The 137364-nt window shown below is 39.2% G+C and overlaps 3 protein-coding genes and 1 long non-coding RNA gene across 8 annotated transcripts; 1 reads left to right on the forward strand and 3 right to left on the reverse strand.

Moving 5' to 3' along the window:
* Positions 1-6715: 6715 nt before the first annotated feature.
* On the reverse strand, positions 6716-44823 carry LOC124284458 (serine palmitoyltransferase 2-like). The gene is made up of 13 exons (XM_046720538.1): positions 44674-44823; positions 40029-40199; positions 24423-24577; positions 22534-22679; positions 20243-20367; positions 18979-19072; positions 15967-16072; positions 12742-12961; positions 11828-11954; positions 10520-10655; positions 10208-10337; positions 9691-9789; positions 6716-7358 (listed from the first exon to the last, which is right to left on the reverse strand). The coding sequence occupies exons 1-13, from the start codon at positions 44815-44817 to the stop codon at positions 7356-7358; spliced, it is 1656 nt and encodes a 551-aa protein (XP_046576494.1). The 5' UTR covers positions 44818-44823; the 3' UTR covers positions 6716-7355.
* A 13185-nt stretch (positions 44824-58008) lies between these two features.
* LOC124284459 (serine palmitoyltransferase 2-like) lies at positions 58009-88043 on the reverse strand. The gene is made up of 13 exons (XM_046720539.1): positions 87878-88043; positions 74184-74354; positions 73054-73208; positions 70517-70662; positions 70225-70349; positions 69673-69766; positions 69183-69288; positions 65484-65703; positions 64727-64853; positions 63496-63631; positions 62851-62980; positions 62247-62351; positions 58009-59459 (listed from the first exon to the last, which is right to left on the reverse strand). Exons 1-13 carry the CDS (start codon positions 87956-87958, stop codon positions 59457-59459), a joined length of 1599 nt encoding a protein of 532 aa, XP_046576495.1. The 5' UTR covers positions 87959-88043; the 3' UTR covers positions 58009-59456.
* Positions 88044-98558: 10515 nt separating this feature from the next.
* Positions 98559-130641, forward strand: LOC124284461 (reticulon-1-A-like). Of its 5 annotated transcripts, none has more exons than XM_046720540.1 (9): positions 98559-99154; positions 105944-105991; positions 119216-119245; positions 125608-125815; positions 126413-126551; positions 127274-127343; positions 127793-127839; positions 128148-128206; positions 129559-130641. In XM_046720540.1, exons 1-9 carry the CDS (start codon positions 98698-98700, stop codon positions 129605-129607), a joined length of 1107 nt encoding a protein of 368 aa, XP_046576496.1. In that variant the 5' UTR covers positions 98559-98697; the 3' UTR covers positions 129608-130641. The 5 variants fall into 5 exon arrangements, with proteins under 5 accessions (XP_046576496.1, XP_046576498.1, XP_046576500.1 ...); XM_046720542.1 differs by having other exon boundaries at positions 98559-98893; XM_046720544.1 differs by having other exon boundaries at positions 98559-98857.
* LOC124284463 lies at positions 117260-124020 on the reverse strand. Its single transcript, XR_006900558.1, has 2 exons — positions 123526-124020; positions 117260-117874 (listed from the first exon to the last, which is right to left on the reverse strand). It is a non-coding gene; the product is annotated as an uncharacterized LOC124284463 (long non-coding RNA).
* Positions 130642-137364: the final 6723 nt, after the last annotated feature.

Consider the following 137364-nt stretch of genomic DNA (forward strand, 5'->3'; position numbering starts at 1 on the left):
GACAAACTGCATTAGAACATTTTCATAACTTTTGATGCATCTATCTGTGTTTTTACCAAGTTTGGAAATACCTTTAGGGCATTTTGATGACAATCAATGTCCTGGAAAATCAGCAGATCGGAAACTGATCAAAGCTGTTTCTAAACATTGCTCACAGTCTTCGAACATGGCAGCCATATTTAAAAGTGTCATATGGGGCAATTTCTCAGGCTTTTCTGCATTCCAATCCAACTTTAGACATGGACACCATTATTTGTTCAGAATTCAGGTGAGCTACAGAGCCTTGCAGCTCCAATTTGTAAGGGTGGCTCCATGTATTCAAGTTAGGTGCAATAGTGATGTGATCCAAGGATGGATGTAGAAACAGTTGTCAGACAGCCAACTGTGATGAATGTGTAACATGCCACACCTTTCTATCAGCGCCCTGTTTTAGAGACAACCATTGTCCATCTCTGCAGAAACACCTAACTGACCCTTGCTAACAGTGCCGTGTTCTGATGTAGGTGTTCAACGTCTTGTGGCCTGCCATGTTCTGAGCAAGCTGGACTTCTACTGTTTGTGTACTATATACTGTCCAACATTGATGCAGAAGTATAATAAACTCTTATACCTCATCCTCACACCATCTTGCTTTCTCTTTCTCAAACTGTTATGGAGGAAAAAAGTAGTTCCAGTTTTAGGGAGTTTTGTTTAATTCTTGTTTGATCCCTCAAGATGGCAGTGAATGGAGCAGAGCTTCGGTGACTTGGTCAGCATGTCATTTTACCCTTATGGTACTGATCACAAGGTCAATCAAAGGATTGTCTGGTCCAGGCTTGACTTGGCCAGCATGTCATTTTACCCTTATGGCACTGATCACAAGGTCAATCAAAGGATTGTCTGGTCCAGGCTTGACTTGGTCAGCATGTCATTTTACCCTTATGGCACTGATCACAAGGTCAATCAAAGAATTGTCTGGTCCAGGGTTGACTTGGTCAGCATGTCATTTTACCCTTATGGCACTGATCACAAGGTCAATCAAAGAATTGTCTGGTCCAGGCTTGACTTGGTCAGCACATATATGGGAGACTGTCTAGGCTGGTGTTAACAAACATAAAAAAGATTATACAGTCACACATGGTTGTGTTGAACTTATGGCTGTATGGAAGTTCGGTCCCTGCATTTTCCTTATTTTAGTAATAATTTTGCAGTTATGTTGAACCTCCGATAACTTGATGTATTTACACAGGTTCCTTTAACTTTGACATAACAGTGTTTGACACCATATATATTGTATTAAGACCTAAGTTTCTGGACAACAAATTGTAGTGCGTATGTGCCTAGGCCAGCAGTTTCCCACTGCAGTAATCACTGGACATTACATACAAAAACATACAAATAGTTTATGAGTTTAGTTTTACGCCGCTTTTAGCAATATTCCAGCAATATCACAGCAGGGGACACCACAAATGGGCTTCACACATTGTACCCATGTGGGGAATCGAACCCGAGTCTTCAGCGTGACGAGCGAACGTTTTAAGTAACTGCAATACAACAAAGTGAAACGGTAATTTGGTGTACAGTTTATTGTAAAGAACAAGTGGCATTGAAGATAACAAGAGAAACCAAGTAAAAAAGTACAAAACAAAAGCTGGAATTGTTTCCACGAGCATGACAGTGAAGCCAACAGTCCTACCTATTTGATCATGTTTGTATGTTGAAGAACTCAGCTGATACATGGACACGTTGGTCCACAGAGAGGCTTGTTACAACATGCATCAACATACTGATATTGACAAGATATGCAACCATATAACAAAAGATATGTAACTCATTTCACAGACAAAATAAAACAACGATCTAATGTTCTATGGAGTGGACATTGACTGCTCACTGGATACCACTAACCATGCTTTTTGTCAATGAAAACAGATCAATTTAATGTTGTTAGATAAGAAACGTGCTGCTGTAAAATAAAAAGTGTATTCTGGTGAAAACATTACCGGGGTATTTCATGTTAGAAAATATGATGCTGTTAATATACCATAAACTGGCTTGTGTTCTCATGAAAACACTTCACTTGTTTTACCTTTAAATTTAACTTGTTTAAAAATTTAGTGAACCAACAAAACATTGTTCTTTTCTATGTTTTGTTCTACCGCTTAGTATATTTCAAAAACAATCCATGACATAACAAAATTATTTGGGATTTGAATGGTTCCATAACAGAATAGGATATTGCTGCGAGGTTATGTTAAGACAGTTGATAAGCACAAAAACTCCTTTGAGAAAAAGAGGCCCCAGTGACAATGATGTAACCTTTTCTCTGTGGTGTATTATGTGAAACTAAATATATCATTATAATTATGTGATATCGGTGATATTAGACATCACCTGTCAGACAAAGGCTGTGTTTACAACATAGATGTCCTGGATGCTTTGTACAACAATGAGATCTTAGCGCTAAGGTGATCGTAACTCCCATACCATAACCTAAACTTAGGACTGGCGTAGCGCTATGGTTGCTTTCTATAATGGCACCCTGAGGGTCTGGCCAAAGTTTTTTAATTCAGAAACAAAACATGGACTTGTATCACAGAAACTAAAGTACTGCAGAAAACTAATCACCAAAAAATGCATTTTTCTTGATTATTCTTATCTTCAGTTTGGCTTTCATGGTTCTATTCAGTGTAATTCTTATCTTCAGTTTGGCTTTCATGGTTCTATTACATGTAATAAAGATTTGGAAAGGAAAGTGTTTCACAAGATTTGTAATTTATTAGATAGGTCAGTCCAGTTGTCAGGACTTATCTAGAATTTCTGTGAATTTTTTTATGCTTACAATTGTTATCTTGCAATAAGGATTTATTGTCAACTTATATCAATCTATCACCGGAGATAGTTAAGAGGGATTACTGGAAAACAAACTATTACTGGCATCTCAATTTTAAGAAATAATGTGTTGTTACGTATACACAATGCAAGGCAGCTTAAATATCCCTGTAATATAAAACAATAAATACACAACATACATTAATTTTCACGAACATGATGAACAAGTTTCTTCGTTAAAAACATTATAATATCTGTACACAATATCTATGTACAATATCTGAAGACAAACGACTATTAAAACTATAAAAACAAGAAAATAATGATTATGCAGAGTGTTTCTCATTGTGATGTCCACATGGTAGATGCAACCTGTAAAGGGAGACAATTTGGAAATGTAACCCAACAGTTGCTTGCCACAAAACAAAATAGATATACCATATGAAGAGATGGATTTATGACTCAGAAGAGTTACAAAATCTTCATATTGTTTTGAGAACCCAGACACTATATATATTATTAAGTTACATAGATAATTTGTGCACAAAATATATTCAACTAATTTGTACTGACGAAAGCAAATAACACAAACATTTTTTAAGTTAGAGATAATATATTTTCAGAAAGCTGACTTGATTTTTATATCAGAATACTACAATCATACAGTGTGAGTGATTGAATGAGATTAGTTTTACACCGATTTTAGCAATATTCCAGCAATATCACGTCAGGGGACACCTGAACAGGGCCACTCATACAAAGAAACCATCAGCTTAATGACCCTTAATTGTAATGTATAAAACAAAATTTACTCAGCTAACCTGAAATACCTTAACCACTGTCTTAACTAATTTTATCCACTAAACATATATTAAAATATTTGCTTTCGACCTAACAATTCCTTTTTTGAATAGTAATTAAAAATAGAGATAAACAGTAATGCTCACAATAATTTCATTGGCAAGATTTTTAGGACAATGCCACATTTAGGCTGTCCATCACATTATCAGGTGACTATGGCAACAAGGATAGAGTTAAACATACACCCTGAAAATGTGGTATCATTTCTGCTGGACAGTCAATGTTCAACATCCTTAATAAGTGTCCTGACTCAGACACTACAGCATGACAAGGGCTCTCCTGATTCAGCTAAGTTGTCATACAGTGCAGGATTGGAATACCCTGAGAAAACTATTAGTGTGTCAAGTGGGTGGAGGAAAATGTGAGTAAATACCCAATTCTGTTTGATCTGCATGGTGGACTAAGTTCAGTTCAAATTAGTCAAAATAAACATAATGTACTTAAACTGAAGTTTACACAACAGTTTAGGGCTCTTGACATGGATCATCACCTACAGGCGTGTCCAGGAGGTAAGCTTCACCAGCGTGGAAATTTCAAGATTCACATGACAGTTCACAATCAACAAAGAATAACCCGTCAGAAATCAAGCTACATTACAACACTACTGAATCAGTATACATCAAAAGAATAAGAAATAATGCTGAAAGCTCCAGATAGCGTCACTACATAGTCACAACCAAACAACAAAATAATGACTAAAGTAATCTCGGACAGAAGACTGAAGTCAGGTTCTGTAGCTCACCTTATATTTCAATTAAAAACGATGACACTTTAAGGATACTGGGCTAGAATGCTAAATATACATCTTTATGGTGTTCAGTACAAATACACATTTCCTTCAAATAGTTCATGAAGTCAGTATGCTTGAAAATGTAGATGTCAGGAATTAAATGGATGGAGGTATTAGGATAGGTATTAGTATAAAAGAATATTTTTCAAAGTTCACTTCAGTGACAGTGTCTCAATTTTCAAGGAGGGCCACATGAGTTTTTGTTAATGTCACAATTTAAACTTTGTGTCAGTACTACAACATTACAGTTCCAGGAGGAATACTAGTTCCACAACGTGCCATCACTGTCAGTCTCCGAAATCCTTTCATCCTAGTCAACAAAACAGAATATACACACTATGGCATAGATTATATGGCAGTCAATGTTGTAAGGCAAGAGAAATAAACATCATTTCTCAGCCAGACATTCAAAGTTTGCATGCTTGGAGAGCGAAAAATACCAAATGGGGATAAAGCATTTCCTTCTCTGACATCTGGAAAATGATGAGGAAAGGATAACAGCGTTCTCTGTGTATTCAACATACAAATAATACACTTTTGCAATGGTGCAGGCTTCCAAACTGAAAACAAAACATCCACTCGGTCAACCATTTTGAGTTGGTATATATCTTCTCAAGTCAATGCAGAATACGCCTGGGATTACTTCATACTTCAGACAATATATTTTCAGCCAATGCCTACATCATTAATTTTCTTCTTTGAATAAGTGAATCTCAACTGTTTTTGGAGACCCAACTTATTGTCCTGGTAATGTTTTTATTGATAAAATCTGACAACAAATGACTTTTTCAAGAAATTTAAGGAAGGCATAAGCAGGGATTGGGAACTTTGACAATGGGACATTTTCAGGATTATTAACCATTTTCTGAATTTAGAATGGGCCACTGCCCTTGTATCAATAGTAAACTTCAAAATTTTAACGGACCATTTTTTATTCTAATGTGCAACTTGGCCCATGGCCCCTGCCTTTCCCAATCCCTGCATAAGTTTAACCCCCCAAAAATCATGGTTCCCCTGCTAAAATGAGAACGTTGCACTTCGATTGTTCCTTCAAATAAGAAATGTTTAAGTTATTTTATCAAGAAATAATAGGCTTTATAGACTTTACACAGGAAGATTTTGGCTTTGGAGCAAACTGTACAGAACAAACCAGCGGGAAGCGCATGCTGAGCTACCATGTAACAGGAAGCTGTGGTTTGACATTTACAAAAATTTGGTTACAACTTGAAGACCGTAGGAACAGCAAACATATACAAGATGAATATTGTACAAAACATTTTATATTCTAAATCATGAAAAATTACTTGTGTTTGATAAAACACAAAACTATTTCAACATAAATAGTTTGTTTACATATAACAATGCCTTACTTTTACTTCAACTGGCAGTCAGCAATATCGCAGCACAAGGTCATACACAATAACATCAGTCAAGTACCCTGACTACAACATACAGTATCCATGGCAACAGTGGAGGGAATTGGTAACATATTTAGGAAAAATATTGTAATCTTGGATAGTCGTTTCATCAAAATTAAATCCCATGCCACCATTTTCAAAATAATCATCTTATCTCTAGCAGGATGAGGAGAAACAACACCTTGCACTAGTCAGGACGTAAACTTTGATCAACAGTTTCTACTGCAACAGCAAAAGTCAGCCCAAACAGTAGACCAGCTGTGGTTTACCATCATACCAACAGTGTTATCATGGTAAGAAAGTACAGCCAAGGATAGGAGACTTGACTAACTAGAAACTATGCTTCGCTAAAACACAATCTTCATGGTCATTGAAAAAGTATCAAATGATGATCTTGATATAAAGAATGATAGACGTAAAATTGTCTGAAGAACCATATGTAAGTTTGAATGAGTGAGTGAGTGAGTGAAACTTAACACCACTTTGAATAGTATTTTCAGTTCAGATAAACATTTTGAGAGGAAAGCCCAAAGTCATACATGTTAGGGACATGTAGCACTATCTTGAACCCCTAAACCCAAATATAGTGCTGAGATGATAATAAGGACAATCTTGGATTCAAACCACCAGATCTTAACACAAGGGACAGGGATCCTATCCACAAAGCATTCGTAGCACTATGACTGACTGACTGACTGAGTTTAGTTTTACGCCGCTTTTAGCAATATTCCAGCAATATCACGGCAGGGGACACCAGAAATGGGCTTAACACATTGTGCCCATGTGGGGAATCGAACCCGGGTCTTCGGCGTGACGAGCCAACGCTTTAACCACTAGGCTACCCCACTGCCCCTCGTAGCACTATGTCATTTGTAAGCCAATGATAAAGTATAGAGTTATGAAAGGTCATAATGTTAAGAACGCTTTGTGGCTTGGATCCCAGATCCTGATGTCAAAGATCATCACTTCACAGCACTCACAAGAGAATGACTTATACTGTATACCCTGTATACAGTCTCTAGAGAAGCTACAAGAGTTGGTAAGATGCTGAGAAGATACTGCCTACTCAACCGCTTGTATTGATATGTTCATCGTAGGTTAATATTGAAAATAAACTCAGACTCTGCAGTGAAGATGAGTGAGTATGGTTTTACATCGCTTTTAGCAATATTCCAGCAATATAATGGATGGGAACATCAAAAATGGGCTTCACACATTGTATCCATGTTGGGAACCAGGTCTTCGGCGTGACGAACAAACGCTTTAACCACTAGGTTACCTGACTGCCCCAGTGAAGATATGAAAGTTTAAGAACAGACAAAACAAGGATTTGGTATGAACTGCAACAAATCCCCTTGTGGAAGCTGGAGAGTGATGTTGAGCTGTTGACTTGGTCCTTCATGCAGCATTGTAGATGCCAGTCCAGAGGTGCCATTGTTAAAGTCTTGGAAGTGCAAGGAGGGTGGCAGGCAGAGTTACTGCAGATATAAACAAGAAGATAAAGTCATCAATATCCCCCGTAATGGCAAAATACTCTTCATCAATATACGAGTTATGATTATGTCAAATGTTTTGGTGTGTATATAGCTAAGTGGAAGGAGAGTACTGAAAGGTTTCAAAGTTCTGCTCCAGAAAGGAGCACTACCAAAATTGTTGCCATGGAAATACAAATAAAATATTTTATTCAGAAATCCACAAAAGGCACCAGTTCACCACTAGACCTACCTATGTATGAAATTTGGTGATGAAACATTGAACAGTTTTTAAGTTCTGTTCTGGGAAAAGAGCACTACCGGCAATTTCAGTCAAAGTGAAACTTGTTGCCATGGAAACGCCAAAAATATCTTATTCAGAAATCCAAAACTACCAAAAGGCACCAGTAGACCACCAGATCTATCTATGTACCAAGTTTGGTGAAGAAATATTGAACGGTTTTAAAGTTATGCTCTGGAAAAGACAAATGTGAAGGGATGCATGGAAGGACAGACAGAGTCCATTTTAATACCCCCCCCAAAACGCATTGCGGGAGATAACAATGTGGAACACGATGTGAAAAAACGTGCAAGAAACTCAGGAGGCCTCAACAAATGAGTGGGAAAATGATGCTTCTTTGTCAGGAAAATTATGTAATTATCCCTGCCAGACCAGTCAAATCAGTGGTTGACATGTGAGCAACCAATTTTCAGAGTTGATGCACTATCGTCTTAGTTCAGACAAGCTTAGTGTGAGTGATTAGGCCTAATGATTTGAACATATTTTTCAGTTGTATCTAAGCAATATCACAGCATATGTCACAATATGGGTAATATAGACAAATAGAAATAGGCGGATGCCGGTAAAGAAGACCAGATGCAACTACACATACATCACTATGGCAACTATGCATAACACTTCTTTTTTCTTAAACATATTTTTATATTGCAGTGTTATTCATTACATAACAATGTTCCTTGTTCCTTGTGTAATGCCTGTCAACAATTCTACTAGATTAAGACAGAAAGACCCGCGGAGTGTTACAAGGTGCTGATTCTAGAATCATCTGGGAGAATTGTAGAATTTTCTAGTAGCTTATTCTTAGGTATTTAAGGAGAGATGGCTACAGCCTCTCATCTCACATATCAAGGTACCAACAGACCAGCATTGTGTAGATACACTTCTTAGTTGCAAGTTGAATTATTGTTGCTGCGAGGTGAATACAGAGGTACAGATAAGCTGCGTATCTGCGTAAATTTCGCAAATATTTATGTCAATTCCTATTATGTCTATTGCATACAAGTACGCGTTTGAGTTTTTGTACTTCATTAAATTTTTACAATTAATGGAAAATGGCAAAATACCCAATTGAGTTTCAGTGAGGTGGGTACAATTTATCAGGTTACTCAAAGGAAAATTAGGATACCCAATTGAGATGAACACAAGCGAGTACATAACTCAATGACCCCAAAAGTTATCTGTAGCTCTGTGAATACTACCATCACTTGTGTTTGATCAAATTTGAGTGAGTCTGAGAGAGTATGGTTTTACGCTGCTTTCAACATTCAAGTAATATCACAGCAGGGGATACCAGAAATGGGCTTCACACATAGTACCAATGTGAGGAATCGAACCCGGGTCTTCAGCGTGATGAGCGGGGTTAAGCCTTGTGGTTAAAGCGTTCACTCGTCAAGCTGAACACCTGTTTCGATTCACATTCGTACAATGTGTGAAGCCCATTTCTGGTGTCCCCTGCCATGATATTGCTGAATATTGCAAAAAGCAGCATAAAACCATACTCACTCTCACTCACTATGGACTGATTACGGGGTAACATATTTATGAATACACAGCACCATTTAGAAAGTGGTCAAATGTAACATATGTCATATTTGAGATACACTTTCTCAGTAAAGTATAGATTCTAGTTCTTTAGTTGGGTTGAGTCCCATCTGGGATTCGAACTCACACCCTCAGAGTCCAGCACCTAATCGCCAGCACACAAAGTCAGCCGCCTCACCTGCTCAGCCACCACGACTTCCACAAGAATCTGTACTTTACTGAGAAAGTGTAATCCCAAATATAACATATGTATACATTTGACCACTTTCTAAATGGCATTGTGCACTCGGCCCTGGGAACACGTACCAATTTACACTTATCAGCGGGGTACACAAAGTCTGCAGTCTAGACTACAAAATGGAAGTTGCGGTGGCTGAGCGGGTGTAATCCTGATATAACATATGTAACTTTTTTTTAGCAATATCAACATCGCTTACCTCTCAGTCCTTAAATAAGTTCTGTTGAACATAGAAATTATTTAGAGTGTGAACCTACCTCAATGAGTTTGATTGAGTTTTCAGAGAACACACGAGATGGAAACCGTGAGTACTTCATATTCAGCTCATCACCAAGCTCGTCAATGATGACCAAGGCCTGCAGGGGACGAAGGAACAGGTCAGTGAAGGGGTAAATCAAACATGAATGGTGTCTTACCATAATCTTGCCATAAATTAAAAGAACATATACACTATGATTAAAAATAATAGAAGGTTTAAAACTACCTTGAATGCTTTGGGACTTACATACCCTCTCAGAACAATAATTTTACAATACTTCAACTCCCTTTGAGGGTACAGCCACTAACAATTTCAGTTACTAATCTAAGACACCTAAGGGAGACAAGCACTGAGGGTTGGTTGGTTGTTATATGGCAGCAGTCTGTAAATAATTGAGTCTGGACTAGACAATCCAGTGATCAACAGCATGAGCATTGATCTATGCAATTGGGATATGATGACATCATACATAATGAGTCAGTCATACAGAAAGTGCTACATTTCTCACAACTTACTGTGTCCAGCATCTCTTTGGTGTGAGCAGCAGACAGACAGAACCTGGCCCGAGATTTAATGATAGGAGTAGCTGGGAATCCAACCACCACAGTTCCCAGACCTCGCTCTAAGGCCATTCTGTTGAAGGCACTGTAACAAAGTAATTCTTTCTGAATCGTGTTTCAGGGACTGAACATCATTCTTAACAAGAATTAATTGTTGTTGGGTCAAAATCATAGTGACATACTTGACAAAGTGATACTCTTATGTACATAAAATGGTATTTTACAAGAAAGTGTTTTTTTATAAGACTGTGGCATTAAATTACTTACGCTATTTTGGATGGTAAGAATATAAGCACAGGCACAACTGGAGAATCCTTATTGCCATAGACAATGAAGCCCATCTCTTGGAGTCTGCGACGAAAGTAGCGGACATTCCAAGCCAGCTGTCGGACACGTTTTTGACCTGAGGACAAACAAGAAACACCTACTCAGAGTGTACATAAGTATGAGATCTCTCAGCAATCTTGCAACAATCAACACAATAAACATGGAGAATGTGAATGTCAAGAAGTAAGGCAGAGACTGCTTCCAATAGTTGCCCAGTTCACCAGACGTCTGCTACGTAGGGGAGGAAAGCCTTTGGTGATGGAGGTCTTTACGAGGTATTTACGAGAGGCTATCAAAAAGTTTTGAGCCTAAAATACTTCTGACATGTGCATGATAAAATAACTGTATGATATTACATAGTGGCTTAGATCATTCACATGAACGTAATATTGACATGCACACGTTGCTAGTTTCCGGTCACGTGACATCTGATCACATGTACCCCTATTGAAACGGCAGTAATGTATAAGTTTGAGTACAGAGCAGTCATAAAGGTTTTGGTCCTCGAGGGCCACCTGTCGAAGCACACTGAAGAGAGATTGACAGCGATCTGAGTACCCCATGGGTTACCCTATGTTTCTGGCATTTTTGATAGGGGTACATGTAATTAGATGTCATTTTTTTTATAGCCCCTCGTACCTCTTGGATGAAGCACACAAGCACTGATATTGTGATGACAAATCTAGAAACGTAATCATGGTGAATTTGATCTCATTATCATTGGATTCTTGCACCCAAAAGGGACACTACTCTGCATCATGATTTGTCAAGCCTCAAGGTGATTTGGCCATTAATCACCCCTATCAACTCAAAAGTAAGAGTGATGAGCTTAAAATCACACATCACATTGTGTCAGACAAATGTTAGGAATTTACATGGGAGAAGAAACAATAAACTTGAGAAGAATGAGTGAGTGAGTGAGTTTAGTTTAACGCCGCTTTTAGCAATATTCCAGCAATATCATGGCAGGGGACACCAGAAATTGGCTTCACACATTGTAACCATGTGGGGAATCAAACCCAGATCTTTGGCATGATAAACAAACGCTTTAACCACTAGGCTAGCCCACCACCCCACTTGAGAAGAAACCAGCAATGCCAAGTCTGTTGCTGACATACAGTGTATCAGAGATTTGAGTCCATTACCAGGTGATCCTAACACAGATATGGGACACAACTCTTTCCAGACAAAGGGCCCAATCACAAAATTAGGAATGGGTGAAAACAACAAATGCAGAAATTGACCTACCGAGGTTAGTTCCATCTCTGCCCATGATGATCTTCATTGAGTGGATGATCTGCCTAGCTACAGGAGGGGAGATGGCACAAGAATAGATGGCGCTGTGGGAGTTCACTTTCAAGTGGTTGATGAGGCGCTGATAACATAAAAAGTGTGTGTGTTAGCTATAATGTCATAATATTTGAGTCATATCACAGCGTGAGAGATAGACATACAAGAAAGCCAGAAGCATTGGAATGCAGACTAGGGATCTTTACTCCTGTGTCAGGCTCTCCCAAGGGGAGCAACTCTGTATGGCATTGCTCCACAATACTGCAGAGAAAAACCCACATAACAAAATAATCCGGTTCTTTCACAAAGTTTGGAATTAAGGCATACTGAAAGTGAGTAGGTGTGTTTGCAATACTTTGAACAATTTTATTTTCACTTTTACATTTTTTTTATGTCAAATTATGAAAAGATTACTTAAAAAACAAGGGGTTTTTTTCTTCCATTTTTGGATAACATGTTTTGGGATGGAAGTGTTTATTTGTGCAATAATGAAGTGTGTTGCATCACACAGACATTGTAAATAATCATAGGATGGATTGTTTTTAAGATAAAGTTGTCTTATGTGTTAGTGAGATCTTGTACAGCAAGAAAACAAAGATTTTTAGCGTCTGAAATTCATTAACTGAGAATACATTAAACACAACTGGTAGTGAATTCAGTGCGGTCAAAATATCATCATAAACTGCTGAAGAAGGAAGGAGGGAAAGTAGACCAAACCTGGGAACTTTGACAAAGGTAAATAAGACATCCCAAACTAATATCTCATCCAAGGATATTAGTCCTTTACTCATCCAAGACGATATAAACATACTGGTCATGAGATTCAAGCAATGAGTCAGTCCAATGTTTTTAGTTAATTCCTTGAAACCAACCTTAGTTCCTCCAATGTATCCTCCAGCTGCACCAAAGCTCTTGGTGAATGTACCCATCAACACATCCACGTCTCGTGGGTCGACATTGAAGTAGTCTACAACACCGCGGCCGCGTGGCCCCATGGCTCCGATACTGTGAGCCTCATCCAGGTAGATGTATGCCTTGTACTTCTTCTTCAGGGCAATGATCTCAGGAAGACGGACGACTGACCCTTCCATGCTGAAAATAGACATGCCTTGACCTGAGAAAAGCTGATATACAGATCATGCCAATAGTTCACAAAGGTTTGCACAGACAAGGCGCAGGTTTTCCATTAAGAGAGGCAGCAGTTAAAGTCTCCGCGAATGTATTCCTTTATTGTAATATTGCCCAACCTGTCACCGCAGATAAGAACTCGACCCAATCTAAACCCTTTAAATATAGTCTCCGGACCTGAACCTTTAATAATTCTTTCCTACTTTCCCACCTTTCAAGTCTTCCCTACCTGTACCCATGTCAAAGTCTTCCCTACCTGTACCCACGTCAAAGTCTTCCCCATCTGTACCCACGTCAACATCTTCCGTACCTGTACCAGTGTTTCCGGTGGTTTTGAAAATTACCGGCGGCTTATGCCGACGGGGTCTGAAAATTCCGGCTGAACTAGTTTTTATCCGGAGACAAAGTAATCAGTATTCGTAACGATATACTGTTAATAAATGTGTTGAAAAGTCTGCCGTACGTGTTGCTTGTTTTTTAGAAAATGTTCATTAGACCTACAGCGTCCTGACAAAAGTATTCGCGATTTGGCATATATAGCCGTTCGACTTTGATTGAAACGTCTTGTATTTTGTCACAATCAGAAAATGAAAGCGGTCCAACTAAATTCGATAAATGTGTTCAGAATGTCATTCGCTATCTAAATGCCTGTGAAATGTGCAAATAATTAGTGTTTATATACCTGTGGTGAACTTCAATCTACGTTTCACGAGTTGAAAACCATTCTCGGACACATGCTTCGGCAGCGGGTCCACAATAACATTGTCAAAGAGCAAAGTAATGATGTTTCGAGGAATTCATTAAATAAATTGAATAGACTAATGAATAAAATCAACAACAACATTCATAAAAGTTGTCAAATGTACATATAAAATTACTATTTCCATCTTTTTGTGCGATCATGTAATGTAAGTCAAGTCACTGACAACGCTCGGACACGATGTTTAATGAGAAAATATATACATGAAGCATTTTTGTCACAGGTCATAACCTAGCACGATACGTCCAATAAGTTCCATAATTTACGTATAGGTAGCGATTTCTTGCTTAATATGTTCAGAATAGCATTATTTTACCCAAAACTTTTGTCTAAATCTAAAGGCTTTCGTTTACGAGGACGGTAACCATTGCCGTAATATGATTGGCTGCTTTAGGTCACGTGTCTGATTTTGACCAATTACGACCCTTATAGCAGACTGTGGCGAAAAAGCGTCATTAGAAACCAATCTTTATCCAATAAAATCGCTTCTTACAACTGTGAAAAAGCTCTAGAGTCTATATTTAGATGTGGGATTGCCACCCTAGTTTTCAATACGTTTGCATAATGATCTGAAGAGAACAAAGAATAAACAAAGACATTGTTATTAAATCTGCCGATAAAAGGCAACTTTCAGCAATACAAAATTTACCGGCGGCAGCTACCGACGGCAGTTGAAAATACCGGATCTTCACAATTTTTATCGGTAAAAATCCGGTAATTACCGGAGAACGGGAACACTGTGTACCCATGTCAACATCTTCCGTACCTGTACCCATGTCAACATCTTCCCTGCCTGTACCCGTGTCAACATCTTCCCTACCTGTACCCGTGTCAACATCTTTCCTACCTGTACCCATGTCAACATCTTCCCCACCTGTACCCATGTCAACATCTTCCCCACCTGTACCCATGTCAACATCTTCCGTACCTGTACCCATGTCAACATCTTCCCCACCTGTACCCATGTCAACATCTTCCCCACCTGTACCCGTGTCAACATCTTCCCCACCTGTACCCATGTCAACATCTTCCCCACCTGTACCCATGTCAACATCTTCCCCACCTGTACCCATGTCAACATCTTCCCTACCTGTACCCATGTCAACATCTTCCCCACCTGTACCGATGTCAACATCTTCCCCACCTGTACCTGTGTCAACATCTTCCCCACCTGTACCCATGTCAACATCTTCCCCACCTGTACCCATGTCAACATCTTCCCTACCTGTACCCATGTCAACATCTTCCCTACCTGTACCCATGTCAACATCTTCCGTACCTGTACCCATGTCAACATCTTCCCCACCTGTACCCATGTCAACATCTTCCCTACCTGTACCCATGTCAACATCTTCCCTACCTGTACCCATGTCAACATCTTCCCCACCTGTACCTGTGTCAACATCTTCCCTACCTGTACCCATGTCAACATCTTCCCCACCTGTACCCATGTCAACATCTTCCCTACCTGTACCCATGTCAACATCTTCCCCACCTGTACCTATTCCTGTGTCAACATCTTCCCCACCTGTACCCGTGTCAACATCTTCCCCACCTGTACCCATGTCAACATCTTCCCCACCTGTACCTGTGTCAACATCTTCCCCACCTGTACCCATGTCAACATCTTCCCTACCTGTACCCATGTCAACATCTTCCCCACCTGTACCTGTGTCAACATCTTCCCCACCTGTACCCGTGTCAACATCTTCCCCACCTGTACCCATGTTAAAGTATTCCCTAGCTTTACCCATGTCAAAGTCTTCCCCACCTTTACCCATGTCAAAGTATTCCCTACTTTTACCCATGTCAAAGTCATCCCTACTTTTACCCATGCCAACATCTTCCCCGCCTGTACCTGTGTCAACATCTTCCCCACTGGTACCTGTGTCAAAGTCTTCCCTACTTGTACCCATGTCAAAATCTTCCCTACTTGTACCCATGTCAAAGTCTTCCCTACTTGTACCCATGTCATAGTCTTCCCTACTTGTACCCATGTCAAAGTCTTCCCTACTTGTACCCATGTCAAAGTCATCACCATCTGTACCTATGTCTACGGCTCCCCTCCCTGTACCTGTTTAAAAGTCTTTCTTATCAGTGCCATTCTTTATCAATCTCCCCTCCCTGTATCCTTATAACAAGTTTTCAATTCCCATACCCACTTTTGATACTCATCCCTAGCTGTACCCCTAATGTAAGTTCTGCCTACCTGTACACCCCTTCTACAACAATGAGAATCTTCTTCCAGGGTCGGTGAGTACGAGGCTGCCCATGGACAACAGCGTCACAGAGTTTCTTTTCTAAATCCTTCATATCTAAAAGAAGAAACATTTGTGTTCATCAATACCCAATGAAGAGACAAGACTTTGCAGCATGATTCCATCAGCAAATAATGATATATCAAAACAGATCCGTCTCCAATCTGTGAGCGAGGTGATGTAAGTATGTTTAGTTGTATCCCGCTTTCAGCAATATTCCAGCAATATCACAACAGGAACACCAGAAATGGGCTTCACACATTGTACCCATGTGGGGAATCGAACTCCGGTCTTCGGCATGATGAGTGAATGCATTAACTACTAGGCTACCCTACTTCACCTTGAGGTGATGTGAAACATTGAGTTCAACATTATTTCACTACCAGTATATACTGACATGAAAAAAAAATACATTCAAGCACCATTGTGTCAAACTAACTGTGGTCTTGACGTAAAAGCTTGGTTCCTTTGCATGGTTTTTTTAATTACCTTCGATACCTCGAAGTAATCATGTAGGTCACTTCCACACATCAGTGTTTGACTGTATCTTGCCTCATTTTAACATGGATATCAGTCAGTCTCTGATTTTAACTCTGATCTGACCAGTCCTTGTTGCATCCAGGGTAACAACAAGTTTCAACATCTATCCGAAAGAAACAACACAGGCAACGTGGCACAGGGGATTTAACCACTGAATTTCCACTCTCTATGGTGTCGTTGTACTAAGCAATCTTAGGCCAAATAAAATGTTGTGGTTCCGATTACAGCTCAATTAAATGTTGGGGTTTTTTTACAGTTTTTTTTAGAAGTAAAGTACAAACTAATAACACATTTATCAATGTGTAATTGTTTATTTAGTCAAGCTTGCGGCCATCATGTCGAGTTTCTCTATCAGAATGACCGATGTCTGTCGGTGCCGGAAGAAAAAAAAGGTATCTGAATGCTTATTTAAATTCATACTGCTTAAAAAAATAAAGGGTCGGCACCAGAATTCAAGGGTCGGTCGGGTAATTGGAAGCACAACATTTGTTTTTTAGGCCTTAGGGCTAAGGTGATCGTAACGCACATACCTTAACATAGACATAGACTCGTAGCACTAAGGTTGTTTTGTACAACAGAACCCAGGGATATTTATAAGCTGAACTATGGAGGCAGCCCTTATCTCTATGTGGGAATGGTTTTCTCCCACTTTTAATGATGGAGGACAGCAAGTCTTGTACCACATTGGAACCAAACCGAGGTTTAACAAACCAACTATTCATAAACCATCTACGGCCCAAGTTTCCAAATCAACATTTGAAGTGGATAAGGACAAGCATAATTGTTGAGAATTGGCTACGATAAGAGATAACACTTACAAATTAACAGAATTGTATTCCATGAATATGACAAGTGTTTGCCACTAATATGGCAATGTCCCCAATCGCTAAAGAAGAATGAAATATTTATAACATATTTACTACTTTTTATTTTTTGGTCACATACAAGAAATGACTGGTGTCTGCATAATCACCCAATGTAGGCTGCCGACATAATTGAAGACATTGGGTGCAATGTTTTATGAGATATTGCGTTTACATAAGTTTGAAAAGTGGTCAAAGTGTCGTGGTGACCTTGAAGATAAGGTCAAGGTCATCCAAATCAAATGATGCCTGCGTAATCCCCCAGCGGAGGCTGTCACCAAATTTGAAGATATTGGGTACTACAGTGCACAAGATATTGCATTAAGAGTTTGAAAAGTGGTCAAAGTACCATGGTGACCTTGGAAATAAGGTCAAATTCACCAAAATCGACTTGTGCCTGCGTAATCCCCAAGTGTAGGCTGTCACCAAATTTAAAGACATTGGGTACAACAGTTCATGACATATCGCGGTAACAAGAGGTTGAAAAGTGGTCAAAGTGTCGTGGTGACCTTGAAATTATGCTCAAGGTCACCAAAACCGACTGGTGTCTGTGTAATCCCCTAATGTAGGCCGTCACCAAATTTGAGATATTGGGTGCAACAGTTCATGAGATATTGTATTAACAAGAGTTTGAAAAGTGGTCAAAGTGTCATGGTGACCTTGACGATAAGGTCAAGGTCACCAAAATTGACTGGTGTCTGCATAATCCCCCAGTTAGACTGTCACCAAATGCGAAGACATTGGGCACAACAGTTCATGAGATATTGCGTTAACAAGAATCGGACGTACGGAGGGACACCGCTGAATACATTGTGAGTGAGTGAGTTAATATTTATCGCCACATCGGCAATATTTCAGCCATATCGTGACGAGAACAATTAACGATTATATCATAGATCAATAAGTAGAAATTAAAATCCTGTTGACTGAATACATAATCGCCCGTTCCGCGTTGCGGCTTGGGACAATACACCAAAATCCATGAATGGCTATACATTGACGTGATTTTCAATTCTAGCAAGACATTGTGTGATACTCGATTCTGATTGGCTGAGAGCTCATCAAAACCGTACTTAAATGGGAGCTTAATACCACTAATTAAACTGTGACCGATTCACCGCGTATGAATACAACGAACTCGTTGATACTATTGTTTGTAAGCAAACATGTCGGACATCGGCAATTTCTATCTCAGCAGCATCTTTGATGTTTTTGAAGTAAAAAGCGAATGGTTTGAAGAAGAATTTCTTGACCCTAATCCCAGTGAAGAAACTAAGTAGCTGGAAAATCCCTCAGCAGCGTAAAAGCGACAGTATATTCAAACCGGGTCCAGATCTAGCGGGCATGACGTCGACAACACACACACTCTCAGCCAATCAGAATCGAGTATCACACAATGTCATGCTAGAATCAACGATAAAGGACCGCAAAATTGAAAACAGAGTAGCTTTATCTTCTAAATCAAAAAGGAAATATTGAACAAGTGATAGTAGACACTACAGAGGAATGAACATCAACCATCAATTACCTATTCATTTATGATTGCCAATAATTACTTACTGTTATGTTTGTACACTCTGATTGTGGCACCACTGAGCCGCGAGCCCAGCACCAGGGAGGCGTGGTTCAGCTCATCACTCAGAATGAGGCAGCCCTGTAACATCCATACACAACTCTTCTGAACATCTCCAAATATACATAACACAAAGCCTTGAAAACAGCCAGGCATACAGGCCTGCAGCATATGGTTAAAATATGTCCATCCAGAGTTTTTGTTTTGCATTTTGGAAGATTGAGAATGGGAAACAGCATCAGAGATGCCAACCCTATTTTGGGCCTAAGTGTTATACTGGAGGTCAAAAAGTGTAATTTGAACCTAAAACGTGTAATACTTAAAACACTTACATAGTGAAAAGGTGATAACTTTATAAAAATTACTTTTAAAAAGGTTAATTCACATGAATAGGAAAGATTCTAGACAGAAATACACGTGACCAATCATTATGCAGTGCCATACATAAACAATTGTTGGTCAGGTGACACAAAATACTTTAATTCCTTACAAGTTAATTTGAATGAGCGCAATGCTAAGAGTAAGCGATTCCTATCGGTGTAAGGCCATTTCTGAACCCCTGCACTAGTGCGTTACGAAAAATATTCCCTGTGAAATTTTATCCACTTTATTGATTTTCGCAAAACGGGTAGAAAAGCGTAATTTTCACAGATTAAGTGTAATGGCGTGATTTAATTGTCAAAATCGTAATAATTACACCCAAAGCGTAAGGGTAGGCATCTCTGCAGCATTGGGCTCATCCACTTGAATATTCAGCATCACCATATTGTTCAGATATATTAATCATGACAGTACTACTTTGGTTCCCCATGCTGGCAGTTAGTTGGACAAAAATATGAATATTATGTCATCTGTCTCCTAGCTGTTAGAACTTTAACATGCATTGGGGAAAAAATGCTACTATACAACAGCATGTGTGAAGCTTGTGAAAAGAATTGAATGTGAATCATGCATTTGTGTGCTATGTCTAGAACCATGGTTTCCATTGAAGTTACAGAAAATTAACACTCAAGCTTTTGAAACAGTGATTTAATCTTTACAGCAAAAGACAAAGAGACCATAAAATACGTTAATCCTAGTCATTAGTTAGTTACCAATCGATATCTAACATATACCAGAGAACTGGAACTGTGATCCAAATTTTAATAATCACATGTCAAGATTTTGCTGCCATTTTCTTGAAGTAAAAAACCCTAAAGGTTGTCAAACAGACTAAACACTGATGTTGGCTGCAGACTCCTGTTCTCTAACCTTATCCACCAGGGCAGGCATATTCATGGAGTTGGTGGCGAAGCCCATTGGGAAGGTGACAGACGCCTCAACTCCCAGGAATTCAGCCATCAGGTCATCCAGCTCCTTGTGAATTTCCAAATAACCTGCCAACAGAAGATGATTATATTTGGATTGTTAAGAAGAATATACAAACCAGGTAACATAGTTTAGCTGTTTTTATTCCATATATTCATGCAGTTCCTGTTGATTCTCTCTCTCTCAAAGAGACAGGCGCACAGCAAGCGAAACAGAGAACAACTTACCTAGTTCATAATAGCAATAACTACCAAATTGGTTTATGGTTCCAGGAGGTATGGACAAACCAGGTAATATATTTCAGTGCTTCCTGCCGTTCCTGTCGACTGTCACACAACTCACCCAGTTCCTGTCTACCGACACACCCACTCCCCTTCTCCACACAACTTACCTGGTTCCTGTCTACTGGAACTCCTTCACACAACTCACCCAGTTCCTGTCTACCGACACACCCACCCCCCTCTGCCACACAACTCACCCAGTTCCTCCCACCCCTCCTCCACCACACCACCAACACACACATACACACCCCCCTCCTCCATACAACTCACCCAGTTCCTGTCTAATGACACCCATCATACACACCCTCCTCCATACAACTACAACTCACCCAGTTCCTGTCTACTGGCACATACACCCACCCTCCTCCCTCCTCACCCAGTTCCTGTCTACCGACACCCACACCCACCCCTCCTCCATACAACTCAGCCAGTTCCTGTCTACTGGCACATACACCCACCCCTTCCTCCCTACAACTCACCCAGTTCCTGTCTAATGACACACGCCCCACCCTCCTCCATACAACTCACCCAGTTCCTGTCTACTGGCACATACACCCACACCTTCCTCCCTACAACTCACCCAGTTCCTGTCTAATGACACACCCACCCCTCCTCCACACAACTCACCCACACCCACCCCCTCCTCCATACAACTCACCCAGTTCCTGTCTACTGGCACATACACCCACCCTCCTCCATACAACTCACCCAGTTCCTGTCTAATGACCCCCCTCCTCCATACAACTCACCCAGTTCCTGTCTACTGGCACATACACCCACCCCTCCCTACAACTCACCCAGTTCCTGTCTAATGACACCCCCACCCCCTCCTCCACAACTCACCCAGTTCCCTACTGGCACATACACCATACAACTCACCCAGTTCCTGTCTAATGACACACACCCACCCCCTCCTCCATACAACTCACCCAGTTCCTGTCTACAATCCTCCATACAACACACCCACACACCTTTCCTCCATACAACTCACCCAGTTCCTGTCTAACCCACACACACACCCACACCTTCCTCCATACAACTCACCCAGTTCCTGTCTACAACACCTCCTCCATACAACTCACCCAGTTCCTGTCTACAGACACACACACCCACCCTTCCTCCATACAACTCACCCAGTTCCTGTCTACACCCACACACACACCCACACCCACCTCCTACAACTCACCCAGTTCCTGTCTGACACACACAACACCCTCCTCCATACAACTCACCCAGTTCCTGTTCCTCTAGCTGACTACACCAACCCCCTCCTCCATACAACTCACACACACACCTTCCTCCATACAACTCACCCAGTTCCTGTCTACTGGCACACACATCCACACCTTCCTCCATACAACTCACCCAGTTCCTGTCTACCGACACCCACACCTTCCTCCATACAACTCACCCAGTTCCTGTCTACCGACACCCACACCTTCCTCCATACAACTCACCCAGTTCCTGTCTACCGACACCCACACCTTCCTCCATACAACTCACCCAGTTCCTGTCTAATGACACAGGCCCACACCCTCCTCCCTACAACTCACCCAGTTCCTGTCTACTGGCACACACACCTACACCTTCCTCCATACAACTCACCCAGTTCCTGTCTAATGACACACGCCCACCCCCTCCTCCACACAACTCACCCAGTTCCTGTCTACCGACACACACACCCTCCTCCATACAACTCACCCAGTTCCTGTCTACTGGCACACACACCCACACCCTCCTCCATACAACTCACCCAGTTCCTGTCTACTGGCACACACCCACACCCTCCTCCATACAACTCACCCAGTTCCTGTCTACTGACACACACACCCACACCCTCCTCCATACAACTCACCCAGTTCCTGTCTAATGACACCCACACCTTCCTCCATACATCTCACCCAGTTCCTGTCTACTGGCACACACACCCACACCCTCCTCCCTACAACTCACCCAGTTCCTGTCTACTGGCACACACGCCCACACCCTCCTCCATTGTTGTGACCTCACAGGCATCCGCACAAGGCCCTTTGTTCTCTGCAAAACCCAGGTAATTGTACGACCCAAAGTTCAATGCAGGTATCTTCCTGCCAGTAAGGCTGAAATAGACAACAACAAAAAATTCCTATGAAAGTTAGTTAAAAAACAAAATTAAAATGATAAGCTTCGGATACTTTCAACAACTGATATGTATCAAACACGATACTGGAAAACTGTTGCTAAGTATAACAGGTTCACGTAATAGGAGTTTGTTCTTTTGCAATAACATTCCCAACTCAAGTGAGGAAATGCTTTTACAGACAGTGTGCGAAATAGCTACTTGCCTGATAGCCAGTGGCTAGTAAAAATTCCATCAGGACAGTAAATCTCCACAGTCACTCGCCCGACTGGCTAGTGAATTTTATGGGGTCATTTTGTAAATTTATCACTCTCTTCGACTTACTGAGTTAAAATACTTTACATCATGCAAGATTTTGGCCCGATAAAAGTGTTCATCATATCAGCAGCTTAATGAGGAAACCCGTGTCATGCCAACAACATCCTACTTATTTTCATCTATTTTTATAATCTTTTGCTTAGTTTCTACATTCAAATTTCAGGCTAGCGAATTATTTTGTGGGCTAGTAACTTTCAGGCATAGCTAGCCGACTGACTAGCAAAATTGGGAAACTATTTCGCACACTGCTTACAGATGCCTGTTACTGTCAAAGAACAAACAGTATGAAAACAGAATGGTGAGGAACTGTATTGGAGCAGTGATTCTGATGACTGCATGATCAGTGATTAAATGAATTACTGATCATGTCATTACATTTTAATAAGTAAGATCAAATGATATTGTTATAATGATGTTCTAAATCATTAATACTAAAACATTATGTTCAATTTGATAATGTGGAGCAGGTGCAACTTGTTTTGCCTGGTGCAACAAGGTTATTTCAGGTTAAACTGGGTGCAAATCAGTTTCATTTCTTTATAGCTCTGGATGACTGGGGCCAACACCCCATGAGGATTCTATTTTGAATATAATAAATGGTCCTCAGCAACACATGCTTGTCGTAAGAGGCGACTGGTGGTCAGGCTCGCTGACATGGTTGACATGTCATCGTCTCAGTTGCGTAGACCAATGCTCATACTCTTGATCACTGGATTGTCAGGTCCAAACTTGATTATTTACAGACTGCCACCATATAACTTGAATACTGTTGAGTGTGGCATCAACTATTTTGAATATGATTGAGTGAGTTTTGTTTTATGCCGCACTCAGCAATATTCCAGCTATATGTTGGCGGTCTGTAAATAATCGAGTCTGGACCTGACAATCCAGTGATCAACATCATGAACATCGATCTGCGCAATTGGGAACCGATGACATGTGTCAACCAAGTCAGCAAGCCTGACCACCCGATCCCGTTAGTCGCCTCTTACGACAAGCATAGTCGCCTTTCGTGGCAAGCATGGGTTGCTGAAGACCTATTCTACCCCGGATCTTTACGGGTCAACTATTTGGAATATGTCACAAGCAAGAAATGCTCGTTGTCTGAAGCTACAAAATGGAGCGGTACTCAGGACTGGTCACATGGCTGACTGATCATAACCCAATGGCACAGGGTTTGCTCATTAACCACTGGTCTGTCTGGTCCAGACTCAAATATAGATAGGCTTCCATCATGATACTGGAATAATGTGTAATACCATGTTTTCGGGACAAATGGCATCTGGATAAACAGGGTAACACTGTATTGTACCATGTTACATGTGCCTGAATATTGTAAGTTACATATATGACATAGGTGAACAAACTATTAAAAACTTTTTTTCTGGAGTTTTGATGTACTCACAAATAGTTCCAGCCATAGTCCTTTGTAACTATCTCCAGCACTTCAAATTTGGCCCCTGCACAGCTGGATATTGGTCGTATCCAGCAATCCTTGATACGACGGAATACATTCTTTGTGTAGAAACTCTCCCAACTCGCATACAGCGGTACAAAGTCCTAGAGAAAACAAAAACAAAAGAGTCAAACATCTATCATCAACATGAATCAAATCAGAAACATTTTATTTTTTGATAAAGACATCAGAAACATGTTCAGAAGGTGCTGTTCCACTTTCTGCTGCCCATTGTGAGTCCAGGCCTTGATGTTTTAGTTAACTTTTGGTGTGAGCGAGAGGCATTGTGTCTTTGTAATCAGGGTCATTACTGGGTTATTACTAGGCAAGAACTGCTGGACAATTACTTACATCATAACATGAAATGATGGATGTTGTCCACAAACACTTGATAGGGTTTTACCATACACAGAAACTTGTAAACATTATACTGACTCCGTGCTGACCAGTCCTTGTTGTACCCATTAATTTCTTTAGACTAAGTCCGAATCGTTCCCATGGAAATCATGAAAAATATAAATGCCAAAAATCTGTAAATAGCAAAAGGCACCACAAGATCTGCCTCATATATCTGCCAAGTTCTGTTGAAAGATATTTTGAACGGTTTTCAAGTTGTGCTCCTGAAACGAAGCCCACCCCTCCCTTTTGAGACTAGGTCTGAATCATTTCCATGTAAACCGAGAAAAACAAAAATGACAAAAAGCTGTAAATAGTAAAAGGCACCACTTTAGGTTTGCTTGATATATCTACCAATTTTTGCAGAAAAATATTGAACGGTTTTCGAGTTGTGCTCCGGAAACGAAGCCCACCCCTCCCTTTAACTTAAGACTAAGTCCAAAACGTTTCCATGGATTACATGCCGGGGGGATAAATGTTCGGAACAATGGTTTAACACGATAACCAAATAAAGTCAACATGTACCTTTGATGATAATGATGATTTGGTGATTCAACATGCGCTTTCTGACATGTATATTTAGCAGATGGAATGTCAACATTAAGCCATGTTAGTTACAATATCACCCATCCCATCCCTCTTCCTCTCACACACACAGACATACAGACAGACGGTTGGTTGGTTAACGCCACACTCAGCAATATTCCAGCTATATGGTGGCAGTCTGTAAATAATCTAGTCTGGACCTTACAATCCAGTGATCAACAGCATGAGCTTCAATCTACACAATTGGGATACAATGGCATGTGTCAACCAAGTCAGCAAGTCTGACCACCCAATCACGTTAGTTGCCTTTTACGACAAGCAATGGTTACCGAAGACCAATTCTAACCCGGATCTTAAACAAACATTTTATTTTTCTCCTTCTGATGTAAGCTATCTGTATCCTCACAGACCATGACAATTACACTTAATACTTCACTGTTTTGACACTTTAAATGTCAACACCAAATGACTAATTCACGGTTGCCATAATTCCATTCTACATATGCTGTACTAGCTCAGGAAACATTTTAACACTGGGCCAGCTGGTGAGAACAACACTATTAAGAGTATGAGTGAATGTGATAATGCATCTATCACAAATTGCTTTCAGTAGGTAACTATGGTGATAATACTTTCTAGTTTTGATGATGCAGAGGCTGAAAGACTGTCATGTTTACAGGCCAGTTAATCAGAAGGCACACATCTTCACATACTAATGTAATATTGCTGACTATCAAATTCATAAGCAGTTCTGCTTGGAATAAAGGAGACATATTTTTGCAGTAATTCAACAAAATGTGAAAGTCTGGTCTCCCTGCATTTGTATAATGTTTACATTTGAACACATTTATCATGTTTTAACAAAAATATATTTAAAAATATATAAACATGAGTGGAGGCAATGTGACTGAGAGAGTGTGAACCAGGTACATGATGCTCCAATATTATGACCAGTCTAAGTAAACATAGGCTCAGTATTATTCTTTAAACTGCTATACTGACTCTAACTAACCCTAGTACTAGTAGAAGGTCGCGTCAGCTAACCTTTTGAACTGACCAATCAGAACACAGCTTACCAAATCGTGCAAGTTTACATTCTCACATACTGTTTGAACCTTTACCTCAAAAACTCGAACGATTCCGAATGCTATTTTCCGCATGATTGCTTCCGAGTGATATACATAGAGGACACAATGAGTAAACAGTCACTGAACATAGCGTTTTTGTCAATATTCAAGGATGTCATCTTGTGGAAATATAAGCTAATAGTAACCATGTCATTAGAAACCAATAAGCATATATACTGCAGGTCAAATATCTGTGTTTTATGCGTATTTTCGTTTGTTGATAGATCAGTGTCAGCGACCAAGGAAGAGAAAATCCAAAAAACGTTTTGTAAGTCCCACCATCCCTAACAAGTAGTCGTTTTCTGATTGGTTGAATCCTTTTGACCACCACACGTTTGATTGGACGGTCATAGGTCGCTCAAAGGTTAGCTGACGCCACCTTCTACTAAGGGTTTGTTAGACTCAGTATAGCAGTGTAACGAATAATACTGAAGTTTACTTAGACTGATATTATTACATCACGATATCAGTATAGTATCATTGTGTCAGTATCCTTGTCATGTGGTTTCGTTTGGTTGGTTTGTTGTTTTACACCGCACTCAGCAATATTCCAGCTATATGGCCGCGGTCTGTAAATAGTCGAATAGGGACCAGACAAACCAGTGATCAACAGCATCAATCTAAGTAACTGCGATACGATGACATGTCAACCAAGTCAGAGAGCCTGACCACCCGACCCCATCATTTGCCTCTTATGACAAGCATGGGTAACTGAAGATCAATAATACCCAGATTTCATGGTTCCCTTGTCATTTGACTGAATGTGTACATGTGAACCTGGCAGTAGTCAAAATCCTAACAGCTATTTTGGAGTTTGTTCTCAAAACCTTAGGTTGGTGGTCACAATAAAATAAAATCGGTGAAACTGTCAAGCTATATTTTGTTTCGAAATGGGAAAGTATCAATATGATCAGTAGGGGCGGTGGGGTAGCCTAGTGGTTAAAGCGTTGGCTCGTCATGCCGAAGACCCAGGTTCGAATCCCAACATGGGTAAAATGTGTGAAGCCCATTTCTGGTGTCCCCCGCCGTGATGTTGCTGGAATATTGCTAAAAGCGGCGTAAAACCAAACTCAGTCAGTCAGTCAGTGATCAGTAGAATTTGAAAAATGGCTAATTTCAAATACCTAAATTTTATATGGTATTTTTTGTGAAATGGTACAGGAACCATACTTTCATACAGTAAACTATGATTATATTGAACATGCTCATAACAAACTCATGGATATAACAAACTGATTTTTTGCTTCTGTTAGCTGTATATTTTAGTCAAAATGCTCATAACAAACTATGGTTGTAGCAAATGAAACTTGGTGGCCCCTTTGGGTCACATGCACAGTAGAATGAGTTTAGTTTTAGCAATATACCAGCACTATCACGTTTGGGGACGCCAGGAATGGGCTTCCCTGACTGACTGACTGACTGAGTTTAGTTTTACGCCGCTTTTAGCAATATTCCAGCAATATCACGGCGGGGGACACCAGAAATGGGCTTAACACATTGTGCCCATGTGGGGACTCGAACCCGATGGGCTTCCCACATTGTACCCATGTGATATCGAACCCAGGTCTTCGGTATGAAGTGTGAATGCTATAAGTCACTAGGCAACCACACCGCCTCTCCAGGAAAGCAACCCTGTGGTAATATCATATGAATAAATCACTGATCGAGATTATGCATAGTATGAATTAGGGCTGCAATGAATACACTATGAGGTGAATATGATATGTATCGTGATTGAAGGGTCATGAATATGTATTCACGAATACAATATCAGCAGGATCGAAATATTACTTATAAAGTTACATATTCGGTGAAACAGTAACAGAGTTCCAGCAATATCACAGCAGGGGACACCAGAAATGGGCCTCACACATTGTACACATGTGGGGAATTGAACCCGGGTCTACCCCACCACCCCAAAACAGTAACAGAGTATATGTCATGGTTTGATCATGCTGAGATCATGACAAGTCACAACTTGTTTCCTATTCTTTTTTCCCACCATTTTTATTCACATGATACCGGGTACATTCATAAATTACTATGCAAAGGTCATACATTGTACATGTTGAAGAGTCGTGACACATCAGTCTATGCTGTAAGTAATGCTAGCCATTTGCTCATACATTCATTTGGTTGTTTTTTTTATTCTGGCAACATATCTTTCAACTTGAAAGATACATTTCAAGGTAGCACTGAATTATTTAAAAGACACAGAAACAAGTCACAACTTCACCTAATGTTTTGCTTGAGTGCAACTTCAGGGGCCTTGGCAAAGTAACATAACCTACGCTACTGCACACTTGTATTTTGTTTCCATTTTGCATATTTGCTTTGATAAATAAGAGATAATTTCAAGTGAAAAACACGTTTTCTTTCAAGAATTCATCATTATTCAGTACACTTACAGAATACCGGATACCTAATTATATACATTCTATTGTGAGCGTGAGGGTCCTATATATAGAAAAAACAGAGAGCGCGAGCCTGCTAGCGATCCAATAAAAATACGAATTTAAGGTAAAAAATAAGGTTAAAATTGAATTCCTCACCTTACTTCCGGTTTAGGAAACCTAAACTGGGGATTTTAACAGCGTTCACCGACGTAAACAGAGTAAAAAGTAATCATGTGTTGAAATTTTATTCAAATGCATGCTGGGAAAAGGAACTCTACAGTGTGGGAACACTCTGATGGTAAGTGTTTTTTGATTGGTAAGGTAAGGTAGGTAAGGCTTTTAAATAAAGGGGGGTACCCCCTTTACCCCCATTATCTTACCTTTTTTTAGCTTTAATATTTAATATTGAACGCTGCTTCAACACAGCCTTCATTCATGGCGTGCCGTTGCTAAGGAAACAAAACGGAAGTGCGCAAAAATAAATGCACAATCAAAATAAAAATGGCGGATAGGTATCTGGTATTCTGTAATCTTGCCCATTATTCTATTGTAATGACCACAAATTGAATTCATGAATGGATAGAATTCCATTCGCTGAATCCACTAGTGAATCATAACAGTATCCCTGATATTCATTTTGTCAGCATCCCATACATGGGGCATCAGTGCTGCTGTGGATAATGTTTGTTGTGGCTGAATGTAATGCTTTGAGCAATTATTTCACAACATCTGCATCAGGCCTGGAAACACTTGATTAAAATTCTTGTTGTAAATGAAACTGAGTGAGTTTTAGACTTAAGCTGATTAGGTTTTTAGCAATATTCCAGCAATATTACGGCTGGGAACACCAGAAATGGGCTTCACAAATAGTACCCATGTGGGGAATCGAACCCAGGTCTTTGGTGTGATGAGAGAACGCTTTAACCACTAGGCTACCACTCCGCTCCAATCTATGCATTAAAAATATCCTAATATGAACTGGGGGTTTACAAAAGTCTACAACTGAGCTATGAGGGTTACTTGGTAAGATTTGTTTCTATGCTTGACATAATTGGTTAGCACCAAAGTCTGTCACTGCTTGGTTACCTATACAGGTGATAATGCCAGTGGTTGCTGATGCCAAGTTACAAAGGAGAATGCTGTAATAGTCCACACTGTTTCCCCCCTACCATGTCTACAATCATATCTCCCCTTACCTCTGTAAGTGTCATCCAGTACTTGGCCAACCGCTAGTTGTTGTATTACTGTATGTTACCAAGGAGTAGCACTTAGGTACTTGGAAAACGTTACAAATGACAGTGCTTTTGAAAGCCATACTCGATTCTGCCAAGTATGGCAGAAGAGGACAAACGTCCAAGAAGCAAAAACTGTAGTTGTAACAGCTCACAAATCAAGGTGATAGAAAACCGTAATAGTACTTCCCTCTTCGGTAAAAATATTTTACATGCTCGAAATTTTCCTGTATCATAATCTGGATCAGGGGATCTTGTGAAATGTTTCCTCTTCTGGTCACTATGGCAGACTGAGCTAAGAATGCCACCCATCATTAAGTTTGATGATTGCTTTTCATCAGGATCAATTGATACAATCTGCACCACAATTGTACCACACGTACAACTCTAACTTGTTTGTTGCCTTTCTGCATAATGTACCATGTACAATGGTTTACAGCTTAGTACAACACCATCTGGCAGGGTTATCTGTTTATGTGTGTAACAGTTTGACAGGTCACTGTTTGGTATCTACCAATAAGGAAACATCCTGACGCAACATTTCAATTTATTGTGTAATAAACAGAGCTACAGATAACTTTTGGGGTCAATGAGTTATGTACTCGCTTGTGTTCATCTCAACTGGGTATCCTAATTTTCCTTTGGGTAAACAAATAAACTGTACTCACCTCACTCAAACTCAATTGGGTATTTTTTCCGTTTTCCATTAATTTTAAAAATATAAACAAGTTTTAATGTTAATGTTTGTTATTTATATTTGATCGGTAATATGAGAAACGATAAGAAAGACTGCAAGTTGTTAAGTTCATGTCCTGAAATAGAACCTCTCAGTATACCTCAGTTATTATATCTATCCACCGGGACGCAAGCTACGATTTGACATTTTCGTGTGTACGCATGTAAGATCACATTTATCGAGTATTTACCAAAATTCAAGCGTACTTGTACGCAATAGACTTAATAGGAATTGAGTTTTCACATAAATATTTGCGTAATTTAAGCAGATACGCAGCTTATCTGTACCTCTGAATAAATCTGTAAACAATCATGTAAACCTGTGAACTTGAGAGCAGGATTTCCTCAACACTTTCAAGATGGCAAGAAGTTCAGCTCCATTTCTCCTTTGTCATTTTCTATAAAAATTAGCACATTACATGAGAAAATATGGGCCGTCAATATATGCTTGGTGCTTAAAGATATTACTTTAAAAAGTAGAGTTAGAATTATTAAGGGTGCTTAATGAAGCAAGATACTTAACATGGTAAATATGGTATTTCACTGTTTATGGGCAGGAGTGCAGATACGACTTGGGCACAGGCTTCCTTCAAGATAAGAGTAAGTGGATTGTATGCGTGTTTTTACACCATGATATTAACTGAGCAGTCAGTAAACATAGTGTAGACGTTTGTACCTGTTAAACCCACCCAAACATTAATCAATACGTTGTACTGGAGTCTGTTAATGCTAGACGAGAGTTACTCAGTATTCAATGCCCAGAGTTTACAGAGTGTGTGTGTGTGCGTGCATGCATATTTGTGTGTAGATCTCTGATACAGGTTTGGCGTGTCAAGGATTGGCCTGACGGAGAAATCATATTTGACACAAATCGTAATGATAATACTCAGGTTCATTTTGCTGCTGGGTCGATTTGATGAAACAAAAGTCAACCAATTCTCATGATAATTAACAAGAAGAAGACAAAGTCATCAATATCCCCCGCAAAGGCAAAATATTCTTCATGAATATGTCTACGAGTTATGATTATGTCAAATGTTTTGGTGTGTATATAGCTAAGTGGAAGGAGAGTACTGAAAGGTTTGAAAGTTCTGCTCCAGAAAGGAGCACTACCACCAAATTCAGTCGAAGCCAAAATTGTTACCATGGAAACACAAAAAAACCCTTTTTATTCAGAAATCCAAAACTACCAAAAGGCACCAGTTCACCACTAGACCTACCTATGTATGACATTTGGTAATGAAACAGTGAACAGTTTTTAAGTTCTGCTCTACCACCAATTTCAGTCAAAGTGAAACTTGTTGCCATGGAAACGCCAAATATATTTTATTCAGTAATCCAAAACTACCAAAAGGCACCAGTAGACCACCAATATCTATCTATGTGCCAAGTTTGGTGAAGAAATATTGCATGGTTTTAAAGTTCTGCTCCGGAATAGAGCACTACCACCAATTTCAGTCGAAGTCAAACTTGTTGCCATGGAAACGCCAAATATATTTTATTCAGAAATCCAAAACTACCAAAAGGCACCAATTCACCACCAGATCTATCTATGTGCCATGTTTGGTGAAGAAATATTGAACGGTTTTAAAGTTCTGCTCCGGAAAAGACCAATGTGCACGGACGGACAGAAAGAGTCCATTTTAATACATCGTGCAAAACATGTTGCAGGGGATAAAAACAGAAATGTACTAACACTTTGATACCGATACAAATAGTGAAGATCATTATGCAATATCACATATTGAAATGGGTATGATTGATTAATAAGTGAGTGAGTTTAGTTTAGTTTTACACCACTATTAGCAATATTCCAGCAATATAACAGCGGGGTACATCAGAAATGGGCTTCACACATGGTACCAATGTGGGGAATCGAGCCCGGGTCTTCAGTGTAACGAGTGAACGCTTTAACCACTAGGCTACCCCACCACCCCAATTGATTATTAATAATATTAAACTGCTTCTGAATCAGTGAATGAATTTTCCAACATAAATAAAAAACATCTAACATCATTGACCATCTTATATCCACATGACTTCCCGTGAAGACAGTGGGTGCCAAGATGACTCCATAATTCGAGGGCCTAAGGCAATTGATCCCTGGGGTGATTACAGGTACTTGACACAACAAAGCCCAGTAACTCTCCATTTCAAAGCAGTTGAAATGTCAAAATATCACCATTTACCTTGAAGCTAAAAACATCATTTTCACACCTTGAACTTGTTCTAGACAAGTTGCTTAGATCCAACAGTTACTAAGAGTCAGGATTGCATGAGTAAAAATGCAACAGTAGCAGTAATGAATGGTACAGTCATCTATCACCATAACCTCAAAGATGACTTTGACTTTTGACAGACATGAATTATTTATGTGGTAAGATTTGTATGGATGCATGCAAGTAGATCATGCATAGAGAGGTCACCTTGTCAAGTTAAAAATATCAAAACAATGACTTACAAAAACTTTAACACTGACCTTGACCTTTGACTTATCTTGTCAAAAACAGTTACCAGGTACCAAAGCGAGAACTTATTTGAGAGAGTATAATCACTAAAGTTTTTTGCAAGCTTTTTCAAACTTATGACCTTCACCTTGACCTTTGTTTTGACATGTGACATGTGCCAAAAGAATTCCCCAGGGCTATGAACATGATGAGAAAGGCAAATCTCTAATGTCAATAACACTTGTTTAGCAGACATCAGATATGTCACCTCTCAAATTAAGAAAACACACTAGTTGCAATATTGAGCTATGTCATGTATTGCTATTGAGTTTGTGAGAGATTAATGAGAGATAAATGACATTAGGTGCTTTTCATGATTAATAAACCTGCTGATAAGGAATTCTTTGATATCTTCAACAAATGTCAAGATCAGTGACACACACATGAGCACAGGTACAGGTACATTGCTGAAACGTATCTTGAAACCTATTTGGAGCAAACCAGGATTCGAATCCTGAACTGCTTGTTACTGGTACACCCAAAGGACACAACTTGGACAACTGAGCCACCCACGCTCCCACTCTTGGTTATGAGAGGGGCAGTCAGGTTCCAGGTTGTATGGTGGCCACTTTCTCAGTGTGGTGCAGTTACATTGGACCAAGTTGTCCTCATGTATAATAGGGGTGGCCACTTTCTGAGTGTGGAGCAGTTACATGGGACCAAGTTGTTCTGATGTATAATAGGGGTGGCCACTTTCTGAGTGTGGTGCAGTTACATGGGACCAAGTTGTTCTGATGTATAATAGGGGTGGCCACTTTCTGAGTGTGGTGCAGTTACATGGGACCAAGTTGTCCTGATGTATAATAGGGGTGGCCACTTTCTGAGTGTGGAGCAGTTACATGGGACCAAGTTGTTCTGATGTATAATAGGGGTGGCCACTTTCTGAGTGTGGTGCAGTTACATGGGACCAAGTTGTCCTGATGTATAATAGGGGTGGCCACTTTCTGAGTGTGGAGCAGTTACATGGGACCAAGTTGTTCTGATGTATAATAGGGGTGGCCACTTTCTGAGTGTGGTGCAGTTACATGGGACCAAGTTGTCCTGATGTATAATAGGGGTGGCCACTTTCTCAGTGTGGTGCAGTTACATTGGACCAAGTTGTCCTCATGTATAATAGGGTGGCCACTTTCTGAGTGTGTGAGCAGTTACATGGGACCAAGTTGTTCTGATGTATAATAGGGAGGGTGGCCACTTTCTGAGTGTGGTGCAGTTACTGAGGGACCAATTTGTCCTGATGTATAATAGGGGTGGCCACTTTCTGAGTGTGGAGCAGTTACATGGGACCAAGTTGTTCTGATGTATAATAGGGGTGGCCACTTTCTCAGTGTGGTGCAGTTACATTGGACCAAGTTGTCCTCATGTATAATAGGGGTGGCCACTTTCTGAGTGTGGTGCAGTTACATGGGACCAAGTTGTTCTGATGTATAATAGGGGTGGCCACTTTCTGAGTGTGGTGCAGTTACGAGGGACCAAGTTGTTCTGATGTATAATAGGGGTGGCCACTTTCTGAGTGTGGTGCAGTTACATGGGACCAAGTTGTTCTGATGTATAATAGGGGTGGCCACTTTCTGAGTGTGGTGCAGTTACATGGGACCAAGTTGTTCTGATGTATAATAGGGTGGCCACTTTCTGAGTGTGGTGCAGTTACATGGGACCAAGTTGTTCTGATGTATAATAGGGGTGGCCACTTTCTGAGTGTGGTGCAGTTACATGGGACCAAGTTGTTCTGATGTATAATAGGGGTGGCCACTTTCTGAGTGTGGTGCAGTTACATGGGACCAAGTTGTTCTGATGTATAATAGGGGTGGCCACTTTCTGAGTGTGGTGCAGTTACATGGGACCAAGTTGTTCTGATGTATAATAGGGGTGGCCACTTTCTGAGTGTGGTGCAGTTACGAGGGACCAAGTTGTCCTCATGTATAATAGGGGTGGCCACTTTCTGAGTGTGGTGCAGTTACATGGGACCAAGTTGTTCTGATGTATAATAGGGGTGGCCACTTTCTGAGTGTGGTGCAGTTACATGGGACCAAGTTGTCCTGATGTATAATAGGGGTGGCCAGATTCTGAGTGTGGTGCAGTTACAAGGGACCAATTTGTCCTGATGTATAATGGGGGTGGCCACTTTCTCTGAGTGTGGTGCAGTTACATGGGACCAAGTTGTTCTGATGTATAATAGGGGTGGCCACTTTCTGAGTGTGGTGCAGTTACATGGGACCAAGTTGTCCTGATGTATAATAGGGGTGGCCAGATTCTGAGTGTGGTGCAGTTACAAGGGACCAATTTGTCCTGATGTATAATGGGGGTGGCCACTTTCTGAGTGTGGAGCAGATACATGGGACCAAGTTGTTCTGATGTATAATAGGGGTGGCCACTTTCTGAGTGTGGTGCAGTTACATGGGACCAAGTTGTTCTGATGTATAATAGGTGTGGCCACTTTCTGAGTGTGGTGCAGTTACGAGGGACCAATTTGTCCTGATGTATAATAGGGGTGGCCACTTTCTGAGTGTGGTGCAGTTACATGGCACAGGCCCCCACTGCGGGTCAGAAAATCGATAAACTAGGCCCCGGTTTAGTATCAACACCCCCTACTATATAATACATAAAGGTTCATCACGGAAATACGGCGACATGATCGAAAACCGGACAATTACGCACACATCAATCAATATATCCTATTTTAAAGGTCTCACCGGGATCAAAAGCTTTTGTCCATATTTCCTATGTGTGTAGGAGGCATATACACGTGTTCTCCGTGGGGGTGCATTTGTTGGAGGTTTTTTAATTGCCAAAGACCGAGTTGCTGTGCCGGAAGTGTACAAAACTAGGTCGCAGCATAATCAAATTGGTTAATAAAATGATAACAAATGCACGTGCTAAAATGAGAGGGAAACTCAAACGCCTATCATCCAAGATGTCACTTTCTGATGTTTTATCTTGGTAAGAATAATTTTAAAAACGAAAACAAATATTTTTAAAGAAACACATTCATTCAGTGTAATGTGTTAGCCAATCAGATCGCCGGAGGTAGTGAAGTCGAGCTAGTTTGGTATACTTCCGGCACAGCAACTCGGTCTTTGGCAATTAAAAAACCTCCAACAAATGCACCCCCACGGAGAGCACGTGTATATGCCTCCTACACACATAGGAAATATGGACAAAAGCTTTTGATCCCGGTGAGACCTTTAAAATAGGATATATTGATTGATGTGTGCGTAATTGTCCGGTTTGCGATCATGTCGCCGTATTTCCGTGATGAACCTTTATGTATTATATAGTAGGGGGTGTTGATACTAAACCGGGGCCTAGTTTATCGATTTTCTGACCCGCAGTGGGGGCCTGTGTTACATGGGACCAAGTTGTTCTGATGTATAATAGGGGTGGCCACTTTCTGAGTGTGGTGCAGTTACGAGGGACCAATTTGTCCTGATGTATAATAGGGGTGGCCACTTTCTGAGTGTGGTGCAGTTACATGGGACCAAGTTGTTCTGATGTATAATAGGGGTGGCCACTTTCTGAGTGTGGTGCAGTTACGAGGGACCAATTTGTCCTGATGTATAATAGGGGTGGCCACTTTCTGAGTGTGGTGCAGTTACATGGGACCAAGTTGTTCTGATGTATAATAGGGGTGGCCACTTTCTGAGTGTGGTGCAGTTACATGGGACCAAGTTGTTCTGATGTATAATAGGGGTGGCCACTTTCTGAGTGTGGTGCAGTTACATGGGACCAAGTTGTCCTGATGTATAATAGGGTGGCCACTTTCTGAGTGTGGTGCAGTTACGAGGGACCAATTTGTCCTGATGTATAATAGGGGTGGCCACTTTCTGAGTGTGGTGCAGTTACATGGGACCAAGTTGTTCTGATGTATAATAGGGGTGGCCACTTTCTGAGTGTGGTGCAGTTACATGGGACCAAGTTGTCCTGATGTATAATAGGGGTGGCCACTTTCTGAGTGTGGTGCAGTTACGAGGGACCAATTTGTCCTGATGTATAATAGGGGTGGCCACTTTCTGAGTGTGGTGCAGTTACATGGGACCAAGTTGTTCTGATGTATAATAGGGGTGGCCACTTTCTGAGTGTGGTGCAGTTACGAGGGACCAATTTGTCCTGATGTATAATAGGGGTGGCCACTTTCTGAGTGTGGTGCAGTTACATGGGACCAAGTTGTCCTCATGTATAATAGGGGTGGCCACTTTCTGAGTGTGGTGCAGTTACATGGGACCAAGTTGTTCTGATGTATAATAGGGGTGGCCACTTTCTGAGTGTGGTGCAGTTACGAGGGACCAATTTGTCCTGATGTATAATAGGGGTGGCCACTTTCTGAGTGTGGTGCAGTTACATGGGACCAAGTTGTCCTGATGTATAATAGGGGTGGCCACTTTCTGAGTGTGGTGCAGTTACATGGGACCAAGTTGTCCTGATGTATAATAGGGGTGGCCACTTTCTGAGTGTGGTGCAGTTACGAGGGACCAATTTGTCCTGATGTATAATAGGGGTGGCCACTTTCTGAGTGTGGTGCAGTTACGAGGGACCAATTTGTCCTGATGTATAATAGGGGTGGCCACTTTCTGAGTGTGGAGCAGTTACATGGGACCAAGTTGTTCTGATGTATAATGGGGGTGGCCACTTTCTGAGTGTGGTGCAGTTACATGGGACCAAGTTGTCCTGATGTATAATAGGGGTGGCCACTTTCTCAGTGTGGTGCAGTTACATGGGACCAAGTTGTTCTGATGTATAATAGGGGTGGCCACTTTCTGAGTGTGGTGCAGTTACGAGGGACCAATTTGTCCTGATGTATAATAGGGGTGGCCACTTTCTGAGTGTGGTGCAGTTACATGGGACCAAGTTGTTCTGATGTATAATAGGGGTGGCCACTTTCTGAGTGTGGTGCAGTTACGAGGGACCAATTTGTCCTGATGTATAATAGGGGTGGCCACTTTCTGAGTGTGGTGCAGTTACATGGGACCAAGTTGTTCTGATGTATAATAGGGGTGGCCACTTTCTGAGTGTGGTGCAGTTACGAGGGACCAATTTGTCCTGATGTATAATAGGGGTGGCCACTTTCTCAGTGTGGTGCAGTTACATGGGACCAAGTTGTTCTGATGTATAATAGGGGTGGCCACTTTCTGAGTGTGGTGCAGTTACTTAGGACCAATTTGTCCTGATGTATAATAGGGGTGGCCACTTTCTCAGTGTGGTGCAGTTACATGGGACCAAGTTGTTCTGATGTATAATAGGGTGGCCACTTCTGAGTGTGGTGCAGTTACATGGGACCAAGTTGTCCTCATGTATAATAGGGTGGCCACTTTCTGAGTGTGGTGCAGTTACATGGGACCAAGTTGTTCTGATGTATAATAGGGGTGGCCACTTCTGAGTGTGGTGCAGTTACGAGGACCAATTTGTCCTGATGTATAATAGGGTGGCCACTTTCTGAGTGTGGTGCAGTTACGAGGGACCAAGTTGTCCTGATGTATAATAGGGGTGGCCACTTTCTAAGTGTGGTGCAGTTACGAGGGACCAATTTGTCCTGATGTATAATAGGGGTGGCCACTTTCTGAGTGTGGTGCAGTTACGAGGGACCAATTTGTCCTGATGTATAATAGGGGTGGCCACTTTCTGAGTGTGGTGCAGTTACGAGGGACCAATTTGTCCTGATGTATAATAGGGGTGGCCACTTTCTGAGTGTGGTGCAGTTATGAGGGACCAATTTGTCCTGATGTATAATAGGGGTGGCCAGATTCTTTGTATGGTGGTTACGAGGGACCAAGTTATCCTGATGTATAATAGGGGTGGCCGCCTTCTGAGTGTGGAGCAGTTACAAGGGACCAAGTTGTCCTGATGTATAATAGGGGTGGCCAGATTCTTTGTATGGTGCAGTTACGAGGGACCAATTTGTCCTGATGTATGATATGAGAAGCCACTTTCTGAGTATGGAGCAGTAACGAGGGACCAATTTGTCCTGATGTATAATAGGGGTGGCCAGATTCTTTGTATGGTGCAGTTACAAGGGACCAATTTGTCCTGATGTATAATAGGGGTGGCCAGATTCTTTGTATGGTGCAGTTACGAGGGACCAATTTGTCCTGATGTATAATAGGGGTGGCCAGATTCTTTGTATGGTGCAGTTATGAGGGACCAATTTGTCCTGATGTATAATAGGGGTGGCCTGATTCTTCGTATGGTGGTTACAAGGGACCAATTTGTCCTGATGTATAATAGGGGTGGCCAGATTCTTTGTATGGTGGTTACGAGGGACCAATTTGTCCTGATGTATAATAGGGGTGGCCAGATTCTTTGTATGGTGCAGTTACAAGGGACCAATTTGTCCTGATGTATAATAGGGGTGGCCAGATTCTTTGTATGGTGCAGTTACGAGGGACCAATTTGTCCTGATGTATAATAGGGGTGGCCTGATTCTGTGTATGGTGCAGTTACGAGGAACCAAATTGTCCTGATGAATAATAGCGGTGGCCTGATTCTGTGTATGGTGCAGTTATACATTGACCAATTTGTCCTGAAGTATAATGGGGGTGGCCAGCTTATGATTATGGTGCAGTTACAAGGGACCAAACTGTCAACTGAAATAGAAGGTGTGTTGTAAAGGTTCACTGTGTTGTACCTCATGTCCTGGTTCATTGGCCGCTCTCTTCTCCCATTTTATGTACACTCGGTAATATTCCTTGATGTGACCAATCACCACAAGGATGCCAAAAGCCAGATAGGTGATAATGGCCACCACAAGAGGTGTCTCTTCAAAAGACTCGTAAAAATCATCTTTCCAGCTGTCTCCCTGAAAAATAAATTTCAAATGATGGTTAACTGATGTTTCATTTACATAGAATTATTGACAAGAAATGGCTTTAATGTCATCATATTGATTCAGTAAAGATAATTATGCTGATTTGAATGACTGGAGTGACTGTGTTAGTTCGTTGGGTTTTACGCCACAATATCCCAGTAATACAACAGCAGGGGACACCAGAAATGGGCTTCAAACATTGAATAGAACCTGGGCCTTTGGCATGACAAGCAAATGAAGTAACGACTGGGCTACCCAACCGACCCCTGAATGACAGGAGGACAATATTAGATTTAATCATGTAATAATGTAAACCCTTTATAAAAACATGAGACACTTATTGACCAATTAACACTTACCGTACCTCAACGTACAGGTTTTCATGCTAATTTTCTGTAGATGCTGAATATGTTATTCCATAGAATCAACAGATATTCTCACCTTGGTTGAAGCAGTCTTACCCATTGTATCATATTCGTCTTTGTAGGATTTTTTACTATAGTTAGAATATGTTATGTCTTCTGAGATCAAAACTATTAAAAATTTGACACTTAAAACTCTGCAGCTTGCAAAGGGCATTTTTATTTTCAGCAACATATATATTTCAACTTTAAATATACAAGAGTGAGATTCCACTTCTCATCTGAAATCTAGCATAATGTTATATTTGACCACTTCCTAAATGGCATTGCATATTCAAAGCTGCCGTGCCAATTCACACTGATCAGAAGGGTACCTGAAGTCCGTGGTCTAGACTACCAGTTGCCTGACTTCCATTTTTTGTGAAAGCTGCAGTGGCTGAGCGGATGAGACGGACGACTTTGTGTGCTGACAATTAGGGGACTGACTCTGAGGGTGTGGGTTTGAATCATTGATGAGACTCAACCCAACAAAAGTACTAGAAACTGTCCTTTACTGGGTAAGTGGAATGCCAAATACAGCATATGTAAAATGGCATAGCGTATTCATCTGAAATTATTCTGCAATCTAATCTGTGACCAGAGCGTAACAGTACAGTTAACAAGCTTCAGTGGCAGAGGGAAGTGATGCCATTTGATTGTCAAGGTTAAAGATGCAAATCTGTTGGTTGTTATTTCATTAAACTCCTATAGCATGTCATATCTGATATCTCTTGTGGCAGTCACTTTTGGATAATACCAGTATGTACCACATGAGTGAGTGAGTATGGTTTTACGCCGCTTTAAGCAATATTCCAGCAATATCACTGCGGGGTACACCAGAAATGGGCTTCACACATTGTGCCCATGTGGGGAATCGAACCCGGGTCTTCTGCATGACGAGCCAACGCTTTAACCACTGGGCTACACCACCACCACTGTACCACATGAATACTGTGACGTTTGCACTGTATGTGATCATGGTTATCATGATATTTCTGGACATATTTTCAAGCCATTTGCTATCTTAGGCACGTGAAAGTTCAGTGATATTTCTACAGTAGAATTTTGTGAATAACCTAATAACATTAGCTGCAGTTAAACACTGTCATGTCAAAAGTGAAAATCCCTACAAAAATAATTTGCATCATCTGATGTGCAACACAACTGCAAAATGATGACTTTCAGGGTTTGATTTAGTGCTGTGTTTCTTGCATTGGTGCAACCCAATATCACAAAGTGCAACCTAGGTATGAGTCTTAACTTGCACAAGGTGCATGTCAATTTTTTAGAAATAAATCAACAATAAATATAACATTATAAGCATAAATATGTCAGCTAATTTTTATTCTAAACTTTGAATAGCTATGGCACTGAAATATTGCTATTCATATACATGCTTCGGCTATGACAGCTCTTGTAAACAGGGATCAGCTGTGCCTCTGTGTTGATATGGTTTCATGGTACTACATCACGGAAATAGGTTTATGTGCACCGAAACCTCTGACGTTTTAACACACTACGTTCCAACTGGAATTTGGTTGGTGCAACTAGGTTTTTATCTTAGGTTGCACCTAGTGCAAGTAGGTTAACCTCTCTTAAATCGAACACTGACTTTACAACTTAATACAAGGATTACACAGGGACTAAGCTTTTACTTTAACACAAGACTTGGTGTAAATTCAACACATCTTGACTCTACAGTGTTTGTCTGTCTTTGAGACGGCCTATTTATTATTATTTAACCATATTATTTTATGCATTACCATGTTTACCCTCACTCTCGTTTGGGAAAAATGAAACACTGCTGCAGTTCTATTTTGTTGAGAGGTTAAAACATAGAAAATGTGAAACAATAATCATGTTTTCATGATATGGACTACAGTTCATGTCAGGAAATTGAGATTAAGTGAGTCAAGCAATATTACAGCAGTATCATGGCAGGGGGCACCAGGAATGGGTTTCATACTGTAATGCCAAACAGGGGAAGGTATACTATTTGATGCTCAGAGTCAGAGTCACTAAAATATGTACCCTCGTGCATGCGAACGTATAAGTGTAGAATTTGATATCCTAACTGATAATCTGGTAACACAAATTTGTTTACAAACATGTCTAAATTCTGCCCCCTAATTTGCATTACACTACCGAGTTGGCGTGTTACTCCAAGAAAATATATTGCTGATTAAGATAATTAAACTTGTGGTATGTAAACTATTGTGTTCAGTTTAATTCGCTTGTATAAGACTTCTGCGCTTCGCGTCTAGATCATAGAAAACGTCAGCCATCTTTACTATACAATGTACTTGTTCCTGATTGGTCAGTTCCTGGGAAGACCGCCCTTTTACCTCTCTGACCCGGCATTCCATGCATATATAATTAACTAGCTGACGTTTACTAATGGCTAGACTTGGCATTGGTTTCTGAACCCGCGAAACTTCCCCTTTCCATATCTCCGAAACTTTTGAAACAGCAACATGAAACTTTGTGGAAAAACGTACAAGATTCATTTCAACAACAATAATAATTTATTAATACAGTAACACATCAACAAATATACACTTAAACAGACACTTAGAACATTACTCTACATCGGTACATGCTGATCGTGACGTCCTACAGTACAGTAACAACTAACTGATAACCCAAATTAGAAATTCACCAAATTCATTATTAATAATTCTTATAAGTCCTGGTTAACATTTACAAATTACTTCTATAAAATATACTAAGTCCTGGTGAATGTTCTGCCATCTTCACCTCCTAACTTTGCTTTGATCTGGTGGAGAGATGCTTAGCTGCTTAAAGCTTCCAAAAAAAGCAGATTTCCCTTTTATCCTTAATTACAATGACGTTACAATCGAATTGCACCCGCTGCAGTGACGTGACCATGCAAGAGATTCGTAAACAAAGATGGCAGCGCCCATAAAACAACCTGTCATCCATACGCTGTTTAACAACTCTAACAACTATAGGGCTTACGCACATATTTTATTCTGACGGTAAGGTAATAAACGTATTCTCTATATACTTGAGAAATAGTTTAATGATGTACAATCGCTTCCTAATGTCATAATCTAACCTAGTACTCCACTGGAAGTATGATGGACATTCAATTTGACAGTTACGTGCAGAATGACCAGTACGTTTTAGAATAAGCTAATGATACCCTATGCCGCTTCAATACAATGTACCAATGTCAAGATTGTTTGGTTGTTGTGTAATGCTGGACTCAGCAATATTTCAGCTATATGGCACCCAATGTCAGAAAGCAAACAGGTGTGACAATTCTTTTAAATTGTAGACAAAAGCATGTGTATTTCATTATGAGGGGATCTTTATTGATTGCTGTTATGGGTTTTTATGTAACTTAACAAGAACATGGATGTGAACATTAAATTACAAAAAAGTAATTTGAACCCATGTGGCTTCAATGTGAAGGCAATAACTACATTTAGCGGAAACATTCTCTGAGCACAGCACAACAGAAATTAATATTAAAACAGTCAGATACAATTTCATAAAAAATATCGTTACCATTACGGTAAACATTGACTAAAATCTTTTCAAAATGACACAAAACAAATGGGTGACACCTGGTTGGTGGGCTGTAGGTCACCACAGAACATACAAGTATGACTCATTAAGTTAAATATGGATCCAAATTAAAACAATTAATATCTATTAAAACAATCAGTATCTCTAGGTTCGATTATTTACAAATCAAAATATATAACAGACATTTTTCACCAGACGAAAGGTCTGATCGAGAACTGAATCGAAATTTGGGCTACCTGTTGTTTATTGGAGACGCTAACACTATCATTCTAATTCTGTGTTTGTTGTGGCCATTCTAAAATTTGCAATGAATGACGAGAGGAATATGGTCACAGAGAATCTACCGTACATTTTATACAAACGGCTACGAAATTAAAAACATAACATTCAATCATTACTTTAGGGAAAAAATAAGGATATAAAACAAATCCACATGCATTCACCTGATAGCCTAAAAACCAAACGTAATTTGTATTGTCTGCAATCTGCTACAAATGCATTTTGCTCACCTTCGCATGTTTCCCATTTAGTCTCCCGTTTAGTCCGTTAACCTTGCCATTCTTTTGCTTGATCAACCCATTTCCCCCCATGATGGTGAAAATACTGAAGATGCTGCCCCTCCCTGCCGCTAAACCATACGACGACCTTGTCATAAACGTTACCTTGTTAGTCATTGGGTAGAGCTAACATTTCTAGCCAATCATAGTTGAGATAACAATTGCGATATCATGGCTGACCCGTGATTAAAACGTTACGTGGTAGCCTTGCCAGGGCTCTTATGTATGAAGTTACAGCTATATTTTATGGAGGAAACATTTACGTGAATTTAAATAACAACAAATATAATCACCGTTACATACTATCATTTTGGAATCCCGTCCTTCGTATAATACATCAGGAAACAATTTGTTCGAACTTTTATAAACAAACAAAGCTGCAGTAAGTTTATGCAATGACACGTGATGTATAACGTGAATACATTTATCAGAACGTCACATCATGTTTCATGTCAAGCCGTACATTGTTCTGTTTTAATTGAAAGTGTTAATTGTTTTGTAAGGTCACCAATTAACACTGGCAAATATCAACATATAATTGTCTCGTCTATCAGTGTATTGTTTCTGCTGTCAATAACATACCGGTCAGAAAACCAGAGGCCGTGTTACCGGGTCCTTGCATAAACGCTACCCATCCATCCCTTGATCAGCCGGCGATCATTCTTTGTCTGTTCGGCGAAAGATGTTATGGGAATAAAGGACGAATTTTTTTTAAATGAGAGTGTCAGATATAATTGGAGAACCATTCAACAAAACAAAACAAAAAGTTCTTGTGCCCGGGTGAAAAATAAGGTCAATTCTTGGGAGGCACGGTTCAACTGTTGTCTTTCCACTGGGAGTTCCGGATATGATGTGTCAGGACCACATACAGTATTCCTTGTTTTGGGGAGGCGATCAATGAAGATCAGATATGTACAATAATATGTGCGACCTGACTGCCCGCATTTGCCAACATTGCCAACGTTGGGCCAACGTCCGAGTATGCTATCTGGGTGGTTGGGCACCTGCCCGGAAATATGCTCGCACTACCAACCACAGGTTCCCTGATCCAGACTCGATTATTTACAGGTTGCCGTGGCATACGGTTTATTGGTAGTCAGACAGGTACTGACATCGAAAGGAGAGATCGGTTGCTTGAATAGTGATGACTACGGCAGAATTCAACGACTGTCATACACACGCAAGCTCATAAACATGATAAAGGCTCGTGTCTAATGGATCAGTGGACATGCATTAAAACAACATTAATCCTGAGCGATGGTTATTAGGTGGCATTAATCATTAGAACAATATTCTAGCTAATATCACACTGTAAAACAAAGTACTCCTATATACTCAATAGGTAGAATAGAAGAACTAACATCTGTAATCAAACGTTACGAACACAGGTACGCATTAGCGGTTGCATTGGGGGGGGGGGGGGAGAAAGATGACTAAAGACCATTTTGCATTGGAGTAGCCAAGGAGGGAGTTCGACCCACCCCCTTTGAAAATTCCTGGATCCGCCTTTGGATACGTATTCCCATGCTAAATGTGCTGGACGTTTGATACAAATGGACAATCATTGTGAGGAATTACAGCTTTTTGGAAATCAAACACATCGGGTGACAGCTGACCTCAATTTTTCATTCGTACATCAATTTATATGCACATATATATGTTCTAAACAGATCTTTATATCTTTGAAATCCTAGACTTGTTTACTATGTACAAGAATATGCTATGCTAAACTGCACAGTAGGTAGGTTAGATCAGATATGTTCAATCCAGGTCGAAGGGTTACCAAAGACGTATGTACGTGAACATCAGACTTTAAAATATTCTACGGATTTGAAACTAAGTCTGTCTAAGGCAAACCCGCGAGTCAATATTCAAAGTGACATAACCAATGTCTGTATACCTGACTCACCACTAAGTACATATCGGACAGGGGCGGTGGGATAGCCTAGTGGTTAAAGCGTTCGCTCGTCACCGGAAAGAACCGGGTTCGATTCCTTACATGGGTACAATGTGTGAAGCCCATTTCTGGTGTTCCCCGCCGTGATATTGCTGGAATATTGCTAAAAACGGCGTAAAACTAAACTCACTCACTCACTCACATATCGGACATATGTCGTGTTTTCGTTTTATTTTTGACCGTTACGTTTGTACGCCTTCATTGTCTTAAAAATAGTAGTATTTTCGGGATTCAAACCAGATTTAATATGTATCCACCAATGCGACTTACAACAGTGCTGCAAAACGTCAGACGTGTTTTTTTTTTCGCATGGCTACACACAGATGTAAACCCCGACTGGTCTACGCAGGTCTGCGTAAATCTGTCCAACAATCCCTTCATTCAACTTTGAGTTAAGCTTTTGCTTCATATATGTGACCATTTATCAACTTGGGGACACTTTTATCTCTCGGCTTGAGACAGCGGCACGAGTGTCGATACCAGGCGTTGTCAGCCATAAACATGTCCTTAACTGATAAACGTGACACAATCTTCAGGCCAGGGCCAAACTTTAATTTTTATCGATGCGGTTTCTCAATTGTAGTTTTCCAACGCTCGAAGTGGACATTTTCTTTCAGACTCGCAATTTCATTCACACACGAATTCAAGAGTTGTGGTGAGTGAGTGACATTGAAAGAGCAGAGGTTGGCTCCAATGGACCGCGTCCCGGGAGCCACTGTGAAGAGCCAGTGACAGCGAACCTGGGATATGCATTGAAAAGCATACTAACAGCTGTAACACATGACAGCATTCTGGGAAGGTATATCACAGGACATCACAACATTCTGGGAAGGTGTATCACTGGACATCACAACATTCTGGGAAGGTGTATCACTGGACATCACAACATTCTGGGAAGGTTTATCACAGGACATTACAACATTCTGGGAAGGTGTATCACTGGACATCACAACATTATAGGAAGGTTTATCACAGGACATTACAACATTCTGGGAAGGTGTATCACTGGACATCACAACATTCTGGGAAGGTGTATCACTGGACATCACAACATTCTGGGAAGGTTTATCACTGGACATCACAACATTCTGGGAAGGTTTATCACTGGACATCACAAGTGAGTGAGTTTAGTTTAATGCTGCACTCAGCAATATTCCAGCTGTATGGTGGCGGTCTGTAAATACTTGAGTGTGGACCAGACAATCCAGTGGTCAACAGCATGCACATCAATCTATGCAATTTGGGATACGATGACATGTGTCAACCAAGTCAGCAAGCATGACCACCCGATCCCACTAGTTGCCTCATACGACAAGCATGGGTTACTGAAGATCAATTCTAACCTTGATCTTCACTGGTGTGTATCACAGGACATCACAACATTCTGGGAAGGTTCATCACAAGATATCTCCACATTCTGGGAAGGTGTATCACAGTACCACATTCTATGAAGCTTTATCACAGGACCTCACAACATTTCAGGACGGTCTATTCCTCGAAGGTTTGTCCCAACACATCACGACAATCTGGGAAGGTTTATCACATCACCACCTTCCATGAAGGTTCATCACAGGACATTTCACAATCTAGGAAGGCGTATCGCAGGACATCACAGCACTCTGGGAAGATTTATCCCAACACATCAGCACATTCTGGCACAGTTAATCACATGACATCACAACATTATGGGAAAGCGTTTCACAGGGTATTGCCATATTCCATGGAGGTTTATCACAGGACATCACAACATTCTGGGAAGGCATATCACTGGACATCCATACATTATGGGAAAGTATGTCTCAAGACATCCACACATTGTAGGAAGGTTTATCACAAGTCATCCCAGCAAGCTGGGATTGTGTATCACAGGACATCAACATATTCTGGCAAGGTATATCCAAGGACATCAACACATTCTGGCAAGGTATCTCCAAGGACATCAACACATTCTGGCAAGGTATATCCAAGGACATCACAACATTCTGGACAACATAACATCCATAGAAGGTTTCCAAGTCATGGATGGTTTCTCACAAGACTTCACAACATGTGTAGGAATCACCATATTCTGGGATTCACCATATTCACCATATCACATCATCCTGGAGAGGTTTATTGTAGGACATCATAACACCCTGGGAAGGTTTCCAGGGCATCACAACATTCTGGTATGGCTTAACGCACAATAGCACAGCATTCTGGTGTGGCTTAACGCACAACAGCACAGCATTCTGATGTGGCTTAACGCACAACAGCACAGCATTCTGGTGTGGCTTAACGCACAATAGCACAGCATTCTGGTGTGGCTTAACGCACAACAGCACAGCATTCTGATGTGGCTTAACGCACAACAGCACAGCATTCTGATGTGGCTTAACGCACAACAGCACAGCATTCTGGTGTGGCTTAACGCACAACATTCTGGTGTGGCTTAACGCACAATAGCACAGCATTCTGGTGTGGCTTAACGCACAACAGCACAGCATTCTGGTGTGGCTTAACGCACAACAGCACAGCATTCTGATGTGGCTTCATGCACAACAACACAACATTCTGGTGTGGCTTAACGCACAACAGCACAGCATTCTGATGTGGCTTAACGCACAACAACACAACATTCTGGTATGGCTTAACGCACAACATTCTGTTATGGTTTGTCAGAAGACTTCAGAACATTGCAAGATGGTTCTCATTTGACTTCCATCAGCCTTCTGGTTTCTGTTAGTCACTGTGGCAATCGCTGGACTATCTACATCCAATCCTGATTCAGACAGGTAGGTAGATCTTTCCTATTACAATCATACAAAGATGGCAACATACAGTACTGTTTCAAACTACAGACGTAATACCAGGATAACTCGCTAGTTAGTTGCTACATGGCTGAAAAAATGCTGATGCAATGTTAAAATTTAACTCGCTCCCCGACACTCCTACCATGGAAGTGATTTCAAACTTTTCAAAAATCCTACGTTGTATGTTGAAGAGGAACACTTTTTATGTATAGACAACCTCTTTATTGCAATAGATGCAATGTTTCGGTGTAGATCCTAACACTGTTATCAGGGGAACATTGCATCTATTGAAATAAAGAAGTTGTCTATCCATAAAAAGTGTTCCTTTTCAACATACACCATAGGATACCAGATTTTTAATTCCACTTAAAGAAGTTATGTTGTGTGTTGTCATGGAAACACAGAATTATGCAACATTTATGCTCAAATGCCTTGAAGCTTTGGTGTTCCATTCAGAGTAACAGGAAAGCTCGACAGATGACAGAAGATATCAGTGACACCAAATAAGCAAGGACCTCAAAACAGACAGAATGCAAATTTTATTACTTTCCTGAAATTGTAGGAATTGTAATTGTTAACATATTTTGAAGTCAAACAATATAAAAATATGAATACACGAAACAAGTAAAACACATAGCAGCAGTAAAACAGGAAGTATTCTGACATTTCTGCACAATGGTGAATATTGTGACATGTACTGGGTCAGTCAATAATTAATATTCCTGCATCTCTTACATGTACTATAAATCATGAAATTAATGCGTCACAAATTTAATGCGAGTGCAAGGGTCTAGTCTAAAATGCGTCTCAAAATTAATGCGAGGTCTGGAATCTGTTTTGATGATAAAATGTGACACCCTGAATCTTTGGTGTTGTTCTTTTTCTTTTCACACTTGTTATTTACCAAATAACCTGAATTGAGCTTGTAAAGCAATGAATGGAAATGAGCTGACAATGTTTTGATAACACTGCCATGTTTGATCATGTGATTGCTTGCTACTACTTGTCTTATGACAACATACATAAACGTAATCCGACTTAAAGGACATAAGTCATCTACCAAGGTACAACAAACAATTGGCTGAAGAATGTCTGGTCTGGCTGATGTGCTTGAGTGACTTTAAACAATGACCAGTGATTGTAACCAGTGATAATTATTTGTGGCTTGAGATACCTGTAATGAGGAAGTGACCTGTACTGGTGTAATGTGTAGTGTCAACAGATTTACGTTTTCTGTCTTTTAATAAGTTCTCAAAAGTAGACATGGTCAGACTGAAATGCGTCATTATAATAATGTGAGAAGAGTACAGACGCATTTTTCGCATTAATTTCATGATTTACAGTATACATAATAGTAACAGGAATAAGCCAATGAAAGTCAACAACTTACATTTTATACCTACATATCTAGAACCTCCACAGCTGCTGCGGACAATGGCAACACACAAAATGGAGTCCACCCACTGACTTCATGATAAAATAGCAAACATATTCTTTGACAACAAATGATACAAGTGAAATAAGAAACAGCAACATATTTATGTCAGTGTCTTGCAGACTCTATTTCAGGAGCAACTGAGGGAACATTACAATTTTGTTCCTAGAATATTCTTCGGATTTCTCTAATCATTGCAAGTAAAATGGTAGCCATATATAGTCATAAGTGCCTTGTTGGAGGTTAATTTTTTAATCATGTTACTACAAAGGTGCCTCCTATTTCCCCACTCAACCACATTTGTTTTCTGACAAAATAGGACAGTCTGTTTAATCTAGCCCAACAAATCTAAAGTTTCCCAAATGAAAGACTTTTCAGAAGGTCACATTGTACGTCATCACTATTCAGGCTAGAAGATGTTTTAGTTAAAGTTGCATGTCTGAAGACAAGTATTACTGTGGTATAAGTAGTAGCTTGGTTTAAATTATGAATCTGTAGCATATTTCTCCTATCCCCTTCACGTGTTCTGTATGCTGATCCTAAGTGGTGAGTACAATATTGTCCTCAATGTCCATTCGGTGCCAAGTCATGGGATCTGGCCCCCTGTGTTACTACTTGCACTGCTGTGTCACATGCTTAGACCCCCTTCCCCATACATGTTCATGTGACGTGTAAAATGCAAAACATCTGTACATTCAGCATCAACATTAAACTGTATAAATGTAGGGATTCATATTAAAAATAATCAACATTGGCTTCAGTATTGGAGTGTTTATACATATTGACTTTGATAATACTTTATACATAGGATAATGTTGTAAGCATGAATACATAATGCTTTTCGCTCAGTACATGTTTACTCTCAACATTACAAATGTGTAAACGACTTCAGCTTGTAAATATTATGGGAGCTGCTGCACCATCTGTATAACAAAGACTGTCAACTTGCTGTCATATCGACAAAGTTCAGCAAAAGGTGCTGGAACTGCTATACTTGTGGACATGGTCACAAGCATTCTGTTGTCAGGACGTCCTAACCAAGCATGTGCAAGTCAGTCAGTGCACCACACTGGAATGTTTTGCTCAAGTACAACAACTGGGTCACTATACAATGAAACTTAAACCTTACCATTAAAAAAGAAATATCAAGAGCTGAAAGGTTCCCAAATTTCCTACCTATGTAAAGTGTTCAACATTTACTGGACACTGTTTCAGGAAGTCTGTACATTAAGCTTAACGTTAAAAAAAAATATCAATAGCTATCAATTTATAAATGGACATCTTAATTCTGACTTTTAATCAATTTTGCCAGAATTCAGGTCAGGCTTTTCTTTTTAAAGTGAATTTCAATTTAAATATTTGTTAAAAAGAACAAAATATCAAGTTCCTAATTTCCTGCCTGTTGTAAAGTGTTGAACATTTACTGGGTACTGTTTCAGGAAGTCTGTACCTTAGTTTGTTGGCAATTACTGATCCCACTCCTACCCTGTTAACTTGTGGCTGTATATGTGAGAGAAGGCATAGTTGTCCTTACTGAGGAAATTTAACAACACGTTCAACAGTTTTTCCACTATACTACACCCTGTCAGCTTAATGTGGGGTGAACACCCAGACCAGTGGGGTGATGCTCTGGGCATACTGGGACTGGTGAAACCCATGCCCCCTGGAGCTAGGTAGAGGTATATCTGTGTGTAAAACTATGTTCATGGGGAAATACATAAACAGATATTCCCTACAATAACAAACAAGTACTAAAACAGTTACCAACAACAGACACTGACAGTTGCAAGATCAGATTCAGATTTGTATGTTTTTACCATATTGCTATCTGTAAAAGTCTGTGCCAAAATATTTGAAAGCCAATTGCCCCTAAGTGCTAGATGATTTTCATATCAAGATATAACCCATGGTGAGCAAAGCTTGCACTACACCAATCCTCCCTGACTGCATGATAGTGAAATATTCCTTTATATTCACCCCCAACCAAGTACTTTAAATTAATGCTATGCATACCAACCTGCATTCAATTGTGTTTTTAGTTAATAAGTATATTTGTGTAACTGAAAGTTACCTCCCTATCTGTTCAGCTTCAATGCACCCATCTAACAGAGACTGGTTAATGGCTGTACTTGCAATGTGTCACATTTACAACAACTGAACATGTCATGACATTCTTGTGGCAATCCATTCTTAAGAATCAATATTTTGACAACAGGCATCAGAATTTCACTTTTGTTTCTGTTGAAGATTTTTGCACTGGGAAAGAAAACAGCCATATTTTAGTCAGAAGTCAGAAGGAATACCCCAAACTGTTAAATATGATCTTACAAATTATGCAGCTGCTTGATCAGTCATCTGCATGAATAACTACTTCTGTCTACTTTAGTAAACATGTTAAGGCCAGAACAATTTTATTCCTTGTTTTAAGGATCCGCCAGTCATATTTTTTCAAGAATAATAAAAAAATATAAAAATTATCTTTCCCTTCTCTTATGTTTAGTTGATATAAACAAACCAGAAGAATTAACATGGAAACTCATGTAGACTTTTGCTTTGACTTTTTTTCTTTTTCCTCCTGCCTTTAGGTTTTCTGAAGACAAAAATCTGTAAAACAAGAAATAAAATTGGCCTTGCCTAATCAGATTTTCACAAAAATCAGCAACAAATAACAACAATGACTCTGAATGTACTTTTGATATTATGATAATCACAGAGGGCGCGTGGAAAAAGTGAAATGGACTTTCAGTGTAAGGCAATTGTGAATGAAACATGCAGAATATGTGTAGAAATAAAAACTGCAATAAATCTATATAACAATCGTAAAATAATAACTCTCTCAAGAAATAGGTGATTTCATTATAAACAATATAGCCTCTCAAGTATTTACATAAAACAAATCAAAATACAGACAATTCACACCAGTTTACATACACTACACAAGCACAGCAGTAAACAGTGAAAATCAAAGATCAAACTTTGTGAATCAAAATATAACAATCCTACTTACATTTGTTGCTTGTTCACACATTAGTTAATTGTCAAAACTCCAAAGGCTTATTTACACAACGTTCTGTCATCACTTGTGACTTAATAAACACTGAATAAAAACATACAACTCAGTAGTATTTTCCGGTAGAGAAAACTTATCACGCAGTGTCATATAAACATCCCAAAAAATATTCAAGATTTTTTTGTGAGCAGTATATTCATGGTGGCTTTTGTAAAATGTTTCTATTTTCAGCCAGAGAAATGAGCCCTAGCATTCTCTTCCCACAGAGGTTACTTGTCATATCTTCCTACGAACCTCTGTTCTAATACGGCCCTTTCATGGTGCGAGTGTTCAGAATTCGTGATTGGTTGCAATCAGATTTAGTTGTGCAATCAGCGACGTTGTTTCAAAACTGATCATTTGCAAGGCCTCGGTAATTTCCGTATGCTTCGGGAAAACTAGTACCTCTTCACCTGCGCGATGCGTAAACGTTTCTTCTAGACAGAACTCAGTCATGTAATGGCGGATCGATGGCATCTCCATTTTTTATGTTTGTGGCCCCACATTTGCTTGTATTAGTCAGGTTAGAGCTAAGTCGATGTAACACGTGTTCTGATTGGATAGAAAGAAGGGAGATAATTCGTGTTGCGATTTTTGGCCGACAGGGGAGTTTACGAGAACCCGGAAATATGACCGTATTAGAACAGAGGTTCGTAGGAAGATATGACGCATAACCTCTGTGGGAAGAGAATGGCATCACAGAAGTGAAACCAGCTCTACTTGTTACATGACCATATCACAAACACTACCACTGCCTGACAAAGAAGCAAGGCTTTTGTCAAGGGAGAAATTTGCTACTCATGAGATGTAACCTTAGCACTGATTGGTCAGACCACTCACAAGCATCCCTAACACTGAAAGTTGGAATGATTCCTGGACAACTTACAGACAATACTTCACTGCATAGCAACCATTTATTCATAGGTGGCTTATGGGGAGGTAGTGTTTACAAGTCTGAGAATTACTGACAATCACAACAATTTATATAGACACTCTGGGACACATTATCACAGACAGGGTTGAAGAAATATTATTACACACATTAGTGAAGAACTGTTTATTTGATATCAGTCCTAAAATGCATAAGAAAAATAGTTTAAATGAACTTGCTAAAATCACATGTTGAGGCAATATCAGGAATGTACGGCTGAATTTTGAATTTTGAATTAACATACAATATCAATATTCTGCTTTACTGGTGACTTGCTTACTGGCTGTAACCTAACAGCTTATTGCTGAGTTTCTCAGCCAGACAGGCTGTAACCTATCTGCTTATTGGTCAATTTTCAGCCAGAGAGGCTTTGACCTGTCTGCTTATTGGTCAATTTTCAGCCAGAGAGGCTGTGACCTGTCTGCTTATTGGTCAATTTCTCAGACTTAGCAGTGCTTGTCTTATGGATTATGCTGCCAGAAAAATGTTCTGATGTTTCACATTACCTCCTCAATATTGACCAAGACAGTTTTAAAACCAGAAATGGCCTAAAAGTTAAGACTGGCAAGAAAACTGAGAAATGTCTCCCAATTAAATCTCTTCCACTTCGCCATGTAAGATCCCAAACAGATACAACTGCTTTTGATCAAATTCCAAGATATCACATATGTCTTATAATACACTTGGTAATCACTCAACTTCCTAAATGACTTAAAACTGTCAAGCACCAAAACAAGAAGAAGTTATTTCATACAAACTGTACAAGTAAAAAATGACCTGTTTCATAATTACTTACTGGCTTCATGTCCAACCCCTTGAACGTCAATGTCTCACTTGAAAAGTTTGTCACAGATGCTGTGGTATTATGAAACATTACTAACTCAACAATTTGGAAAATGCCAGAGTTAAAACGAACACCTGGCCAAAAAAGCTGCATTAGACAATATCAGTCAGTGCAACTATTGAAAAAGGCCACATCAGCAGTGTTGTAGGTAAATGTATGTTTGGGCAAGAGAATCCTAACAATTCATAACAACCTCAGCATGGAATGGTACAAGACTTAGATATACTCAGTGCATGACATGCAGAACATAAGAGACACATACTTTTATGCTCTTTTATACCCCAGAGTATAAAACAGACTTAATAAATTTCCCTCCCAAACTTGTACACATTTTCATGGCTGACCCTGAGGACAATTACCTGAGAAGTTCAACCATAAAATCACGCCAATTAAGTTTTTAGTTAAATTTTCCTTAAACCTTTGTTTTTCTGTTCCACTTTCTCTGCCACTTGCCCCCTTGTAAAACTGACTGGTGTTGTTTCATTTGTGGTAATATTGCAAGTGAAGGTTTAACTGCATTAACCAACTAGCTCTCACTCTGGTGATAATATTGCCAGAAATTCCTTGAAGGTTTTGGCTTCAGAGCAATGACTTCATCGATAACCTCAGCAGCTTCCTGTAACTGGTACATGAAAGCTGCAAGGATCTCTGACCCAAAGTCAAGTATGAAAGACAGAAATTGAGCATCACTTAGTACCTGATGAATACAAACTATAAGCAACAGATGCTTTTTCAGTTAATTGCAAGGAATTCGCCTTGCTGGAGTTATCTCCCCTTTAAATGATACTCATATGGGAACTGACCTACATGAGCATTATTTTTCACAAAAATTAAAAGGGATAAAAAGAAGGAAAATGGTGCCACAGAGAAACAATCTAAACTTCTAATAAAAAGATGACCAGCATGCACAATGAAAGAAATTACTTTGTTCTTGTCAAGTTCTTCTTATATTATAATACTTTAGAAATTATGCTGGAAAAGTGTTCAATGAAACATATGTAGGTTTGCAAAGCATATTTGCTCAATTGATGGTGTTATGCCACGAATGCCATAGGAATATTATGTTTATCAAATTGTGTGAATTCATGATGATCTTCTGTTAACCAAAATCATGTGTATACCATGGTAATTTGATGCTAACCAATACTTTAGGAAATTCACATCAACAAGAAAATTGTAGGAAATTATGACAATCTAGAACAATGCAGATATATACAAAATAATGTCACCATAGGTTTTCCCTGCAAAACAGCAGCTCGCCTTTATAAATCGATATTATGAAGTATGGAATGATTTCAGCAGATATCCATCATATTCAAAAGCAATATATATAAATCACATTTCAATAAACTGTTTCATAATTAGGCATTTATAAATCTAAAATCACTCACAATATTATTATAATGCATCTACTAGTAGTTGCATAGCTAAACCCATCATGTCGGACAAGAACATCGCGACTGACTGTGAGATAAATAAAAGTCTGATGCAGATAGTGTGCAAAACAGTTGCTGACACTGAGCTTGGTCAAACTATGACATCAATTCCCTGTCTCAACTGCGTTTCATTTGCAGATAAAGTGAGTGTGTGAATTGTGTTTTGATTTGATTTAAACTAGATGCATACCACTTTTGATACCCACAAACAAATAAAAAAAATAAAACTTTTTGTATTGATGAATGAACTCTCTCTACAACATGATGCATCAATATACCAGTCAATTAAAACACAATTTTTAATGTTTTGTTTTAAAAAGCCTGTAAGGATTATTTCAATATGATTCTGCTATATTCTACTCAGGTGTGGAAGTGATTTAATCATTACAAAGTGTGTCAATATGTAGGTGTATTTTAGTAACAAATTAAAGGAGCACTACCTCGATCGCCAGGACATCATAAGCGACTCTTCTGACATCAATTCCTCTGAACTGTAAATGATCACTCAATGGAGTCACTGTAAAGAGGTGTTCAGGTGTTCTCATCGCAATTATCTCCCCTGGAAAAACTCTTAAATGTATAAAGTTTTAAAAATCTTATAATCTTTCCCTCCCTGTAAATCTTGCATTGCACTATGTGATTATTGTGCTGTCAACCGAAAACAAATTTTTAAAAAGAATCCAAGTTTTGATATGCAATAACACTTTGGTAAATGGTAATGACATAACTAAAAGGTAAATGAAATTATGACGTATTATGGATTTTCGGCCATCAAAGAGTGGATATGATTGTTTGTTTTGTTAGGTATTTTGCCATATATCTATCGAGTGTATTCGTTTTGATATATATATATGTAAATACAATGTTGTCTCAAATTTCTCATATTTGTGATATGTATTCATCATTATTTGGCCCTGCGTAACATAGATTTGGTCAGTTACAACGTACTGAGAAACCTTGTCAGCAGATACTCCTTAATGCATGAGGCTTTTGGCCAAAATATATTTATAAAACTTTCATCTCTACCTTGCCACCCAAAAATAATCAGAATTACTATCTTCCATCACACATTTTACAATAAATGATCTAAGAAAATCTAAATTCTATTGTGCCCCAACAGAAACAAGATTTATATCAGCTCTCCACTAGCCTCGAAGTATGGGAATCTTGAACAAATGGAGAGCACATTTCACATATTGTCATTCGTTTGATCAGTTAGTTCCACTATAATCCCTGTCATGAGTTCATAGCTGTATGTTTTAGATGATGAAACAAGATGAAGTTCATATGATAAACATTGTTTTGATAAGGATCCTATCAAATAAATAACACCCAAACAAGCAATAAATAACAACAACTTAGCTGCAGAACAGCACCTCATGTCAGAGGAGCTTTCAAGAAATACATATCGGCAAATCTTCACTGTCAACGTTTAGATACCCCTCAGATACATACAACTTTTCATGGATATATACCTCAAACACTACATCTCTTTATGAGTAACTGTTGACAGATGTCATTTTAACATTACAGTGGAATAAAGGTTGTCTTTTAAAACAAATAACTCATATCAATATACTGATACACAAAAATGAACATATTGCTCCTTGATAATATTTAAGTTATCAAAGTGATTTGTATTTATCAACAAAAGTATTTATAGAAAATCTTTGCAACGACTTGCCCTAATAAACATGGTAATTTTAAATCTTTATCGTCTCATTCATACAGTTACAGTATCTTCCATTCTCTATACAGTGTCTATTTCAATACACCCACACTGCGGCTTCAACAGATGACAGCCCATCGTTCCTTCATGTCTAAACCAAGGTAATCATTGCCGCTGTATGTAGCAAATAACGATATGCAAAAATACACACATATTCTTTGTATCCAGTGAATCAGGAAATCGTCCAGCTTGAAAGCAACGAATCTTGGGCATCTGTGGATTTCTGATGAAGATCACACTTGTGACTGCACTGGCATTGTGTTTGTGAACAGGTGTATATTATACTGGTCAAGATTTGCTGTGGACCACATCTCTGACTGATGAGGCTCAGCAAATATTGAGCATTCAGCACATCATGTTGAGCATATATTCTTCATACTTGGTTGGTGAGATCTTTGTGAGATTTCATGAGGCTACCATGGTAACAAGCAGTAAACGCTGAGCTGATGGACTTGGTCCACATAGTGAAAAAAACATTCAAAATGGCTGAAAACGCCATTAAGAGGTGCATGTTTTTTAACATGCACTTTGTTCTGGGTGTTCAGGACTTGCTTGGAATATTTCACTGAAACAAGAGAAGTCATAGCTGAAATACCAGTTTTCAAAACAACTAGAAAACATTAGAGTCAGTCAGACATTAATAGAAAGAAGGTGGAAGGCTTGTTAATATGCCCCACCCACCCTCGATTAAAGATATACATATCCCCTAATAATATCTGCAAAAGGTCATTCTTGTATCCAAATTGCTTCCTCTAAAATTTGTCCAATCTTGAGGTACTGTGCGCCGTGTCCCAAACATAAGGCAAGGGAAGTAACTCTGTAAAACATAATTCTTGATGCTGCTGCAAGGATTAGGGACCAGTTCAAATGTTTAATGCTGGCTAAAATACTTAAAAATTTCGACACACACCCCATCCCCTAAAAAACTTTATTCTGAAAATGTTGCATTCTTGAGTTAAGTGGCCCTTTTGGGCATTCTTGTATTTTGCCCTGCTTTTCAGAACGTTTATCGAGTGATGTTCATATAATCAGAGTCTGGAATTTTGTGTAACTAGAAGGAAACACCTCTAGTACTGTCATTGACAAAACCGTACCTGGCTGAGAGACAAGATGCTTTCAATGACAACACCGACAGAATATGAATGAAAATAGTGTCAATGTTATCACAGTCAAGTCTCATTAATCCCACGTCCGTTTATCCGACAATCAGCTTTATTCGACACTTTTATTGGTAACAAATTGAATAAACGTAATTTAGTCTCTTTAATCCGACAGTCCCGCATTCCGACTCCGATAGCCCCAATTACAACCGACTGTCATAATCACTTAGTTCTTAGTCCTGTTAATCCGACACTGAGATTAGCAACGTGTGTGATCAATTACCCATGAATACACTGCCACGTGTCACTGAGGATGTTATGATACGCCAGGAGTAATGAGGATTATGAACACAAATTCTGCCATCTGATGAACATCGTATAACTGCTGTAAAACAGGAAGTCAAATCTATTATAGCTTGCCAAGGGAGCAGCCGTTCGGCCGTTTTATTGTTTAGACTCATGTTTAAATGCAAGCATAGATGAAGATTTTGTAAATGTTTCATGAAAATAGGAATGGTTTTGAAAACACTGAATACTCCTCAAGAATATCAACACATGATCGAAACAAGCAGTTTGATTGGCTGTCAACAAAATGCCTGCTTCCTCGCACGTGTTCACTTCAAGAAACCATTTTGTATTTGTGAAAGACACAGTTCTCATCAAATTCATGAGGTGAGGTGAGGTGAGGTGAAATTGGGTTTAACGTCGTGCTTGAGAATATTTCGCTCATATGACAACGTGCATGCGTGTGTATGTGTATGTGCGGCTGCTTGTACTAGCCCAGACTGAAGCTGGTTTTATAGTGCCAGCTCAGTGAGATACACGCCGCAGTGAAGCATGAATACCCCACTCAGACACATTATACTGACTCCGAGCCGACCAGTCCTTGTTGTACCCATTAATGCCGAGCGCCAGGCAGGGACCAACAAGTACCATATTTCAACATCTTTTGGTATGACGCGGTCGGGGATCGAACCCGCGACCTTCCGCTCTCCGGGCGGACACTCTAACCACTACACCACGGAGGCGGTTTCAAATTCATGAACAAGGTTGGAAATAATAGATTTATTGATACTTGTTACATCTACTCTTAGATCTATAGGTGTTCTATTCTGATTTCTGCATCGAAGTCGACACATAGATCTGGAGTTCTACTTTTCACACACACAAATTTAATGACGTACGCATTGTTTAGCTGTAAAATGGGTGATCTAAAGTCGATAATCGATTATGGTTTAAGAAGTCGATTCCCAACACTAATTGCACACACACACTTAATATGAATCATGATTGTCCTGTTTTTGACCATGAACGTGATCTGTACTTAGAAATCGATAATCCGACATACTCGTTTATCCGACAATTTGCTGTGCAACGGACGATGCCAGATTAACGAAACTTGACTGTTTATAAAACTTTGAGAACAAAAATTGATCTTGTAGGAAAATGAAAACGGCCATTAACCCCTTTTATTTGACATCAAGCTTTTGAATTGGTCCCTTATGTATCAATAGTGTTAATGAAAATATCTGTCCCTTGTGAAGCTGGATAGGACATCAGGATACACCTTCACTTGGGTCAAGGACACCTGTGAAATAGACATAGGTCAAAGGACACCCTGTGAGGTAGGTCAAGGACAGCCTGTTAAATAGATATAGAGTGCAATGGAGGTGGTGAGGTGAAATTGGGTTTAACGTCGTGCTTGAGAATATTTCGCTCATATGACGACGTGCATGTGAGTGTATGTGTATGTGCGGCTGCTTGTACTAGCCCAGGCTGAAGCTGGATTTATAGTGCTAGCCCACTCAGGGGTGGAAATAACCCATTGCCCGACGTCCGAGTCCAGTGTTTTTTTCTGTCGGGCAAGCAAATTTGTATATCACACTGTACTGGTGTCCAGTTGACTTTCCAATGTTAATTATGTCGTATATTTAAAAAAATCAACAAGAAAACGGCCAGTATAGTGGGAAAATTATCAGGTCAAGTGATTTTACATGTGCCACTGTACCGGAGTACACTAGCAATTTTAAAGTTATTTCCACCCCTGCCACTGAGATACCATGCCGCAGTGAAGCATGAATACCCCACTCAGACACATTATTCTGACTCTGAGCCGACCAGTCCTTGATGTTCCCATTAATGCCGAGCGCCAGGCAGGAACCAACAAGTACCAAACCATCGAACCCGCGACCTTCCACTACACCACTCTCTAACCACTACACCACGGAGGCGGTAGGACAGATTATGGTTACCTGAAGGTGGGGCTCTGGTTCTTCCTTTAGCGTGTGTGCTGGAACTGGCAGACGTGAGTACTTCAGATGCAACTTGTTCCCCACATCTTCAATAATCATCAGAGCCTGAAACGTCAGAGATACAATCATCCAACCTGGTGATTTCAGCTAACTGTTCAACGCAAAGAATACATCAGCCATATGTCAAACATTTCAAACATTCAAACGTTTGAATTTGAAAAAATAGAACTGAGTCATATTTCTCTGCTTCCCTTCCATTAGATGTGATAAATTACTTGGGTCATAAAAAACTTCAATAAGCTATCACTGGTAGAACTTCAATACTGAGTTCGACTCATAAAACTACCGTACAACCCATCCTACTATTATCTAATGACTCTCATTAAAAGTAGTCATTGCATCTCGGATCATGAAAATAACTTAGGTCCATATTTTGTCTTTACACTTAAGACCAAATGTTGTCTTAAATTGGGGATAAAAAATATAATATTTCTGTTCTGGACATCCATTTATAAGATGCATAAACACAGAACAGAGGACCATCATTATGTCTGCATTCACTATCAAGAAACCTATTTTGAATGCTACCTTCCAAATGACTTACTTTATCCAGCATCTCTTTGGTGTGAGCGCCAGACAGACAGAACCTGGCTCGAGATTCAATGATTGGAGTAGCTGGGAATCCAACCACCACAATACCTAGACCTTTCTCCAAACATAAACGACTAAATGCCCTGGAAGAAAGATTATAAAGCAGTTTAAGATAAAGTTAGGTTTTCCACAAAATATATATCAACATGTATGAAAGGTCAAAACAATGACTCGTGAATGAATGTGTTGGGTTTAAGGCTGATTTGAACAGAATTCCAGTTTGTTTAAAGGGAGGTAATTACATATTTTTTTTACGTATCTTCCAGACTTCAAAGTTTATTTCACAGACAATTTTCGTTATCCCCCAAAAGCAACTAAGGATATTTCCCCCCTTGCAAAGCACTATATTTTCACCAGCCAGAAAAGTTAGACATAATAACTGAACACTGCTGATAAATGTCTGAGATGTTAACCACTTTGGTGAAAAGACTCGAAGCCTATGACGTATGTCCACAATACCCTTATAGAACAGTATGCATGTAGTGAAGTGCTGATAAGAATTTCACAACACTGATTGTTTACAGGTTGTTGTGGCACAGCAGTTACAGTGCTGACTGATGCATAAAAGAACGTTCACATAACATCATCAATAACATACGTTGTCTTGGCAGGCATGTAGAGGAGCATCGGCACGACAGGTGAGTCCTTGTTACCATAGACAATGAAGCCCTTTTTCTGTAGTTCTTTGCGGAAGTATCTAGTATTCCAGGCTAGCTGCCTAATGCGTCTCAGACCTGTGCAACATATAAGGCATACAATTCTGAAAATAAAATATTCCTGACCAGTGTAAAATAATCATAAACTAGTTTTAATTACACTAACCGTGGTCCCTATTCAAAGATGAGGTAGAAGTGACAGAATTTGACAAGTTCATGTGATTGATCCTTGATGGATACAGTTGTTGCTATACTCAGAAATATTCGAGTCTGAACCAACATTCCAGTGATTCAATATTGTGAGGGGTGATCATCTCCATTGGAGACCTGAAGCATGTTCAGAACCGCGAGTGCCCGCGAACGCTAGCGATCGCTCGATCCTGAACGCCTGTGCCTGTTTGAGCCCCTGCGAACCATCCCTCACAGCTGCCTCGACAAGCGAACCAAGATGGCGACCATGTTTAATGTCATTTGTCACCACTCGCCCCTTTCCGTAACCTCCAACAAGCAGACAAGAAGCTATTTGGCTTGTCCCGGAATAACACGAGTTGGTTATGAATGGTTTAATGTAACCAAGGCAATAGTGTGGGCGCTTGTGGTTCTGAACACGACTCTGCTATCAGTCAAGTCAATGAGTCTGACAACCTGATCCACTTCGTGGAGTCTCGCAGTCAACATAGGTTGCTGGGGCCTGTTCTAAATCAGATTCACCACTGGGACGCTTGAATGATATTGTCTGCTTAAATCATGATAATAGGCATTAAAATACAGTGTGTGAGTAAGTTAATTACATATTATTTTAGCAGTCTACCATTCAAAGGGACTCTGGGAGTGAGTGACTTAAGAAATATATCATCCTGTTCAAATTTTTTGTTTGTTTGTTTGTTTTTTTGTTTCACACCACAGTCAACAACATTCCAGTTATACGATGATAGTTTGTAAATAATCGATGTAAATAAGGATGTCAGGACAGACAGACAGACTCCATACTTATATCCCAACCCACTTTGTGGGACAGGATAGCAATTCCTGGGTAAACACGGGGTCTTAACAAATGTATTCAAGTGGCATTTCAGAAGCTTTTCTACATAATAATGAAGACCTAAGAGGACACTGAAAGAATAAAGAAGTTGAAATCCACAAGTCAACATTTCCTGAATTCATAACACACACCTAAGTTGGTTCCATCTCTGCCCATGATGATCTTCATTGAGTGGATGATCTGCCTAGCTACAGGAGGGGAGATGGCGCAAGCATAGATGGCGCTGTGGGAGTTCACTTTCAAGTGGTTGATGAGGCGCTGGAATGAACACATACGGTAAGATGAGTGCGTGTGTTAGGTTACATGTTCCTACATCAGTATTTCAGTTTGATTTATATGATATTTTCAATCTTTGGATGCCACAAAATCTCCAATTGTTATAGGCTGATGTAGAAGGATTCTTTTGTATGTTGTTTAATGCTGCACTCAGCAATATTCAAACTATATGGCAGCATTCTGTAAATAATCGAGTCTGGACCAGACTGACTGACTGACTGAGTTTGGTTTTACGCCGCTTTTAGCAATATTCCAGCAATATCATGGCGGGGAACACCAGAAATGGGCTTCACTCATTGTACCCATGTGGGGATTCGAACCCGGGTCTTCGGCGTGACGAGCCAACGCTTTAACCACTAGACTATCCCACCGCCCCCTGGACCAGACAATAGAGCCATCAACAGCATGAGCATTAATCTATATATGCAAGTGGGATACGATGACAGAAGGAAGGCTGGGAAGTAAAACAAACCTGGGAACTTTCGAATAAGGTAAGGTATCTCAGACTCTTATCTCATCCAAGGGGACATAAACTTAATGGTCATGAGATTCAAGACAGGCCATTGAGAGACAAGTCAGTCCAATGTTTTTAGTTAATTCCTTGAAACCAACCTTAGTTCCTCCGATGTATCCTCCAGCTGCACCAAAGCTCTTGGTGAATGTACCCATCAACACATCCACGTCTCGTGGGTCGACATTGAAGTAGTCTACAACACCGCGGCCGCGTAGCCCCATGGCTCCGATACTGTGAGCCTCATCCAGGTAGATGTATGCCTTGTACTTCTTCTTTAGAGCAATGATGTCAGGGAGTCTCACTATCGACCCTTCCATGCTGTAAAAGATCATTCAGAAACATTTGTTAAACAGTTCTTAGACAGTACTACAGCACCATTACTTATAAAATTGAAAGGGTTAATAACTTGAAATAGGAACAAAATAAACACAATGGTGGTATGCACTTTAAAAATGTACACACATATATCCCCCTTACAATAACCCCACTTTCCCTGTACCCCTCCATACTTGTACCCCTTGACAAGACTCCTCTACTCGTACCCCTTGATAAGACTGCCCTACCTGTACCCTCTAATAGGTCTTCCTCCCCACCTGTACCCTCTAAAAGGTCTCCCCCCACCCCATGTGTACGACAAAAATATAACTCTGCCCTACCTGTATTCCCTGATAGTAGGTCTGCCCCACCTGTACCCCATTAATATAACTGCCCTACCTGTATTCACTGATAGTGGGTCTGCCCCACCTGTACCCCATTAATATAACTCTGCCCTACCTGTATTCCCTGATAGTAGGTCTGCCCCACCTGAACCCCATTAATATAACTGCCCTACATGTATTCCCTGATAGTAGGTCTGCCCCACCTGTACCCCCCATTAATATAACTCTGCCCTGCCCTACCTGTATTGCCCCCCTGATAGTAGGTCTGCCCCACCTGTACCCCCATTAATATAACTCTGCCCTACCTGTATTCCCCTGATAGTAGGTCTGCCCCACCTGTACCCCATTAATATAACTCTGCCCTACCTGTATTCCCTGATAGTAGGTCTGCCCCACCTGTACCCCATTAATATAACTCTGCCCTACATGTATTCCCTGATGGTAGGTCTGCCCCACCTGTACCCCATTAATATAACTGCCCTACCTGTATTCCCTGATAGTAGGTCTGCCCCACCTGTACCCCATTAATATAACTCTGCCCTACCTGTATTCCCTGATAGTAGGTCTGCCCCACCTGTACCCCATTAATATAACTCTGCCCTACCTGTATTCCCTGATAGTAGGTCTGCCCCACCTGTACCCCATTAATATAACTGCCCTACATGTATTCCCTGATAGTAGGTCTGCCCCACCTGTACCCCATTAATATAACTCTGCCCTACCTGTATTCCCTGATAGTAGGTCTGCCCCACCTGTACCCCATTAATATAACTGCCCTACATGTATTCCCTGATAGTAGGTCTGCCCCACCTGTACCCCATTAATATAACTCTGCCCTACCTGTATTCCCTGATAGTAGGTCTGCCCCACCTGTACCCCATTAATATAACTCTGCCCTACCTGTATTCCCTGATAGTAGGTCTGCCCCACCTGTACCCCATTAATATAACTCTGCCCTACATGTATCCCTGATAGTAGGTCTGCCCCACCTGTACCCCATTAATATACTCTGCCCTACATGTATTCCCTGATAGATAGTAGGTACCCCCATGTAATTCTATAAGGTCTGCCCCACTGCCCTACATGTATTCCCTGATAGTAGGTCTGCCCCACCTGTACCCCATTAATATAACTCTGCCCTACCTGTATTCCCTGATAGTAGGTCTGCCCCACCTGTACCCCATTAATATAACTCTGCCCTACCTGTATTCCCTGATAGTAGGTCTGCCCCACCTGTACCCCATTAATATAACTGCCCTACCTGTATTCCCTGATAGTAGGTCTGCCCCACCTGTACCCCATTAATATAACTCTGCCCTACCTGTGTATTCCCTGATAGTAGGTCTGCCCCCACCTGTACCCCATTAATATAACTCTGCCCTACCTGTATTCCCCTGATAGTAGGTCTGCCCCCCACCTGTACCCCATTAATATAACTCTGCCCTACCTGTATTCCCTGATAGTAGGTCTGCCCCACCTGTACCCCATTAATATAACTCTGCCCTACCTGTATTCCCTGATAGTAGGTCTGCCCCACCTGTACCCCATTAATATAACTCTGCCCTACCTGTATTCCCTGATAGTAGGTCTGCCCCACCTGTACCCCATTAATATAACTCTGCCCTACCTGTATTCCTGATAGTAGGTCTGCCCCACCTGTACCCCATTAATATAACTGCCCTACATGTATTCCCTGATAGTAGGTCTGCCCCACCTGTACCCCATTAATATAAACTGCCCTACCTGTATTCCCTGATAGTAGGTCTGCCCCACCTGTACCCCATTAATATAACTGCCCTACCTGTATTCCCTGATGATAGTAGGTCTGCCCCACCTGTACCCCATTAATATAACTCTGCCCTACCTGTATCCCCTGATAGTAGGTCTGCCCCACCTGTACCCCATTAATATACTGCCCTACCTGTATTCCCTCTGCCCTACCTGTATTGCTCCCTGATAGTAGGTCTGCCCCACCTGTACCCCATTAATATAACTGCTGCCCTACCTGTATTCCCCTGATAGTAGGTCTGCCCCACCTGTACCCCATTAATATAAACTGCCCTACCTGTATTGCCCCCCTGATAGTAGGTCTGCCCCACCTGTACCCCATTAATATAACTCTGCCCTACCTGTATTCCCTGATAGTAGGTCTGCCCCACCTGTACCCCATTAATATAACTCTGCCCTACCTGTATTCCCTGATAGTAGGTCTGCCCCACCTGTACCCCATTAATATAACTCTGCCCTACCTGTATTCCCTGATAGTAGGTCTGCCCCACCTGTACCCCATTAATATAACTCTGCCCTACCTGTATAGGTCTGCCCCTGATAGTAGGTCTGCCCCACCTGTACCCCATTAATATAACTGCCCTACCTGTATTCCCTGATAGTAGGTCTGCCCCACCTGTACCCCATTAATATAACTCTGCCCTACCTGTATTCCCTGATAGTAGGTCTGCCCCACCTGTACCCCATTAATATAACTGCTCTGCCCTACATGTATCCCTGATAGTAGGTCTGCCCCACCTGTACCCCATTAATATAACTCTGCCCTACCTGTATTCCTGATGATAGTAGGTCTGCCCCACCCCCACCATTAATATGTACTGCCCTACATGTATCCCTGATAGTAGGTCTGCCCCACCTGTACCCCATTAATATAACTGCATCCTACCTGTATTCCCTGATAGTAGGTCTGCCCCACCTGTACCCCATTAATATAACTGCCCTACATGTATTCCCTGATAGTAGGTCTGCCCCACGTGTACCCCCATTAATATAACTCTGCCCTACCTGTATTCCCTGATAGTAGGTCTGCCCCACCTGTACCCCATTAATATAACTCTGCCCTACCTGTATTCCCTGATAGTAGGTCTGCCCCACCTGTACCCCATTAATATAACTGCCCTAACTGTATTCCCTGATAGTAGGTCTCCTTACCTGTACAAGATTAATACAAGCCTTCTCTAACTGTACCCCATTATTATAAGTCTCTCTACCTGTACCTTCTAATGACAGGTCACATCTGATCCTTTTATAAGTCTCTCCAATCTGGATAACTTGTAATAAATCTCCCTTACCTGTATCCTAATAGAAACTCTCCCCTTATAATACCACTTTATTCTATTTCCTGCCTACCTGTACACCCCTTCTACAACAATGAGAATCTTCTTCCAGGGTCGGTGAGTACGAGGCTGCCCATGGACCACAGCATCAGAGAGTTTCTTTTCTAAATCCTTCAAATCTGAAAATGAAAGAAAAATCATGACAATCTAAATCTTGCATCAGGTTTAAAGGAAAGCTCTTATCATTTCACATTTGATACAGCAATTTCTGAGAAGTATCAGATTATATTCTTGCAATATTCCCCCCCCAAAAAAGAGTCACTCAGCAGTATTCCAGCTGTAAATAATTCAGTCTGGACAAGACAATCCAGTGATCAACAGCATGAGCATCGACCTATGCAATTGGGATACGATGAAATGTGGGAACCAAGTCATTGAGTCTGACAACCTGATTCTGTTAGTCGCCTCTTACGACAGGCATGGGTTACTGAAAACCAATTCTAACACGGGTACCCATAAACTTTCGGTCCTGGTGAACTAGTGGTAACAGGCAAGAACCTTACTATTATGTTTGAATATTCTGATTGTAGCACCACTAAGCCGAGCACCCAGGACAAGGGAAGCGTGGTTCAGTTCATCGCTGAGGATGAGACAGCCCTGGAAACAGCAAAACATGGATCAGGAAACAGCAGATATTTATGCATCAATTCATAATGGCAAGTTGATAGACGTCATCCACTGATTTCTCAAATGCATTCCAAATTTCACACTATCACTCTTGTTAAGAATCCAAATGTCAGAATGTCAGTGTAACTATAAACAATCACTAATGCATGGAAAATTGTTCATAATGATATTGCACCAAAATTCAGTAATATACACTCATAGAAACGAATAAGGGAACACTTGAAAGTGCAAGTGTTCTTTTATATATTTCCAGAAATTCACTCACAGTGCAATACATACCCTGCGAAGAAACCTAGAACAGATTAAAGGAACACTTACTTTCACGTGTTCCCATATTTGTTTCCATGAGTATAGATTCTGGTGCCACATCAAACAGGCATTGCTTCATAGAGAGATGAAGAGTAGATCTTTCCAATACTTCTACTAACCTTATCCACCAGGGCAGGCATATTCATGGAGTTGGTGGCGAAGCCCATTGGGAAGGTGACAGACGCCTCAACTCCCAGGAATTCAGCCATCAGGTCATCCAGCTCCTTGTGAACTTCCAAATAACCTGACAACAGAAGATGATTATAACTGGAATGTTAAGAAAATGGACACACCAGGTAACACATTTTAGCTGTTTTTCTCTCAAATATTCATGCAGTTCCTGTTGATTCTCTCTGTCTCAAAAAGAGAGAGACAGAGAGAGAGAGAGAGACAGACAGAGAACACACTCACCCAGTTCCTGCCTGCTGGCACAAACGCCTACTCCTTCCTCCAAGGTCGTGACCTCCACTGCTTCAGCACATGGTCCTGTGTTCTCGGCAAAACCAAGGTAGTTGTATGACCCAAAGTTCATAACTGTTTTCTTCTTGCCTGTTAGCCTTGAAAATACAATTGTTTGTTAGAAACAGAAAATCCATAATTCTTTTTATGATATTTGAAGGACAATATATATCTTCATGAATACAACCCATTTTTCTTAGAATGTAGAATTATACCATTGTCAATATATATTTAAAACTATGACAAAACTTTTCTAAACTGTCAAGTCAACACTAACTCTTTTCTTTTCTGCAGCTCCATCAAACAATACACTAAGATGGTAACAAAGCACATCTTTACTCTCCTCTATGAAGATCAGGGTCAGAATTGGTTTTCAGCAGTCAAGGGGCAGTGAGATAGCCTAGTGGTTAAATCGTTTACTCGTTATGCTGAAAGCCAGGTTTGATTCCCCACATGGGTACCATGTGTGAAGCCACTTCATGATACTGCTGGAATATTGCTAAAACGGTTTAAAACCAAACCGCTCACTCATTATTACACATTGTAATTTTTAGTTATTAGCATTTAACACAGGGGACAAAATCTTCGAAATATGCATCATCAAATTTCCTAAAATAACGATGTGAACTATGTTTGATTATTGTCATTCAAATCTATGAATTATCTATCAATTTCATGATAATAGCAAGTTAACACAATGAATAATGCATATATCGGTTTTGTAAATGGAGTGTGTCATAATTTACATTTTGCCTGCGCGACAAGGAAACAAGAGTTATTAGAGGATGACAAATCCCTCAGCCCCACAAACTGAAAAGATCAAAAGGGACCAGTTGACAACATGGTCTTTATGTATGCGTGTTGAAGAATACCGTAGACAATTTTAGCGATCTAGTCTGGAAAATCACACCTCTATGAACAGAGTCAAACTCAGACTTGTTGCCATGGAAATGGAAAATATATAAAAGCGAAAAAAAAAAAAAGTAGCAAAATGCACCAGCTGACAACTTGGTTTTTGTGTGCACACAGTTAAAGAACATGTATTAATTTTAGAGATATGGTCTGGACAATCATACCAATATGAACCGTCAAAGTCAACCTTGTTGCCATGGAAACTGGAAACATTTTGCAAGTTGTGCTCTGGAAGCACCATGGTTACAGACAGACAGAGAGACAGACAGACCAAGTGTCAGTTATATCACCCTGAATTGTATGCAGTGGGATAACAATATCTTCAACTGAAGGAACAATAGGCATGATTCCTGTGACATATACAAAGCTACATTATTGATGAAATGCTAATAAATTCTAACCAGCCATTCTTGGGTTTTTTCTATAGTAAATACTTATTGTGTCTGCCATGTTGCAATGTGGAGACTGCCATGAACAATATTACCTTGTCAATGTAATGGCAGCATACCCAGGAAACTAGGCTGAGTACCACTGATTGATTGATTGATTCATATTTTTTAAGGTTTCATAAACCAGGCCCATTTTACACCGAGACATTAATAAAGGTTTGTAAAAGTCCTAGAACCATAATAAAGCAGAAAGCCACCCACATGCTTCGATATAATCAAGAATTTCTTTCTGAATTTCATGGCGAACAATAGGGGGCGCAGCAAATCCACTCTGCAGCAAATAGGATACACATCATGAATATTGAGTAAGGGATACAATAATGAGTCAGCAGTTGATGTATTCTTCATTATATTGGGTGTAACAATAAAATATTTATTGAGTGAGTGAGTGAGTGTGGTTTTACGCCGCTTTTAGCAATATTCCAGCAATATCACGGTGGGGGACACCAGAAATGGGCTTCACACATTGCACCCATGTGGGGAATCGAACCCGGGTCTTCAGCATGTCGAGCGGACGCTTTCACCATTAGGCTACCCCACCGCCCCAAAAATATTTATTGTTTTGAAAATGTTGACAGTTTTGATTATCATGACAATGACCAGTGACCACATTACTGTAAACTTAAGGTAAACTTAAGTATACGGCCATTATCCTGCCTATTATCATTGGTTATTATCCTGCCTAGATATTCTAGTTTGTCTATCTCGTTTTGATAAATAACATACAAACACAAGTAAAACCACCCTTAAAAAATATAAATATTCAATTCTAGTTACCACAAATAACAAAACAATTTTATGAAGAGAAACATTTCATTCACAAAATACATAAGTGAATTGGACCAGAACTAGCAAACAGTATCCCTGGAATATAACAGTTCAGTCAGTGAGAGGTCAATATTGAGAACTTAAAGAGACTTCACCATTATCTGATGTTGAGGTACATATTTTTGCAATGCAGTAAATGTGATAAAGTACTATGATACAAATTGCCCACAGTACGCCATGAGTTATCTCCCCTAGTCTATACATACTCACATATTTTTGCAATGCAGTAAATATGATATAGTACCATGATGTAAATTCCCCACAGTACGCCATGAGTTATCTCCCCTAGTCTATACATACTCAAAGTTCCATCCATGGTCAGGGGTGACACGTTCCAGTGTGTCCATGTAGGCTCCTGCAACGCTGCAGATGGGCCGGTTCCAACAGTCCCGTACACGGCGGTAAAGGTTCCGTGTGTAGAAGCTCTCCCAACTGGCCAACAGTGGCACAAACCCCTATGACAAAACAAATATGTCACCACTTAACATGACATACGTAACAAATATTCACAAAGGTTCACAATAACTTCAACTGATTTGGCAAATGGTTCACTAACTTCAAAATATATACTATATCCACCGATGTGGTAAATCCACTTGAATATAAAATTCATTTTGAGGTATTGATATTCAGTGGAACCCAGATAACTGGAAACCTTCTGGACAAGATTTATGTGAAACGAAATATATTCTATTATGTTTCATTTAGCCGAAAATATGGCTTCTGAATCTGGACAGTGAATTTCAATTACCAACAATTTGTCTCAAATTTTACTTTTTATATTGAGTATATTAAATTTGGTATTATATCCCTCATTCCTTCACATAAAATCGCTGAAGGGATATGACGTAGTTTTTGACTGAGCATAATACACAAACAATAATTCCCATGCATTACACAATAGCGGATTGTTATTTTTTGCACATCCAAAGAATTTTGTTTGTGAAGCGATACAGATATTCAGACATTCGTTTATCAGGACAATATCTGAGAAAAGGCAAGTGTCCACAAATGCGAGGTTTAACTGTAAATGCAATCACTGTAATGAGACTCATTCTTCCATACCAAAGAGTAATTGAAGCTTATATTTTGAAATTGTAATAATTCCATTGATGGTCAAAGTGAAAATACGAGAGGAACCACGTTGGTCAGACCTAGCTGATTATACAACTCAGATTTGTTCCACATATCCTGAATACAGGATGAAATTTGTTCTTGAAAATATTACTTTCAGATAGGAAACAAAAACCATTGACTAAATATATTACAGCATTGTACCAATAAGTATAACCATATTTTCCTGCTGGATTTCATATTTTTAAAAAGAATAATTGATTTAATGTTCTTTTTAAGCTTCAGGTGAGGTCTTTGCTGCAACAATCAAGAGAGGACAGTGAAAATGTTACACACTTGGCTGAAACAAAACTTACAGGCATTTTAATTTCTGTAATGGCCTTAGTTGTTTCCAAACCGTGAGAGCGAAGGAAGTCCCGGATGTGTCCGACCACGACAAGGATTCCATAGCCAATGTATGTGATGATAGCGATGAGCAGGGGGGTTTCTTCAAATGACTCGTAAAAGTCTTCCTTCCAACTACTTAGCTGCAAACAAAAACAACAAGAATAACTCAAACATTCTCACCTCTATCACTGTCTTTACACTACAGCTGTGGTCCAAACAATATCATGTAGGGGAAAAGATCTTATGAAGAGGAATAGGTAAACTAAGTTCAAACTGTGAATAAAAAAATGAATGTTTCCATAAGGGACCGTTCATAATTTATGGCCGAGTGTGTGTGTGTGTGTGCGCGTGCGTGCGTGTGTGCATGTGTGATGATTTTTATGGAGAAGCATGTACAATGGGAATGACCCCCCTAAAATATATGTACAAAGTAAGTGACCCCCCTGCATGTCATGTACAAAATCAATGACCCCCCCTTCCCCTTCCAATATTTTTTAAGCATAATAATTTAAAATATTTTTATGTACAAAATTGCTGACCCCACCTAGAAATGTGAACAAAATTGATGACTCCCCTACCTCCCCAGGACAAAATGGGTGACCCCCCCTTAAAATCATCATCACCCCTCCTAGCCATGAATTATGAACGGTCCCTAAGACCTGTGCTGAGGGTATCTCAGCTGACACTTTGTCACAAAACATGTCTGATACAAGATAACGTCAGGGTCAGGTTTGATCCGTGGCATTCTAAATTTACGGTATCAAATGGCTTATATAATTAAGTCATGTGTGAGAAAAACATCGGTTATGTTTCATATCTGCATCTTCAATTGTACCATACGTCAAACCAGAAGAATTGGTCCCTTTAGGTTTGTTAAACAGAGAGCCTATCATATAAACTATACCAAATTTCATTACATTGTGTACAAAAATGGCAGATTTAGGATGTAAATAGCTTTCTAAATACAGCTGGTGTTGTCATATTGAAACCCCACTCCCGGTTTGTGCGGACCTATCGTCATCCTTTTTTTGTGACCGGGTCGTTAGTTGAGGGCCCAAATCGGCTTGCAGAAATAACAATAAAGAATTGGTAGGTGTCATGAGTGGTGATTGATAGGCCAATCATCCATGATTATGTTTACATCAAGTTTAAATCGATTGCATGTGATGGTAGCGTAGCGATTGGCAAAGCTGGCAGATGGGGTACACCAAAGCGTCCAGCATTGTCATGATTTATTGTACTGTGAAGCATTTCGAGTCGGGGGTCATCTAAAAAAAACCTTTAATTTAATCCTTAATCCTTTCAAAGACACGAGGGCTGGTGGTACTCACTGGGTGATTTCATCACTAGTGGGAGCACAATTTCATCTTTGTTGATCACTTGTTTTTAAGGAGATAATATTTAGAGATTCAGGTTGTGCATTCACACCGGGCCATGATCAAAAGGACTGTGTAAAAGAATTCCCTCTTACAGTAACCAAGTGACCACACAAATTTTCTTCGATAACCTTTGAACCATTCTGGAAAAGTTGAAATATAAAAATATAAACATGTTAAAGACTATATGTGATGACCTGCTTCAACATTAAGACCTTCAGACCTGGCGAGCCTGGAAGAAGATTCAGGCATGGGCGCAAAAAAGCAAAAGATGGAGAAAATAAAAAGTGTATGACCATCCATCATGAAAAGGTAATGGACAACTGCCATTATCTCGCTCAAGGTGAATTGACATCTACTGAGGTCAAGGACAGATCAAAAGTCATCCTTTCCCTTCAATTCCAAGGGACAAAACCTAGATAAATATCTTTATGAGTGCCATGGCTATCATCGAGTAAATGGGTTAAATGAACCGTCAGAAATGTTGTGGACTTCACGTGAAAACAAATAATCCCGTCTGCAACATGCTCAGCATGACTAAGTGTGTCTGTCATAGGATCCAGTGTATTACTGCATACAGGAAACAAATAATCTCAACTGAAAAAGCCCAATATACAGCCACTTTGTAGGTATGGTTGTGAGGACTCTATATCCTGTTTGAAGCAGCTTGTTTGCTTTTAAGGCCATCAAGTCAACTGAGCATGACCACCAGAACCATTTATCCCCTCCAGCAACTAGCATATAATGGTGGACACCTGTAGTAAACCAGAATCAGCCGGAGTTAGCCAGCTTTCTAAGGGTGTCCAGCAGACAAGTTGGGAATTTTTTTTTTTGAAACTCGTGTTTTCCTGAATACAAAGGAGTTTTTATATTGTATTTTGCTGTTGCAAAAACTTGCATCCAACGCAATGACGTAAAACAAGCATTAAAACTTACTGCTATTTTTTTGTTATCAGTTAAATACATATTCTCTAAATATAGACACAAAATTAGTTATTTGTCATTAAATTAACATGAATAATAGAAATTTCTCAAACCAATTTGGGGAATTTTTAAGTCAAGTACTAAAACTGAAATTATAATAACTTTTTTGGCAATATTTGACAAAACATCTGATGAGAAATTTCATCAACCAGTAGCAAGTGTAGTTCCTTGTCTTGATACAAAAGAAACGTACTGTCATATCATTGCAACTCCCAATGCACCAGCCCATTTCATCCCTAATATGCTAATTTGGGGTTAACATCAGATACTCATTGAGTCTAGATACTTCCCGGTCATCTGTGTATACTGCACATTCCTTTATTTACTTTAGCGAATACACTGTTTGTGTTAACACAACATAAACTTTAAAAATGATAGCCAAAACCTGACTTGCCATAAATGTGGTTTTATGCCTGAGTGAACAATGTTCAAGCCTGTAAATAATCACACCTGTGCAGGTACAGAATAGCTGATGAGGACCTGTCCATGTTTATCTGGTCATGATGACTTGTAATCAGCCAGGTCACTGTAATCACCATATCTACACGTTATGTTCATTTTTATGCATGTTAGATATTGGACACAGCTACAAACAAGGACGCTGTGACCACCACAGCTACAACTTAAAAATATTTAGATTCTTCTTCTTCCCGGACATGCTCAACGAACATGAATACAACCAGATCATGAGATCAGCTTTCCAGCTGTGTTCCGAATATTTCCATACATAGTGGTGACATGTACATAAAACAAATACCATTAAACAAAACCCCATGATTTGTGCGGGACATTTCACACACATATAAATACATCACGTTCTGAAAGAATCTACAAACAATTTCCAATCAATTGAAATAATCAAAGATTGTTGCATTGGCTCAACGACCAAGCAATCGATCACGTTTTCTCATTATCAAACCCAAATGATTCTGGAACACTTTCTGGCATGAAAAATATTTTCACAAGGATGGTATTGTCAGTGTTATTAAATTACATTTCATAAGCACTACCATCTTGTTTAGCTGCTAGAGCTTGTAATTCAAATCATCGACGGATGGTGAAACAATGGATGGTTACTAAGCAACAGGATTATTTATTTTCATTTTTATACGATTCATTAAGTGTTAAGCAAGGTTAAATTTCATTCCAAATGTTGGTTCTTATTTTGAGAGTAACCAGCAATAAAAATGGCCAAAGCTTTCGCTCCAAGTATTGGGAACATTTTGGATTCCATGCCAAGGCCAGACCAATTTTATTTCTTGTTTTACGGATCCGCCTGCCGTATTTTTTCAAGAATAAGAAAAAAATAAAAAAATAAAATCCTAATGTTTTTACAAAAATGTAAATATACAAGAAATTTTGTTTTTAGATTGTCTTTTGCCCCATATACACTTAACAAATTGCCAAAAGTAACATATTTTGAGTATTTACAAGGAATATTACTTTGACTGGTGATTTTCTTTTTCTTTTTCTTTTTTTTTGCCCTCCTGCCTTGAGGTTTTCTGAGGACAAAAATCCGTAAAACAAAAAATAGACTTGGTCTGACCCAAACAACAAATGACAAAACAAAAACAAAACTGCCCCAAAATGATTAAGATATGAATCATGCCATATGTAAACTTAGTCGAAGTGCATACGCTTATAAAGGTCAGTTTTTGCTTATCTCATAAAGATATGTTTAGTGCACCTGAATTCCTTTATTCTGGCAGTCCGCAATTTGCCCCTCAATCTAATGTGGCATGCTTCCTACTGTTGTTTATCAATGTGAAAAGTCAGATACAATCAGAAATATTCTGATTTTGAACTTTGAAGGTAATTTTTTGTCTTTACCGATGAATAAACATTCCTTCAGGAGCTTGATAAACATTTTCAAAATCAGTGAAAATTAATATATTATTAGTAGAAACTAAATCATTTTGCAACTTTCAGTTAAACAAGAGTATGATCATTAAATTGAAAATATTTTATTCTTTAGATAAATATAGGTTATCATGCGAGTGAGTTTTGGGGTGGTTAATATCCTGCATTAAGAATAAACATTGTATTTGCGAGCCTTAGTGAGCTAAAAACATAGTTTTTATTCCTAATGCAATATATTAACCATCCCAAAACCCATGAGTGTGATAACCTATTTATCATAGACTGTCATTCTCACTCTATAACTTTAAAAAATGCAATTTCAATTGCCACAAATCATGAACCTAAACTTTGTGGTATGTGCACAGATATATATGACGTCACAAATATGTACGTAGTAATACGTTACGTCACAAGCATGGTAGCACAATTTTCTTCTGATCACTCAATTGACTGCTTTAGGTCATCTAGTTCCAAGTAAGTGTTTATGTTAAATCATGTGTTGTTGTCAGCAAATCTTAGCTTAGGCCAGACCAATTTTATTTCTTGTTTTATGGATCCGCCTATCATATTTTTTCAAGAATAAGAAAAAAATAAAAAAGTTAATTTTCCCCGCTCAAAAAATAAAATCCTAATGTTTTTATTGGCCAAAAATGTAAAAATACAAGAAATTTGGAGATTGTTTTTTGCCCCATATATACTTCATAAATTGCCTAAAGTAACATACTTTTAATATTTAGAAGGAATATTACTTTGACTGGTGATTATATTTTTATTTTTTTCCCCTCCTCCCTTTAGGTTTTCTGAGGACAAAAAACTGTAAAAAACAAGAAATAAAATTGGTCTTGCCTTACGTTTGAAAAATAACAACACACTTGTGTTGAAATTCAGAAAGCTTCAATTAATATTTTGAACAACAAATACACTTTAATGTTCGCGTGACATTCTGCACCTGGATTCCTGTGCCGTCTGCTTGCCAACACTGACAGTTGATCAGGGAATTGGTATTGATTGGTATCTTCATAAAGCGTATGAATTTCTATCTTCGCTTCGTAATCTACTCCATCTACCATTACAAAGCACTGACAGTGACGTAACCACAGCCGTCAATCCGGTAATGAACACCGACATGTGAAGCCATGTTTGTTTACACTGTGAAAATTGTCCTTAAAATTTGCATATGGCCATTCTAATTTGCATCGATATCCGTATATGACTATAAAGGATACAGAAAATATCCATTGGCATTATCCTGCCAGGAACGCTATACAGTGTATGATAAGTATGGTTACTTTATCATAACACATGGCATATTTATGACAATTCAATGAGTTCCAAAGAATAGAAAAGGTCTAGGTATGTATGTTAAAATGTTTAACATGGTGACACTCAGAATTGGAAATTTTAAATCAATAATAATGTTACTTGGGCCTACTGTTTAGATGTTGTCAGAGCCTGAGAATGTGTCTATTTTTGGAAGAACTCACATCATTATTGACAAGTCATGATTCACAATTTCCTGAAGACTCCAGGAAGTTTATGTTCATGATATATTAGTCATAAGTTTAAGTAGCAACCTGTATCATTTAAGTTGGATGTGAAATTTGCAAACATATTTTGCACCATTTCTAAACAAACAAAAAATAGAAAGAAAATAGAAAACCACACATTTTGTTCTTTAATTTTATCTGCAATACCAACCATAAAAGTAAAATATTAAAAATGACTAATAATTAGTGAATAGATAACAAATAATTTGGACATCTCACATAGAAAATCAATATTTGTTTAATCATTGGGGTAATATGTATACATATATGTGTGAAACAGAAATGGGCTTCACACATCGTATCCATGATGGGAATTGAACCCAGATCTTCGGCATGAATGCTTTAACCACTAGGCTACGAAACTGCCAGTGGATACATATGTGCATGTTAGCATTCAAACTCCTGATAGTCATTCATGGTATCATTATCAAAGCCAATATAGTTTGAAGATAACAACTCTTGGTGTCTTGATGGAATTGTATCAGATATGATTTAAGAACTGGTTAAGGAAAACAAAGTCTCTGACTGACTGAGTTTGGTTTTACGCCGCTTTTAGCAATATTCCAGCAACATCACGGCGGGGGACACCAGAAATGGGCTTCACACATTGTACCCATGTGGGGATTCGAACCCGGGTCTTCGGCGTGACGAGCCAACACTTTAACCACTAGGCTACCCCACCACCCCCAAAATCTCTGAATACGTCGCATTAATGATTTTGCAAAATACATGATAAAATTTGAGTGTTTTCATAAAATATTTTGCATTAGAATATTTACAGAAAAATATACCATAGAAAAGCCTAGTTCTCAGTGCATCTCTCATTATGCAGTCTTAAGCATGAGTTGAAAATATAGTATCCCATAATTGATAAACCTATACTAATTCTGATCATGAACAACATGAATGACAGGAAACTTTGTATTCAGAACTGTATGCATGCAAACCTCATGAACACACTCTTATATGCATATATGCATGTTAATACCACATATGCATGTTTATATCACATACGCAGCACATAACTTACAAGAGGCCAATGGTATTGGGATATTTCACTTTATTTGGATATTTCAGTATCATTCTGTTGATCCTTGCCAGTTCATATTCTCTTTAGGATGACCAACCACTGTCCCAGTTTGATCTCTCACAATTAAGTTATACATGCCCAAGATGGTTAAGTTAAGAACTGATTACAACTATTTTATAAACAAAGGACCACCAAATTAACATTATCGTCATATATAAAATTTCCAAACATTTTGATTATGTCTAGGCAAGTTTGCTCATACAAACCATTATTTTTATAACCAAAACACACAAACCATTATTTTATAGCCAAAATATCTGACTGTTTGATGAATCATTAGGACTGATAATATAGAGTTGATACTTCAGATTTTAGATGAATTTGTGAAATTTGCACATGCTGCCATTGGCAACCTCCAGATATCATATTCTCTGGATAAGACATAGTGCTCCATCAACTTGATCAAGTGCTAAGTTGAATTACACATCTCAACATCAAGGTAAGCTTGGAAGGCAGTGCTTTTTTAATGACCAACATAGCTGAGCTTACCTACTTCTGGTTTCAGTTACTAACAAATCAGGGCCCCGTTCCTCATAGCGATTGTAGTAGTTACGACAGTCGTAAGGCTATGTTGAAGTATGGGAGTTACGATCACCTTAGCCCTACAATCGCTTTGAGGAACGGGGCCCACGTTGCGAAATATATTCGACTAAAATCACATATTTGATATGTACCAGTAGACACAAAGAGCCCACACAGTTCATACATCCGCTCCATCCAGTGGATTTTTACGCTACTCTTGAAAATATTGACCTCACCATTTTACCCGATAAGACATAAGTAGTATTTGAGCAAAAAAGGTAAACATCTTCTAAATACGTGGAATGAAAAGATCAGAGTGTGTCACAAGGTGTTAGTTGTTGTTTGGAAAATATTAGCATGATGAAGTCCTGGCAAATCTGTCTGTGACATGTAGAATTGGCACTAATACAAGTAGGTCAAGTAAATTTTGCTGATACTGCTATGTTTCAGGTATATATACTCAGGGAAACGAATAAGGGAACACATGAAAGTACAAGTGCTCCTTTATTAATTACCAGATTTTCACTCATACTCCAATACAAAGCATGCGAAGAGGCCTGGAAAAGAGAAAAGGAACACTTGTACTCTCATGTGTTCCCTTATTTGTTTCCATGAGTATATTTGAATCCACTGTTCTTAATCTCTTGCCTAAATTAAGTAAATATGCCTAGGTTACATTCACACCGTGTATTCATAATACTTTTGCAGTACTATTTGGAAACTGTTGTTTTTAGTGAGCATGTTCAAGAAAAGGTGCGTGAAAACTTTGGTATTCACAATGGCACGTGGTTTTGTCAGTTGTGATGTGTTAAGGTTCAATGTTGTTGTTAATCATATCTTTTGATAACATACTGTTTTAACACGTCACGTGTATTTGCCATCTATCTGTCAAGAGTGCGGATGAATGTGGCACGTCAGAATATAGGATGACATTTATAAATCAAAGAGTATAAGAGGCATATGTACTATTTGTAGCATCAAGATGATGGATGAGTGGGTAAGTAGTGTTATCAGTTACAGATGTAACGTGTATGCGAGACGGCCTACTGTCTCTTGTACGTAAGATGGGTACGCTCTGCGGTACTAAGGGAAGCACTTAACCCTAATTAAATGTATAATTGTGGAACTAATTCAATCGGGTGTGAACACAGCAAGGGGTGATTAAAGCATGGCGTTATGGTTATGTTTGGAATTAAAATATCACCTTGTTTGTGTTAACTCACATGAGAACATTTCTGAATCTTTGCATGAATTATTATTGTCAAGCTCAGAAATCCCATTATAATCATGGAAAATAGACATTTACAGTAATGGCATGGTCGTTAACAAATTGTATTTTTAGCATCAGGAAAACGTATTCAAGGTTTGTCATCTTAAGTAAGATGTATCGATATGTGAGGTCAACATGAGATGTCGGAAATGTGAAGATATATATTTAAATTTTTTAAACAAAGATTATCTGACAACCTTTAACAGTTATGGTGTATTTAGGGAGTGTTTATGGCTAGGGGGGTTTGATGATTTTTATGGAGAAGCAGGTACAATGTGAATGCCCACCCCCCCCTCAAATTTTATGTACAAAATAAGTGACCCCTCTGCCTGTCATTGACAAAATCAATTACCCCCTCCCCTTCCAATGATTTCTAAGCATAAGTTAAAACATATTTATATGTACAAAATTTATTAAAGCAAACCCCCACCCCCACCCCAGTATGTGTGTACAAAATTGATGCCCTCCCCAGCACAAAATGGGTGACCTCCCCTCAAAATCATCATCATCCCCCCTAGCCATAAATTATGAACGGTCCCTTATAGTAAGAGTTTATCTGAGTATTTCTTTCATAAACATCTGAAATCCCTGTTAAATGTGGAAAAGTATCTTATACTCTTGTAAATCTGAGACCATGCACGACTCTTTTTAGATGTTGTAGGTTTAAACTTGCGGTCGATTTGAGAGATACATAAATGTCCCATACACTGAACAACTGTGTAAATATTGAACACAAAGGGGAAGATCTTTTATTGAGGATGGATTTCACATAATGCTTTTATGTGAGCGTTACTCAGCCCAAAGAAATATGTATCTTCAACAGTCCCACACTGTAACATCTTTTATCAAACTTCTTTCATCTGAAAACTTTGATGCTATATGACCTACATCTAGATTTGTACAAGTCCAACAGCTAAGAGAAACTAATTCAATAACTTCATTGGCATGCATGATTCATATAACATTGCGTGTATTATGCGCCTATGGCCTTTCATCTGAATAAACTGTATCAGTCAGTAAGATACTTGTTAGAAGTGCTAGCAAACTAGGATATAATAAGATTATTGTAATGTTTACATTTTCAAAAACTCATTGGTGCGTTATTGTTATGTAGCATTTACCTATTACCTAGAAGTCCCAGAAATATCGAGTTACTATGGAGAGTTATGTATAAAACAAAATTATTGTAAATGTTACATTTTCAAACATCATTGGTGCGTTATTGTTATTAAGCATTTAGCGATTCTTTCAACATTTTATCCAAAAGTGGACAAAGTGGAAATCATATATATATACCAATTTATCGTAGTCTCAGTAAAAGCTATTTCATATGTTGTTACACACCTTTCTGCAGCCACAAGACAAGGTTTTGATGCTTGGTGAAGTGTCGTCCATAAGGGAACATTGCACTTTCCTGCTGAATCAATCCCCTGCTGGAAATGGCAGTTAAATGCTGTGGAAGAAGTGACTGACCCCAAATATGACCTGCCTGGTAAGCTGGGTTTTTTACATGCTGTACAAGAGCTGCATGCGTTGGTGGGATGGGATTTATTGAGCATTACTGCAAGCATTACAACACCTGTAGCTACTGTTTGAAACATTATCTTTTCATGGCCGTGTTTTGCAGCATACACATGAGTATGAGGGGGACAAGTGGAGACAGATCATGTTGTTAAGGAACACTACCTGTTCTCCATCTGTAACAATAACTTCCTTGCGCTGCGCCTGGACAGTGACAAGCAGCGAGTTTAGTTTTATGCTGCTTTTACCAAGATTCCAGCCATATCATGGCAGGGAACATCAGAAATGGGCTTCACACATTGTACCCTGTGGAGAATTGAACCTGGGTCTTCCATAGACAAGTTAATGCTTTTACCTCTAGGCTACCCCACCGCCCCGCTCCTGGACAGACTGTATAAGAGCCTTGGAGTAAAAATAGGAACGTTCCTTGGTAGCTTTCTTCGTTCCTTTTTAGCTTTGTTCTTCTCTCTGCTACTTTTCTGGAACTGTAGCAGTGCCAATGACATGTCTGCTGATGATGGGCTTGGAGAGTTGCCTTTAGACTGTATCTATCCCATATCAGACCCAGCCATGTGACATTAAATAGCTGTGTATGGTATGAAAACCTCACATTCATCAAATGTTCTGAGAGTACCATGTTTCAACTTTTGAACTGTGGCAACTTGTAATGATCAAACTGGTAACGGCAAGTAACAGCTGATTGCTGTAAGACTTGCTTCTGTATATCTATATGTCAACAGGTCACATACTGTATATCTATATGTCAACAGGCCACATTATGCAGTGTACCAGTGTTAAAGCATAAGTTTTCTGATAGGGATGGTGTCTGCTTTTCAGGCTGAAAAATATCATCTTAGTTTCTGCATGACACCTAATGTTTACAGTTCTTCTTTACCCTCTTTTATGGTGTTTTATTGTGAGTTTCCAATCAAAGTTAAAATAATAGTAAAAAAAATGCTCCAACTATGCTTTGTTCGGTCGACAAGCATTCCTTTGTAAAGGTCTCAAAGTGCTCTTTTCCTATGGGTCGGTCACATATTCACATGATGTGAATGTGCCATGGCAAGACGTGGATGTTCATAAAATACATGATGGCAAGTTATTCGGTTGGCTACGCAGGGATAACCTGTCGCAACATTGGTGCTAACTTGTACATAAGCCAAAAGGTCATTAGTTCACCTAACAGGAACCACGTGGCCACTGGTGAAGTAAAGCATTGTCCAAGTCCTGGAACACTGAGGAAAACCATTCACCATGATGACTGGGTACATATTCGTTTGGCCATGATGAACCATACCGAAGAACTGCAATAGGGAGTGGGAGGCTGCAATGTCTGAGGGTACGTCTGAGGGTATGTCTGAGGGTACGTCGTCCGATCAGACGTCCCTTCCTCACGGATAGGCACAGGCAGAAACGTCTGGAGTGGTGTAAACTCCAAGAATTTGAGGGAAATGGCATAGGTTTCATTGGTCTAATCAGTCCCTTTCTTCAAAACATTACCAACGACCGTTGTTATGTATAGAGACATCGTATCATGAGTAGATAACCCAAGCAGCTGAACCAATTGGTGGTAGCTCAGAGATGGTTCGAAGCGTTTTTGAAGGCTGCAAGTTGGATCTCATTACAGCACCTGGCACACATTATGGTCAATATTTCAACAGGAAGTACTGGATACAACCATGGTGCCACATTCTGATAACCTTGCCAATCGTCAGATATTCATTGATGACAATGCTTGGCTGTCTTGAGCCATCATCGCCCTTTTAGATGACAATTCCATCGAAACATTACCATGGCCCGCAAATACCCCTGATATTATTTAAACCCCAATGAACATCTTCGGGTCTGTCCCAGATACCAAGTTTGAGCTGGTGCTGCTCCTGTTCAAAATGAAGAACTAAGGCAAACACTGATTGAGGAAAGGCAGAGGAATAAGATGCTCATAACTGGCAGATGGAGAGCCTCACCTGATACTGGTGTGGTCGCCTGGGGAGGTTCATACAATTGAATAACGATTGTTTAAAAACTGTGCCACAATCAGATTTGTGGGGTTGTCATGGAGACCATACTTATCCTCAGTGTTGATGTTCAGGTTTTTGTGTATTCTTCTCAGATTGCAAGTGATTTGTTACCATGTTTCAATTTCAGTATGGTTTTTGTTTAAATCAGAGTAAAATACCTTGCAGTTACGTACTTACACCATAAAAATACGGGTTCTGCATGAACAATGCTCATGGATATATTTCATTATGGCGGTAAGCACGACATCCAAATACAATATCGTAACTTGTCATTTGTATCATACTTGCCAGGGAACCTGAACATGAAGAAGATCATTGGGTTACCATGACTAATAAATTTCTCCTAAAATATTTCATATAAACTTAATTTATCATCATCAACTTTCTGGAATTCTAAGAAAACTAATTGAAAATATGTTATCTGACATTTGCGAAATTAAATAAGCCAAAGTGTAACTGAATTGGAATAATCAAATTGTTTGTATTTTTAATATTAAACAATAAAAGTGTGGCTTAGTGACATTTACTGGAATAAACTGACTGCTTCCTTGCAAAAAGCAAATCATGATTATCTCCCTCACTTGTCCTTGAGTCACGAAGGTGGAGAATACTGACTTGTTATTGTTGTTATTGTACATAAGGTTAAAGTGTTCGCTTGTCCATAGAAGACCCAGGTTCGATTCTCCACATGGGTACAATATGTGAAGCCCATTTCTGGTGTCCCCTGCCATGATATATTGCTGGAATATTGCTAAAAGCGAAGTAAAACCATATTCACTCACTAAAATTCTTTTGCCAGATATTATATGCATTTTCAGTCAATATTGATAAGGTAAAGCCATAACATACTTAAAAGGGGTGATAGAAAACATGTGGCTGCTCCCTAAAACAAATCCGTACACAGGAGCCTGAGCCAGGCTAGCGACAGGGCAGGTCACTGCGAACTAGAGCGAGACATCGGAGCACGGGCTACCACCTTAATTTGCATATAAATACAGATCTAACCAAATGACAACGACAAGTTATCCTGGTATTCACACATTCAAACAGCTCTGCTTACGGTTTAGATATATTCCGCTAAAATTTAGGTTTCAACTCTTATTTTTCTGACTCGATCTCGGTCAACCATGTCAGTTGTGACTTTTATTGGGTCAGGCGCATTATCTTGGTCGTCTTCAACGGACACCTACCGTCCTTCGCTACATGAGCCTTTAAGGCTAAACATACGCCAGGCCCCCTGCTAATCATTTATTATTAAAATATAAAAGGACAAAACTGCTTTCAATCACAAATGTTTCCTATAATCGTAAACAAGATGTCAATAATAAATACAACGCGATTCATTCACACAAACCACCGTAGTCAACAACAACAAAATCTACAGTCGGGCACTTGACTCACATAATATGTCACCGGTATCGGTCCATTCGGGAAGTTATAACTCAACTTTGACGCGACAAAATAAACTTTACCTCTGAGTGTTTTCCATTATGTTTTCCGTTTACGCCGTTTTTACGTCCATTCTCGTGTTTAATTCTTCCATTTTCTCCCATCTTCTTACGTTCAAGCTAGACGAAGGCCAACAAATGGAAACCAGCAAGTCTACCCCTCCCGATATAAACATGTGCATTCCTGCCGATCACTAAACCATCTGAAGCGTTCTTCTTTCTGATTGGATAGTAACCTGTTGGGCGGACCAATCAACACTCGTAACACGTTTAACACGCGAACAGATATTTCGCAATAATCCCAGAAGCTCTTGTATGTGGTCAAATATTGTTAAACATGTGGAGTAAATTGTGTCTTATACATTTCTTACCTGTACATTTACCACAACGATGGACTTGATAATAATGTTCAATTGAAAACAATTATGATAAGTACTGAATTATGCATGAGGCAGTGTTTGTACCTTCGTAACCAGGGAATATAACAACATTGCTTATGAAACCGGCTGATGCCATTTAGCGGTAAATTTGAACCGAGTAAAATAGTATCACCGTCAGAGGAAAGGGATAATTTTGCTGACTAAATATAACATTAAGTATGTTATCGTAAATACAGTACGTGTTAATAGTAATAACGTTCAATGCATCAGTCATTAAGTGCTTAATTTACGCTTTTATCATTATCCTATTGATTGATCATCAAATGCTGTGTCATATGTATTTTTTAGAAGTCGAACTTATAACAGAATCAAATTTATAATGCCAGGTAATACACATCTGCTGAAAATAGTGTTACCGTTAAGACCCATATGTAAATATGTTATCAGTCTATACACAGGCAAAGTGTACCGCAAATAGGGTTGCGCAACAGAGACAAACATGACCAGTCTACCTATATGCTTCGCTCGCATATTAGTCATTCTTTCTCTCTGTTACTCAACCCTATTTGCGGTACACTTTGCATGTGGTCTATACAAACTAAAGTTGGAAATAAACGGGAACTTTATTTATTATGATAGTCTAAATTAAATCAACTACTGTACCTATTTAGTATTGTAGGTGCCACACACACACATATAGATACATGCCTGCCAACTGACACCTTTGGCTTGAGACTCGCGCATTTTTAACTGATAAATCTCACACCAAACTGGGTTTATATAAAAAATAAAATATATCGATATAACAAACTCACTCAGCTAATAAGTTATAGATACACAACATTACTGCATTCTTAGTTGATTAATTAACTGCTTGCTTGCAAGTGTCACTCACTCACTCAGCTAATAAGCTATAGATACACCACATAGCCGTATTCTTAGTTGACAAATTAATTGCTTTCAAGTGTCACTATCGACAGTCGTCACTGTAAATGAAAGAACACCTGGAGTTAAACTATGGTCTTAATTACACATCAATAGCTTCTTAAGTAGCTCCTGTATAATCAACTATAAAATCCGACGGAGGCTATTCAGCTTTTTGTGATCTCGTGCTCTATACCGAGATTCAATTAGCAGGGATTGAAAACAGGTATGATGTTATCGAAAAGGGTCAGTTTGTCGGGCATCGGCATATCACTGTATACTGTGTGTTAGTCATTACTATTGCCAACGATTTTTCCCCTTCAAATTTCCCCCATCAGTGACGCATAAGGTATGATATGTAGAGAATCTCAACCGAGTGTCTTTCGATATCAAATACATGTATTATATATCACCACGAGTTGATGAAGTTACAAATATCCGAGGATTGCTGAGGATATTTTATTTTTATCAACGTGTGTTGATATATTTGATATCAGAAGACACGAGGGTGCGATTCTATTTATCATCAAAAATCACTCTTCATTAGTTTTCAATGAAAAACGTACATCCCTGAACACGGTACTGCCATTAGATTTGCAGTGCAGCGACGTCATAGCATTTTGACGTCATCAGTTTTTTACGTCATAACATTGTGAGAAATGATGATGTCAGGTCATTGTACACAATCTACCGTCAAAATTATGTATATGTAAATTAGTTTTCTTGGTGGGGAAGATACTAGTTCTTCACATCACTGTTGCTTTCAATATTTAATCAAACAAACCCTAATGCCCTACCGTTAAGTGAAATGTGCGCGAGGAGCTCAACACAGTGCATATAAAGGCGGCTGGATATGATATGTGTATACAGTAGTATTCATACTGAGTTCAATGTAATGTTTACAGTGGGCTCAAGTTACTTGTAGAGTATATACTAGTGTCTGAACCCAATATACTGTGTATACAGTTAGTCTGAAGTTCAGATAGTGTATACGTTAGGTGCTGAACTCACAGTGAATAAATACGGGTTGTCTGAGTTGTCATGCGTCAATTTGGTCTATCGAGCCATATAAAGAAGTCAAGACCTGCATGATATAAATGGAATCCTGCCAAAAGCGGAGTTGAACCCAACTCACTCCAGTTTCATCGAGTCAAAATGTGAACGAAACGAATAAAGTCGTTCATAAAGCAAACATAAATCATATTCTTTAGAATTCCTGACATTCAGCGTATGTGTAATCAGGGATAATGTACAGAAGTCTTCTATTCTCCCTAGTGTAAGCGACCGCCTCCGAGGTGTAGTGGTTAGAGCGTTCGCCCGAGAGCGGAAGGTCGCGGGTTCGATCCCCGACCGCGTCATACCAAAAGACGTTAAAATATGGTACTTGTTGGTCCCTGCCTGGCGCTCGGCATCCATGGGTACAACAAGGACTGGTCGGCTCGGAGTCAGTATAATGTGTCTTAGTGGGGTATTCATGCTTCACTGCACCATGGTATCTCAGTGGGCTAGCACTATAAAACCAGCTTCAGTCTGGTCTAGTACAAGCAGCTGCACATACACACACACGCATGCACGTCGTCATATGAGCGAAATATTCTCAAGCACGACGTTAAACCCAATTTCACCTCACCTCACCCCCCTAGTGTAAGCGACCTACTGAAAACTCAGTCAACCATGGCCGACGAAGAGGGCAAGCTATGGACAATGCATGACCTTTTAAGACTGCGACCCGTGAAGGGTACCCCATGAAGGACCGGTTTAGAACTGGTCTTCAGCAACCCATGCTTGTCGTAGGAAGCGACCAACGGGATCGCTGACTTGGTTGATGCATGTCATCGTATCCCAATTGCGTAGATCAATGCCCTTGATGTCAATTACTGGCTTTTCTTGTCCAGATTCGATTATTAACAGATCGGCGTCATGTAGCATGAACATTGCTGAGTGCGGCGTTTAACTCCCTGAATGCCAGAGGACTACATATCCCTTCTGTTCAAACTTCACTTTGACGTCAAATCAAACTCAGAATATATCACGCACAGTAAACTTCGACATCCAGGGGATTAACAAAATATGTAGACTTCCTGTCACAAACTTCTGTCATTTCAGACAACTTTGATACCAGTCATTTTGGTTGTCTGGTACTTTATTTCCTGCATCAGGAATTGTATATTACAAATATCGAGACGGCGTGTAAGTCGTTCCCGTGACACAAATTACCTTAAGTGAGTGAGTATGGTTTTACAGAAATAGGCTTCACACATTAAACTCATTTGGGGAATCGAACCTGGGTCTTCGCCGTGACGAGTAGACGCTTTAACCACTAGGATACCTCACCGCCCCAGTTACATTTAGAGACCTATTACGTAATGTCATGACATTACTTCTTGATAGGGAAAGATCTCTCTCTCTCTCTCTCTCTCTCTCTCTCCCCTCTCTCTCTCTCTCTCTCTCGCACACACACACACACACACTATTTGTAATAGGTCTGTTAAGTCTGACGGACTGTATAGATAGTTGTATAGAGAATTGTCTGCAATTGTAGGTGATCCTTCAGATCTTAAATATGTATTTTAAACAGTCCCGTTGTCCAGTTATATCTTTAACAACCCCTGCGGTAGAATACCTTTTTTCAGAATACGTCAGTTTTAATAGAACATTTTTTGTCATTCTGTCTCTTACAGGCTTCGACGCTCCTTTACTTTGCAGATGATTTTAGTATATAGACAGTGACCTTATACCGGCATACAGTTTCTGATGTAAAGCACAAAATAAAAAATAGGGTTTAGTTGTAATACAGAGAATGTTTGTTCATATCGTTCATAAATGTCTCTGATGAATAAAGATTTTGGGACAATTGTTTTATTGTGCTTGTAATTGGTTTGCCATTTAATTTAATCTTGCTGTCATTGTGTTGAACACGTCTACTCCTAGACTAGCACAAGTTTCTAATGTAATAATTAATAGTTTAAATGATATTTTTTTTAAAATAACCAATATATAAATATTCCTCTAACAGACTGGCCTAACAAACTGGCGTCCTTAGATGTACTGGCCGGTTATCTAGACTCGCCTTTCTGGAGGATTGAAAACTATACATCCATGGGCTCAGCGGATATATTCTAAGATGGATCGGAAAGATTCAGTACAGCCTTGAAGCAAGGCTAGATTACTCCATAATATATAAGGAAATAGTAATAAAATCCGAACTCACGCTGACTTGAGATAAACCCAAGTCTGTCTCATACTCCTTGAACAACATTAAACCGACGTTCAAAAGAAAGTACACACCTGATTCTTTGGTGAAATATTTTCTTTAAAACAGCATTAATATTTAAAAAGTGTTTTGATTCTGCCTTGTCACAAACATTGTGCAATGTGTTTCCACAGATATTGTACCCAATTACAACATTGCTAGCAAAATATTTATGGTTTTATTGGGAATAATCCAAAAACACCAGGTGTGTACTTTCTTATGTACATCGGTATATTTTCCCAACTGTCTTGTCCGACCTGCAATGCTAAAGCCCGGAATGAAGCAAGTCCTCATTTTCCTCATGTTCAGGAGTCTCCCGAATTCTCTGATTTCCAATCTCACTGGGGCTCCTTTTCAATTTGAATAGGTTTATTTGTTACTATCAAAAGTACATGTCTTCAGAACCAAAGTAGGGGCGGTGGGGTAGCCTAATGGTTAAAGCGTTCGCTCGTCACGCCGAAGACCCGGGTTCGAATCCCCACATGGGCACAATGTGTGAAGCCCATTTCTGGTGTCCCCCGCCGTGATGTTGCTGGAATATTGCTAAAAGCGGCGTAAAACCAAACTCAGTCAGTCAGTCAGAACCACAGCATTAGTCTATATTAACCACCGATAAGAGTGCAAGTCATTCTCCCGAAGCAGTCATAAAATAGCTTTGATCGAGACTGGCGAGCGTGCAGTTGGTTTGAAGCAGAGTAGAAAACAAATATTTGCGAGATGTTAAACTTTTTGCCTTTAAATACAGTTTACAAGTTATGCTATTTTCAGGTGACTGAAACTATAACAGGCGAACCCGGAAATCCTATCGGTTATCTGGTTCAGACACTGTTATCACAATCACATGCTTATGTGTAAATGTCAAATCTGTACACACATCATAGTGATAGTTAGTCATACTGAATCGAATATTGTTGACAGGTTACTTTTCAACCTAATGCATTGAATACGCGAACCTGGAATCTCAGCAAATATATACCACTCAAATTCTGATTGGGATGTTGAGCTTTGACTCGTGGATACTGACCTTCGAGACTTGGATAGTGACCCTCGAGACGTGGACACACGTGACCGACCACAAGGCATTGTCGTCACACCAACAGTACTGATATCACGAGGCATGTTCTGATTAACTTCAGATTAAACATTAAACTTGTTGTGCTCTTTGTGTCCTAAAGTATTTGATGCCCTACTTTCGTAACTGATATCAAAGGTAGTCATCAAACCCTGTTTAATCAAAGCCGAAATGTATTGTTTCAATTTTGGAGGACGTCTTTTAAGGGCTATTTTGTTTCTACTGCAGTAGACATACGAAGGTATACGACCGTGGGTCTATGCTGTTTAACGCGCGGTCACCATAGCAATATAGTACCTGCATGACGGCAGTCTGTAAATACATGTGTAGTCTGGACCAGACAATCTAGTGATTGACATCATGATTCACGCAGTCCCAATCAGTCACATACAAACTATACATACGGCTGAATGGTATTCATAACCAGGTCTTCTATAATGTATACACGTCTAAAAGTGGACTCCCTGATATAACAATCGTGTCGTACTCAGAACGGAATTCCAAGAGACATTATATACATGTTTAAACCACGTCTTACTTCAGCTCTTCCAGCCTTTGGGTACCGCTTGATGGCTTCCTCTAAGTGGTAGAAGAAGACATTGTCCAAAGCGTAATTCTGAGAATACGGACCATGCATATAGATACAGTTAAACACGGCCTGTGTCAAAAAAAGTTCTTGGTTTAATGAATTAATGTGGATCATTCGGCTAGTTTCGTTGTTTTCTGTACAAAGAATCAAACGTGATGAATATTTATACCTGCAACTGTTGTACCGAATATTTATACCTGCAACTGTTGTACCGAATATTTATACCTGCAACTGTTGTACCGAATATTTATACCTGCAACTGTTGTACCGATTGTCAAGGCAGCTGTAATATCGTGCGTGCGTGTGTCTGCGTGTGTATAACAGACAAAACGTTATGATAAAGTAACCGTATCAAATTCAGCATCAACGTATAACCATTTCTTGCTTCGAATGAACACACAATGCCATTTAGAAAGTGGTCAAATGTAGCATGTTATATTTGGGATTACACTTTCTCAGTTCTCTGAGAAAGTGTAATCCCAAACATGACATGCATTACAATTCTTGTTTCATTTAAAGCCACCATATAACATACGTGTATACTATATTTTGTCCCACAGTATATATGTTACAGGAAATATGTATAATCAGTAAATATGTATAATTACTGAAAATTTCAGTAATCTATTTATAATGCCTAATTCACTCAGGAATTATGTATATTTAGTGACATTTTCAGTAATTATACATAATTCATGAAATTTAAGAAACAAAATTATACATATTTACTGAAATCATTGGAATTACTGAAATATTCTCATACTATGAGTGAGTGAGTGCTTTTAGTTTTACGCCGCTTTTAGCAATATTCCAGCAATATCACGACAGGGAACACCAGAAATGGGTTTCACACATTGTTCCAAAAAAGCGTGTCCACTTTAACCACTGGGTTACCCCGCCGCCCCACTGTTATAATATGAAAGAGAGAGAGCCTTTACACAGGCCCACTGACCTCTGTTCAGATACATGCACCTGGAGTACCCAAGGAATGTAAACACACCCTCGTGGGTCAGTAAGTGTTATCAGTGCAGATCGAGGGGGTCAAAGACCCGAACAGGTTATTACACGACCCACATCTGCCTCAACTAACTGTTATATGTCCTCCCAGTTATATCCATGTGTGCCATGTAGGTAATGTGTCTGAAAGGATTGTATATAATTGTGACTATGCGGATATATTCTAAGATGGATCGGAAAGATTCCGACTGGATCAGGTAACAAGTTCAAGACATGTTCTTTATAAAATGTTCCGACTTGTACCTGAAGTACTGTAACCATTATTAGATATATCGGTGATGTAACGGTTTTGTAAAGCTGTGCTTAGTTAATGCCTCCCAATGCGAGCTACGTTCGTGTTTTTATCATACTCACATTCGTTCATGTTCGAAATGTTACATGGTTTCTTCATGTAAATAATATCCAAATCTACCTCGTGCATTTGATGTTCAAGTGAACTTCATTGATGTATGGATATTAAGGGTCATGCAGATCTAGACGTACTTTCAAAAGGGAAAGCTTAATAATTTAGAACCGCCAATTAAATCTTCGTAATACGTTTTAAAAAGAAAGTTAGGTTGGTTTAGTTATCACGCTCTCGAAATACTCCCTGTGAGTATCGTCGAGGCGATGAAGCTGGCGTATAAGGTCTGAACAGGCGAACCTGTATCAGAACGTTCATTTCACTCTGACCTTACCAGACGCCGGGTAGGGATGTAGGACTTGAGCCACGCAATCAGCATCCCAAGCAGTCGACTGTTCAGGTTCCGATCTGATATGGAGCCAAGAAACCCGTCAAATCAAACAATATGATTGTAAGTCATGACTTCTTACTACGGGGAGTGCTAGAGAGAGACCCAACATACATGTGGCAGATAACAGAGGACGCGGCGGAGACATTACACAGGTCGAAGTACACGAGATGGTCACAGTGTACACCTGGTCCTGATACCAAGTCGCCGGCACGCTACGCTGGCGTGATAAATCCCTGCATGTTTTGTCTTTGATTGGCAAACTATTAAAAATATACATACCTTGTCCGAGCGATATTTGTGAAAACCAGAATCAACAGGATTAGCTCCTTGTCGCAGCGAACACTTAACCCCGTTAGTCCGAACGTTCACATTCCGGGTATGGGATTCATGATAAGGGACCGTTCATAATTTATGGCTAGGGGGGAGTGATGATGATTTTTATGGAGAAGCGTGTACAATGTGAATGACACCCCACCCCCCATTAAAATTCATGTTCAAAGTAATGTCATGTACAAATCAGTGATCTCCCTTCCCATAGGATTTAAACATAATGTTACAATATTTGTACAAAATTGCTGACCCCCCTAATACATGTGTACAAAACTCCTTCTCTCTCTCTCTCTCTCTCTCTCTCTCTCACACACACACACACATCCTAAGATCATCATCACTCCCCATAAATTATGAAAGGTCCCTCACTTTCATAAAGGTCTCTAAACTTTGCCTACAGCAGTGATAGATGTGGTCCGGATTAACGCGGTGTCACTGTGTCGTGTTTTCGTATTGAAAGGGGTTGGGGGTTGTGTAGTCTGTGTCACAGTCCCTGAACCCCATTATTTTCCCTTCCGCTCAGCAATGCTAAAGCCGTAAATAAAGCAAGTCTAGATTTCCTCAGGTACAGAATCTCCCTTCTCACTGGGGCTCCTTTTCAGTTTAAAAGGCATCGTTTGTTTCTGTGAAAAATTTAAATCATATATAATCAGACACTTAGCTTTAATCTAGGGGTTGGGTTCTGTGTGGGTAATTGTAAGTCCTAATTAACGCTTGGTGTCTGGAAAAACTTTATTTTTCACAGACAGACAGACAGATTATTTATTAAAGTCTCACCCCTGTTATACATATATACAAATTAATTAAACATATATTTACATAAGGGCCATTCCATACGGAATTATGAGAGACTAAGATTCTTAAAAAATTGCATGTACATGTATTATGAGTAACAATAATTAAAAGTTATATAATACGGATTTTCTCCTTTTTAAAATAACATGGCAGGTTTTGGCAGCTATAAAACAGATATTGCTATTGGACAGGATAAAAGCAGTTTTTTGTATATCAGTAAGATTACTAAAATTCTGACATAGGCTATCACAAGTATTTAAAAGACTAAAACGTTCATCACTATAAACCGGACAATTAATTAAAACATGAACTTCGTCTTCAACACAGTGTTTACAATAAAAACATTTTCTGTCGTTAAGTGGGATATTGTTATATCTACCCAGCTCAATATTAATTGGTGCAGTGCCGCATCTGAACTTAGCATATGCACTTCTGTATGGGCGGGGCATGGGATGAGTTACGTAAAATTCTGGGGTATAAACATCCTTAAAAGTACTATAAAAGCGTAGCTTATTTGTCCCCTGTTTATATGGACCACAGGTATTCCCTACCGATTCCTTCCACTCCTGTCTATAAATATCAAATAATTTCTGTATAACGCTTTGTACAATAAACCTGGAGTTAAAACTATTAGTGGGGAAATAAAGTGCTCAAAGATCAACATTGGCTAACTTTTTGTGAATTTTAAAATTAAGGTTTCTTTTTTTCACAGAAGCAAGGAAATCCTTTTAAAAGAAAAGGATCCCCATGTGAAGGACATAGAAAGCTTAGACTTGCTTCATTTGGAGCTGTAGCACTGCAGAGAGAACTGGTTGGTAGCGAGAATTATTATTTTCCAACAAATAATAGGTACCTTGATTACACACGACTATGTCGCTTACAAGGCTTTATTACAACATCTAGACTTAGCCATGGAGCGTAGTCTTCCTTTAAAGTACTTCACCTCACCCAAATTATGAATCATTTTCTTATAACCATCCCCGCAAACACTTTCTTCTGACACCTCGTTTGTCAACAGGTGTCAGTCCATGTATCATGGCGTTTCCTTCTCAAATCGTAATTTGGGTAGTGCTCATCCCACCTTCTATTTTCGACCCTGATGTCTGTCAGTATTTATATTGTTTTGTTAAAAGATCCTCTCTCTCGTCCTGATATGTTATTGCAACCCGGTCCGTCCCTCACCCCTTCTTAAATAGTATATAACTGGGCCCTAATGATATCTAAGTTGAAAATATTCCTGATAATGAATAATGTATTTTGCATTCTATTTTTAAACTATGACTGATAAACATATGATTCATTTCTTTCTTTTTTCCCCTTTGTACGCGTGGATAAAGATTAAACAGTAATAGTTATTGTTTTATTTCTATTTTCAAAGAAACAAACAACCAATACAGGAAATCATCAGTAACGTGTTCTAAATAATCTTCAATTCCGGTGTTCACGTGTATTTTTGGTGACGAGGCGCCCAAATTCACTTTCTTGTGATACATTCAATGAGTATGGATAAACGGTCATGGCGCCTTGTTGCGCAGCTGGGCTCCGTCTCTTATACGTGCAATATTTATGTCGGACGCGTACAGTGATCCTAATACCAGCTTAAGAGGCGCATGCGCTGATTACGTCAGACGACGGCCATGTTAATGCAGTGAACGATCTGACTGCATAGTGAGACATTAGCCACTTGAGCCATTCTGCACAACAGGTCTCGCGAACATTCTACCCAACTTGTGATAAAGACTCTTGCATTATGGCAGATTTATCAGATCCAAACCCAATGGATAGTCAGCCAGAAAGCAACAATTTTACAAACGATGATTTCGAGCGAGTGGACAAATACGATGCAGCTGGTGCCGAAATGGATGACTATCTTGCCCAAGACGAGGAAGTGACATCAACCTCCATTCCTGGTGAGGAACAGGCAGAAGAGGACCGATATGCTGCTGGTGCGTCGGAGGCTGAACAACTCATGTCAGATCAATTGATCTCGTTCGGAGACGAGCCTTCCCAACAGCCCACAGAATCTGCCCCAGAACCTGACTTCGCCCCAGTTCTTATCCCATCAATTTCCGACCCCTCGTCTGCATCCCCACCCTCATCATCTACACTAGAGCCAACCCCGCCCCCTACCCCAGAGCCATCGGACTATGTTAAAACAGAGCCTCCTAAAACTATTGTGGAGTCTAGCGAGGAGCCTAAATCTGAAGGTAATTGGAGAGTGAGGCTTGCAGTCAGCAGTACTTGTATATTGCACATCTCAGATCTCCTTAGCACGCTGCTTACAGTATGCTTATTACTTGATTTGTGTGTATAGTTGCATGTCATTAGATATTCTGTTTTCAATGTCAAAGTTAACAAGGGATTAGCAGTTGCTATATGCACCATGTCAGTTTGGTTATGGCATGTCATTTGTTCTGGATCTAAGCTATGGTTCATCTGGCAGGTGTTCTGTCAAGTGAATTTAATCACTAAAACAGTCCACATAAAAAATGTGTACAAGGTTCGATTGTGCAGTATGTGAGTCTACTGTTGTGAATAGTGAAGTTACTATCAGTATTTTCTGAAGATTTTAGTGCTGTTATATGGACAATACTTGTCTGGACTCGGGCTTCGTATAAGTAGTCTAAGTTGCAGACTGGTTGTGATCAGAGTTTGAATGAGTTCAATGTTCAAGCTGTCTCCAGAAAGCAGATAATATCTAGTATGACATTAAGCAGTTGTTCAGTGTGCTCAGCAATAGAGTTATTTGGTTGGATGAAGTTTTACCATATCCATAATTCACTGTTCATATTGTGTGGAAAACATATTCAACAAAATTATTGAAATGCGCTGAAGAGGTTAGAAATTATAGAATTATTATGTTTAGTTTGTCTTAATAGTAACAGAAAGTATAAGACATGTAATATAGTATGAAGCTACAAGTTTTTGACCTTGCCTTTTCACTGTCTATTTTATCTTCGTTGTGTGGGTATTGCCATGGTTTTTTACTCAAGAAATTTGCTTGATTGAGAATTCTGTTTCTGTGGATATAATTTTGACATGATTAGTTGCAATTATATGAGATGACGTTGTGCATAGTGATAAAAGGTTTGTCTTTATTTCATTTGGTCAGTTTATATTTTCATACTTATGACATGCATCATAGCATAGGTCTATGGAATGCAGGATATCTCAAATTGAAAGTACAGATATGAGCATGATTAGCTGACTAAGTCTTCCTTCTGGAGTGAGGAGAAATAATGAAGATATCTGACTTTTAGTTTGGTTTGATCAGTCAGTTCAATTTAGATTATTTTTGATTCAAATTACCAGAGCATGCATCAACCTCCCAGTTTCCCTTGTTCTGATCATGTTGATTAGTTTCACCTCCGACAACTAGCAGCATGGTTCTCCTAGCTTTCTCTAATGTAGTCATGCATTACTAGTTTCTTGAGAGCTTTTCTGAAAGTTTTCAGACAATTTGTGCAATACCAGAACATTCCATTGTAAATTCTCATTGAGGGTTTCTCGTGGCCATTTTAGAAAGGTATGAACCTTTTAGAACTTTCAGGGCTCTCAAAAAGCAATTTTAATTTATTATTAATTCTATATTAGAATGTGCATGAAGTGTTTGATCTTTTAATCAATTATTTGTTTTGCTTACAGATTCGGAAATACTGGTATAGAAACACAATAGATGTATTTCTGTAGAAAGTCTGATGTATCAATGTTGTTTTGCTGTTAAAAATACTAAAATTACATGTCAATTGTTAATTAGGGGTTTATGACAAAAGCCTTCAGCACATGATACTAGGTTCAAGGCAGTGCTACTGATCATTTTGTAGAAGTTTTTGTACCCAGTGGGATTCCCTTTAACATGATTAAGAGCAGGTCCCCATTCTCCTGGTGATTCATTCCTGTCATGATCATACCTTTGTGACAACTGTTGTGAAATTTGAAAGTCTTGTCCTTGATTCAAGCTTTTGTTTAGATCTTCAATAATGTATGATGCTAAACATCATATAGGGTAGATTAATGTCTCTGAATATATGCAGTTTTGACAGAAACAACTAATTTACTTTGAAATTGAAAAGGAGCACCAATGGGATGGGTGATTCAGAACCCTGAACCTGAGGAAATCTAGACTTGCTTCATGTAGAACTTTAGTACTCCAGAAGAGGCAGGGTGGAAGGGAAAATAATGCAGAGCGGGGATTGTGAGAGATTCCAGAAAGGGCTGGTGACTCGAAAAGGAATGTTTTTAGAGATTAAAGGTATTTAATGCAAAGTTAATCAAACATTCAAAAATCTGTGCTTGGAGTAAAGCATAAAAGCTGAGGGTGCCTTGTCTTAAGGTGAAATATTAAATTTGAATTTTTATGGGGTCCTTTCATTCAAAATCTAATGATGCAATGAATTGGAAAGTACCTATAAATTTCAATCTTATAGTGATAAACACTGCACAATTGAAGCTTATCTTATCGGTTTTCATTATGTTCATTCAATATTATTAAGACCGCATAATTAACCTGGTAATACTGATAATGTGATATAAATGATGCACATCTTCATCATAAATTCAAATCACTTATAATGAGGGGAGATAAAGTTTCACAGGTATCGTAATTTGTATCTAATACTTGCTTTAATATTCTTTCAAAAGATTATGATTTACTGTGTTATCCTCAGCCAAAACAAAGACAATAGATTGCCATTTAGTCCCAGAAATATTCAAGTTACTGTATTTGAAATTATTGTCTACATGAAACTAAAATATAATCGGATTAATCCAAAAGGTGCCCAGAGCAATTCATCAGATCTTGATATGGACCTTTTAAATTTGTTCACAGGGTGCACCTGTCTGTCTAACCATGGCATCTAATTGTGTTTTGAGAGTATAGTTACTTGTATATTTTATCTGCCTCATAACTACACATTCCAAATTTATGATCCATTTAAGCTGACATGTGGTTTGAAATAGATTTTTACTTGGCTCTCAATAAAACTGACACCTGAAACAAATCAGTGCAGATCTGAAATATGGCTTTGGAACAATTGATAAATGCTGATTTGATTTATGGGTTACAACTCACACAGACAAATATAGGTCTATCATGTGTACATATTTTCATAAATCCATGCACACAGTTTTTTCGATCACATGGGTGATGTTTTAGACTTTTTAACCGTTTTGAAGTACATTGGTTTTGTTTATCCATTTACAAGATGATTAGTGATAATGTGTTAAATATATATGCACAGGTGTAATTGTAGGATGCTTAATCTGGCTTACTCTTCAAACTTACATTGTGTTGTATGTTCTCAGCAATGTTCAGTATGCTCCAGGTTTTTACTAAAATGCTACAGGTTCTGAGTGACGAGACCTTGTGTCATGGCATTCAGATGTTTGATAATACTGTTTCATGTTGTTATGCTGTGTGAAATAATTATTCCCTCTTTTAACACATGGTGAATATCACTTTCACGTCTTTTGTATTAACAATTTTGTGTATTTCAATCTGCAAGCTGGAATTGTAATAAGATGCATGAATATAATGTTTAAATGGTATCTTGTATTAGATGTACTTTCTTCAACTGACACTGTTGTGGTGATTGGTGTGAAGGTGATCTGTCGTTGTCCCCTTCTAAACTCCCTTCCCTTGTGGTGGTTTCTGTCTTGTATAATATAATGCTACCTTCAGATGTTGGTTCACTGTCCCACACTTCTCCCAGAGGCTCAGAATCCGATGTTCCACATGTCACCCCCAGTTGTGTCTACACGAATGAACACATATTCTTTAAGTTATTCGTGCTGTGATTTGTTAATAAAGGCAGACATGCAATTTTGAAGTGACATTTGAAAGAAAGAGCAGCAGCTGACTCATCATAGTTTTATTCATAAAAGCATTTATCTTGTAGACATTGATTATAAGTTGTGTGGCTGAAGAATGATGTAATGAAAGAAAAGGTCTGAAATGCCATTCACTCAGTCTTCCATTTCTCTATTGAGAGTATCAGTCTGAACTGTTACTGATTGTTTCCTACTGTTATCATAGTTACCAGACAATAAGGATTGTTAGAAACTAGACAATAAGTATTGTTAGAGACCTGACAGTAAGTATGGTTAGAAGGTACATGTGACAGTGTAAGAATATCCACAGTAAAGGGAATACATATTTTCCACATTCATCGTTTAATGCTTTTGTCATTTAGAAGATGGGGATGCTTATTAAAACCATAAACAGCAAGTTAGATTTGTTGTCTGAAACCGAACAGTAGTGGACAAAATAGCATACAGACTGTAATGTTTATGCTTAGTCGTAACCAGCAGTACTGATAAAGGTTAGCGATAAGATTAGTCTAGAAGTTTGTCAGGGGGAGCTTATTTGGTATGATCAATTGATCTGTCATACTTGTCCAGTATCTTGGTTATGGATGGAAGTTTCGATCCAGGTTACAGTTTTATGCTATACTACAAGATTTTAGATATTTTAAGAAATGTTCATTGTGGAAAAGTACTATGACTGTATGGTAATTTTACTTGACTACTAACGGGGCTTGTTTTTGCTATGTCTCAAGTAATCACTTGCCCAAGTGCATTATGTGACACACTGAAATTGAGGAGATTAAGGCTAGGTTTTTTTTTTGCCAAGGTGAATTTGTTTATCCGTTAAGAGGTAAAAAATCTGAAAGTTGCTGATTCATAAGGACACAGAGTGACTTGCTAAATGGTAAGTCCAATGTCCCAACACCTGAACTAAATACTAGGGCTGCAATGATCGGCTGTGAGCCGAATAAGATACACAAATATTGAAATACAAATATGGTTATGCAGGGCTCCAGATAATTTTTCAACATCGGGAGCACGTACTCCTTATTTTTTCAATACATGAGTACTGGAAAACAATAAGAGTACATTTAGAGTACTGAATGGATTTTAATGGTGTATCATTAAACTTGTGCTTCATTTCATATATGCATGACAGCATTGCTACTCTGGTATAAACGGTCAATAAACAATTAAACAATACTTTTTCAGATAAATATGTCTGTAAATGATTCTAAGACCGTACACCATTGCTGTGGTGCGTATCTGCTACGTTTTCTAAATTATTTCCTGTCGTATCGTGTATATTTTTTATCCGTACATACGCCAATACGGTCATTATCTGTAGCCCTGGTTATGAATACAATAACAGATCAGCAGTGGATGTATTATTCATTATATTCAGTGAAACAATTACAAAATACAGTATTTGACATGTTTTGACTATTATCCTGTCTGGCTTGAAAATTCTTTTTTTGCATTTTTCTTTTTGGTAGATAACACCCAAATTCAGGTAAAAAAACTCTTTTTAAAAATATCATGAATGTATGTTATTGACAGATTGGTAGAACTGAAATTTTATCACAATCAGATGATATAACCATCTAAAATTTGTTGATTCGTGTAAATGTTTGTGATGATACACCAACATGTACTCGTTTATGTGAATGTTGACTTATTCAAAAAGAAAAGCAACACTCAAATCATAGTTGATATATATTATGTTTTTAAACAGCAAAACAAACTAACACAACAAGAAAGGTATTTTGAGGCAATAATTTTGTATTTGTTATTGACCTTTAAAATATGATAGTGATTTGGTGATGTGGTCCATTTTCACAGAAGAAATATTTACAATGAAGACTGTTAATTGTTTACTGAAACTTTTAAACTTATGAGAAGCTCATTTTGTCAAAACACACCACTCACAAGATGAGGGAAATGCAGGATTGGTTTTCTAGTTGAATACCAACTGAGACAAATGGAAATCATTTAGACCGACAATTTGTTGTCGCCCTAAATTTGGCCATCATTATTCATAAGTACAACTTGACTTGTTGTTGATTTTTGGATGGACTTCACGATTTGTACGCTTGTTGTGATTCAGTTAGTTTCATGGTGTATTGCAAGCTGACTTGAAAACATGACAGTAGTTTACAGAAAATGTTGAGGGAAAACCATGCAGAGCCAGTGTGTCGGCTTGAACATTGATTTGAATTAAGAATTGAAACCTTTTGAAGGTTACTCAGTCAACTCAAAGACCATTTGACACATGTTGTCATATATAATTGTTGCCTAGTGACAAATGAGGTTATCAGAATTTTAATTGACAAATATGAGATTACTAACTAGGAAAGGTTAGATATAGCAATGATAACCCCTTATGGCTCTTAGTTTCGAGATTCTTTGCCATTTTCTCAGTAATTTCCAGATGATGGATTGATTTTAAGTTACAATGATTTTTAGTGTGTAGGATTTACATCATAATTAGACTTCTCAGTGTCCTGTTGGTGCCTTGGTCAGTCAAGGTTCCCAGCACATGATTTCTTCTTGTAAACGATAAGTTCTTTGGATTAGTTGGTTAGACAGGGACTTGGTTGATTGCAAGCATCTCACCCAGGTGGTATAGGATGTTTCAGATCATATAAATCACTGGTTTGTCTGGTCCAGACTTAATTATTTCCATGTCGGATATTGCTGCAATAAACATAGTTAATCTGGAGTGCCCAACAAGGGTTGTCAAACGAGTCAGGTTTTCAAATTTTAGACTGATTGATACTTGGATTGTAGTACTGGTGCTGAACAGCCCATGCTTGAAACAGGTTGAAAGAATGGTGGTGGGGTCGTTTGCGGGGTGACCTGGCTCTGTATGTCATAGTACCCTGACGCTGGCACTTGTATTTGCTTTCTTCCACTGGTTTGGTTGGTCAGGAATTGATTCAAGTTACCGGAGTTTTGCTTAAAATCCTTTTCTGTATATATATATTAATTACAATAGGGTCTGTAATCAGATAATTAGCCAAACATTCTTCAACATCCAAGGATGTATAATTTATGACTTTAAAATGGCTAAGTTGATTTGTATTGATTGATGTTATGTCAGAAGAAGTTAGTGAACTGTTTAATGAAGTTGAACTATCATCACATGAAGTGTTGTAGAGGCATTGACAACAAGCTTGTGTTCATTGCAGGGGAACAGCCATCTGCACAAGCATGGATGAAGAATGTGGACCCTAGAGGTAAGTCTTTTTATTCCATCTGTTCTTTTTTACATATTTTTGATTCTGGGAAAAAAAGTTCCGTTTTGATACAAGCCTGGCTTGTAAACGGTTCCTTCTTATGCTAGATATTTATGAAGCAATATTTGCTGCTGTCACTAGCTGCGATATGGCTGGAACATTCCTGAGACCAGCTTTAAAACATACCTAATCAGTCACTGCATTGTGATGGTTCATACGTTTTTCTGTACACCTATGACTGCAATTATGTGATATGTCCCACTGGATCTGCTTTGACATTGCAACTTTTTTGGTGTTTGGATTTAGAAAACTTGTGGAGTATTAAAGGAATTCTGTGTGGTTTGTGTTGAATGCAATATTCCAGGGTGCTTTATATCCAGTAAGTATGATAGTGCTTGTGCTGCCAGTGTGGAATTGGTCACCTGCAGATGAAAAGGTCTCCATGAGGGTGCCTTCAGAATGGTAGACCAGCATGTGTCCATTTGTCCACACTAGTTGAGTAACCAGGGGATTTGGCATGCCATTCTGCCTGACATGGTCAAGTGTTGTGCCAAGCTTGCTAACCATCTCTATGCTGTGTACTTCGTGGAAATACTTCGAGCCTGCAATGCTTGCAGCCATACTCTGGTCATATATCGTCATCGCTTCATTAACACCAAATTCTGATGGTATGATCCTGTGATGATTCTCAGCATTTTGTTATCGGAGCTATTTATTTATTTTGTGGCTTCAACTCACTGGCAATTTGTCACGTGACATACATGATGTGTTTGCTGACGTCATGTAGATGCGATGTCCTCTTAATAGTGTTTCTCTAGGCCGTCATTCAGACCTTGAAACAAGTATATCCAATACAGCCCTTTCAAGTATAGATTACTGCAGTTTTTGGAATTGAAGAGAAGTCCTTTGGCGCCTTTTTATTATATTTTTAAAGATGATAATTGGACACCTTTTTCTTGTTGCTAAAATATGGTCATTTCACAGACATGTTGGTGTAATTATTCCCATTTGACAACCTCAGCATTTACTACAGTTTGAGTTGACTTGCCCCAACGCACTGCTTGGCAGCATATTTGGGGGATTTTAGTGTTGTTACATGGATTATGTTTAGCTGTGATTACTAGGGCTAAGAACTAGTGACAAAGGTCACATATGATCAATATCTTTAAAAATATTGTGGGCATTGTTGGTCAAGGTGAATAGAAGTTCCGAAGATATGTATCTATATTTTTTATTGTGGGACTTAGCAGTAACTTTTCATAGGCATGTGCACGCATGATAGTAAATAAGGTTATCTCACATTGTTTTTATGTTCGTCAGATTTATGTAGGTACTTGTATGTGTAGATTCTTATATATTTCAACAGCTGTCCACGTTTGTCATGTAATGCTAAGTTACACTGCAGTAAAGAAACTTGCAGTTTTAACTGAATTCCCATTGAGGCTAAAGATAGGTTATATGCTTAAAAGTGTATAAGACTTAACAAGAACTGTTCAATTTTGACATTGTCTTGTACAGTCAGGACCTTATGATGATTCGATTTACAATGGTGAAATGACTTGAATCTGATTTGAAATACTTTTAGGCTTTCTTGCGGAAGATAAGTTATCCTTTGTGGTCCAGTGTCACGTCTCAGTCAAATCCCTCCACCAGTATGTTAGGCATCACTGCTGTTTCATCCATTGAACAATATTCACTTTGTTATATGCTGCTTTTTAGTGCTGTGTGCAGAACACAAGGAATCTATTAGTGTTGCTCATTCTCTGTGGCTTCCAGCCAAGCACACGCCTAGTTCACGTCAACAATTATAGAAATGCCAGTGGTATTGCAGATGATAGTGTTGGAGTATATTGTGATCAAAGTAGGCAAAACACAGCTCCAAAATTTGATCATATGGCCTTGTGATGGTAGTTATGTGATTTTATTGCGAGTCTTAACAGCTAACATGTAAAGTCTGCAGTGAGATATGTCATTTGGCATAATGTTCAGAAGATCCTGCTCTTGGAAAATTATGGCTGAGACTATGAGACGAAAATGATTTTTGGGGTTCAGAATGCAACTGCTCTGAAAATATAGGCAGATATATTGACGGTAGTAAAGATCACTTGTACCACCAAACCACAGTGTGATAAAAATTAGCAATGGTCTGGTACTCTAGAGATTGCTGCTGAGAATCTTAATGATCTAAATACCTCCCAAATCTTTGATTAATGACAGCTGACTTATTGCAAGGGGACCTTCATGACTTGGATGATTTTTTTATTTCAAAGCATGTAGTCAGCTTGTTTTAAACGTGTTTGAGGTTTGATTGATTAGTTTCTGAGTGAAAGTAGAGATACTTGTATCGACTTGTGTGGCATGTTGATAATGAAGCTGTTTATTATGTTCATTTATTGCGGTTGGGTTCAGTTAGATGTATCTTGATTGTTATTAGGAAACGTGATAATTGAAGTTCTGCTGATATGGCAGGAATGCTGGGAATGGAAGCCAGCAATATATGACCCAATTAATGAACCAGCTCTTCATGCAGCAGGAGAAGAGGTCATCATTATTCACAACAAACACCAGTTAATTAAAACTGGCTACTTATATATCGCTGACATTTACCTTGCCGGCGTTGTTGAGTTAATTACTGTGTTAACCATTTGATGTGGGTACAGTTAAAAATAGTTGGCTTCAGTGTGTAAGAGTTGCTTTTCTGTGCACGATTTGGCTGCTATGTTTAGAAAAGATCAACTACGAAAATAACGCATTGTGAATTCAGCTCAGAAACATGCCAGGATAGATCACCTTAACTTGTCCAATAATCAGAGGTTGAGAGTATTGGCAGGAACACACATCCCTCCTGTACATCAGTATGAATGAAACGCCCAGTTTGAAATCTGAAATGTATGTGATGGCAGTACTCTAGTGTGAATTCGACACTGAGTTTGAAAACAGGAATGTTTTTCTGTTTGGTTGTATTTTGGTCAAGGTTATGGTAATGAGCCAGTGTAGAGCTGAACTTCTGTTGCACGTACCTGAGGCGTGTTAAGTGATTCAGGGATGAGTCAGGGGGTTTATTTAGAATGGTAGAGTAATCACCACCTTCCATAAATGATGTAGCTGGAAATACAACTACTGCCACCTGAGCCTCAAACCATGCATGATGCCCCTGGTGGAGGAGCTGGAACACCTGCCGTAGGTCCTGCTGGCAGGACATCGATATCCCTAGGTCGACCTTGATTGGATTCAAATAATGGTCTAGACATATGTTGGTGGTTTTATTCACTGAACAGAATGAGTGAAGAGAACTTTTATGGTTCAATAATTATAATGTATTTTGGAGCATGCTTTGGGTTATTGGCTAGTTTTGGTTGTTGCTCAGAATGTATAAACTGGTATATTCAATATAGAAATAACAGATATTTGTCCCATTCAGTGAACTGAATATTACTGACATGTCTTTTATGCTCAGAGCTTGTTAACTGGGCATGGAGTTGTTGAGTCATGTGTTAGGGAATTAACATGTGTTGAGGATAACTGTGTTATAGTGACAGTAGAATGGATTAGTCACATACAGTACACACCAAACAAGGTAAATGTCAAACACATAATGTTGTTATGGCCACAAAGGAGTAGGCAGTTAATCATATTTTCTTCCTCTCACCAGAAGATGAATTTTAGCTTGGGGTTAAAAATAAAAATTTGCATCTGATTCCATACTCTGTCCTTGACCTCTGTTGATATTATTCTTTATGTTTATAATTGTTGTTCATGAGCTTTTTTCATCGATTTGTTAGGTTTATATTTATTTAGGTTTGTGCCCAAATGCACCATTTGAATCAATTTTGGTTCTGTTATATGAACTATTATAAGCTGAGCCCATATGATCGAACATCACCTGACCCAACTCAGGCTTCACACGATGGCTGAAGATGCAGACTGTTATGCATGCTTGTGGATTTGGGACTTATGGACACCTACTACTACACTTTGTTCTGTTCAGAATTTGAAACAGCACTTTAACATGCATAATATTGGGCAATTTGTATGTTGGACTCTCATGACAATGTGATATGTTCTTGTATTGCCACTCAGCACGGTCTCATCTCATATCTCATGCATGTATTCATTCTAGGATGTCGGATGCTGACACACAATTCTGTAAGCAGCACCATATGATATGCCAACACACATTATCAGTTTACCACCAGCAGGACTGGCTAACATTATGGCCGGTTCATATACCTAATGTAGTTAGTCGTCTGCCCATTGAAAATTGAATTTTCCTATGGTTTGCTTCACATCACCTGCTGGTTCTGTAAGTAGTGGAGCTCTGATCTGTCATCTGGTGTTAGGCGAGCATCATCAACGGAGTGGGAAATATGAGGCACTTTGGGAGTATATTAAATGGTTGTTGAGGAGGTATACAGCCCCTATGTGTTGATATTGTAGCTGGGTGTGGAGTCATCCCATAGATAAAGTCCTTATTTTGTCACCTTGCTGAGGGAGTCAAGCTCTTGGGTTGTATCAAGCCCCAACCTGTGGATCAGATAGTCTGTGGTTTGAATCCCATCACAGAAGTTTTATGTCTGCTTCATTATAACTGCCTGTGACGACAGGAATGCACTTATAGGATGACAGATATGGACATTGACCAGGAGGATATTCCAGCCTGCTAGTATTGATTATGTACAAGTGTCTGTGACTCTCAGATGTCAAAGATCAAGACTAAAAATGATGCTAAAAGTAGTCTTGCCTTCATATCACTCCATAGTAAATGTCAAGTGTTGGTGGAACCCAGGGTGAGCCTAGTGAACTTTGATGATTGAGCTGATTATAATAATTGTATAACAAGATGCACTACCATTACTTATTACTCTCACTATACCTAAACATGGAAGTATGCATGAGACAAGGTATGTTTGGTGTATATATAATCAAACAGTTAGTACAAGACTGCCTTGAACTTTTGTTTTCTAATGATCAAGTCAGCTACTTTAACCATTTGCTATCAAACCTGGGTATTGGACATTTCATTAATCAAGTCAGCTTCGGTTATTTTCATGACAATATGTTGCTGTCATGCTCCATGAGACTAGCCCAGGCTGTGTCATGCTGCTCATGCATGACCACTGATACCAGGGCAACCAGAATAATGGAAACTTAAGCATGGGTCATTTATACTGGAGCCAAAGCTATGATGTGCAGTTATGACATGCTTTCGCTCATATTTTTTCACATCAAAGGTGTTGGGTATCTTTGTTGAGCACCTCCTTTTGGAGATGCTTTGCTCCATGCATTCCCATTGTCAAAGCTGAAAGGGCATGACCTGCTCGCTGACACTGTATGAAGCATTGTTGTGACAAGCAGCATGGCCACATGTTGACAGTTGTTTCTATAGGCATGGAAATAACCTCAGCTGTTGCACACGTACATACTTCTGTATTACAAGAATGTGCATACGGGAGGATTGTATTTCAGCCATTGTCATGTATCTGCAGCACAGATAGTAGGAACTGATGTGTCAATTGACCTTTATGATATATATTAGGAATGATTTTAAAAAACAATAACCTGTTTCATTAATTGTAAATGTCATTCTGGATGGAAATGGAGTGTGGTTGTCCTGTAATCTAAGGTGCTGGGCCTAGATTTTCGAAGTTCTCTTAGTGCTAAGATAGCCGTAAGTGACATACATTAACTTACGACTATCTTAGCGTTAAGAGAGCTTCACAAATCGTGGCTCTGCAGTTCAGTCTGCCTTAACCATGCCTGTATTTGCTGTTCATGTTACATTTCAATATAGCATGATTTCAGATCTCTGATCTAGGATGGATATAGGTTAGGTTATTTCCTTCTGTCATTAATTGAGATGCTGTATTCAGAGCTCTGTAACTTATTATGGTCCAAAGTGGTGTTAAGATATATTCAGTGACTCTAGATGGAAAAGAAATAAATATGCAAGATTTTAATTTTAAGTGGTCCTTATTTGGACATGAGTTTATAGTAAACAGCCATGATTATTCCAGTGTGTGATTTCCATTTTAGTGCAGTATTTCAATTGACATTTTCTTCTCTGTACCCTCTCCAACGAAACATACATTATTCATGTGTTATTTATTATTGATACCCAGTAAAGTAAAAGATTATCTATTACCGTTGTTGCTGTCGACAGTTAAGACATTTTCCTCGAACAAACTCATTACCAGATCGATCTGCATTGGCTGAGTGCACAGTGAGACAGAGCGGTGACTGCAGGTGCCCTTGCCACGCACATCTACAGCGCCTGTGTTGCACGGTGCAGCAAGTGGTATCTAAGCTTGTGTAGATCAATAACAAGCAGACTCCTACTTTCCCCTGCAAACTAATGCTAGCCAAACATATGCTGCAGGCAGCATGCTTGATCCCAACAAAAATCAATTGTCACCGAGCTGTTTTCGTCCTGAGGGCCCCATAGCACCTTGTCAATCACTGGCACACAAACCCCTTTTCACTTGGGCCTGCAAGATGCTCTTATGGAAGCTTAACTTTCTCAGCTTGGATTTATCTTGATTGGACATTTGAGTTTGATTGGAGGAGTGATGGGACACCCTTTGTACTGTGCATAGATTTGTCTTAGCATGCTTATGGACAATTCTGTCAGGGGCATCTTGTGTAACAATATATTTGAAAAAGTGCCTGGAAATTATTAGGTATGCCTGAAAAATATCTTTATTAGTATGGGTTAGAAAGATTTTATACCTCTTTTAGCAATTCCAGCAATGTCATAAACAAATGCTTTTGTATCTGTAGATTCAATGACAACTGGCAACAGGGATGTTACATCCTATATAGATTTTAATGGATTGCAGTTCATGACAAACTGAATTTACTTATTTTTCTCCGTGCTTACAAGTGACCCAAGTAGGTTGAGTTGTCATAGCAGCTTGCACGTCATCCATTGATGATTGTATCATGATTTCATGTGCTGTGAAAAGAATGTAATGAAATTTATTAAGGTTTTAAAGATTCTAGAGAAGCGGGTAAAATAGAAACCAATTCTAAAGAAACACCCCCCAAGCGGACAATGATTGGATATGCTGGAGTATCTAACTGATGGTAAGATTGACCTGTATCCAATATGTTCTAACCAGACAGACATCCCAGCAATGTCTTCACCTTGAACATATTAACCGGGCACTGATAGTTATCTACTGTTGCTTAGTAGCACTGCTATTATACAGGGCCCAATTCAGTCGGTTGCAGTCTGACTCCAGCATGATTGGAGTCCCCCAAGGAAAGAAACGGTGGCAGGGATGGCTGCAGATATAGTTCCTCTGTCCATCAGCACAAGGTACTAGACACTTGTATAGTTTACATCCATTCACTGTCTTGCAACCAATAGCCTATTCAGCATATGGATTTTTGTATTTTTAGAAAGTGATAATTTTCCAGAAATATTGCCCAGGTGTTCGAGTTATTGTGCTGTTAGCCTACTTACTGACCAGTCAGCTGAATGTATTTCACTTGACACAGAAAGCGATCAGCAATGAGGTCAGGGCATGACAGCTCCAGATCAATATGGCTGTTTTGTAATGGACAGGACCATCAATTATTTACTGCCAGAACGACTTCAGTGTGTCCCAACATACTCCACATTGATTGAAATATTAAACAGCTGTCATTGGTTGAAATTGGCTCGAGAACTCTTCTTTGACCTGATAGAAATAGACACCCAATTAACATAATATATCTTCCTTGTGGTTACAAAGAAGGAAGTCACAGAATGTATTGATCAGCTCTGCTTGGTCAGATGCTCCTAGTCGAACCTTATGCCTCTAGTTGGTTGCAAGTCAATGTTTTGGAAAGAAATACATATTACACACAATAGGGCATTTGTCCAGTCAGGTGTTGAGTTTGTCCAGCTGCATGACTGTGAAATATATGTAGCAAGAAACAATTGATTTCAAAAATGCAAGCCCAACCTCCTCTCATCAAAAATCAACATGAGGAAAATAATTTTCTAGAGTAGAGAAATGTATTGTGTATCGAAAGAAATCATTGAAGACATTTTGGTGTACTCTTGACTTTTTACATCTGTTTGTTCTGGGTTTAAGATCAAGGTCAGTTCTTATAGCAGTTAAGAATGTATATTAGTAATCAGTGGTGAAAGTCATAGGGTTCCTAGGTTCAGCTCCAGTATGTGAATGCTGGGATCTCCCAGTGTATGACTTCTGACATTAGACTCGGGAGTTAGAAATTAACACGGGTCTGCTTGGCAGAGACTTGCACAGTTCAGGGAGGACTATTAACATTTCCTTGTGGACTACCACTCTATCATTAGGTAGATGGCTATTCTCTAGATCATTCTTAGACTAATGAAAATATAAACTGATTTCAAACATGGAATCATGTCATCTATCTGTTATTTCAAGTACCTGTGTTGAATGTGACTGCATCTGTCAGATTCCCTCAGATAAATACATGAGGTCATCCATTGCAGGCAGTGTTGGTGTCAAATATAGGCTGGAAGCTGTTAGGGAAGGGATATCGCAAATCAGTGGTAGCCACAATGTCATTATCCCCCGCCGCGCGTTTAGCGCAAAGCAGGGGATATAGTATTAGGCTCCATCCGTACGTACGTACGAATTGGAATATCTTAAGAACCGTTCACTAGATTTTTTTCATATTTGGTACCTAGGTTCATCACACTATAAGAAAGGTCCAAGTCAGGTTTGGTGACCTTGACCTTCATTTCAAGGTCACAAGGGGACTTTAACGTTTTACCTGCATGTTAAGCTATCTCAAGAACTGTTCACTGGATTTTCTTCATATTCAATACCAAGCTTTATCTAGGGACGGCGCAGGGCCCAGTCTATTTTGGTGACCTTCACATAATTTTCAAGGTCATGGCGACACTTTGAAGATTTCAGCATGTTAACCTGCATGTTAAGCTATCTCAAGAACCGTTTCCTGGATTTTCTTCATATTCAACCCCAAGCTTTATCTAGGTAAGGCGCAGGGCCCAGTCAATTTTGGTGACCTTCACTTATTTTACAAGGTCACAGAGACACTCTGAAGATTTCAGCATGTTAAATTGCTTGTTAAGATAGTCAGCAAGATATCGCATAAAATATTCAGTGGATTTTCTTCATATTTGACACCAAGCTTCATCTAGGGAAGGCCCAGGGCCCAGTCAATTTTGGTGACCTTCACATAATTTTTAGGGTCACGACAACACTATGAAGATTTCAGAATGTTAACCTGAATTGTCAGCAAGATATTTTAAGAATGGTTCACTGGATTTTCTTCATAGACTTTCAAGACCTCCCTTGAATGTTTTTCAATAAGCAATTTCTTTAGTACTAGTTTTGCATATTTCATACACTATGACATTCATGTCAAGGTCAAAGTCAGTCTTGAAAATATATGTGTGTTTGAACAACTAAAGAGCAAGATAATGTTTTCATGACATTTAACTTCATCTTAAACTTTCATTACTTTATAAGTTTGATTTGATAATTTCGGCGGGGGATTATGTCACCATAGTGACAATGCTTGTTTTGGTTACAAGTTGTTAAGATGTCAACTAGAAAATGTTTTTACAAAAATATAGTAATTTTCTAAATTCATTATATATGCTCATCATTGAGCATTTGGGTTTTTTTGCTGAAGGAATGGTGCCAGTTTCTGATTTGGTTCGAGGCCTTGAGGGCATTAATTGAGAATGTATTGCTAATCTGCTGTAGGGGCTAGTGTTGGGAATTGGTTAAAATCTCATAATTGATGATTGCTTCATTACGATCAATCATTGAAAATAATTGGTTAGCATCATTTATGAAATTTGTTAATGCACACAAAAATAAGGGGGAAAACATGTAGTTCTTTGGGGGTTTTTGGCAAAATTTCACATCTTTAAAGGATGACTAGTATGTTAGGAAGATAAATTTCTTGGAGTCTTTAAGATAAATTCAATCATGACTTGGAACGAGCTTGTAGTGCTTATGAAATGTAACAGACAAAACCCACCTTGTGAAATATTTTGTTAATGAAAACAAGTGTTCCAGAATTGTTTGTGTTCGATTATGAGAAAACATGATCGATTGCTTGGTCGTTTAGTCACTGCGACCAATCTTCGATTATTTCAATTAATTGGACCACCACTAGTAGGGGCTAATTCTGTTCAGTCTCTCCTGTATACAGATAGGAAACTTGTGTAAAGTCCAGTCATTTTACTGAGAAGAACAGATGCCTTCATCTTTGTTGAGGGTGACCATGATGGTTTAGTCTATAGCCTAAACTCTTTGTCGCATTTTCTGATAGCAGCTGTTTTTCAAGCACAGATTGTAGACAATCCTCAGTGAGGATATTTGCCAGTCACTTGTCAGTCATTTCTGGTTCTACAGTCATAGTTGAGTAACACCTTACATCATTGATAGTTAGACCCACCTGTAGTAGTGGTGATGATGTCAGTCAAGCTGTTAGCCCCAGATTTACATTGCATAATGTATGCTTAATCAGTACAGCTTCTCCTGCTTGAGTGACAGGTCTCCATTAATGTGGGCACTTTTACATAACATGTTTACCATTGCTGTAAATGTGTGGATTGCTGTAGGTTTTGTAAGCAATGTGATGTATGGTCATGGGTCGATGTGCATAATGGTGTATGAGGTAACAATGTATATGTTATCTTGAGATTCATGCTTTTGATATGAATGTTGAGATGTGTGGCCATCTGTAAAACATTTGGCTAGAAATCCAGTATTGGATACCTTCCATCATTTATGTGAGGAATGTACACATGGCTCTCACTAGCATAACAGGGTTTCAGGGTAGGTCGGGGGAGGGGTATACCATACTTCCAATCAGTGACTTGAAGCAAATGGTGTCCTGAGTAAATGTCATTTTTCTGTCACTGAGTTTATGAGAACAATGATTGTTGTAACGAGACCATACTGGTCACCGATGAGGTTGCTGCATTCCACTGTGAAAATTTTGTTTTATACATTAACATTTGCCATAATTGAAATACTATGTAAAATATAAGTAATTAGTGAAAAGGAACTTCAAGACAAGACACTTTGATAATGTGCGATTTTTATATGGGATGTGTTGCTGCTTGTGTCAAAGTTTCAGGTAAATAGTGTCTTTAATCAAGTGCACATCATGGGGGATTTCTGCCTCTGAAACTGATTAATGTCTTATGATTATAATGCTTGTCTTTTGGGATAAACCGTATCTCTACCTTTGATCCTTCTTGTGGCCTTATGGCCATCATTGTGCTCTTCCCTCAAAATCTTACACAACAGTTCCAAACCAATTGTTGTAAGATGGAATGAGGTAATAACTGGTCATCTATTGATTCTTTTGCTATGCAAGTAACATAAGTAATACACTATTGAGATGATAAGTGATTTTTTCAATAACAGCGAATGAAGTTGTTTGAAAGGCCAACTTAGCTGTTGACTTAGCAGGGCGAGTTGAGCTCACGTCTTGATTACAGAGCTATTTGTGGTATCTGGGGTGGTTGTACTCTAAACTGTGAAACCACAGAAAGGATGAGTGGACTATTGCGTCAGCTGAACTTTGGACACAACACTACGCAGTATCCAAAAAAAGGGTTAAAGAATTAGTTATTTGTAGGGTGAAAATAGTCTTTTACTTGTTGTGATATTGTACAAGTATATATATAAACAGGGTTGCTGATGTTGCTTAGCAAAATTCACTCATCCATACTGTGAGTTGGAGTCTTGGGGACATCACATGTAGCTTGAATGATATAGTGTCGCTTCAGCAGGTGTCAGCTCGCCCAGTTGGACTTGTATACCCAGTTCCTGACCTCCCAAGGTGTGAGCTAATGTGACGACTGTCACACAAACCACTCTCCTGTAACCTTAGGTGTTGGTATGCATTGGAGATCTGTAACAAAATACGGGTCGTGTTGAGAATATTACCAACCCAAACATACCAATCCCATCACAAAATATGAAACCAAAATGTCCTTATATTTGTGAAATCATGTTAATTCTCAAATGGGAAAGATTAATTGAAGTTATTTACGTCATGAATTAAGGTTTGATAGTGTTGCTAGTCTTCAAGGATGAGACAATTGAAGATGAACAGTTGTAATTTGCTATGCACACGACATAGTTAAATATTTTTAGTATTACATAAATTTGGGCTTGCTCTTTCAACACATTATATCAACTTTGATATTAACTGAAGATACTTCCTGGAATAATTGCCACTGGTACTTGCTGTGGAGACTAACATTAATTCATCTGTGGTAAGGATTTCTTATTCCAGGCAGGTAGCAGGTCAGGGTACATTGTGCAATGTATTGATTGAGACAAACTCTTGCCCAGACTTGGCATGTGTTCAGCTCGAGGCATGCTGAGGTTGTTGTGGTGCTGGAGGCCTCATGGTTACATCTAACATGCATCCAGCACTTAATCACCCACAATACATAGCATGAACACTTCTCTGTATAGTCTAGCAGGCATGGCATGATTGAATGCTGGTTGATTTGAATAAAGGTGTATTTGGTTGATATGTTCATTTCTTGTTTCAGTGACAGTGAAGATGTTTTGTTTTTGAATTGATTGCTGAAAGTATGATCAACGCTGATGTCAAATACATCTAGTGTGTAAACAAGATATAGGGAATGTTATTTTGCGACAAATTATTAGTCCATAAAGAGGTATCTTTGATAGTTATTTTTTTCCATTTGGTCATGTTTTCACAAACTCATACAGTCTTATTTTTGTGTTTTGAAATCCAGTGATACACTGAATGTTTGAAAAGACAAATTAAATTTGAAAATTAAAATTTTGTCAGCAGCAAAAGTTTGCTTTTTTATATATTTCTACATTTGCTTCTTCTTTCTGTCAGTGTGTGGTGTCAGGTTTAAGAGCCTTAATAATGGACGGATTGTACAGCGAAAAATTGTCATTAAAATTGAATGAGAAAGTGCTTGTCATAGAATACAGTGTAAATATTGTTCCATAGTTATGCATAAAGAAAAAGGATGAATAATGGAATGTATAATTAATCAAAGATAAAAAAATTGAAAATCATTCATGTGACCAGATTCTCATAAGTTATTGTGGTTTAAGTTTAAGTTCTTTTAACATTAGGTTGATCAAAAAATATTCAGCATTCTTTTCATCTAGTGGTGTATTTTGGTGGTAGATTTTGGTGGTTTGATGACATTTTCTTTCTGTTTTGTGTTCTAATCTTTTTTTCTCTTCATTTTAACAGAGAGTTCTACTGAGCCTGACTTATCTTCCTGTAAGTGGTTTAAACATTGAGTCAGTCTCACCCCCTCGCATGTTGCTTTACATGGGGTACACTAGATGTAGTGGAATGCTTAGATTCTTGGGTTGCAAGGTTGTGTACATGTTGTCAGCACATCAATTGTTTTGTTCTCTTCGGTTTTAGATGTCTTCATGAATAATTCATGTCTAATTTGCTGCTATGCTTACAATGGGACTAATTCCTGGTTCCTGCAATAAGTATAACTGTAATGGCCTGCTATTGTGAGGGAGACCTACAAGCACTGATTGACCTGAGCAGAGAGGGAGATATATTTAGTTCTGTAGTACCATGCCGAGTCGGCGCAAGCCGTTTGTCATGGCAACTGCTGAAGAAAAACATTTAGAAAACATCAGAACTATGTTTTAGTCCCATGTTTGTGGATCAGCTGAAGATGTGTGGAACGTAAATAATATGAATTCCACACATGTAAACATACTTGAGAAATAAGAAAGAGTTTTTCTAGCAATGAAACACAACCATGTGTAAATGAATTACCTTTTTGTTTCTTCAAAAGGGAAAGGAAGAACTACCTGCCTGATTTGTATTAATCCAAAATTAAGGCTATCCTTCTTCATGCAAGTAAACATGGTAGAAGAGATCTCATTTTCACTAAAGTAAGTTCTTTTCCCCCATCCCCACAAAATAAACTTGAATTGTTTGTAAGAAGTCTGAAGTACTCTAGGGATGTATCTGGTCCTGCTCAAAGGCTGATGGTAGCCTGCAAGCATGAAGAAACTGACAATAAATATTCACAGTTTGAATTTAAAAAGATTATCTAAGGTGAAATTGTGCCTTTACAAAAATCAAATGTTTAGCAATATCGGCAGTTTTTCCCAATTTGTCTGTTAAATTTGAACCCAAAATTTATCCCTATTCATTTCAATGTGTAATGAGATAATTTCATCTGCAATATCACCCTACACCTTTCAGGTCTTAGTGCTTGGTAGTCAAATGGTTCAAGCAGTCCCCAAAGTTCAGGCCCCAACATGGATATTGTTTGTGAAACCTGTTGTAGAAGGCCTGTGCCATATGGCAGGAGTAATGTTAACGCTACCTAAAACCTTGTCTTTGCTTGAGGAGTAAGGGCCATTCAGGATCTGCATAGCAGAATTAATTTCACGAAGATTGGTCGTAGTGAGTTTGTTAATAGATGTGTGCTTTTTTTAGTCATTCTTTCCTATCAATTACAACACTTCTTCCTGTCTTATTCACACATAACAGTACACTTGTTGTTGTGACATTGCTTTATTTAAATTGCTTTAAATTGTCTGTTATTTTTTATAATCATACGTTTAGTTTCAGTATAGTTTTGTTTCAGGCATTTACATGACAGTCAGTATGTCATGTTTGGTGGTCTTCATGTTGTGGTGTCCTTAAATAGTACAGATTAAAATACTTGAATAAACAGTGGGTGGGGATGAATCCACAATTGTCCAGTTTGACCACGGTGTATGTAGGTCAGCCAGTGCATTCTGTTAGATGGGAATAATGAAATGACAATCTGTATGCCTTTTAGTAATAACAGTCATCTAAAAATATGTCCATTACTCCTGTAATAGACTCGTGTATCTGACCCGTGTCGTATGATGGGAATGGGCAGGTGGCCATAAGAAATCTATCAGCATGGTATCTCACCGGTGGATTGTCAGCGTACAGGCTACACTAGACTAAGGCTTAGTCTCTGAATATATATAATTTTGATAGTAACAAACAAGCCCATTTAAATTGAAAAGGAGCCCTAGGGAGACCAGAGATTCAGAGAACCTGGGGAAATCTAGACTTGCTTCGTTTAGGGCTTTAGCACTACAGGGAAGGCTAGGCTGTAGGGAAAATAATGTGGTTCAGGGACTGTGAGACAGACTAAGGCTACACATGTATGTAGGTAGGCCGGCTGGATAGCCCACAGCAGGCAAGACTAGGTTTATAGCCTGCGTGCTGACTTGACAGAGAGGTGTGCTGCCCTCAACGTGGCTACTTGGATCTCTACGGAGGGCTTACTCCAGGCACTAGGATCTCTTTTTGTGGCCATATGCTTCAGTAACAAACACTACACTTGAGACAGCTATGGAATCTGGTATGGCATCAGGAAATCTATCACTCTGGGGAATGCGTGGTGATCAGGGAGGGTAACAAAAAACAGATTTAAGGTGTAATTCAGGCAGGATCTGTTGATAGTTGCCTACCTGAAGACCATGTGGGCAGACAGGTGCTTATGATGCTCTAGCATATGGTGATAATAGACTATTCTTTTTCAATTTTTTAAATAATTTTATTTTCATTGTATGAATAAGTCATTTGGAAATTAAAACAGCTATAATGATTTCGTACCATATGTTTAGTTGAATATGTTTTTGAGTAGAAAGCAGTGACACACGTTGATTATTAGCATGATGGATTAGGAGAAAGATGGATTATTACTGGTATGTGTTTTTCATCATATCTGGACACACCTGTCTAGGGAAATATAAAGGATAGTTGTAGTTTTAGGTAACAGCCTGTCATGATTGCTCTGATATAGTTTTGTGAGCACAGCTGTAACAAAAGATAAAATTATTAAGCTTAGAATTTTATTACAATCCTGATAAGTTTCACAATAAATGATGCCAGTATCATGGGGACGTTTCTGTACTAATTTAAGTGGCTAAAACATTCCTAAACTGTGATGTATTGACAAGGATGGGTACAGTTGTTGGCCATATTGCAAGTAACCTGATCGGGTGTAAGTGTGCCACCTGATGTGTTCTGTATACACAGAGAGGCTATGTGATGACTGAACTGTGGACACAGAAGGCTTAACCTTTGTACAACTCCCAAACACCACACTGGTCCCGTGGTAATAGAAACAATTAGTTGATCAGATTACATGATCTACTTGCAACAGTAAGGCCTTTTGCTATAGTTGAGTTGAGTTGGGCTTTACGTCACATCGTTATTTTAAATTATTCCAGCCATATAGTGATAGTGTAGTTAGGGTCTGGAGTAAATATTGGTGTAAGGGTTGTGTTATTTTAATGTGCAGATTACATGATCACTTGCAACAGTAAGGCCTTTTGCTAGGGTTGTGTAGTAAGGTTCTGGAGGGTTGTGTTATTTTAAATATTGTGTGTAAGGTTCTGGAGTAAATATTGGTGTAAGGGTTGTGTGATTTTAATGCAACCAGTCAGGACATGTATTGTAAATAGTAGTTGAACATTTCCTTGAAGGGGTGAGATCATTTTCAATTATTATAGGTGTGGAGTGGCACGGGTGATCATGGAAGACATATTTTGTTAATTGTTGGAGATGTGGGTTATAAATTTGACATCCTCCTATTTTATTATCAATAAAAAATCTGTGGGTCTCCCAGCTTGCAGGGTCAGTGAGGTAGCCTAGTGGTTAAAGCGTCCACTCGTCACGCCGAAGACCGGGTTCAATTCCCCACATGGGTACAATGTGTAAAGCCCATTTCTGATGCCCCTGCCATGATATTGCTGGAATATTGTTAAAAGCGGCATAAACCTAAGCTTAATCACAGCAGGCAATCCCTGAGACAGCCTTGAAAGGTGTGACATAGCAGAAAGGTCATTTCTGGGGCATGCATTTATGCAGAATTTTATTTACCTTAATCGCGGCCACGGATCTCTCAGAACTTGAATTCAAGATCTCATCACTTTAAATCATGCATAAATTAATGTGAAGTGAAGTCAATTCGACATTTTAATGCCCTGTCATGGATTTTTGTTGCAAGGTGCATGAATGCTGCTTCACATTTTCGGCAATTGAACACCTTAAAAATATTGAGGAGACCTTTAGATCTCTGTGTGGCTTTTATATGAATTCATATGAAATTGTTATCCAAATTTTAAAAGTATACTGACTGACTGACTGAATTTCGTTTTACGCCGCTTTTAGCAATATTCCAGCAACATCAATGCGGGGGACTTTAAAAGTATAACATGAGTGGGAAAGATGTTAGAATTTTTCATACTTTAAGCAAAATGTTAAGCGCATTGTGTTAACGGTCTACAGGTGTGATTTCATGAAGCATGAATGCTTTTTATAGAGTGTTTTCAACTTAGTAAATAAAATATGTAACATGCACAACCAATCTCTTCACCAGTAGCTACCTTGACAGTATGAAAAAACACTATCAGTGATTGATAGTACGGAAGACATGGATGAACATCTAATAATTCATCTGTTACGGCCTAATGCTTTAACTGATACTCTACATCATGATATCCCAGTATGAAATTAAGAAGCTGACACAGAACCTGATGAAGTCCAGTAATTCACAGGCCCCCTGGTCCGCCATCCCATCAGTAAGTAGGGGGCAGAGTGTGTGGAGGTGTTTCTCCGTGTTTATAAGCAGGACATGGCTACTGAGTAGCACAGTATGCATCCCTGTGTAACTGGAAGAGAAGTCGTACATCAAAGCAGTTGCTTGTCCTCAAACCTGTTGGCAGTGTATTAATAGCTTCACTTAACTGTGATAACAACACAATGTGTTGATGAACCGGGTCATGTTGAATGTCCTGCTTATGTGTTAGAATGTGAGCCATTCGGGCATGGCTTGGCTGCACTTTTGTATGTTTAAATAATGAAGGAAAGTGATGGGATGTTTGAACTTATGAACCCTTTTTAATCTTTGCATTATTAATGTGTTAATGTTGACTAATTATGAAATGTATCTATGTCATCGGAACAATTGATGAAATTGCATGTTGACTTGGTGGACACAAAATATAAAAATGAAAGAAAAAAAAGATATCGGATATATAGGAATAAGTCTTAATGGATGATCAACTTCTTTACTGTACAATAGCAACATTTAGGTATAGATATACCGTTTTCAAACATTTTGTCATTCCTATTCTTTACAACTTCTAGAATGACTCTCAAACAGTTCATCTGATATATAATGTACAAAGAATTTTGTTGTGAATACCTGGACTGTCAAGCTTTATAAACTGTAGTTTATTATCACCTGGAAGCTTTCAATACAAATTCCCTAGTGTGGAACTATAACAAAGGTAAACAGTCCTTACTGGTACACTACCTATCATATCTTGTTTGTCAGCCTGTTTGAACTGCAGCGTCCCCCAGTAAGCTTACTATTGAATATTGAATGTTGCCCCAAGTGCCACTTGATTACATTCCCGCTATTGCAACTGGTGTCAAGGCTAGCCGTAGGCGCCCTGCGCAGCATCAGTTGTTGCCATGGCAGCCCATTATGCATTAGGCCTTGTTATGAATAGATCACTGTTGTGAGAGGCCCATTACTCTGACAGTTTTCCATTAAGCAGTGACCCAGCTAATGCATCTATTTTGCATTGGTGAATGATATTATTCATTTATGCTAATCATATATCTATCAGACTATGATAATTAAGATAAAGCAAACTATGACGGTTGCAGCTATTTAAAAATGACCTCATGTAATGACATTGTTGTGTGTCTCCTGTCAGGTTTGCCGAGATGCATGGTTGAAAAAGAGATGCATGGTTGATTTTTTCGCAACATGTGAGCCTGAGGTCAAAATCTTCACAGAGTTATCCTGTTACTATCCTGTAAGCTCTACATGTGTTCGGGCATATATTTCAGTGTTACCATGACATGTGGATTGTTGTTTGCTCTCTGTATTTGATTCAATGTATACCTGTTCTCTGCCTTCATCTTCTTCAATCAATGAGACTGACCTTGAGGAGCCAGGTCAGTGTGACATGACTGGTGTTGAAGCTTCAGCCAGTTTCAATGAATAAAGGATGACACTTAAAATGAAGGGGAAATGAGAAACTCGTGTTACAGAAGATGTCATTTGCTCATACAGGGTTCAAATAGGCAATTTATGGTTCCTTTTGAATAGCTTTGATCTTTAGTTCCAAACTTGAAAATCACCAACGTGGCTTGAAAAGCCTAGAATTTGTACAGAATGACATGTAAAAGTGTGCAAGTTTATTTGTGAAAATATATCTTGTTGGAAGATTTGTGACATTCATACTGATTTTTTGCTCTTATGAATTTTTTGTGGTATGCTGGAGTTTTAAAAAGTCTTCTCTTACTAAGGCTAATAATCCACCTAAAAGATCATTGAAAGAGACAGTTGGAAGCCGTGAAAGGTCTTAATTTTAGTGTTCCTTATGTATCTTGTTGAATCTTGATTTACTTGTTTGACAATGCTGACATGTTTGTGTCTATCAAAAGGCTGAGTATTTAACTTGTTTTGAATGTTCTTATTTGTTTGTTAGATTCATTTGAAAAATGGATGTACATGTGTAAACATGGAAGCTTGAAATATAATTTGATATGATTGAAATGTGATTCAATATTCTACATTGAATATTTGTCTGTCTCAGTTTTGGAGCTGATATACTGGCGTGATGTTCGGAAGACAGGTGTGGTGTTTGGGAGCATGATGTTCGTGCTGCTCTCCCTGGCGTTCTTCTCAGTGCTCAGCGTGGTGGCATACCTGTCCCTTGCGATGCTCACCGTCACCCTCAGCTTTAGAGTCTACAAGAATGTCATGGCCGCCGTTCAGAAGACTGGCGAGGGACACCCATTCAAGTAAATAGTCCCAAATTTGTGAAAATCTTTTTCTGTAATTAAACCATTTTAACCTTTGATTTGAAAACATAGGTAATAGTAAAGTGGCTATGAGGCATGATTAGGAAGAACATTTTACTTCATGGGCCCATTGCATATTGGTTACAAAATGTATTGACCATCTTAGGCCATTGATTATTTCATTGTTCCATAAGTTCTCATAACCTTACAATGACGGCAGCAGATAAACACTTTATTCTTTGTAGCTGTTTGTCTTGAAACTTCAAACATATCTAACCAGTTTAAACTGCATTTCGGAAGGATTAGAAAGATAACTCGATTGATTTTGTATGAATGAATAATTTAGTGTAAAGAAATCGGTGACTCATTGGTCATGATGATGAAATTAAATTCTAATTGGAGCAGTTGGTGTAAAATTGGTGTGTGTAGGTGAATTTTAACCATTTTAATAAGAATATGCATATGACTAATCCTGACTGAGTATTTTATAAGAATATGACTAATCCTGACCTTCCCAATCACTGTGTAATGCGAACACTTGTCTTTAATAATTCCCCCATTTCAAAGGTGTAATTCTATATGACCTTGACCTTTCAGGCAACATCTGGAAATGGACCTTGACCTTAAACAGGACAAAGTTCAGCCAGTTGTGGAGACCATTCTGAAGCACCTTAATTGCACAGCAAAGGAAGTTCGCAGGCTCTTCCTCATCGAGGATCTTGTGGACTCCATCAAGGTCAGTACAAGGGAGATAATTATTACACAGGCAATTAATGAAGAAATTCCTTAAAAAGTGCAATTGTAATGACTGTTCATCATGTACTTCACGTGTCTCCTGAGATGGACAAACATGAAATTATCTTCCATCTACAACTACACAGATTGCCTGTATATATGGGGTGGTGGTGTAGCATAGTGGTTAAAGCATTCACTCGACATGGTGAAAACCTTGGTTTGATTCCCACATGGGTACAGTTTGTGAAGCCCATTTCTGGTGTCTCCCCCTCTTCTTCTTTCTTCTTCCTCTGTAACAACTTAGTTTTCGAAACATCTCAAGTATTTTAGCATTGCATTGATAACATTTGAGGTAACAATGAGAACATATTTAACTGTTTCCAGTTTATTTCCTTTAGTGCTTTAGTGGTTTCACTCCCATTCATTTTGCTGTCATGGATAATGGGATTCCAAAGTGCACTTGCCTCAAGTTACCAATGCTTGTTATGATGGATGACTGAAATGGATATTTTGGGAGATTGTGTCAGTATGCCCTGATATGTGAACGTTTGTCCACTGTCATTTATGTGTTGCCAGGACAGGCTGGCATTAGGTACAATGTTGCTGAATGTGTCATATCAAATCATTCGCTAATTGCCAGGGTTGATACCTTTAGGGTTTCTAATGAAGTTGTGATAGCAAAATATGGACTCCTTTGTGAATACCTGTGTCCATCTCTTGCAGTTTGGCCTGCTTCTTTGGGTCCTCACATATGTCGGTTCGTGGTTCAATGGAATGACACTTATTATCCTTGGTAAGTCCAACGTTCTTTGTCCACCTATTCCAAAAGTTTTATGTTCAAACTTAATTTTTTCAAACAATGGAAATATTTTCAAAATTTACCTCAGCTGTTCATCTGTCGTTAACTTCTCCATTTTTTTATTATTTTTTTTTAATCTCTGAAACTATGTGGCATGTGGATCTGAAACTTTGTATGAATGATCCGGGCCTTGTGTGTCTAAACTGTGCTCAAAGAATTTGTATTTTCAACATGGCAGATATGACTGTATGCAAAAATTCTGTGAGACAATGAATGATTCTTTCCCAGTTACTGTAAAATAGTTGCTGTTTACCACAATCTTTCAAAGGCTTCCACAAAACATTATTGTGAAATGTAAGATCAGTGGCACATGTGTTTAACATGTTCTTCAAGCATCAGTGTACTAGAGTCTCTGTTAAAATACATGCATTGTCTTCTTTCAGCTGTTGTTGCAATTTTCACATTACCCAAGGTGTACGAGACGTACAAGGTACGTACAATTGTTTTATGTTGTCTGTCATGGCATACAATTGTTGGCTGAACATTAATGTCCTCATTGGATTTTCACTTCTTTATCTTTATCTTTATAATTTTAGATCTGAGTGTGACAAGTGTAAGTTAAGATAAGTTATCTTTAAGTCTATTTAAGTACTTTATCTATGAGATAAGTACTGTAATTACCTTCAAATGGCTGAGATGTACAGAGTAACAGTATTAGTTTAACTCTCAGACTCATAATTTCAGATGTGTTTCTTTTGAGTTTCATTGAGTTTTCATGTGTTTTCCAAACATTCACAGGTTCAGATCGACAACTACGTCAACATGGCACAAAGTCAGCTCAACAACATTATTGCACAGTGAGTTCATGTTACTTTATTGAAAATATATGATGCAGCATTTCCTTGGCTTCTCCCAAGGGGATACTCTAGTTAGGTCCCATTTGGAGATAAAGGTTAAGCGTCAAATTTTTTTATTAGCTGGTAAACATTATATCGCCGCATAGAAAGCAACCACACTTACAAGACCCTTGTACAAACCTTCAAAATCAATGCTATTTTATTAACCCTCTCTAAAATTATACACGACCCTGAAAGGACATCATCAGAGCATACATGATCCCTAAATTAGTAATAAAAATGTGTTTGTGTCCCAGTATGTTTTACATAAGGCTTGTCCTCGTAGAATTCCAACTCATGGCACCATTTTGTGTGTTGACATGACACAACTCCAAATTGGTGCCAATGATAAATTCTGTTCATTTATGTACTGAAGTAAGTTAGATGAGGAGAGTCTGTACCCTGTAATATATGTTTCAATCAACTAGGCTTTGTTTTGTCTTCATATGAACATGATTTTTCAAGTCTTTAATACACACCTTTCCAACACTTGGTTATGCACGTTAAAATGTATATAGTATCAGGGGCAGTGGGGTAGCCCAATAATTAAAGCGTTGGCTCGACACGCCAAAGACCCGGGTTCGAATCCCCACATGGGCACAATATGTGAAGCCCATTTCTGGTGTCCCCTGCTATGATGTTGCTGGAATATTGCTAAAAGCGACGAAAACCAAACTCAGTCAGTCAGTATATAGTATTAGGTTTACTGGTTAGATATCACTTGTTAGGTCACATTGGCAACTCATCAGGGATGTCTCAAGTTATGAAAATATGGTTTCATTGTTGGTTACACTTTTTCTACTTCGTAGTATATTTCAGTATGACAATTTAAATAAATATGTTTTTATGAAAATCTAGTGATTTAAATGAAATATAGACGCAAAAGTAACTGTTATGCCACATTTTGTTGGAAAATTTGAGATCCCTACTCATACTTACTACCATGGCTCTCCCATGGTAGGGACTGTTTTGTTTCACCAAACATCGAAATGGTACACATCATAAACTGCATCTTTTTAAGCTTGCCGTGACAGTGGGCTAGCCTAGTGGTTAAGGCATTCGCTCGTCATGCTGAAGATGCGGGTTTGATTCCCCACATGGGTACAATATGTGAAGCCCATTTCTGATGTCCACTGCCGTGATATTGCTGGAATATTGCTAAAAGCGCGTAAAACTAAACTCACTCACTCAAACTTGCCTTGCACAAAAAATGCTATGTTGTAACTGGAATTGGTTTGTAGTGGTTTTAGTAGTTATACTTTCCTCTTTGAGTTATTACAATCATTACAATGCTGACAATACTGCTGTTCCAGGGTCCAGGCTAAAGTTCCCTTCCTGAAGAAAAAGGAAAAGGCACAGTGAAGGAAAAAAACCACCTGATTGAGCAGCAGGTACAGAATAGTCACTGATATCTTGGTGAAGCTTCATACGTATGACATGTCTGTCCATCTGTGTGTTCGTTGGTTGTCCGTCAACATTGTTGGCGGAAGCGGGTTGGTGTCAAGTGCTGCCTTATTTGCATTATTTCAAAAAAAAAAAAAGAGTTTTTTTGTGGACTTTTGTATGCAAGCAAGATATGAAGAATGTGGCTACTTCGTGCATTGTAAACATAGTTGCTATGGAGCACAGTGGAGGCCAATCTCTCTGTGACTTTTGTCCAACCATTTCGCTGTAGTCCGGAGTTTCTTACATTTGTTTCTTAGACGCCTGTGTATGCAACAGCTGTTCATCCGAGTATGCAGATCTCAGTTGATTTATTTCATGAAAGTTACCATGTTCTCCCATTGCATTGCACTTGGTCTCGTCATGGCGATGTGCTGGTGAACATTTGAATGTGAACAACAAAACACAGAGAAGATAATTATCCCCGTTTGTATTGTACTTGTAAACAATTGCAATATTTATATCACTTGTAAATGATGCTTGTGTAGTGTAGTGTGTTGAGTGTCAGGGTGAACAATGAAGGTATTGTCATCACCGTAGTCACAGGCTGTTACTATGGAGACGTAGTACATATGTACATCCCTGTCATCCATGTTCCGTGATTCAACAGATAGATGTAGTGTTGTACAGTCAGATTTTGAACCAATAGTTTCTCGACTTTGTTTTCATTGTAGATGGCATACATTATTTTCTAAGAATTATCTCATACATTCACGTGTAATATGAAGGTGTAGTGTTTCAGTTTGGAATTCTTGCTCAAAATTTAGTGTGGTATGTCTGATATGTTGCATGTAGAGCTGACATATTTATATTCAAGTCAATAAATAACCCAGCACGCTATCTGTGGGTTGATTTCACCTATAATTAAAGACATTTCTCTAAACTTTTTTCTTAATCACTGGATTGTCAATGCATTTGAACTTGACTGTGAATAAAATTTCTGTAAAAGCTTCTTTTGTGAGTTTGTTGGACATACATTTTGTGAAATTCTCAATGAAGTGTTATTTCACATACTGAACCAACTGGGGAATTTGCTGGAATATTGCTGAATGGGGCGCGTAATATTGCTGAATGCTGAGTTAATCAACAAACCAACCAGCCAACGACTGGACCAGAAGGGATGGAAATTTGTTACTGCTGGATATCTACTTCCTCTGAAGATGTGGCATGATGTATCCAGAATGTACTGTGTTTTTATTTAACATGATATTGTAAACTATAGTTCGGCATGAAATGCATGTGGACCCGTTTTTTTGTAAATATCTCTTCATCCAATGACCCAATCGATCTCAAACTGTGCAAGTGGATGTTTTGTCAGACAACCTAATCACATTGTAAATCACCGATTTTATGCATTTGTATTAACGAATCTGTCTATGTAACTGTCAACAAAATAAACAGCAGACCGCAGACTGCTGGCAGAGGGAGAGAGCCAGTGACCTGTAACAGCGGCAGTGTTGGGTCATACAGGTAAATGCACGTGCAGTTCATGATAGTTACCTGTGCTCTGCACAGTGATAGACCGTTTGGATCATTCACATTGACTACTTCTAGCTGTCATCATGAAAGCTTATTCAGATGATGCTAAACGTTTAATTAGAAATGTGTTGAATTTAAAAAAAAAAAGAGAGCAAACGTAGCAAACCGATTTATAAGGTGTCGGATTACATGAAACGTACATAGCTGACCTACATTGAAGAACGTTGACCTTTATGACCCAACACTGCTGCTGTTACAGGTCATTGGCTCCCTCCCTCTGCCAGCAGTCTGCGGTCTGCTGTTTATTTTGTTGACAGTTACATAGACAGATTCTTTAATACAAATGCATAAAATCGGTGATTTACAATGTGATTAGGTTGTCTGACAAAACATCCACTTGCACAGTTTGAGATCGATTGGGTCATTGGATGAAGAGATATTTACAAAAAAAACGGGTCCACATGCATTTCATGCCAAACTATAGCAGTGGTGGTTCCAGAAGAAACTAACATAACAAATCACCTAACAGTTAAGGTTCATCTGTATGTGGGACGGGCCAATATATAAATAAGGGAGGTAACTAAACCTACACTATCAGGGCAGGGTCAAATACATGCTGATTAAGCATCAAAGGATGTTTTCACACTCCAAGATGCCCATACCTTAGGTACTCTAAGGCCCACTTGTACAAAGCAATCTTGACACTACAACGATTGTAAGACTGTGTTTCTTATGTGGATTAGGTCCTAGCTTTAAGATCACTTTGTGCTAGTGAACCCAGAATAATTTTGATTCTCAACAGCCCATGTTTCCATGTTTAAAATGAGGCTGAGCACAGTGTAGTGAGATTTTCTGAAAAGGGACAACAGGTTAAAGGTTGGACGAAAGGTGAAGGGATCATTTATCTGAAGGGAGACTGTCTATATTACTTTGGCCATTAAGAAAAATAATGTGTAGGCTACTGATCTGGTTGCCATGTTTCTACTTCGTTTCTTGCCAACATAAGGTTTCAACATGATGTATTTGTGATTACTCTTCCTCAGTTAGGTAGGAGCGGTGGGGTAGCCTAGTGGTTAAAGCGTTCGCTCATCACTCCGAAGACCCGGGTTCGATTCCCCACATGGGTACAATGTGTGAAGCCCATTTCTGGTGCCCCCCACCGTGATATTGCTGGAATATTGCTAAAAAGCGGCATAAAACCATACTCACTCACTCCTCAGTTAGGTACAGATTTTTTTACACCAGCTATATACACAAATGTTGAAATAGTTTCAACACAACAATTTCATGGTCTGCCAGGTATTTCAACATTATGACATGACACATTAGCGTGGAAACATAGATGTCTCCATGCATGGGCAGATCCAGGAATTTTGAGAGGGGAGGGGAGTCGAACCCCCTTAACCACCCCTTGGCTCTGCCAACGCAAAAAAAAAATAAAAATCTTCAATGTGGTCTTAAGTCCCCCTTGGATCCGCCCATGCCATGGGTAGAGTATTTAGGGGGGATGCACCACACATACATTGCTTGGGAATAGAGATGACCACACCTTTAACATAATGCAACTCGTTGTGCTTGGGAATAGCGATGGCCTCACGTTTAATATAATGCAATTCGTTGTGCTTGGGAATAGAGATGGCCTCAAGTTTAACATAATGCAATTCGTTGTGCTTGGGAATAGAGATGGCCACACCTTTAACATAATGCAATTCGTTGTGCTTGGGAATAGAGATGGCCACACCTTTAACATAATGCAATTCGTTGTGCTTGGGAATAGAGATGGCCACACGTTTAACATAATGCAATTCGTTGTGCTTGGGAATAGAGATGGCCACACGTTTAACATAATGCAATTCGTTGTGCTTGGGAATAGAGATGGACACACGTTTAACATAATGCAATTCGTTGTGCTTGGGAATAGAGATGGCCACACCTTTAACATAATGCAATTCGTTGTGCAAAGTTGCAGGCCATACCAGGATGAAACCCACATTTCCATACCAAAACATTTTCGCATTCTAGCGATCATAAGTCGGACAAGATGGTGGACTTTGCTGTGCAGAGTTCCGCCTCTTGGGCATGACATGGACCTGTTGCCTTCGGTTTGTAGACCAGATTTACCAAGATTGTTTCTACGTTTATCAACACCAACCCCGCGGTTGTGGGATTCATCACAGTTGTAATGCGTTAGGCCTTCAACTGGGAATTTCCTCCCCCTTTTCCAGGCCTGCTTTAATGCACCTGAAATAATGTGCAGTAAAGCCAAAGGCAGTCGTCAATAGATTGCCAGCGATAATTTTGTTCCCTGTATAGGTCGCCTATGTAAGTGTCCGAATGGGACACGCCGACGACCTTGGTTAGACTCCCAACATTGGCACAATGTGAAAGCCCTTTTTTGTGTCACCGTCCATGATCTTGGTGGCATATTGTCACTGACTGATGTTGCTGGAATATTGCTAAAAGCGGAGTAAAACCAGGTGTCAGTTCTTACATATATACCCGGTTCAAAGATGATTCCACGGGCATCCTTTGTGACACTACATCCTCGTATTTTAGAAAGAAGAGCTGTATCAAACATGAACATTAATTCTTCAAGACATCGTGACATCGGACTTATATTTACATCACGATTATCCAACGTATGATATAAATTATAATGGATATATGTCCAGCGTTGCGATGTTACATTCAGAAAATTATTTACTGTCAAACAACAGTGCTATTTTCACCCAATTAAGCATTAAGTCAGAGACCAGCTTTCCCTTCAGATTCGTCAAGTGCTGCCCAGTGTATCATCTTGTGGTGGGGTGGCCTTGTTCGATCGTCACGACGAAGTCCCGGGTTCGATACAATGTGTGAAGCCCTTGTCTAGTGTCTGGTGTCGCCCACCGTGATATTACTTTAACCCATCTTGATACACTACTTGAGAAATAATAGCAGTATACACTTGCTTCACTTACACTCCTCATAATTTACTCCAAAATATTAAGTACAGAAGAACAAGACCATTCTGTACTCTACCCTCACTCGTCGCCAGAAGCAGAACCCTTTCACGAAGGACTTCCGTAATAGAAGACACGACGGTAATCAATCGACAGTCGTGCATATCTATTAGTCATAAGAATATCGAGTCAAACTAAACCTTACTTTCTGGCTTGACAAATGTTCGATTATATAATTCCCAGTCTGTTACCATGTGATATAAATCTGGTGTATAGTTCATAAAGATAATTCACCAGACAACTGAAGAAGAGTGAATGCTTGCAAAAATAACATGACTACCAGAAATAGATTGTTCGCGGTTCAACTGTATTCGCCTTGCACTTAGTTAGTCTGGTATGTATATGTCTTATGAAGTTCCCCATCGCCACACACATCTTTTCCTCCACAAAAATATATCTACACTAGTCACCATACACTCTAGAACAAAAACCTCTCTTCAAGGGTATACTTAGTTTGAACCGTCCTGGAAATAGCAACGGTCGGTATAAGCCCCACAGTCTGCTTCACAGACGCTAATCAATAATAGATCTCTCGGCAACATTTCGCTCTTCAGAACATATTTCTATGCAGTACATGTAGAGGTATTCAATGAGAGCCTACACTACACGATAACATTCACAGTGGAAACGCTTGGGATCTCTTGTTACGTTTGGCTTAGCAACCGATGCGTGTTGCGAGGGTGGGGTAAGGCGCCATGGCTTCTTTGCGTGTGTTTCGCCGTACCCCGACGGACTGGCGGATGTGTAAGTGTTTGTTTGTTGTTTAACGTCGCACTCAGCAATGTTCCAGCTATATGGCGGCGGTTTCTAAACAATCGAGGCTTTACCAGACAATCCAGTGATCAACAGCATGAGCATCGATCTACGCAATTGGGATACGATGACATGTGTAAACCAAGTCAGTGAGCCTGTCCACCCGATCCCGTTAGTCGCCGAAGTGAAAGAAGAGGTGTTCCGATATTGGGACAGCTGATTGCGAAATACACACCAAACAAACACCAATCCAATCCAGTGATCAACAGCATGAGCATCGATCTACGCAATTGGGATACGATGACATGTGTAAACCAAGTCAGTGAGCCTGACCACCCGATCCCGTTAGTCGCCTTTACGACTGGGTTGCTGAAGACCAACTCTAACCCGGATCTCCACTGACAGTTGCTCGCAATACCATCTATGGTTTGTCTGGTCCAGACTCAATTATATACTATACTGCTGATTGCGAAATACACGCCAAGCAAACACCAATAAACCATATATGGTTTTGGACAGTATTGTCAAAGTTTCGAATTTCGAATCGCATGTGGGCGGTGGGGTAGCCAAGTGGTTAAAGCGTTCTCTCGTCACGCTGAAGGCCTGGGTTCGATTCCCCACATAGGTACAATTTGTGAAGCCCATTTCTGGTGTCCCCCGCCGTAATATTGCTGGAATATTGCTAAAAGCGGCGCATTAACCCATACCCAGTCAGTCAGTCGAATCTCATCTTATGGGGCCAACAATCTTTTAGGGATCATTTCCATAGTATGCATCGCCATGATTTCAGGTAAAATTGACAGTCCATCAAACGATTCCGAGAGCTGTTTTCTGGACGGTTTTCAGTTTTCTGATTGCCGCAGCGCACAAAGCTGGGTGCCTTTAATGTTTGTCTGCGGGTGCCAACATTTTAATTCTGAAATTAAACTTTCGTCTTCCTTTCATGCACGGGATAAATCAAACAACATATTTATCCCTAAACATGTGACGCACAGCCATACGTTCTAGTCTCATTTCCCAAAACAAGCTGTGTAGTAGTTCTTGGGATGGATGCCAAAAATATTCAACTATGCATAGAGCCTAGGGTTAAACGGCTAGTGTGATCTTTGATGGGGCAGAATGCATGTACTATTTATTCTCATTCGTGTCATATTTTACTTACATGACATTATATCCGCGAAGATCCGGGTTAGAATTGATCTTCAGCAACCCACGCTTGTTGTAAGAGGCGACTAACGGGATCGGGTGGTCAGGTTCGCTGACTTGGTTGACACATGTCATCGTATCCCAGTTGCAGAGATAGATGTTCATGCTGGTTATCACGGATTGTCTGGTCCAGACTCGATTATTTACAGACCGCTGCCATATAGCTGGAATATTGCTGAGTGTGGCGTAAAACTCTACTCACTCACATGACGTTATAGACGACCACGTGTTTTGTAAGGTCGTGGAATAATCAAACACATATTCATACAAACCGAGACCAAACAATGTGAACTCATTAATGGAGGTTATTTGGAGTTTGTTTTGGAAGGTAAATATCCCGTGTTGGGAATACACATTAGTTAACTCAATATATAGGGTTGGTTCTTATACAATATAGGCTACACATTCGTTGGCAAAATGCCGAGAAACCTAACCATTATATGATAAAGCAGAATTTCCGTTCAGGAATGAAGCACGACCTGGTTGGAGGAACATTTAGATGTCCTGCCCAAACTTATGACTCCAAACCTGAAACATTCTAGATTAACCTAAACTGATGTGCAAAAGAAAGTACACAGGTTGTGTTTCTTCCAATAAGATAAAAATAACAAAACCTTTTGATGAAATGGAAAATGTATGTTGAAGCACACTGCAATACACGTGTTTTATCAGCAAAATGACATTGTAACAATAAACAGCGATGTAGTGATGACCACTGCAGTCGGTTCCTACGATGCTGGAAGGTCAAGGCAATTCCACGTAGCGGTCGGTAGGCCAATACATGCCAGCAGGACGAAGTCGTCTTGTCACTGTGAATCGGCTTACGCGATGACCCAATGATGTGGCTGCTGATGACGTCACCGTCAACATCCAGTTGCGTAGGTGAATAACCCGCAGACAGCGATCCTCTTGGGGTGTTGTGACTCTGGAACGTCCACTTCTGGGTCGATCACATGTCTGGCCTGTCGTACTGAAACGGTTAAACAGCGGAATTATGGTTTGTCTTGTGCAACCCAATGTCCTTGCAATATCGCTGTTGACAGCACCCATTTGTGTCATTCCTTTGGCCCGTTCTCGTTGCGCCGACGTCAATCTTGGCATTTCCTCGTGAGATGTCTTCACGACAAACAGGTTTTATACTCTCTGTCAGAAAAGTGCTGGTGCATGGGACAATAATCACAATTTTGCAAAAATTCGTGCAAAACACGTACAAATGTTTTTGGTAGCATTTTGGCA

Source organism: Haliotis rubra, unplaced genomic scaffold (assembly GCF_003918875.1).
Source record: "Haliotis rubra isolate DU_JTF1 unplaced genomic scaffold, ASM391887v1 Scf337, whole genome shotgun sequence".
Lineage (NCBI taxonomy): Eukaryota > Metazoa > Mollusca > Gastropoda > Lepetellida > Haliotidae > Haliotis > Haliotis rubra.

What these genes read in the sequence shown, in the direction of transcription:
- LOC124284458 (XM_046720538.1), bottom strand. Translation starts at nt 44,817, where the DNA reads ATGACAAGGTCGTCGTATGGTTTAGCGGCAGGGAGGGGCAGCATCTTC. An exon ending in TTCTTACCATCCAAAATAGC is followed by an intron (nt 10,338 to 10,519) that starts GTAAGTAATTTA and finishes ACTTTGTTACAG; the next exon opens with TGCCTTCAACAGAATGGCCT. An exon ending in CCAAAGAGATGCTGGACACA is followed by an intron (nt 9,790 to 10,207) that starts GTAAGTTGTGAG and finishes CGTCCCCTGCAG; the next exon opens with GCCTTGGTCATCATTGACGA.
- LOC124284459 (XM_046720539.1), bottom strand. Translation starts at nt 87,958, where the DNA reads ATGGGAGAAAATGGAAGAATTAAACACGAGAATGGACGTAAAAACGGC. An exon ending in TTACAGAAATTAAAATGCCT is followed by an intron (nt 73,209 to 74,183) that starts GTAAGTTTTGTT and finishes GTTTTGTCATAG; the next exon opens with GGGTTTGTGCCACTGTTGGC. An exon ending in TGCCAGCAGGCAGGAACTGG is followed by an intron (nt 70,350 to 70,516) that starts GTGAGTGTGTTC and finishes TTCTGTTGTCAG; the next exon opens with GTTATTTGGAAGTTCACAAG.
- LOC124284461 (XM_046720540.1), top strand. Translation starts at nt 98,698, where the DNA reads ATGGCAGATTTATCAGATCCAAACCCAATGGATAGTCAGCCAGAAAGC. An exon ending in GGCGAGGGACACCCATTCAA is followed by an intron (nt 125,816 to 126,412) that starts GTAAATAGTCCC and finishes TTGACCTTTCAG; the next exon opens with GCAACATCTGGAAATGGACC. An exon ending in AATGACACTTATTATCCTTG is followed by an intron (nt 127,344 to 127,792) that starts GTAAGTCCAACG and finishes GTCTTCTTTCAG; the next exon opens with CTGTTGTTGCAATTTTCACA.